Source organism: Silene latifolia, chromosome 7, assembly GCF_048544455.1.
Source record: "Silene latifolia isolate original U9 population chromosome 7, ASM4854445v1, whole genome shotgun sequence".
Classification (NCBI taxonomy): domain Eukaryota; kingdom Viridiplantae; phylum Streptophyta; class Magnoliopsida; order Caryophyllales; family Caryophyllaceae; genus Silene; species Silene latifolia.
The window spans coordinates 119,157,539-119,301,717 of record NC_133532.1 but is presented as its reverse complement, the minus strand read 5'-3'; the positions used below and the strand labels follow the sequence as shown (position 1 = coordinate 119,301,717).

Genomic DNA, 144,179 nt, shown 5'->3' with positions numbered 1-144,179 from the left:
ATCTCAACATAGACGATCCACGGAAACTAAGGACTAGTAGACTCCCCAACTCCCCAATCAACTTAATATCTCCTAATTTGCATTCCACTAAATGCAGTGTTTTGAGAACTTTTAGTCTGTCTATCGATTTTGGTAGCCCTTGCTCAAAATTCATGAATAGCACTTCTAAGACCTTCAAATTCTTCATTCCTTCGAAAAAATTAGACTCAAGGAATGAACTGTGGTTTTCATTGCCTTTCAATAGCAAAATTTGAAGCAAATAAGCCTTCACACCATTTAGAGGAGCGTAATTAGCTTGAGCCAAAAGTGATATGCCAGTGTACTTATTGAAAGTCTCTTTGCATATCCATCTAGGAATAGCATCCACCAAAAACATTTGTCCATCTGCATTATTTTATACGTCGTAATTTAATTAGCATCCATCGTATTTGTTCATGAAATGGCATTGAACAAATGCAAAGATTAGTAATAAAACAATAGGTAACAATTTTTGGTTTCAATAGTACCTGTATTTCTACTGGATTTTGATGCAAAAGACATAGTAGATTCCCGGACAACATCGTGAATCTTTACATACTCGTCGGAATCACCTTTTAGAAGCATTGAAGATGACACAAGCTCTTCTGCCCAAGTACGTGCTAACTCCATGGCTTCTGAAAGTTTATTCACATGTTGAAATAAATCCAATCCAATACCATACCTCATCAAGTTGTCAATGGATATACTTGAACCAAGAGGAGATAAACAAGCAAGCAAGAAGAATTTCTTTTTCTCTTCACTTGTCATAACCTCATAGCTTGTTCTAAGAATTGAGAACGTTGCGTAGCGTGCACCACTATTTTGACATAAAATAGGCTTCTCCAATTCCTCGGTAAATTGTCGCCATAATGGCAACTCTTTTCCCTTCAAAGAATTTGCTGTTGCTACAATAGAAAGAGGTAGACCTCTACATTTTTCTAACAGTTTATCAGCAACAGATTTATATTCCCCATCGTCAATCTTCTTTTGAACCTGAAACTCAAAGAGATCTTTTGCTTCATTCTCATTCAACAAGCCCACCTCAAATATGTTAGGTTCCCGTATATCCATTGATATACAAACCTCCATCAATCTGCTCGTCAGTAAAAGTTTACAATACTCCCGAGGTATTCCAATTTGAACCAAGTCAATATTATTCCAAATGTTGTCCAAGACAATGAGTATCTTTTTAGCAATGAGATTCTTTTTACCATTATTGTCATCTTTTTGCCCTTCTAATTTGTCTCCAAGCTTCAATTTGTTATTTAGGCGGATTGCCTTTTCACGTATACCATGCACATCATGCAAAGGCAGACCAAGGCCATCTCCAATCTGATTTTGTATGCTTTCTATATTTGGAGATTCTGAAATTTCAACCATTACCGTTGTTTCGAATATGCCATTTGCTTTGCTATTGGCAACTTCTGTGGCTAATGTTGTTTTTCCTGTATCGTCATAATCAATAATGAGAATTGACAGGGAGAATAATTGTTTGAATAAATAAATAAATTTCCTAATCTGAAGGGAAATCAATTCGAAAAATTGGCTCTTTATTGGTGCAGCTCCATGGCTTTTTTTTTCCTCATGCCAGTTTATTCTGCCTCTTATAACATGATTATAAAGAAAAAAATTCAGATGAAAATATTTAAAGTTAGGAGCTTTAAATAAAAAGATTGCAACTTAAAAAGTTTAGAAAAAAGACGTTCATGCTCATGAGCCATCTCATTTTCCTATAAGGAATCAAAGGAAACAAGAAATTTGTGCTAACTTCTATTTTGGAAAGATAGACAAAGGTCCGAGTGTATATAAAAAATACTCCGTAATACATACTCACTCCATCCGGTTATTTGTTTACCTTTTGTTTTGGCAGAAAGACCAAGGAAAGAGGAGGGGAAATTATTGTATGACAAGTGGACTAAATTGAGTGTGGAGGATCAAATTTCTAATCAAAGGCAATCTCAAAATAGAATGGTAAACAATTGACCGAGACACCCAAAAATGGAATAGGTAAACAAATGAGCATAACACAAAGACCAAAGAAAGAGGAGAAGCCAATTATTGAATGACAAGTGGACCAAATTGAGTGTGGAGGATCAAATTGTCTATCAAAGGCATTCTCAAAATAGACACCTCAAAATGGAATAGGTAAACAAATGATCGGGACACAAGGAGTAGATTACAGAGAAATGGTTTGTGCATTAGTGTACCAAGGTTTGGTGAGATTACAAAACATAATTTTTCTCCTGTTACCCTTACCGACAACGCAATATCTTTCGGAATATTAAGGCAATGGATAGAGCCTTCCAAATTTGGTTTTTTCATTCATAAGAACCAAAAATCAAAGCCCTAACCACTTGTTTAAGAGATGAGAGTTCTCACCACTCGGGCCAACCAACCAACTTTGATAGAGAATCCCTAAAATTTTGCTCGACTACAATTAAGCAACTAGACTTGAAGTATACCCTCGGATCTTTCTCAGATGTGATACACCACCAGAAATTTTTAATGCAATTCTACTTAGTTTTATGATTAGATCATGGAATCAATTATCTAATTCTTCCGCGTTAGATTCGATCCCCTAACTTACACTAGTTTAATTTTTTAGAAGTTTCCCTAGTAAAACAACAATATTCCGGGTATGACTTTCTGTAATTTAAGCTATTTGTTTAGAAGTTTCCATAGTAAGACAAGAAGTGTTGAGTATTGAGTTTTGATGATGACAAGCTCATGTTTGCTAATGACGTGTGTTTCTTACTTTAATTCAAGTGTAGGTATGGTATTCTTGATTAATATATACCTAGATCAAAAAAAGTGAAAATTGGCTATTGAAGATGAAGAAGTGCGTCTTGTAATACAAGTTCTATTTTAATGTTGTACTTTAGATGACTAAAGTACATTGACCATGTTGAGACATGTTAACTTTCGAACCTTGGATTAAGGCCTTTAAGGGAGAATTTCACACCCAATTATTTGACTTGCCATCATCAAATGGGGAATTTGTTAGGACCACATTTGATGTTGATGATGTCGAGTCAAATTATTTTATTGTTTATCCAATGGTTGATGATGTTAAGTAAAAGTATTTTATTGTTTATCTAATGGTGTGCACTCTTAAGTTTTAATCTTGTAGATTGGAAGCTCTAATCATGCATCAAGGTTACCCAAGTATGATCAAGAATGAAGATTGTCATTGTTAGAGTCATGGTGTTGTATACTCGCCTTCGAAAGAGATTTCGAAAATATCAAACTCTTGAATTGCTTGCAACTTTGAATGACTTTGACTTGTGTTTTTTAAGAAACATCTCTGGGTTTTAAAAATGGGAAGAAAACCTTTGCTTGTCTTGCAAAAGAAACCATCTTGCACAACAAGTCACTTTGTTTTTTACTTTTTTCCATTTGTGGCATTGTTTATGGTTCTCATGAACATTACCATTTTATGCTTTTTTCTTCTGCAAAAATTGAACCCAATTTGTGAAGTGTGCAAACCAGATTTCTTGCATAAGAAAACTGATGTTTTGCATAAGGAGTTCGGTTTCTTGCTTAAGGAGTTTGATTTCGGTTTCTTGCATGAGTTATCAAAGCTTGGTGCCTACTTCTTCATACTTTGCCTTGCAAAACAAACCATCTCGAACAACCAGACAAAGTTTGTGTAGTATTGTTTAGTTCTTTTTCTTTAAACATCTTATTATGCACTATAAATACTAATGCTTATTTCACAATTATAACCTAGACTTTCCAAATCATTAATCGGGTAAACTTTGCAAAAATCATTTTAACATTTAATACTTGAGTCGGTTTGCAAAATTGTTTTAAAGTCTTCAAAAGTGTTAGTTCGTTGCACTAAGACGTTAACCTTGTTCAATTATCTCTTGTCAGATGTTAAAAGAAATCTCCTCCATTCAATTGTGTGAACAAATGACAAATCTAGATTCGTGATTCTTGTAACAAACCGAGATAGAACTTGAAGTGTAGAGTTGCCTAAAAAGTCCAAGAGTTGTCTTAAAGCAAGAAGTCTTGAAGTAAAGTTGCTTTGAGCAAGGCAGTTGCTTTATTGAACGGGGTTTAGTTATTTGAATATTTCTAAACGATTTAATAAAATGACGTTGGACGTAGGCCTCAAAAACACCGTTTTGTTTGTCTATTCACTTTTACTTTCTGCTGCATTAATACTCTTTCCCTTGTACGTTATATACTCTGTCAAGTGAAACTATTTCACTGATTCGTGTTCGTCTACTTTTTAACTCAATAGTTCCTAAGTATCATCACCTCCATCCTTCAAAGTATAGTCGTATCAGTTTAGTCTTGTGCCTAAAGTTTTCAAAGAAGCTTAATTACAAGCTTAAAATTTTTAAATAGACACTAAGTCACACCCTCCCCCCTCTTAGGTGTTCTCGCTCTTGACTCTTCCGTAAGTCTCTTCCAAAACCATTTCACATTAAAATATTCTAAAATCATATTTAAAATACTTTGATGCCCTACTCCAGCAAACATGGTAGTTTGTGGAAGTTTTTTTTGTAGTACTCCCTCCACATCTATAAGATATTCCTCATTGATACTGCTAATGCACAACCAACAAATAGAAAAACATGTGGAGTGAAATGAAAGTTAAGAGGGGATTGTGGAGTCACAAGTCCTACGAACCACAAGATCTAAGCTAAAAAAAAAAGTGGAACATCATTCCGCATTTTTCATATAAGGAAATGCAGAACATCATATAGAAGTGGAAGGAATAGTAGTTAAGTAAACTAACACATGATTTTACAAAGAAAACTGTGTAAAACCATATTACACAACAAAGCATATGATTTTCTACAATTTCAGCTATTTTGTATTCTAATCCTTTAGAAATGGCTCAATCGATCAAACAATATTAATTACCCTTACAAGTAAACAACGAAATCAGTGGCACACTGAGTTTGCCAATAAAATATTCATTTTAAAACAAATCTTTTAGTTTCAATTTTTCCATAAATTAATTTTCTGTGAAGTTATAAAATGAAAAAAAAATAACTATTGATCTTTTTACTACTTAATTTAGAACTTTTATATTTTTTTAACAGCAAAAGTTAAAAAACGCCCCCGGGGCGTTCTTTAGCCGTAGTAACTAACACTAACTATCCCCGTAATATGCCATTACCGCATTATACGGTCTCCTTGCTCCCTATTATTTCTCAACTTCCTAGGTAAATTTTTCTCTCAATTTCTCATGAATCTCTATCTTCTTCCCAAAACTATGTTAATGGTATGTAAGTTTCTTCCCAGAATCTATAAATTCATTCTAATGCGCCATAAAATCAATCAATTACTTGAAATCAATTTTGTATCATGGTTAGCCCTTCATAGGCGACCCTTCCACAGTTCCAATGGTAACCATTGAAAACTGAGTTAGGCCATATCAAGCAATACATATACCACAACGTTGATAAGAATCGGAAGCCGGAAAATAGTATAAGGTCGGGGTTTTCCGTCGTCGTGATCATTTAAATCAGTTTTTTCTTTTAAATTCAGATGGGTCTTGGGTTTAACCTTTTCCTAGTAGGGTGTCTAGTTATTTCGACGGCTTCGCTGCCGATATTCCGTCACCATCAAAACGATGAGTACGGGATAGCAGGAAGTATTGTGTTATATAATGAGGTGCCGTGATTAATTGGAACATCTATTATTTTATTTTTTAATTGAGTTATGGAGGGTGCGTATTTGGTGGATACCTGTGTGAACATTACCAATAGGTTAACAAGCGCCCCCGGAGCGCTCGTTATCAGCTTTTTATAATACTTTTAACTTCAAATAAATGTATTTCATAACTATTGACGAATCTCTCTTTTATGATATCGTCGATTTTAGCAATATACTAAACATTAAATAGTAATGGCTTAGTGATTGATAACTCAATTAAAAAATTTAGGTTTAGGACTCAATTCTTGTTAACAATAAAATTTTGACTCAAAAATAAAAGAAGACAAATTGTTGGTATAAAGCAATTTTATACATAAAACAAGCTCGATAACAAGTCTAACTAAATTACTTAACGAATATAAAAAGTAATGTTTTATAATGATAACCTAATAGGCTAATAGTTTATATTGTTAATTTGTATATCTAAATATGTTAGTATCATTATAAGATATATTAAATTTAATCAAGTTTAAGTGTTAAGCTTTCGTTTTTTCTTCTTTTTGGTCCGGCCTATGACATTAGACGACTCTATAGAAGAATTAGAGGTAAATAATATGAGAAGGCACAAAATCATAATAATAATCTGTTTAAAAAAAAAAAAAACACAGCTACGAGAAATAAAACCTAGGCTCCCTAGATTACAAGTTAGCACTTTAACGTATAGACATGATATACGAGTCAAGTCATGTTTATGTCCGCGTCAACTTAAATGAGTCATGACTTCCTTAACCTAAACCCGACCTTAATTACATAAATATGTCATTTGTTAACCAATTATCTTTAATCAGTTTATTTTTTACCCAACTTAAACAGTTTAACTCCTTAATTCAACTAAGTTTTAGTAAACTTTTATGTTTTAATCCACTTAAACAGTTCCACTTCCCCTGAATTGGGCAACCAAACAAGTCCCCATTTCTTCAATTCCTAGGAAATTCCACTTCCCATGAATTGAGCCATTACGGTTTTGTCTTCTCCGCAACTTTTTTTTTCATATGTAAACAAAATATGGGAAGGGCACTAGAGAAATAACAAAGGACGAAAAGCAGTATCATTTGAAAAAAAAAAAAAAATACCTGAGCCTCCCATTCCAAAGACACCAAGCGCATGAACATCATTGGATGCGAGTGCCTTTATTATTTTCTCAAAAAGTTCATTTCTTGATTTCAACAATGCATAATCAGTGTGGATGGCTTCCATTTCACCTCTTCTTGTAGCCCGAGTCACATCCTGACCCCCAGGTTTATTTTCAATAATATTCTTAATTTTGATGAGCATATCCTCAGCAGCTACACTCATATCATAACGATCGGAGAAAAAATTGTAGGAAATTACACAGCAACCGCAAGAGTTTCTGTGGCTAGCTGCATTATCAGAATCCATCAACTCCACCTTCAATTCCCTCCTATTCTCAATAACAATGCCCATCGCTTCCATCCCTAACCTTACATTCTCTGGCAATGTTTTCAACAACTCCTCACTCAGAACAAAATTCCCCATCGGTTTCAGGATATTTTTAACATTTTCCTTTAGGGTTTTCTCATTCATAAGCACATTGTTCTTCACTACATTTTCATCATCATGATTATCACTTAGCAATTCTGCATCCTCGCTCGTCTTTCTGGCCTTCGCTATAATATCTGCCACCTCATTATCCTTTTCCGTGAGCTTCGCCAATTTCTCCTTATGATTCTCTAATAAATGCATCGCAGCAATAGCCATCTTCTCATCATTCTGCATAAGCTTCTTGAACTCTTGAATAGTTTCCTCCATAAGCTTCTCCAACACTTGACAAACCTGTTGCTCCTTCTCATCCATTTCCCCATTATCAACCTTTCCTTTTCCTTTTGTAATATGTTTCATCACTTTCACCACCACGTCACGCATCTCACCGCCCTCTTCAACCAACCTCCTGAGATCATTTTTCATCAGTCTCAACATAACTTTGGCTATCCTCATATCCTTACTCATCAGCGTCGTCATTGATCCATCATTGACCAAATCCCGCACACGTGCAAGCCAAAGTGTTGCTTTGTCAGTGAGTTTTTCTCCCTTTTCCATCCCACTCAGCACCAGGTTATCAATATCATATTTCTCCGCTCGTAAATTCTCAAGATCATCAAGAAGTAAAATGAGGTTGTCCTCACACTTTTTGATATAATTCACGTAACGTTTTATCTTATCAATGATTGCAAACAGGAAACATTGCCCAACTTGTAGAGCTTCACGTTCGAACCCCAACATTTCTCTTGAACTCAGTTACTTTCTACCAAGCAACTAGAAGATCAACCCCCCAAGGTTTTTCACTTTTTTTTTTTTTTTTTTTTTTTGTGGTGAGGGAAAAGGTATATAGAGTGAAAAAAAAAACAATAAAAAAAAGTTGGCAACAAGAAACAAGCAAATCAAGAATATAAGCAATATGGTCTAGAGAGGAAAGATTTACTCGACCTTACTCTTAGATTATGTAAGTCTTTGTAAAACAGAGAAAAGAGAGGGGTTCCAACTTCCATTCACATAAAAGCTTAGAATACAATTAAGTTTCCCTTACTGCTTAGTTAAATACTTCTCCAATTGTTGTTGTCACTACGCTCCCGCGTTTAACAATTTTTTTTAATTTTAAACGCTGATTGGCAGTTGTCGTAGACTGGCCAGTAAGCTCTTGTCACTATGTACCACTAAACCAACGACTCGATAATATAATTCAGCAGGTATCTATCAAATGACGGACTCCTAGCAATGATTGAGGTAATACAATCTTGTTTATTCTTATCACTATGCAACCTTAAGCCAACGACGCGATAAAAAATTCAGCAGGTATCTATCATATACCTATCAAATGACAGACTCTTAACATGATTGAATGGGAACACAAACTTGTTTTTTCTTGTCACTATTTACCCGTAAGCCAACGACTCGATAAAAAATTTAGCAGGTATTGGTATTGGGTATCTATCAGATGATATAACCAATCTTGTTTATTCATGTTACTATGTACCCTTAAGCCAACGACTCGAGAAAAAATTCAGGTATCTATCAAATGACAAACTCTTCACATGAGTAAATGGTTACACAAACTTGTTTATTCTTGTCACTATGTACCCTTAACTCCTTAAGCCAACAACTCGATAAAAAAATGTAGTAGGTACTCGTATAGTCGTATCTATCAAATGACAGACTCTTAGCAATGATTAAATGGGAAGATAATCTTGTTTATTCTATCAATGATTAAGCATAAACTATTCCCAATTGCATATATTAAACAACAAATCGGAGGTTACATATAAATTAACCTGATTAGGTCTACTTTTCCTAGATTATCTAGTAACATGATTAAACCTCATTTATACAGGCCAATTACTTGTTCACAAAATCTCATTTGTGACGGCGATATCCGTCACAAGTTTGTGACGGATACCATTTCCTCTCACAAAATACCCATGAGAGGTGAGTGGGGAAGCACATGGGGGGTGCCCCACCTTGTCCCCTCTCCCTTTTTGTGAGAGGTCACAAGCTTGTGACGGGATTAGCCTGTCACAAGCAAGACGCTTTGTTGCTTGTTCAGTAACATTATTCAAATGATCCAATCTGGATACAGCCATGTATTAGACGGAGAAACCTAGGAATTACTTCCTTCATCTACCTTTTTTATTCTTTTCTACGAGTTATTTAATCAAATGTAAACAAATGACCGTGACAGAGAGAGTAGTTAGTACTAAATTAAAACTGTACTGTAAAACACGTGAACGCGAAAACAGAATTTGGTATTACTACTACTCCGTAAAAATTTGAAATTGCAGTAATGGAAATTGATTAACTAATTACAGTATTTAAATGCAAGGGATAGTAAAAACATTTCAATTTTATGATGAAAAAATCAAGTGAAATAGAAGAATAACCTGGGTTTTAATCCGCGGTAGTTCGTCGAATTGGTTGCCGGTCTAAGTATCCTTTTCCAAAAGATTGTGGATGATCCGTTTCTAGCGGCGAGCCGGAGGAATCCCATGGGACACTTTGTACTCGGCAGTTGCCCCACCGTAGGAGGTGCTCCAAATTATGGTGACTGATAAATAAAAAGGATGATTTCCGATAACCCAAAGAAAAAGGTATGGAAATAAAAATAGATATAATTGAATTTTCCTCATATAACGTATTGTATAAAATACATTTCCTACATATAGTTTCTTTAATCACTATTTATTTTAAATTTAAATAAGTGATGAATAATTATTATTATTATTATTATTCACGTAATATTGCTTCGTATTCAATACTAAATTTGATATTTTATATTTGTATAAATATTTTTTAAATACGATAATTCATAGTTGTATCTGATTTTAAATTATTTAATGAACCATCTTTTAAATTATTCAATCATATCTAGTATTTATGATCAGGAGTTATACATTTTCGTAGTTTTATGATAAATTAAACAACTATATATAAACAATGAAAAAGTGTATCCAAATATTACGGCGTATTAATTTATATAAATCTAAGATATATTATTTTAATTCCTTATTTTAATTATAATTTTAATATATCATAAAATAAGATTAATGAGTAATAATGGTAATAATTTATAAATTACTAGAATTTTAAATTCTGTAAATCTAAGTGATGGGCATATTCTGCACCCGCTGACCAAGTCAACATATTGAGCAAGGTCAGAGATATCCACAGCAAGTCAACGACTTAGACAGCCTAACCGACGCCACACTGTCGGCTGTCACCCTATGTCCGACCACGGCGACTAGCCGGGGGGCACATATCCGCGTACTCATATCCAAGACCCCTCGGCGGCGAGTCAACGGGGCCCGCCGCCGCACGGTCCCTCGGCCGAGGGTAGATTAGTCTTTCCACCTGCTAGCCACTTGGCCACTACGTGACAAAAGGTGAAAGTCTATAAATACTCCTCAACCCTCATTGAGGAGAGGATCCACAATTTAACCTAAGAATCACTATTCATCTGGTAATATCTTCCTTATCTCTCTACAAAATATACTTCGCCAATTAACAACAACTTATCTCTTTAAGTCCACTGACTTGAGCGTCGGAGTGAGTACGCTCGGCCAAAGCCGAGCCCTCAGTTTGTTCATTGTTTCAGGAGACCGAAAGGAGGATTCAATCAAGGACGTCATTCTACAAGCACGGGTGGTAACAAGTAATCGCTTTCCTGAATTACACCCGGAACAATTGGCGCCGTCTGTGGGGAAGATACTAGAAGCTAGTCACATTCATTCCCAAACAAAAAAAACACAAAACAAAAACCCACCCAAAAAGCTAAGAAGATGTCGAAACAACAAGAGGTATTCGTGGTACTCGACGAAAGAATTCTACCAAGATGATACCGTCCACAATTCTCGGTTGTGCGGCCCCCACCGAGTAACACAACCGAGTACGGGATGCCGATAATACCAGATACGCTGTGCCGCCACCGACCAAGTCACCATCATGGGACATGTGGTTGACGCAGCTAAACTGAAGCTACTCCTGGACCTAATAGGTAGCACGCCGGCTCACACTATCACTCCGACAAGAGCGGCGGCACCCGTCCAGGAGACCAGGGCCCAGAATGTGACTCCGAGAGACTTGAACGAGCACCGGAAGAAGCTGCCTGTCAAGACGCCGGGGGAGCCCAGAGTGCTAGTGGTAGACCCGAGTCCTTCCCGCACTCGCGGGAGGACGGCGTCGCCGCAAAGACCGACGAGGCATGCCCCGGAGGAGTGAAAGAAGTCCGACTCACCGAGTCGGAGAAGAAGCCCGACTCACCGTAGTCGGAGAAGAAGCCCTTCCCGCCACGGGGAGAGGAGCCGGACTAGGGATACGAGAAGCCGATCGCCGCGTGCCGTTCGACACGTGGTCAGACAGCCCCTCAACCCCTATGTCTTAGAGACCCCGATGCCAACTAAGCTAAAGTTGCCACCCATATCATACAAAGGAGAAGGCGATCCAACCGACCACGCCGAGACTTTCGAGTCTTACATGTCGGTTTGGGAGCAACCTGATGAGGTTTGGTGCCGAGTCTTCCCGACGACACTTGCATGGGATGGCACAAAGTCCGGTACAAGGGGCGCCCAATGGGTCGATATACGATTATGGCGACCTAAGGGACATATTTTTGGCCCAGTATTCTTAAAATAAGAGGAGGGCCGTCGAGACATCGGATCTCCTGACTATCAAACAGGAGGGAGGCGAGTCTCTCCGAAGTTATGTGAAGAGGTTCGACGCCAAGGTTCAAGAGATTCGTGAGTGAGCAATGAACCGGTGGCCTTCGCATCGATGAAAGGCCTCCCGAGAGGAGACTTAAAAAATGAGCTCATCAAGTGCGGCGGCCTGAACCTAGACTCCGCTAGGAAAATGGCCGACCAGGCCATAAAGGTGGGGACTACCACAAAACCTGGGGTAGGCCCAACGAGGCCGGCACTCGAGAGAAAGAGCCGCCGGGAGGACAACCCGGACGAAGGACGCCGTGACAATAATAGGTCGGGTCGACGGATGCCAGAAACAGACTCGGCGGGCGCGGGGGGAGTTCGGGACCGTACTACCAAAAGCGGTACAATGATCACACCCCCTGGTCGTATCTGCCGCCGAGGTCTTCGCCCGAGCAAGAACGAGGGTCGAAGTGGGAAAGGCCTCCCGGACCAGGAGTGACGGTGACACGAGCCAAGATCTTGTGAGTACCATGGCCACACCGGCCACTTAATCGACGCATCGCAGATCTCAAGAATGCCATCGAAGAGCTGATCCGGAAGGGGAGCCTCGGCAAATATGTTGCCAAAAGCCAAAAGACTGATGCCAGCGGTTCAAATAAGAAATCCGTCTTTGAACGGATAGGAGTGATCCATGTTGTCATCGGGGGCAACGAGAACAGTGGGTCCGCTCATGGGCACAAACGGCACCTGAACGAGCTATATCAGGCCATCAACTTTGTGCCCAAAACAGCGATCCCCGCTTCCAACATCCCCGATATGACTATTGGGAAGAAGGACTACGAGTGTAATACTCCGTATTTATGGTCTTGGGGGTACTCTATCGAGTAGCCCTTACTCTGTCGAGTAAGGGTATGTTGCAGAATAAAATAGTTTCTGACCTGTTGGGCACTCGATCGAGTGTCCGGTTTTACGGGGGAGTTTTCTCGGGTTTTGTTAATTACGCGATTAAGGTATTTAAACCAATTCGTCTTTGTTCTAAATCACTTTTTACTAAACCTAAAACCTGTTTAAGAGAGAAAGCAACTTGTCTTCTTCCTAATCGCGTTCTTGACAATTCCCGGAGTTCGGACGGTCGGTTTGCATCGTAGTTCGTGTCGTTGGATTCCTTGCGTCGAGGGTAAGCTTTTAACATAAGTTTTATAATGTTTTGATAAGGTGGTTGAAACCCTAATTTAGCAATTGGGGATTTTATGAGTAGGAATTGAATAGTAGTCTTTATGTGTTATGTATGATAGGAGGAGAATTCGTAGAGGAGCCGTTTTGAGACAGCTGTAGATACCGTCTGCGTGTGTGCTTTCCAGGTAGGATTTCCTACTCGTATTAGTCCCATAATGGGATATTGGTGATGTCTTTGTAATTAGGTGATTGATATGATGATTGTAATTGTGATTGTGATTGTGGTTGTGTTCGTTGATGGCTCTCGAGATGCGTTCTCGGCTGAGTGGGGTCACTTGCGGGAGTGATCTCACGCCTAGTTTCGCCTTACGTGGAACCCGCCACGAAAGGGATGTGCACATTAATGAGCGGGGTTATCGCTCGTACGATGAGCGGGGCTTAGGTGGGAACGGCAGCTGCGGTCCCCCACGCGTAATGGTCCAGTGGACGATCGATGATTGAGACGGTTGGTTGGTGTGTGTGTGTGTGTGTGGCGGTTCAATTTGTCTATTTGTCTTATTGTTGTTATGTATATTGATTGTGTGATTAGTCTCGACCGGTGTTGTTTTGTAAAACTGCGGTGATCCATTCGGGGATGGTGAGCGAGATATTGAGCGGTATAGAGATGATACGAGGATAGCTGGGATGGCCACGACATGACGATAGAGTCTTCCGCCGTAGTTTAGCTTTTATTTACATTTCGATTGAGAACAAACAATTTGAATAATGTATTGCACTTTCGATTTGGTTTCGAGGATTGTATTCCTTCATTAAACTATTTATAATAAACGTTGTTTCTGTTTTGTCTATTTGATTATCGTACCTCGCAACCGAGATGGTGATGTCTCCATACCGAGTGGTCCCGGTAAGGCACTTGGAATATGGGGTGTTACAAATGGTATCGAGCGACGATCCTAAACCTGTAACCAATGAACTTAATGAACATAGGGAGTCAATTAAAATGAACCCGGGGTAAAAGTTGTAGGAGCTAGTGCAAAGGCTTGGGAGACGTCCTAAAGTCGCAGGGGTCGCCCTACAACTTTGAACCGGTCACATGGGGGAAATGTGTGTTGAGTCATGTGTGTGCTTAGTAACTTGTGCAACAAGGTGATGAAGTGTGTTGATTGTTTGGTGTTGAAATAGGAAGTTGAGCATGTGAAAGGAAATGATACGTGGAACATGTTAATGAGATGATAGCATGTTGAGGTGTTTACAATGTGGCTTTTATAGCATGATGATTTGATTTTATTGATAAGTAGAATAGATGCGTAGCATATTGATTATGATATCATGCGATTTTTATAAAGTTAGCAATGTTAGTATGTGACGTAATATGCGGGTAGCTTTTACGTATTAGTGGTACTTGATCGAGTAAGACTGACTCGATCGGATAGGTTTTTGGCGAAATTGAGTCCAGAATCGCGTTTTGGGGCACTCGATCGAGTAACTAGGGGTACTCGATCGAGTAGAAATCACTCGATCGAGTAGCCTATATACTCGATCGAGTGGTTTAGTGACCAGAAGGTCTGTTGGGTTCTGGAGTTTGGGTACTCGATCGAGTACATAGGGGCACTCGATCGAGTAGCCCGTTACTCGATCGAGTGGGTTCGTATACTCGATCGAGTGGGTTCTGGGCAGCGTGTTTTCGTGTTTTGAAGGTTAGTACGTATGTTCATATCTACCCTTTCTTATATATGTTTAGTTTCAAGATGCCGCCCAAGAAAAATGCCTTGTACGCTAGAGCAGAGCTTATGACTACGGATGACATCGTTAAGATGTTAGAGCACCAGGACGCTCTTACTGAGACCCTGAAGAGAGTGAATGAGGACAAGGATAAGAGTAAGGAGAAGGAGGTTGACCATGCTAAAGTCAGCCTCTATATTGCGAGGTTTAACCCGAAGGAGTACAAGGGGGTTGAGGAGCCTAACCGTCTTGATAGTTGGCTGAGGGAGATGGAGAACATACTAGATTTAGTCCACTGTCCTGATGAGATGAGAGTGGATCAGGCTGCATTCTATCTGAGGGAGGCAGCTGGCAAGTGGTGGGATTCAGTGAAAGTGAGTGCCAAGGAGATATATACCAACCAGGGGTTACCTGCTATACCTTGGGAGGAGTTTCGTAGGGCTGTGAGGAAGGAGTTCGTACCAGAACATGTGAGGAGTAAGTTGAGGGAGGAGTTCGACAAGTTTAAGATGACTGCTGAGATGTCTGTGGCTGAGTACTACAGGCAGTTCAATGAGAAATCTAGATATGCTGAGGACATGGGTTTGAGTGATGAGAATTTGGCTTTGAGGTTTGAGAGTGGACTAACCACGAAGATTATGGACAAGTTACCCGTGGGAGTCCTCACTGATGTGAAGGAAGCATATGAGAGGGCTGGGAGAGCTGAGAGACTAGTGGAGATGGCTCAGGAGAGGTCTGGTGGTGAGAAGAGGAAGTCGGAGAGCGAGGGTGGTGGCCAATCTAATTACAAGAAAGGCAACCACAATCAATCTAAGGGGTTTTCTTCTGGGTCTGGGTTTAGTGCTGGAACTTCCTTTGGGAGAGGTCGTGGGAGTGTGAGCAACAGCTGGGGAGTGACCTGCTTTAGTTGTGGTGGCGTAGGCCACAAGAGACATGAGTGCACGAGTGCACCGGGATCCTTTCTAGAGACCCTGCACAGAGCTTTGCGAGCAATGACCAGTGGATCATGGCCAAACCGGGAGGTCGAGCTACCAGTGGAGGCAACCGCAACGGCGGTAATTCTTATCGAAGACACGATGAACAACAACAACAACAATCAAGGGTCGGGTGCTAAGCCGACCGCATCGCCTAGTCTTGTCCAGGAGGTTGGCGAGAAGACCGGTGGCAAGTTGTTCATGATGGAGAAGAAGGCAAATGAGGAGGATGCGCATGTTATCACCGGTACATTCCTTGTTAATGGTATTCCTACGTTTGTTTTGTTTGATTCGGGGCTTCTCAATCGTTTGTGTCTTGAGTCATGTAAAGCGATTGGGTCCGAGAGTATATGAGTCTGTTAAGGAGCAAGTTTTCATACCTTCAGGTGAGTCTGTATCGTGTGGGAGGTTGTTTAGAGATGTATCTTTAATAGTTGGGCAAGTCGATTTCCCTGTAGACTTGCTAGAGTTTCCTTTTAATGGTTTTGAGATGATAGTTGGGATGGATTGGTTAGGAAAGTATAAGGCTAAGATAGACTGTCCTCAAAAGAAAGTGTCCCTAAGAGGTCCTAAGGGTGTAAGTGTGTCTTACCGTGGGTTTCTAGTCAAACCCAAAGTTAAGTTGATTGCAGCGGTCACTTTGAAGTCGTATCTGAGGAAGGGATGTCCTCTGATTTTGTGCCATGTGAGAGATGACCGGATAGAGAGCCCGGCAGTTGATGAGATACCATGGTGGTGGGAGAGTTTGCGATGTCTTTCCGAGAGGAGATTCCGGGGTTGCCACCGAAGAGGGAGATAGATTTCACCGTTGAGTTGAAGCCAGGGACGGGGCCAATCTCTAAGGCACCGTACCGTATGGGTCCTAAGGAGATGGAGGAACTTAGGAAACAGTTGGATGATTTGATAGAAAAGGGGTACATTAGACCGAGTGTATCGCCTTGGGGAGCACCGCCTGTTCGTAAAGAAGAAAGATGGGAGTATGAGGCTGTGCATAGATTACCGGGAGTTGAACCGTGTGACGATAAAGAACAAGTATCCTTTGCCAAGGATAGATGACCTGTTTGATCAGTTGAGTGGTGCAACGGTCTTTTCTAAGATCGATTTGAGGTCAGGGTACCATCAGGTGAAGATTAGAGATGTGGACATACCGAAGACAGCTTTCACGTCGAGGTATGGCCATTATGAGTATGTGGTGATGCCGTTTGGGTTGTCTAATGCGCCGGCAGTGTTTATGGATTTGATGAATAGGATCTTCAGACAGTTCTTGGACCAGTTCGTAGTGGTGTTTATCGATGACATCTTAGTCTACTCTAAGACTAAGGAGGAGCATGAGGAGCATCTGAGGATCGTGTTGCAGACTTTGAGAGATCATGAGTTGTATGCTAAGCTGTCTAAGTGTGAGTTTTGGTTGGAGAAAGTTGCTTTTCTGGGGCATGTAATCTCTAAAGATGGGGTAGCTGTAGATCCGGCGAAGATTGAGGCAGTGACAAAGTGGGAAGCACCGAAGAATGTCGCGGAGGTTAGAAGTTTCTTGGGTTTAGCTGGATACTACAGGCGGTTCATGAAGGATTTCTCCAAGATAGCTAGACCGATGACGGCATTGATGAGGAAAGAGAACAGGTTTCATTGGGATGAGAGTTGTGAGACGGCGTTCCAAACCTTAAAGGAGCGTTTGACCACGGCTCCTGTCTTGGCATTGCCTGAAGGGAGCGAGAATTTTGAGGTTTATACGATGCTTGAAGAATGGGTTGGGATGTGTGTTGATGCGGAATGGTAAAGTGATTGCCTATGCTTCTAGGCAGTTGAAGCCTTATGAGGAGAATTACCCTACTCATGATCCGGAGTTGGGTCTTGGGTGTTTGCTCTCAAGATTTGGAGACATTACCTTTATGGAGCAATCTTTAAGGTATTTTCTGATCACAAGAGTCTCAAGTACATCTTCACGCAGAAGGAATTGAACATGAGACAGAGGAGGTGGATGGAGTTGATTGGCGACTACGACATGGAAATCATCTACCATGAAGGGAAGGCCAATGTAGTTGCTGATGCTTTGAGTAGAAAGAGTGTACATTCCTTGTGTACAGCTCTATCTTTGATGAGGCCGAGGATGAGGTAGCGAGCTTTGGGATTCATATGATGCGAAAGGAGATGCTATGGGTGATATGACAAAGACATATGGAGTTTTATGATGACATTCGGGATAAGCAAGCTTTGGATCCTAAGATGGTGGAGTGGAGAGTCAGGGTGGAGAAAGGGACAGTGTCCCGCTTTTCCATTCATACAGATGGTAGCTTGAGGTTTGATGGTAGGTGGTGTGTTCCTAATGACGAGGAATTGAAAAAGACAATCATGACAGAAGCGCATTGCACACCATATTCAGTTCATCCGGGTGGAGACAATCTTTACAAGGATCTGAAGAAAACGTTTTGGTGGCCTGGGATGAAGAAAGAAACAGCTGAGTTTGTGTCCCGTTGTTTGACATGCCAGAGGGTTAAAGGGGAACAGAGAAGACCACAAGGTAAGGTTCAGTCTTTGGAGGTGCCTGAGTGGAAGTGGGAATCCATTTCCATGGATTTCATTGTGGGTTTACCTAAGAGTCAACAAGGTAACAATATGATTTGGGTGATAGTGGATCGGTTGACCAAGTCAGCTCACTTTGTTCCAATGAAAGATACATGGACTAAGGCACAATTGGCTATGGCCTATCGAAAGAACGTGCTTAAGTTACATGGAGTCCCTAAGGACATAGTGTCTGACAGAGATGCGAGGTTTATATCGAGGTTTTGGAAAGAGTTGCAGGAATCGTTGGGAACAGCTTTGAAGATGAGTACAGCATTTCATCCTGCGACAGATGGGCAGACTGAGAGAACAATCAAGACTTTGGAGGACATGTTGAGAGCTTGTGTGATGGATTTTGGTGGTAGCTGGGAGCAGAGGTTGGACTTGATAGAGTTTTCTTACAACAACAGTTATCACACCAAAGATAGGTATGGCACCGTTTGAGGCTTTGTATGGGAGGAGATGTAGGAGTCCGATCTGTTGGGACGATAGTCTTTGAGGCAAAGGTTTTAGGACCAGAGATGGTACATGAGATGGTAGAACAGATTAAGATGATCGGAGAACGGATGAGAGCAGCCCAGGATCGACGAAGAGTTATGCGATCTACATCGTCGGGACATCGAGTTTCAGGTTGGGGACAAGGTTCTTCTGAAAGTGTCCCCTATGCGTGGAGTTATGAGGTTTGGGAAGAAAGGCAAGCTAAGTCAGAAGTTTATAGGGCCTTATGAGATCTTAGAGCGAGTTGGGGAAGTGGCTTATCGGTTGGCTTTACCTTTGCATTGGAGAAGTGCATAATGTGTTTCATGTATCGCAGCTGCGGAAGTATGTGAGTGACACGTCACATGTGTTGGAGGCAGAGAGCTTAGAGCTGGATGAGTCTTTATCGTACCTTGAGGTGCCTAAGCAGATTCTAGACCGAAAGGTTAGAAAGACCAGGAGTGGTGAGACCGTTTTGCTTAAGATCCTTTGGTCTAACCACGAGACCGAGGAAGCTACATGGGAGGCGGAGGATATAATGAAAGAGCGCTACCCTTTCCTTTTTGATCAGGTATGTATGGTTACGGGGACGTAACCTTGTTTCTTTTAGGGGGTAGGAGATGATCGCGAGAGTTTTTAGGAGTTTTATACACCTTTTATATGTTGTGTCGGGATGTTTGTCTTGGGTTTGTATCATGTTTTTGTTTGATGGTTGAGTCGGGAATGTTGAGGGAGTACCTTTGTTTTTGTTGTGGTTTGAACTTCGGGGACGAAGTTCCTTTTAAGGAGGGAAGACTGTAATACTCCGTATTTATGGTCTTGGGGGTACTCTATCGAGTAGCCCTTACTCTGTCGAGTAAGGGTATGTTGCAGAATAAAATAGTTTCTGACCTGTTGGGCACTCGATCGAGTGTCCGGTTTTACGGGGGAGTTTTCTCGGGTTTTGTTAATTACGCGATTAAGGTATTTAAACCAATTCGTCTTTGTTCTAAATCACTTTTTACTAAACCTAAAACCTGTTTAAGAGAGAAAGCAACTTGTTCTTCTTCCTTATCGCGTTCTTGACAATTCCTGAGTTCGACGGTCGGTTTGCATCGTAGTTCGTGTCGTTGGATTCCTTGCGTCGAGGGTAAGCTTTTAACATAAGTTTTATAATGTTTTGATAAGGTGGTTGAAACCCTAATTTAGCAATTGGGGATTTTATGAGTAGGAATTGAATAGTAGTCTTTATGTGTTATGTATGATAGGAGGAGAATTCGTAGAGGAGCCGTTTTGAGACAAATTGAGATACCGTCTGCGTGTGTGCTTTCCGGGGATTTCCTACTCGGTATTAGTCCCATAATGGGATATTGGTGATGTGCTGTAATTAGCTGATTGATATGATGATTGTAATTGTGATTGTGATTGTGGTTGTGTTCGTTGATGGCTCTCGAGATGCGTTCTCGGCTGAGTGGGGTCACTTGCGGGAGTGATCTCACGCCCTAGTTTCGCCTTCTGTGGAACCCGCCACAGAAGGGATGTGCACATTAATGAGCGGGGTTATCGCTCGTACGATGAGCGGGGCTTAGGTGGGAACGGCCGCGTCCCCATCGCGCGGTAGGTCCAAAGGACGATCGATGATTGAGACGGTTGGTTGGTGTGTGTGTGTGTGTGGCGCGATTCAAATTGCTATTTGTCTTATTGTTGTTATTTATATTGATTGTGTGATTAGTACCGACCCGGTGTTGTTTTGTAAAACCTGCGGTGATCCATTCGGGGATGGTGAGCGAGATATTGAGCAGTATAGAGATGATACGGGATAGCCGGGATGGCCACGACATGACGATAGAGTCTTCCATTTGTAGTTTAGCTTTTATTTACATTTCAGTTGAGAACAAACAATTTGAATAATGTATTGCACTTTCAGTTTGGTTTCGAGGATTGTATTCCTTCATTAAACTATTTATAATAAACGTTGTTTCTGTTTTGTCTATTTGATTATCGTACCTCGGGCAACCGAGATGGTGATGTCTCCATACCTGAGTGGTCCTGGTAAGGCACTTGGAATATGGGGGTGTTACAACGAGGGAGTCATCGCCCCTCACAGCGACCCACTTGTAGTCCACTTGGACATATCCAACCACCTGGTCAAGAGGTGCCTGATTGACATAGGCGCCTACACGAACATCATGTTCAGGGAGTGCTTTCTCAACCTCGGTCTGAAGGTTGAAGACTTGAGCCCATGCACCAATCCGTTGTACAGTTTTTCCGGGGCCGCCCTGGTACCCCTGGGGTCGATCAGACTGCCAGTGATGTTCGGCGAGGGGGATGCGGCTAAGAATGTCCTAGCTGAGTTTGTGGTCATTGACGGCTCGTCCGCCTACAACGTTCTCATAGGCCGAGTCACTCTGAGCGAGGCCGATGCAGTGATGTCCATCCGGGCCCTGACACTGATGTATGTCTCGGACCGAGGGGAAGCGCATAAGCTCGTCTCAAAGAACGAGAAGGACGAGGTGGTCAACGTCCAGATATCTGCCAGAGGGTGCAACATGCAATCCCTCAAAGTGGCAAAGAAATCCGAGAAGGGGAAGAGCTCATCCTTACAACAGGAGGGCGACCACATGGATGCAACTATCGGCATGGTCGAGGGAGCCGAGACTGAAGAGGTGGAAATTGACACAGGGCGCACCGTAACTATCGGTGTCAACCTGGAGCCAAAACTCAGGGCCGCTCTCCTAGACCTGCTGAGGAGGAACAAGGACGTCTTCGCCTACTCAGCGGCCGAGATGCCAGGCGTGAGCCGGGAGGTGATTGTTCACAAGCTGAACGTACTCCCCACCGCTCGCCCTGTCAAGCAAAGGATGAGGAACTCCTCAGCCGAGAAGGATGAGGCCATTAAAGCCGAGGTAGATAAATTACTAGCGGCGGGCTTTATCATGCCTTGTACTTATCCTGAGTGGTTAGCTAATGTTGTAATGGTGAGGAAGTCATCGGGGGCGTGGAGGATGTGTGTAGATTTTACCAATCTTAATAAAGCGCGCCCTAAAGATTGCTATCCCTTGCCTCGAATAGATAGTTTAATCGACGCGACGGCAGGCTACACTATGCTGAGCCTGCTGGACGCCTTCTCAGGGTATCATCAGGTATTCATGGCCGAGGAAGACATGCCTAAATGCGCATTCATCACTGCTAACGGCACATACATGTATAAAATGATGCCGTTTGGTTTGAAGAACGCCGGCGCAACTTACACAAGACTAGTGGACAAAGTGTTCCAAAATCAAAAAGGGCGAAACATTGAATCTTACGTCGACGATGCTATTGTAAAAAGCAAGTCTGACAGCGAGCACTTGGCCGATTTACACGAGACATTTTGTTCACTAAGGAAATACAAGATGAAGCTCAACCCAATGAAATGCAACTTCGGTGTCCGGGCAGGTAAGTTCCTCGGCGTACTTGTCAGCGCCAGGGGAATTGATGCCAATCCAGAAAAAGTCCAAGCAATACTGGACCTGCCGGAGCCGAGGAATAGAAAAGAGGTTATGATGTTGACCGGGAGGATGGCGGCTTAAGCCCGTTTTATCTCTCGGTAAGCCGACAAGAGCACCCCATTCTTCAAAGTGTTGAAGGGGAATAAGGACTTCAGCTGGGGGAGGAGCAGAGCACAACTTTCAAGCAACTGAAAGCTCATCTTCAGACTCTCCCAACCCCGTCCGGCCGATCTTTGGGGAGACGCTATATCTCTGACATAGTAGTTACCTCGGCCACGGTCGGTCGTGATCATCGGGAAGAAGACAAACAAAGAACACCCAATCTACTTTGTCACCATACGTTGTTGCCCGCCGAGAGAAATTACCCACCGATTGAAAAAGCGCCTTTGTCGTCGTCGTTGCCGCAAGGAAATCAAGCCTTACTTCGACGCACATCCCGTGACGGTCCTAACCGACCAACCATTGGAGAAAGCATTGGAAAAATTTGAACAGTCCGGCAGGCTCATCAAATGGGCAGTAGAGTTATCCGGCTTGGCATTCAAGTACAAGCCGAGGCCCTCGATAAAGGGACAGACCGCGATTTCTTGGCCGAGTGCACATACCAAGAAGAGCAAAACCCTGGAGTATGGGAGGTATACACCGACGGGTCCTCCACGGCGAACAGCTCGAGCCGACATCCTTATCATCAACCCAAACGGGGACGAGTTTGAGTACGCCTTGAAATTTACCTTCTCGGCCTCAAACAACGAATCCGAGTACGAGGCGGTGATAACCGGAGTCGAGTTAGCTAGGTCGCGGGCGGAGCACATCATTTTGAAGATGATTCACTTTTAGTGGCTAATCAAATCGTGGAGAGTACGAGACTCGAGACGACGGAATGGTAAGATACCTGGAAAGGGTAAAAGCCGACACCTCAAAGTTGAAATCTTTTCGATACAATGCATTCCCAGTCCGAGAACAATCGAGCCGACGCTCTCTCAAAGCTTGCCGTTCAACCATCAAGAATGTCACCAACTGTCTTTGGTGGACATCAGGAATGCCAAGAGCATTACTGAGGCCGTCGACATGGTGGGTAACATGGAGACCGAGACGACGTGGATGACTCCGATAATGAAATACAAATTGACAAATGAATTACCGGAGGACCGCAGTCTCTCGCAGAAGATAAAGAGGATCGCAGCAAGGTACTTGGTGTTTGAAGGGGAATTGTACAGAAGGTCCGTGACAAGGCCACTCTTGAAATGTGTCGGCCCGGCCCGACGCGAGCTAATATCGACGAAATTCACGAAGGCATCTCGTGGTCATCACATGGGGCAAGAACACTAGCCCACAAAGCTCTCCGAGCCGGCTACTTCTGGCCCACCATGCTTGAGGATTCCAGAGCCAAAACCAAAAAGTGCAACAACCGTCAAATGCATGCTCCTGATGATACATGCACCTTCCGAGACCTCGCCGACTTAGTCCCCTTCCTTTTGCACAATGGGGGGATGGATCTACTAGGGCCATTTCCAACGGCATCCGGCGGAAGAAAGTTCTTGATTGTCGCCGTTGACTACTTCACCAAATGGGTTGAAGCTGTAGCAGTACCTGCGAAGACGACGGCGGCCGTAAGAAAGGTAATCTGGGAAAATGTCATAAATCGTTTTGGGTTACCCCAAGTCATGGTATTCGACCACGGCCGAGAGTTTTGGAGTGACACAATAATGAGCTGGGCCGGAGGAACTTGGTATCAAATTTGCATACTCCTCCGTCTCCGCCACCCACGAGCAATGGACAAAGTGAGGCAGCCAATAAAACAATCCTCAACGGTTTGAAGAAGACAGTTGAAGACCTAAAGGGAAGATGGGCCGATGAACTACCCGGCGTCCTATGGTCCCTGCGAACCACGGAGAAAGAAGCAACGGGGTACCGTCCATTCCACTTAGTCTACGGGTCCGAAGCAGTCCTGCCAATTGAAGCAACGGTGCCGACATTCAGAACGGCGACCTTTAACCCGGTTGAAAATGAGGAAGGTTTAAGAACCTCCCTAGACCTGGTCGAAGAAAGCCGAGATACAAAGACGCCTCAACTTGGCAAAGATACCAAAACCGAATGAGAAGAGCCTACAACCGGAGAGTCCACAAGAGGGATTTGAAAGTAGGGGATCTAGTCCTAAGAAAGTCGGCCGCCACCAACAAAGGAAACATTCATGGTAAACTAACGGCCAACTGGGAGGGTCCCTACAAAGTGGTTGAAGAAATGAGGCCGGGTACATACCGGCTGACCGACATGGAGGGTGTGCCTTTGATGAGCCATTGGAACACTGACAATCTCAGGAAATACTTTGTGTAGCGGCGGAGGTGTCCAAAACAATTGTTGGCACCCCAACGCATGTTTATATCTAATGAAGAATCACCCAATTTTTTCCATCAAAGTGTTTATCCCCTCCGCAGTCATATCGAGGTAGACGCCACGCCCAAGCCGGCAAATCACCCCAAGAAGTAGACGCCGCGGCATCACTACCAGCGCAGTTGATACTCGCGAAAGCGACCAGCATGCCTTAGGAACGTATAAGTACAGTTGAGACACAAATCTAGCCGCCTCGGCCAACCGAAGGCCTGGCAGAGGAAGCGATCAATATGTCTACAGATACGAACGCTGTCGCGCCGTAACCTCTAGCCGCCTCGGCCAACCGAAGGCCTGGCAGGGGACACAACGGTCGATACGCTAACATGTTTACAACGGCGGTTGGGAAGCGCAATTCCGACGCCTCGGCTAGACCGAGAGTGAAAGAGGAAGCAACCAACATGCCAACATGTTTAAAAAGACGTTAAACACAGTTGAGTTATGCATTCTAACTGCCTCGGCCAGGCCGAAGGTAAAAACGAAAAAGCACTCAATTAATAACGCAAGAAGACAAGTGAAGGATTGTGATCAAAGCCCCGGCCAAAGCCGTGGGCCCAAAAAGATTAAGTTTTATTAAAAATGATTACAAATGAGGAGAATACATACGACGGCCGTCCCCATAGGGATAAGCCAAAACACAACCTACCAAAGTTTTACAAAAAACAAGGAAAAGAAGAGCAAAAGGTTACAGACATATCATTTAAGCGCCAAAAGATGGCAGGGAGGAAAGGCTTAATAATTGGCCCCCGAACAGCTGAAGCTATCCGAGATACCGGGGGAACTTGGTGACAACCGCCCGTCTCCCTATGCCTGTTGCTGCTGTTGCTCGCCATCAGCGACGGTAGCAGCATCATCCTTGGTAGGCGACCCAGAAGCCGTCTTGGAAGCTTCACCTCGCAGCCTCACCGCCTTCGCCTCTCGCCTCCTCCTTGGCCGCCTTCGCAATTTCAGCACGGGCCGCCTTCTCCACGTCCTCCTCTTCCTCCTTCTTCACCCTGAACTCCTCTTTGGCCTTCTCCTCCACGGCCTTCTCCTTAGCTTCGAGCTTGTCATCAAGCAGCTCGTCAAATTTGTCCCACGGAAAGGAGCCATCAAGAGGAAAGAGCTCCCAATCACTTCCCGGCAAACTTCTTCGGCCAGGTCCCTGATTGGGCGCACATGTTAGGGAGGATAACGGTTTGGAGCGTCTCAATGTCCTCCTCCTTTTGGGTGATGATAGCATCCTTATTCCGAACCATCTTCCCCTGGGCCTGAAACATACCCCTCCATTCGTCCCTCTGCTTAGCATAAAGGTCGGCGTGCTTCAACGAGGTCACGCCCCTCCGGCTTAGCGGCTTCGGCGACCGCGCCTCGGCCTTGGCTCTCTCAGCGAGGACCGCCTTTTCAGCGTCCTCCCTGAGTTTTCTCTCAGCACGGACTGCCTCTTCTGCCTCAGCCTTGGCCCTCTCAGCTTCCTTGTTCGCAGCGTCGAGTTCAAGCCTGAGCCGCTCGAGTGTGGGGGCGGCTTCAAGAATGGCCTTCTCTTGCTCCACAATAAGAGCACCGGCCGTATCAGCCCACTTCGACAGCAACCTGGCCAAACTTAGGCCCTCCGACTTAATCTGTAAGGGGGTAGGCTTCGGGAAGGAGGTGACGACGGTGTCATTATTACCACCTGCCTGCGCAGATCGCTTCTCAGGACGCCGTTCAACATTGTGTTCGGTAGACGACAGCGGTTGATCTACAAAAAATTCAATCAAAGCATCAGTGTCAACATACATGGACATACCAGAGAGCCTCACATCAGGAACGCCTAATGAACCGGCTAAGTCTGAGCCACAGGATAGATCTGTACCATGCTTGGCCTTCTTGGGCGGAGGACGCATTTCCTTGCCGGCAGCAGTAGAAGCAGTAGCGGCAGAAGTGGCGGCAGTAGCAGCAGAAGCATTAGCGGCAGGGGTAGGCTCTTTCCTCTTACGGACAAGGGGAGATCCCTCCGCATCGGAGTCCCCCCATTGGTAATGTCAACGATCACCACCGTCTCCTTTTGGACTAAGGGGATGGGAGGTGGAACTGATGTCGACGCCGTCGCCGCCGAAGACTTTGTTTTCCGCGTTCGGCGCGGCATGTTACTAGCAACCTTCGCCTGGGCCGCCTCCACATTCAAGCCTTTCAGCTGCTGATCCATGAGGTCATTCGGCGACGTTCTGCGATCACGGGCTAGAGCCTTAGGATGCAAATCGGCAACGGTCTTATCCTTGGCAAGCCCCATTCTCCGGAGGATATCCTCAGACAGGTCCGGTCCAAAGTGGTCTGCAAAGGAAACAAAGCAAGAGTTAAGTGAAAGAAATAAATCAAAATTCAAAAAGCACAAACATTGAGAGCAGAGATGGGCCTCACACCGACCCCACTCACCCTGTGCTAGGGCCGGTATGAGGCCGACATGGCAAGCAAGCGGCTCATCCTCGAAGAATGATCTCGTCGGGGGAATCCATCTCTTCGGCACCCCATTCTTCTCCGCCTCAAAAAGCCTCATCGCCAGCTTCTCATCCGCATTAAGAGGGACCTTGCTGGCGTCCATCTTAAGCTTATTCCGGGTGACCCATTTGTCATGCTCCGCCTTAGTCTCGCACCGCAAATTAACTTGGTGCTGGAAGGACCGGGGCAGCGCATAGTCATCCGGCACCTCAACGTAAACCACCGATCTTTCCAGTCCTTGCAGGAGGAAAGCTTATCAACGGAGACGTAACCCGACTCCATTTGCACGCTGTACCATCCGACGCGACCAGGAAACGACGACCGAAGGTGGTGAAGCCGACGGAATAAATTAACCGTTGGGACCTCCCCCTTGAAGAGACAGAGCCAGACAAAGCCGACTATGGTCCTAATAGCCAACGGGTGCAGCTGGGCCACGGCGACGTTCATGGCTCTAATGATGGCCATAACGTAATCATTCGGCGAAACCGAGCCCGTACTCCAGTGCCGGATGTATACGCCGGTGCAACCCGGGAGGGCAACAGACGGCCGACCCTCCTCGGGGATAACAATTTTGTACCCCCTGCGCCGAAGTAGAAATGGCCCTCGAAAAGTGTTTCACGAATTGGCGAACTTATGGGTCCAAGCACGGTCAGGGCAGACCTTACAAGCGTCGCCGTGATCCATGATGTACTGCCTCCCCTCATTAGGACGAGCCCTTTCAGCATCATCATCGTCATCATCAACATCATCATCCTCCCAACCCTCCAAAGCTTTTGGATCAACTTCGGGAGAAGGAGACCTAGGGCCCCCAGACCTTATCGGGATGGCGTCTAGTATCTCCTCCTCATCAAGACGCGACGGGGAACCCCCCGGCGCACGGTTACTAGGACCGGCATTAGCAGAAGACATGATTCACAACGAAAACTTAACAATGAAAAAGTTAAAAATTTGTTTGTTTACCTTGAAGAAAAGTGCTACGCCAGAGTAACGATTCTGAAAGCTAGAGATAAGTTTTCGTCAAAAAGGGCTAGAAAGAAGAAATTTTTTGAGAAAATGAATTTGGAAGGCCAAATTCAAAGGCTAACTCTCCTATTTATAGGGCAAAGCCCACTCAATCCGACCAATCAGAGCAAAGCCCATGAAGCGTCAACCAATCAGCAACGGGACACATGTCAAGCATGCAGCCATGGAAGGTCAATCGACAAACAGTTACAAAACTTCTTCAACACGCTCCTTGACAGAATGCCAATCGACGTATCTTTTTCAACACACCCCTTGGTATCTACTTGCCAAACGGCCCGCCGATTCAACCAAGCTTGGCAAAGACCTACCGGGGCAATCAAAAGCACACGGCACTCACAACCTCGGTCTCGGCCAGCGCCACTTTCTTTTCCACATCTGATGTCCATTACACATCCATGTGGAGGGGGGATATGGTACGGCCTATGCAGAACCAAGCCGAGGTAGAAGAAGTCGGGGTAGAAAAATTTCAACTTGCGCAGAATACGCTCAACACTCATCGAAGGTCCATACCACGGCATAGACTACGCTGGGGGCAAATTGATGGGGCATATTTCGCACCCGCCACCAAGTCAACATATTGAGCAAGGTCGAGATATCCACAAAGAAGTCAACGACTTAGACAACTAACCGACGCCACCTGTCGGCCTGTCACCTATGTCCCGGCCACGGCGACTAGCCAGCCGGGGCACATATCCGCGTACTCATATCCAAGACCCCTCGGCGGCGAGTCAACAGGGCCCGCCGGCCTGCCACGGGTCCCTCGGCCGAGGGTAGATTAGTCTTTCCACCTGCTAGCCACTTGGCCACTTGGCCACTACGTGACAAAAGGTGAAAGTCTATAAATACTCCTCAACCCTCATTGAGGAGAGGATCCACAATTTAACCTAAGAATCACTATTCATCTGGTAATATCTTCCTTATCTCTCTACAAAATATACTTCGCCAATTAACAACAACTTATCTCTTTAAGTCCACTGACTTGAGCGTCGGAGTGAGTACGCTCGGCCAAAGCCGAGCCCTCAGTTTGTTCATTGTTTCAGGAGACCGAAAGGAGGATTCAATCAAGGACGTCATTCTACAAGCACGGGTGGTAACAAGTAACTGCTCTGGAATTACACCCGGAACACTAAGTATAATTTAGATTTAGCATTATATATAATTATGTGAAATAATAATAGTTTATGAATTATTAAACAAGGAGTTAAGAAATTATATGCAATGAATTTTTTTTTTTTACAATATCTTATTTAAGGAAGTTTAAATTTTTTCCATATCACTTGCTTTGGATTATCCAATCCTACCTCTAACTATATGGTGGGAAATACTACTCAACACGACTTCCTATCAAATCATCAACAAGTATTATACACGAGAACAAACCAACACAATCGTTACTTCCACTTATTTCTATCATTACACAAGTATAAACCAACACAACTATCCGTTTACTCCTCCACTAACTATTTATCAACAACAATTGGTTATCAATCACCAAAAAGCAGTAAATTATCAATCACTTACACAATAGACAAAATAGCATTCATTTTAAATTAATTCCTTTATTTCTATTACTCAACAATGCAACAACACTTCAACTACTTAACAACTTTGCTAACAATTACTCGAAAACGAAATACAACAGTATGATGAATTTAATCGACAATTGCCAATAATTATTCAACAATCACCAACAATTACTCAAACAACTACTCAAAATACTATGAGATTGTCATTTTCAATGCGACATTACTCTTCCCCTCTTAAAAGAAACTTCGTCCCCAAAGTTCACCTTCAAGACGAACTATAACTTTTACACGAGATGTTAACTTTTATTCGGCATTAACATTAGGAACAAATTATACTATACGGTGAGACTCATAAGAACATGGTACTTCATTGACATTTCATAGATATGACTCTTGTATATTAAAAGTATAGGAAAAGTGAACAACACAATTACCCATTCCGTCATCCCATTATCACACATGACATCGATTAATTTCTTATGCGACATTACAAAACATGCAACAAGAATTATAACCACCATTTAACATGTTACTTGAGGCAATTCAATTTAGCATGCAAAAGTGTATAAACCACACACACACACACACACACACACACACACACACACACACACACACACACACACACACACACACACACACACACACACATCTTTATAAACCATGCTTGAGACATGGCGATGCTATTACGGAACATACTATCCACAAGGTACACATGCACGAAGATTAAAACAATTTAGGATTAAACAGTTGTATACAGGGGCACTCGATCGAGCTAAGAAGCTACTCGATCGAGTTGAAGTCACTCGATCGAGTTCATCAGCTACTCGATCGAGTACGTTGAGTCCAAAGAGCATTTCTAACTAGTATTTGCAGTTATCCGATCGAGTAGCCACAGTCACATTCCTCCAAATAAATACATTGCACAACCAAAGAAATATAACCAAGTCGGAGTTTCACTTCCGACTCTAACCACCTGCATAACAAGTTTCAAAATCATCCAAAATACGGCTTTATGGCCAAATACAAACCAAGGTGTAACTAAGTGCCAACAAAACAAGTACCAACTACGACAAATCCATGGAACAGAGTATATATGTAAAACAAAAGAAACATCATCACTCCAAGGCCGGCTCCTCCATCTCCTTATCTCCACCTCCTCCTCCTCCGGATGTGCCAGCTCCTCCTGTCTCCCCGCATGTGGTGGCTCCAGTACCTGAGTCTGCTCCCACTTGCCAAGGTGTCAAGCAAAGGGGTAACTCCGAGGCTCCCCCCATGTAGTCGGATCCACCCCAAAGGAGTAAAAAACTCCACTATCATCTCCAACACCTCTTCACCACACCGGTTGGGCCGAGGCGGTCCCAATGCCCTGCACATAAGCCATCTCGTGCAGGTTCCGGAGCGTCAAAGTGGCAGATACCCTCTCCGTGAGCTCACTCACCCGCATCTCAGGACTAAAGAACGAAGGGTAGCTGGGAAACTGATGTTGTGCAGGCACGGACTGCTCTGGCTGGGTTTCAGCACTCTCTCCCTCACCCATCTCGGACCCCTCTCTACTCTTGGTTGTCGGTCCTCAAGTCTAGTCTGATCCCCCTTAGTCGGCTCTTGCATCACCTCCAGAATAGTATCATCAATGAGGTAGTACTGCTGAGCAGGATCCTCCTCATCATCATCGGAGTCCAATGCCACTACCGCCGCCGTCAAAGGCTCAGTCACAGGGAGGTGTTCGGGTCAGGTATCCTCATCCAACTCATACCCCATACTCTCCAGGCCAACCCACCACCCTCCAAGGTTCTCAACCATTTTTGGTCGAGGAAGTAGTCCCGGTCCAAGGTAGGAACAGATGGAGCCATAGGTGTAAGGGTCAAAGAGGCCTCAAAGGTGGTCAACCGCTCAACCAACCATGTGGCAATGACACCACAACTCAAGTACCGGTCGCAGAGGTGGCCATCAAAGCTAGGCTAGCACAGACTATGGTCGAGGCACTGTAAGAAACTATGGGGCCTCAGGTAGGTTAAGGTAGGCAACTAGCAACATCACCTCGAATAAATACGTCTACACCTTTAAAAAAATTGTTGTTTATAGGCAGTAAAGGGTTAGTGCGACAATCGACACTTGTTTAGGTAATATTAAGAAAAAATAAAATCAAGAAGATTATGAGATTATAATTTGTATATTCGAAATGGAAAATTTTTACGAAGTATTACAGATATAAATGGTGTGATCATATATTCATATGACGCGCTTAATTGCAAACAAGTGAAAGAACCCTTCTTTTTTGCATTTATCTATCACATTTTTCTGAAAATTTACCCAAGTTTTTATAGAACAAATATAAAATTTAATGTATCATACTATGATTATTAGATTTTCAACGAATTATGATAAAAAAATTTAAGTTTAACAAAATAGGACTTATATATTGTGAACAAAACTGGATGTCAACTATCATGTTTATAAAGTCTACTCATATTAGAGTTTAAAATCCGCCGGCATTAAAATTGCTCTTGTGGCTCTCACCGGAAGGAAAAAAAATAAACTTAATGTTGGATACTACTTGGATTACGTAGCTACTATATCACTATATGTATAATTGTGTATGCCTTGTGCCTGATGTTCTTCTCAAGATCACACACCAAATTTAGAATATAAAGTTAATAAACATAAACATAAACATAAAAGAAAAGCATTAACCGATAAAAAAGGTAGATAAATACATTGGTAAAACTTGTGATTGACACATTACATGTAAAATTTGTTAACTGCCATTTTCTTGATCTAAGATTATCACTTTTATCACCTTCCCTAAAATTACCCTTATACTACATATTTTTATGAAATTATATTATTTTCTCTGATAATTACATTTAATTTGTTCGTGATCCCAAATTAACAATAATCAATTAATTATAATGCATGGTCTTACACTACCCTAAGAAAGTTGTAAGTAAATATTTTTCGTTTCTTAATAGTTTTTTTTCTTTTTTTTTTTTTAATATTCAAGTTGTTGATTGATTTTTATGATTTAGTTTATAAATTTCTGTTTGGTTTTTACTAATTGTATATCTTGAGAAAATTTTGGGTATAATCCTATAGATTGAAGTACCCTTTGAACAATCGAGTCTTAATATTGGAACATTAAGACTTCTTAAAATGACCCATTAAGACGCGATCGCTTTATATGGTGAAATTGTCACGATTTTTTCGAGTTTTCCATACATATTATGCTCAAGTGCCCAATATTCAAAAATTAGAAGTGTGGTGGTTCGAACTCAGGTCATGAGTATTACTCCTCCTGACTTTATTAACTAAACTAATTGACGTTTACAGTCTAAAGATATACAATTATTGTAGGAAATGAAACATGGTTCGAACTAAATTAGTTGACGTGTACAGTCTAAACTAGTTGACGTGTACAGTCTAGATATTTTCAATTCATGGTGACTGTTGAATACATCTAATCTCTGAGACAATGCAGATATATATATATATGAATGTGAATCATAAGCAAGAAGTGACGGAAAAAATGGGGATTTCGAGTGCAGTAACGATGAGCAACAATATAATTATAAATGGGAAGCATATTGAGTGTGGAACTACAATCTCAAATGTGGCTTCCTATAGCATCTACTTTATCCTTCTACTTGGCTTTTGCCATGGTTTACACATTCTTTTGAAACCTTTTTCTCAGCCTCGGATCATCACCGAAACCCTTGTATGTATCTAAACACTTCTCGTCTCTATATGGTGCACAATTTTAACTTAATGTGCATTGCTATGATGTTTTTGTATCATGCAACAACCGAGATTAGGCCACAAAAATCGTCTTTTATATCAGAAAGGGATTTTTCTACAAAATGATTGGCAAACAGTAGTGTTAGTAGTTTTAACCGATAAAATTTACAACTTAAATGGAAATTCAAAAATCTAAATAGTATAAAAGCTGAGTTTTTTTAAAGAGTTCTCATTGTTTATTGAGTTTTAACATGTGGGTCTCTCCATGTTTTTATTCTATTTAATTACTCTCTCCCCTCAACCCAATTCCTCTTATTTCTATCTCATACTCCTATTTTAACTACTTATGTTAAAATATAAGTTAAAATGTCACAATTTACATAAAATGTTGCAATTTACATACATTCAAATTTACAACTTAAAAAACCTAAAATATAATTCTAATAAAATTGTGTTTTGTTTATTTGGATCACATCTAATATTTATCAAATATTCTAATCTCCAAATTTGACTATTTGTAAAATGTCAATTTTACAAATTAATTATCAAAATCACGCTTTCAATTATACCTCAAAATATCTAATGACACCGCTTGCTATTACAACCCGTATATTTTTTGGTACGGGTATAAAACTAGTAAATGGCTGAAATTGTATTTTGTTGGGTTTGGATGAGATCTGGTAGTATTTTTTTTTTTTCAAAAAAAAAAAATTTTTACGGGTAATAGTTTTTTAAACGAAAATTATGTTGGTAGTAGTTCTTAAAACTAGGTTCGATAAATGCAAAGGTGGAAAAAAAAAAAAAAAAAAAAAAAAATTTGGGATTGATTTTTATGAGTTAACAGTGTGGAAAATAGTCGGTGATTTTTATGTCCAACTCTTTCAGGTTTTGATAACGAAAAATGTTTAACTTACCTCCCTTATTCAAAATGAATCCTATCCTGAGAATCAACAATTTGGGCTTGATTTTTCAAAAAAAAAAAGTGTGGAAAATAGTTGTAACACAAAAATGTAATTGTTGATGATACAGGTAGGCTTATTTCTGGGAAACCTCCCTCCAGTGAGAGAACTACTAAAAATCGACGAAGAAGGAAATACAGGGTTACAAAATATGAAATTTTTAATAGATTTCGGCATGACTATATATATGTTTGCTTTAGGCCTCGAAATGGACCCGTCTGTGCTTTTCCGAGTTCCTAAAAGGGAAGCCATAGTTGCTTACACTGGCATGTTTTTCACATTCATTCTAACCTGTATAACCACTCCCTACCTACATTATGCAACACATTCAAGCATCCCTTTTAACCTCGCTTTCTCGATCATCCTCTCAAGTACTGGGTCACCCTTATTAACCCGGGTGTTAACGGACCTTAAAATCGGAAAGTCAGACATTGGAAAATTCTCAATTTTTGCTGCAGTTTACTCTGAGCTTGTGACCATACTAATTATCTGTATAGGTTATGTAATTTTTCAGCCCGAACACAATTTTGAAATTAGAAAGAAAGACCCTGAACAACATGTAAACTTTAAAGGACACGGAGCTATCCCGCTTGGTTCGGCTTTGATTGTTCAAATCATCTTAACCGTGATAGTAGGACCCATTATACTCGGGTGGGTCAATGGTGCAAATCCCCATGGAAAGACCTTTAAGGGTTCGCATTTGGTGCTCTCGGTTGCATTTGCAGTATGTATTGGTTGTATATCGCCTTTTTTTGGGTTTAGTCCGGTGCTTAGTGCGTTTGTGACGGGTGTTTTCTTGCCTAGAGAAGGGAGGATATCACAGTTTTTAGTCACCAAAGTTAACCATTTCTTGACCTTTATGTTTTATCCTTTCTTTTTTGTATGGGTCGGGTTGGAAGCGGAGTTTGGGAAGTTTCAATTTAGATGGTTAGGTTCTTGGGCTAGATTGTTCGGTTTCTTTGGTGTTGGAACGGTTGGTAAGATAATTGGCGCGGTTATTACAGGATTGATTTTCGAGTTTCATTGGCCTGAATCTATCTCTCTTGCATTGTTGTTGAATGTCAAAGGCCATTTGCACTTATACCTCACTATCATTGCCATGAAGGTATTTAATTTATGTATCTCTCGTTCAAAGAAAATGAGTTAGCGTCACCCTCTTACATGCAATAAGTGGGGACCACCATAATAGGGGTGCATGTGAGAGGGTGGCGCCGTATTATTATCCTGAATCTTATCTCTCTTGCATTGTTGTTGAATGCCAAAGGCCATTTGCACTTATACCTCACTATCATTGCCATTAAGTATTTAATTTAGGAAAATGAGTTAGCGTCACCCTCTCACATGCAATAAATGAGGACCTCAATAATAGGGGCTGCATGTGAGAGGGTGGCGCCGTATCATTATCCTTTAATTTATGCATCTCTTGTTCAGTCGTTCTTATCAACCATGATAATCTTGTTTTTCTTTTTTCTACAACTTCTCTAAGACGATTTAACAATATATAATAAACATATTGTCACAGAGTCGATCTTATATAAGAATTTGTGTGTTTATGACGGTGTATGTAGAACAAAATCATCACTGACTCGACATGCATTGGAATGATATTAGCGATGCTTCTGAAGATTGTATACATACCAATGATTGCACAATACATAATCCAACGAGCGAGGAGACGGTTGCCTAACCAACCATTAGCACTACAATGGCATGATCCAACCAAGGAGCTTCGGATTCTAATAGGTTTACATGGATCTGAAAATGTCCCTTGTGCTATAAACTTGATGGAGATCTCAAAGGGTACATGTGACCCAGGCATAGTTGTATATGCTACCGATATGATCGAGCTCACAGATCAAATTGCAGCCACTTTGGTTCCAGGAGGAGTTGACGGTGTGACTGTAACCGATAAGGAAGTGCTTCAAATGAGGGAGGATATTACTAACAGTCTACAAGAATACACAAAGGAGAATGAAGATTGTGTCACACTTCTCAGAGCAATGGCGTTGTCGACTTTCAATAATATGCATCAAGAAATATGTAGCTTGGCTGAAGACTCTATCATCAGTTTGCTTGTGCTTCCTTTTCACAATGCCTTGCAAGCCGGTCCAAAGCTTGTTGATGGTCATACAGGGTTCAGATATGTGAACAAAAAGGTAATGCTTCAATTCGAGATAACTTCCCTAATCATTAGTAGAGGCCGCTATCGAGGCGGGCGGAATTAGGTGTTCGATCAAAAGAGCTTCCTAATACGTACCTCACCCCTTACTCCAGATCTCTGTGAACATCCGTGTTCATTGACCATCCACGAGAGTCATTCTAGACATAGAATGCTAAGGGTAACAAGTTCTTGGTGTTCATGTCACTACTTTGTGTCTTGACATGGCACAAGGTATTCGAACGGTTTCCAATTTTCCACAATAAATTGGTGGCGACTCCACTCTCTCCGTTTCAATCAGTTATAGCTTTGGACTTATACATGCGAATTAATTGTTGAAATATATATAGGTGTTCCGAAATGCCCCATGCACTATCGCAATCATGGTGGATCGAGGTTTTGGAGCAACCGAACAATTATCCAAGTCATCAGTTGGTTCTTTCAACGTCGCAGTCATATTTATTGGTGGCAAAGATGACAGGGAAGCATTAGCCTATGCTGGACGAGTAGCTTACCATCGCGGTGTAAAGCTTACTATAGTTAGATTCTTGGTAGAGAAAGAAATCGAAAATAACACAAGGAAAACTTTTCAACAAGAAGAAGAGATGAAATTAGATGATGAATGTTTTGCAAACTTCTATGAGAGATATGTTGCAGGAGGAAAAGTATCTTACTTAGAGAAACACTTGGTGAATTCGGTTCAAGCTTACTCGACACTACAGTCACTAGAAGGGCATTATGGACTTTTTATTATCGGTAGAGGAGGACGTGCGAACTCGGTATTGACGATGGGGATGAATGATTGGGAACAATGTCCGGAATTAGGGCCACTTGGAGATATACTTTCAGGGCCTAATTTCTCAACTACTTCGTCGGTTTTGATCATTCAACAACACAATCCTAAAGGAGAACCTGGTGGTTCTGATAATGAGTTCTCCATTATGTAGATCGTTGAATACTGGTATTATACTAGGAAATTATAGGAATAATAGGCCGAGTATATGGAATTTGCTACGCGTCTCTGTATGGACATACTTTTCTCAAAACGCGAATGCATCTGTTTCTTCTTGGGTAGACTGTATGTCTGTATGTGTGAACATACATTCGTCAGAACGCTTTTTGTCAGTAGGAAACAATTTCATTAAGCTTACACAAATAACATAAAAGAGACGCTTAAGCGTTTAAGTGGTTAAAAAGCCGCTGTTTGCATGCTAACAGAGGCATCAAAGTCAGGATCCCAAAAGCTAAATGTATACAGATTTTAAAGCCACATGTAATTCTTCGACAGTCGCTGAAGTTTTCCTGAGAAGTCAAAACAGAGCATTGAGGCAGGACTGGTTGGATCAAAAGTCACTGGTGGTAAACCTTGCTACCTCAGCCTACAATGGAAAAGTACGAATATTACTAGCAATTGAGCACCATGTAGTGTGATAACTGATAAGCAGCGGTAATCATGGAACAGTCCGAGGACAGAATTCCCTCTTACTGTGATTTGTATTAGCCTTTAGCTGACGATCAAATAGTATTAACCTCTAGGTGTTTAGTTAATTTAGGGGTGAGCAAAAATATATGATACGGTTTTATAATACGGATACGATACGGCATACGGTTTGAGTTATATGGATTTCATAAAACCGTATCGTATCCGGGTCGGGCAAAACCAAAACCGTATATACGTTTTTCGACACGGTTTGAAGTTTTTGTATAAAGAAACAAAAAAAAACGCAAAGTTCCTCTTTCAACTTCCACTCCTAATGTTTTTTTTATGTAATTATTAGCTCTTGAATAACTACAATGTTTAATTGCGCATTTGACACCAAACCGTATCCGTATATACGGTTTCCGTATACACGTTTTTTCCGGGTACCCGAAAACCGTATATACGGTTAAACCGTATCGGATCCGTATAGTGATTTTTGCGATTTTTAAAACCGTATCGGGTATACGGTTTTGCTCACCCCTAGTTAGTTTAGGGTAGATAAATTGATACAAGGTGAAAGTGGCAAACTAGCAAAAATATTGGCGATATTTAAAGTATAATTCAGATATGTCTATGGCTGGAGAGTTTCTATTTTCTCAAAGATTGTGAATATAGTGATGATGTGCAGATAAACAAATGAAGCAATCAAGCAAGCAGTCAAAAATTCAGAGAACCTAACATGAAAGAATTGTGGCTAGATGCATTTAAAATTAACATCTGCTTTGACTGCGTTAGGCAACGATATCTCACCTCAAAAGCACTCTTTAGACAGTCAAGTTCCTTGTCTAGATCATTGATAGCTTGATTATATGCCTGGGTAGGTGAAGACTGACTTGTTGTATGAATCTGCTTACACGAAAAAATACAGCCGACAAACAAATTAATACCTATGTTATAAAGCACCTTGAGAATCTCCCTAGTCAACTTAAAATTGCATGCATCGAACACAAGACTTCTCAAATGATCTAGGTTGGTTAGTAAGTCTGATATGCTCACAGTACCACAAACGAACATAGCTCTCACTACATGAATATAGCTGACAATCGTATGTCAGCGTTACCACAAACAACATAGGTCTGGTAGAGAAAGGTAAAGAAAACATCTACTGTCGCTTATCAAGTTCAAAAACATCAACGACATTTCTAAGGCAATGATGTTAGTTTTAAACTTGAAAAGAAGAAATGTACAAAAGCATTCTTGATGACCATCAATAAAGCTCAAAAATCGCCACATGTTCCCAAAGCTAAAATCAAGTATTCAACTTGTATATTCCAGTTCTCTTGAAAGCACGTCATGCGAAAGTTTTGGCTTAAACTCAACAGAATGAGAGTGTCAAGTAAGATTATGAGTGGACAAACATGATGACAGATAACATTCATAATGACTGGGATTGAAACAATCAACCATTAAATTTGGGACAAATACATCAGAAGCCCAAATTTTATAGCCTGGTTATGTTCTACACTAGCCAGTCGGTAATCCCACAAATGCAGACATCCTCCATTGTGTTTACAGCTAATAATCAATACTTTTTCAAGCAATACACATCTTCTTGTGCTTCATTCTCATCTACTTACTTCATATACAACTATCCTACATTCAGTTTTTATTTGAATATCTGTTGTTGCCTGTTCCTTTCCTAAAAGCCTCAGAGAATCAAGGATAAATGCCACAAAACTCGATAATAACATTTTTGTGAAATGCCGAATAATAGCATGAATCAGAGAAATGGCCAAGTACATCCAAAATCAAGTACCAAAAATTCAACAAAAACCTTGAGAACCCTAAGAAACATAGTAAAATGAAACAAAAGAAGACTAACCCTGACAAGAATTTTGTACTGAAGAGGGTGAGGAAGCTTGTAACCAGCAAAAAGAACATTCGGGTCCCTGTGCAATTGCCTAAAACCCAATAATTCAAACAATTAGGGTTCATCCAGAAGTAAAATTCACCTATCAAACTAGAGAAAAAAAGTACAACGAAACGTACATGCGAAGGATGTTGCCAATGGTATGATCTTCTCTTTCAATGGTAAACGAAGCAGCACTAATAATCTTGGTATCCCTCTCATAAGAAACCCTAAAAATCCATCAAATTCAATAATTCATACATCATGCATGACAATTGACATATATCATACCAATAGATACAACACAAATACACGCAGAAGGCAGCCTTAACTAAACATACCGTAAAACAGATTAGTTTTGTAAAACATTTGTATAAAACCGTCTTACAAAAGACTAATAGTAAACACAGCTGAGGAACCAGGCGGGGCGAACTACTAATTCAATAAAGTAAACTAAAAAATCGTAAATTTTAACTAAAAGTTTCGAAATTTTCCATTGTCCAGAGGAACGAGCGCCCCTGCTATCCCCTAGTTCCGCCACCAGGATTTAAAGTTAGGGGACGAACTAGTAATTCAATAAGGTAAACTAAAAAACCGTAAACCCGTAAATTTTAACTAAAAGTTTTGAAATTTTTCATTGTCTAAAGGACCCCCTTTAGTTCCGCTACTGAATTAAAAGCGGGGAAGAAGAAGAATTGGGGGAATGGGGGATTACTTCTTGACGCCTTCGGGGACGACGAATCGCTCATAACGATCAGGGGCATTCATGGCTACCTGCGAAACAAAGCGAGAATTAGGGAAATTAGGGTTTGGAATTAGGGGTTTTGGAGAGAAATTAAAGGGAGTAAGTAGAGAAGGAAGCGAGGAGAGAAGAAGGGTATGGGCAAGAGAAGAGAGAGAGAAAGGAATACCTAGTGAAAATGGAGGTTGAAGATCTCTCTCTACAACAATGGAGTTTTGAGACTGATTGTCAAGTGAGTGAGAGACAATGGAGTTTTGAGGGAGTTTTATTTGCTGACAAGGGGTTCTTCTGGCTTAATAAGCGGTTCGGGAATGTCTAGTACTGTTTTAGTAATTTTATTCAGTTTGAATCCGGACTAAATCATTTGGTCTACACAGGAAAGAAAGGGAAATTTATTACGGAGTACTGTAGTATGTATTTTGCTCAATGAATTATTTTTCGCGAAATATTTTTCATTTGTACAAAGTAGGAATCGTGATTATCTCCAACTTTAAAGTAATGCCTCTCAAGTTAATCAAGTTATTGTATTTGATTACGGATCATAATTTGATTGAAAAACAAGTACTTGATTTGTAAATTAGAATTTGTTGTTCAAATTAATATGACTAGTTTCTTTTATTCGATTACAAACCTAAAGATTTTCAAAAGAGAGCGATCGTGTTAGATTTTCAAAAGAGAGCAATATTTGGTTACATTCCTCTTTCTATTCTTTTTTCATATGCTCAAATCATAATATGCAATTATCTAAATTAGCAACACACATCGTTATATAGAATTGCACATTATATCAAGACGTGCATATATCATTATGATAGTGGTGGTGGTGGTGGTGGAAGGCAGTGGTTGAGGGAGAGACGGGTGAGGAAGAAATAAATGAGAGGAAAAATGATGAGTACTAGTTTTGTAAAAAGGAAAAAAACATAGTACATTGAGTAAAATGCATACTAAGATGTACGCTTTTAGCGATATACTGAATTACTGATAACTGATGCATCTGTTCCACAATAACAATCATTACAATGGGCGCAAGTGAAATTATGTCCAGTTCTTTTCGGCTGAAAAGAACTGAATTGAACTTAATAAAACTGAACTGAATAGAGCTATGAAATAAGAGTTAATTTGTGAATAAATGAATTGAATTGAACTAAATGAAACTGAATTAAACAGATCTGAATAGCGCTGAGCAAAAATGAAACGAGCTGAAATTAATCTAGAAAGAACAGGGTGGTATCCATTCATCTAATCCTTCTTCCTCCAGATTTCTCGATACAAAAACAAGGAATAAAAACGATCATTACACGGCCAATACTGAATAGGCAAAAGCCCAAGACACTTAACCATACACAGCAAAATTTTAAATAACTAAACTATCTATTCCTTCACAACTTACATCATCTGCCTCTCTATGTTCTCTGTATTTGATCTTAAAAGAAAGTAGATAAGAGAAATAATAACTGCTTCCTTGAGGAAGCTCCTCAAACACAAATTGCCCTACTCTCAGATATTTCTAGGGACTACTTGAAGATGACAAGTAAGACAAGTTACGCCTCGGATGGCCTTCTGCAACTGCATTGCTAAACACGGTGACAAGGGTGATAGATACAAAGTATAAGCTACAATGAGAATACAAAACCTAGTTGTTGAGGAAAGGGAGAGGTGTGGTGGTAAGGGAATCACAGAGCTTCTTTGAGACGAAAGGTTCTAGAGATGGATCTGGCTTCATCATATTCATTAAGCTCAACTAGCATCTTCTTCAATCGACGGGCTAGTCCACTGACTTCATTTTCGGGTGCTCCTGATGCTTGTCTCTTCTCCAAGTTCTTCCCCAATGTCCTTACGTAATTAACTAATGGCTGCAACTTTGGACTGCATCCAACAATTTAGATATATTAGTCATTCTGATCTACTCCTTCCGTCCCGGTCAATTGTTGTCCTTTGGTTTTGGCACCAAAACCAAGGAAAGAGGAGGGGACCAATTACTAGATGACAAGTGGAACAAATTGGGTGTGAAATATCAAATTGCTCATCAAGTTCATTCTTAAAATAGAAAGGACAACAATTGACTGGGACACCCCAAAATGGAAAAGGACAACAAATGACCCGGACAAAGGGAGTATTAGTTTCTAATTTCCAATAGTTCAAAGACCTATTATTCTCTGGTTCCGGAAATATGAGAAAAAAATAAAATAAAATATCTCACTAAACTAGGCACACGTCAAAACCCTTGACGCATAGATTGTGGGGGCGCATAGGTGAGCAGTCGCCAACGACAGAGGGTGTGTGCAGCAAAGGTGGTGGGATTAGGTGGGGTATTGGAGGTGAGCCGGTGAGGGTAATGGGGACAGGGTATCATACCTTTCCATTCCCTTTCACTTTCCTGAAAACACCTACCAAACGCCTCCTAACTTCAGAAAGTGAAGACAAACCAAAATGGGAAGGTAAATGTATCTTTCGATATCCATGAGCCCCTCCTAGTCCTCATACACTCAAGCACAAGCCCTATTGCACTTACGTAGGTAATGTATTTCCCGCTAACGTGGTAACAATCAACGAATATTTGAAAAACACACAGCACTCCCGGCCAAACATGAGATATTTATGAAACTCGTAAAATGATACACCAGCATCGTAGCCTAATCCTTCAAAAAGAAACCAGCCGAGGCAAGGAGGAATGAGGAACGCGTGTTTAAAAGAGTCAGTCATAAAAAGAGCAAATATAGTTAATGAAAAAGGTAAAAGTACCTTCGGGCGCCTGTAACACTCGGACCAGTCCATACCCCGGTCAATGAAGCAACGATTCTCTCAGCCCTTGCCACCGCATCATGCACATCTGGAGTAAGATTTTGAACGTGAGGAAGAATTTTTCCACACAAAAGTTCATCAAGAACAAGCTTCTCCAAAGCTGGCATGACAAGTATGTCTTTCCACATGCATATATTCCTTATCAGTCGAATAGCCATGCCAAATCGGTATGCGACAATTCTGGCAGCATTTGGCACAGCCTTCATTACAGCAGCACTCCATGTAGGGACCTAACACACACAAAAAAAAATAGCTGTGTTAACATGAGTATACACAAACAACAAAATGCACCTATTCCCTCTGATTTAGAAATATCTTCCATGATTCAGAAATATCTTCCATTCTCTATTTCTCTACAATGGCTGTGTATAAGGTAGCGATGTCAAAACTCAAGAGGGGCAACTAATAAGAAGTGAACTAAGAATGGCAAAAAAAGTGCAAGTGGCCCAATTTACCCTTTAAAACTACGACAATTTAGATTTTTTTTAAACTAAAAAGTGGATCCAAGATCTATGAATTGATGGGAGTATATGTTATTTCAGGAACACGAGACAAACCACAAGATTGGCAACTGCTTCTGCAAGTCGAGCACGTATAGTAGCTATCAGTTCCTTGAGCGCCTCACTTGAGATAGGAACATAGTTTATGATTACACTCGTGGCAGAAACTGCATTCTTCGACTCTCTTCCACTAAGCATATCCCAGCAGTGGGCTATGTCATGATGTAAAATAGGAAGTGCAACCTTTTCTACTAGTCCAGGGATAAGATTGGCATCAACATCATCAGAACTGAATTCACTTCCATCTGCTGGAACACCATAATCAAAGAGCAAGGAATGCCTGCACAAACATGAAAAAGCACTGTCAGAAACGCAAACAAACTAAATGAAAGGCCATCGATAAATGTTCAGAGCGTCATTACAAGATTTACGACCGAGTAAAAGCAAAAGTTAATGCACAATTTCAAACCCTTCCAATAGAGCTCCCAGCCAGTTCAAATAGGGTACTTACATACCATCTCATGTCGAAAAAGTCAGTATCTTCATGCAGAGGGTCCCACTTTAAAAGCTCCAACCTCACATAAGGAGAGAAAATAGATGGGATACTCAATGATATATAAGCATCGCGATAACTCCCAGCATACAATCTCTTCCACCTTTCAAATATCTCTTTAACTGAAGATAGCTGAGAATATTCCTCGGACGCATCACTGAAGACATCTTTAGCTGTCTCAAGCAATGTCTTGCGGTTTGATTTATAAGCAACGTTCTCATTCTCACTCTCATCGGTGCTAGACTCACCCTCCATCCGCTGATAGGATACATCACTTCCCACAGATGCCATTCTCTTCCTCTCTGACCGGTTTCTCCGCTCCTGTCGAGCTTTTGCCCTCCTTTCCATATCCAAACGTTTCTGTCGGTTTAAATCTCTACCAAAATCATCGAGTTTAATGGGAAGGTTTTTCTGCTGTTTGAAGGCCGCAATTGCAACCTGAGCTGCACTCACTGCTGCAGCAATGGTGGTAGCATTGCCGCCTCCCCTGCCCAACACCGTCATTGCTGCATCAACAGCAGCTTGAACTTCTGCCATTTCATCATCATTGTCAGCAGCTCGTCTTTTCAGGGTAACTGAGGCACGTTTCTTATGGAGTTCCTGCATTTGTTCTTCAAGTTCCTCTATGTACGGAGCTTTGTGCTGACACATAATAATAAGATGAGTTAAAATACATCAACAAAAGTATCCCAATAGACAAATTTGGCAATCAAACATTTTTTAGATGATGTTATATTACTGATAGTGAGGGTGCAGAAAACAGCAATCCAAATGGAACACCAAGTCATATCAAAACTGCCCTAAATAACCATCGAAAACCTAATAAATACCACCCCTCCCCACCGGGACATTCCGGCTGAAAGTGAGAGACATTGTCAAAAAAAAAAAAAGTTCCCATACAATGGTAATGCCAAGACTAGGGGTGATAACGAGCCGAGCTTAGGGCAGCTCAGCTCAAGCTCGAAAAGCTCGTACGCCTGCTCGGCTCAAGCTCGATATTGCAAGTGTGGCTCGCTTTGAGCTCAACTCAAACAAGCCAAAAATGCTTGTAGTAGGGTTTGAACTCTCGTCATTTGACTGGAATAAGAAGTTAAAACTAACTCTCCCACTTTCTTATGTTGATAATTTGATTGTAAAATTTTATTTATCTTATTGAATTCTAGTCTTAAGACCCCACTAAACAAAACATGGCTATGCCACTAGACCGGAGGCTCAAATTTTTTGTTAAAATATTTTTTCATAAATTAAATGTAACGTAAACGCATTTAAAAAAATGTAAACAAGCAAATTATAGTACTAAAAAAATATCGAGCTTCTCGAGCCGAGCTTGGGCTTGCTCCGCTTGACTCGCAAAAGATCCGAGCCGAGCTTGATCTCGAACTCGAGTCAAGCTCCCAGGAGCCGAGCTTTGACCGAGCCGAGCTCGAGCAAGCTGTCTCGTCTCATTATCACCCTGGGCCCTAGCTAAGACACAAGGCCACAATTTTCTCAACAGAGGAATCCCCTTAACTCTAGAACAAGCCAAATTTCTCAACAGCACGGTGCAACTATAGATTAAATGGTCCTCTACGAGAGAAAGGCAACTGGCAAGGAGTTCTGATAAGCAGGCCGGGATGTTTTGCAATGAGTTTATTGAGAAGCCTCTAACTTATTATTATAGGGTTAGAAATCATAAAACCTGAAATCTGCTAACCTAATATTAGGTAAGCAGCCTTTTGAGGTAAAGATTTAAGGTAAATAACCATAGCACCTACTCCCCAAGGGGAAAAAAAAAACATTTTATCGAACATACCACCAGGATGGATAGCCAAGGCCATCCACAAACTGTTAAAAATTAATAAAATTCCTGTAATATACCCTTTTTTATCATTGTATAATTTGTATTTGTCACTTTTTCAAATTGAGTTAAGGGTAAGATAAGGACCCGAACTTTCAACATTTTTCCAGTTAAGGACTTATACTTCAGAAAAATCCAGTTAAGGACCTCATATACCCTTACGTTAACTTTTCTGTTAACGCAATAATAGACCATCAGATTAAATGCACGCCATCTAAATTAACCCAAAGCAAAATGACAAACTCTGACGCAGAATCTCCGTGTTGAAACATAACTCTGACCCACAATCTCCATGGATGCACAGTACTACTAGCCACAATCTCCATGGATGCACAGTACTACTAGCCTCTCACATTGCGACGACCCCACAATCTCACTTTGCCCATCACCAACGTTGTCTTAGCGAAGGTCCGACAACCAGCCGTAAGGTTGACGACTTCATTTATGCTAAGATTTACCATATTGTTATCAGCGACGGAATGACTGTCTTGGATTTCCGTTCTCTCCACTATATCCAGAATCGGTTTATTCATTCCCTTTCGATTTTGTACCTCAACTTAAGATGTTAAAATCAAATTGGTCGATATTTTTTCTGATATATTTTTTCCTACGACCACTAACTAAACTATTTAGAAAAAAAACTTGTAAATGGTAATATAGAGCATGGATCCCGATTTTGGGACCGAATTTTTTTTGTCTGTAGTTTGTCTAAATTTCAACCAAAATAAATAAATTTTATGTAAAAATATTTATGTTTTTATCGGCAACCGGAAATGAAAGTTTTATGGATCCGCCATTGATTAGTTCAGGTTTCGAAGAATGGTGATGGATGAACTCATCCATCAATTACTATATTTGAGTATTTGACCATGAATAAAGAGTTCAAAGGAGATATTGAGTGCTTTGGTTTGATCATGAAGCAGATAAACATGGACCTTGCTGCATTGAAAGAAGATTTTTCTAAAAAGATTTAATAATGAATGTGAGAGAAAGACATGAAAACAGTAAATAATGGATGTTGGGTTGGAAGGGATGATGACAATATATCATAGTCTAGTTGTTCGTATCTTTAATGGCAAATTGGCAATAACATCAGGCTAGTTCATACAAGTATCAAGTAATAGAAAATTTTACCCAGCAATATATCATATATCATAGTCTAGATTGCAAAGGTAGTTTGATTTTGCCGTTAAAAGTTGACGGAATTCACATAGGAGTCCCTTAACTGTAAACTTTTAAAGTTTAGGTCCTCATCCGGAAATAAATGCATAGTATAGGTCTTTATATTACCCTTTACTCTTTTAAAATTTGGTCAAAAGTAGATAACATAAAGATTGTTCAAATATGTTACCACTATATGCTAACATAAACCTATGTCACATTCTAACCGAGTCTGGTATTTTCAGTATTTTCACCCAAATTCTCAATAGTATAACTCAACTAATGTAAATAAAGAGAAGTGCAGCAGTAGCTGATAGGGAGACACAAATTATTTGTGGGTACATCACTTAAGATTAAGTAGCGCTTGAAGTTATTGGATGGTGAACGGCAAAATATGTGTTTTGTTGTACCTAACTTGCATGTTATCTTAATGACTTAATCTGTGTTCATGTCTCTTAGGTTGTAGGATTGGACTACAAATTTCTTTATTCTGGTGTAGGTTTCGAGGCAATACTTAGACAATAAACATGGTAGCCCAAAGAAATTGAAACCCTACCCCATCAAAGACTTTAAGGTAGAAATTAGGGCTAAACTTATTTTGAGCTTAAACATATCCACTCAAAGTAATTCGTCCCACTAACTTTTTACATTTGCTTGATCTCCTTCAACCACCCACAATCTATAACTTTGCCTCTCCTTGATGTCTGAGTGTCTTACTAATGTAGTCACCAGTCACCACACATTTAGATACTGATCAATGGGCTAGTTAGCTTTAGTATATATGTCTGCCATGTGAATGAAGGCAAAAAAGTTATTGATAATCCACTAGCGATTTATATACCACCTTTTATTTTATGGACATCACATAGTTCAAATATCTTGACGTCTTGTTCCTCAGTGGTGAGCCATGGCGGAAACAAAGTAGACAGCTCAAAATTTCTTTTAACATTTCTTTTTCTAAATACTCTCACAAATGGGAGGACAGGGATAATGGCAATTTTCTATACCCTAGACTCTGACAACTTGAACTAAGGTGTTCATATGATGAAGCAATTAGACAGAAAGATACCTGTAGAAAATCACATGTGACCGAAACAAAATCACGAAGTTTCTGCATGAAAATGTACTTCTCCCCAGTGATAGATGAAGATTTCTCAAGAGCAGTAATATTTGTCAGGGTTGACACCAGATTTTCATCAACCTGAGACAGTGAAGACAATGTTTTGCCATGACTCTCCTGTGAACAAGAAAGCAAAGGTTATTAAACCAACATTCAATTATGCGACAATGGAAACAAAACAATACATCCCGTTCCAACATTAAAAAAACATCGACAAGCATGGAAAACTTTTGATATATACATGTATTCAGCATTCAATAGTCATAAGACTCGTAGTCATAGGATGCTATAACAGAGACCATCTTAAGTCAAATGAGCATTCCAAAAGACCATGAGAAACTACCAAAACTACATAATTCAATATACACGCTAAAACTTCTTCTGAGCTTTGTGCCTACAGACACCAGGATTAGAAAAGTCTGGCCCTAACTGCATAACACTTTCAGCCTTAGCAAATGGTAATTCTTTCTCCGTCTCCACGAGTTCATAAACACAAAGTTTGCCAATATTTTAATCCGAGAAGATACTAAGCCAGAATTTCTGAACTAATTGGACTTATTATGGTGGCATTTCAATGAGATATCAACAAAACTGTTCACACAGCAGATATGAAAAGGTAAAAGTCAAAAGAGGCGCATATACCTTAAGTCTACTAAAATTTTCTTTCAATGCTTGTTTAGCAATTTGTGCCTGCTGAGATATCGACACAGTACCGATTCCCTGCATTCCACCAAAAGCTCCTCCAATGCTAGGTGGTCCAGCAGGCAAACTGGCAGCAGACGAATAAGAATTTACAGCCACATACCCATAACTCTGCGGCTGAGCTGACTGAACTTGCCCATTTCTGCTGACCCCAGTGGACCCGTCATCCATCCTCTTCCCCAACCCTTTCCTGAACTGCTCTTCTTCCCATTTCCTTTCTTCCTCATCTTCGTCCTCCTCCTCCACACTCAGTTTGGCAGCAGGAGGCACTGATCTTTCATCCACGTCCTCAAACACACCTTTCTTAGGACCATCTTTCTTCTCCCCAAACAGAGCAATTCGAGTTTGAAACTCAGGTTCTTCATCACTTAATCCCTCGGCCGCTCCATGATTGCTTCCCGCATCCAGCGATATATAGTCTGGTGCTGCAGCACGTGATTGTCGAAGCCGTTCTCGCTTTGCCCGAATAGCATTAATTGTTGCTTGATCTGGCATATCTTCGTCCATTTCAATGCCCATTAAACCCAATCTTCTCTCAGTATCATCCTTCTGACTTTCCAGAGAAGCATCATCATCGGTTGCCATTCCCATAACTGGTTTCAAAGAACCCTTAAGAACAATCACAGGCTCGTGTTTAGATGTATGTTTCGAGTCTGATGTAGATGGTTTAGTCCTAGAACTCGCTAGGGTTCTAGTATTCTTTTGGAGCTCAAGAAGGGCTTCTTTTGTATATAGACCAGCTGATGGTTGAACATTAGAGGGAACTGAAGGACTAGAGGAAACAAGACGCTCTTTTACAGAAGTGACCCTATGCGAGGAACTTGACTTGGAGGGACGTGATGACGAAGATTTTTGGGGACGAGAGAAGGGAGATTCATCTTCATCTTCTACAAAACTCAAAAGCTTTTGGTGGGTTTTCTTCGGTTTATCAGATGAGGCGACTTTCGACGATGACTTTGCCGGGACATTAGGGGTAGCTTTAGATGCTACTGCGCTACCATTAGCATCATTGTCCTCATAACTGTCATCACCACCTCGACGACGGAAATTCTTCGATCGACTACTCATTATAATATCAGACCCAAATACACCACCAGCTTCGCTTCAATCAGCTGATGTCATCAAAATTAGCCGGTAAGCTACAAACAAATACTAATAACAAACCCTAATTAAGTAATTATCATCATACCAGGCACCGAAAAAACCCTAAATTTCCAATTAAATTCAATTTCCAATAACAATAACAATAATAATTGCAATAAAAGGGTGTAATTATAATTATTCTATTCAAATACCCACGAAAGTAATTAGACGATCAAATAAATAATTGATTACCAGTAATTGAAGTCGCCAAATTGCGTGAACGGTAAGTTATGGTTGGAGGAAGGCGCGGCGGCAAGCTAGCGAGAAGGGGAGTGTGTTGGTGGCGCGTGGTGGTGGCGCGTGGTGGTGTTGGTGGCTGGTACGGTTTCTGGGGATTAGGGTGGTGGGTTTTTGCACAGTGGAGATGACAAAGGGTTGCTGGTGGTAATACGTCTAATAATCGGTAACCCGAGTTTGTTATGAGAATAACCATTAGTAGTGCGGTTTATTGTAAAAATAAACCGAATTACTTTTTAAAACTAAAGAAAACACATTTGCCACCGTATAAATAAATTTGGACCGCATAAATATACAATCTCATCATATAATTAAATTTGACCAACACTTAGCAAAAAAGAAAATAGGGAAGTTATTGTGAATAGACGGAAAAGGAATTAGAGGTAAGTTTATATTGAATAGGAAATAGGTTATTGTGAATACACACTATCCGAGTATTTTTTTTTTTCATTAACTTTCTATATTATAGTCTTTTTCCTAACCTAAACAAATTAAATTTTATATGTACGTTTTCCTTAAAATCGAATCTAATTGTTTTAAAAACTTTAATAATGGATTATAATTCTCCAATTGGTGAAATTATTTAGTTGTTTAACAATTATTAATATATTTTGTTGAAATTATTAGGATTTATCCATTACTGAAAGTGTAGTTTATCAATTGGTATTTATGGTTAGTGAAAGACAATAAATAAAAGTTATGTAGTTTCACATTTAGTGTGAACCATGGCGATTGCCAATTTCTTTGACAAAATATAAATGGGAAATGATGCAGTGATGAATTATTGGTGGGACGATAATGCAGGAAGTTTAATATAAGATAAAGTATGAGTATTGTGGGGTATTGTTGTGGGGTGGGGTGATTAAAATAAGTATAAAAGTTTGTCAAATAAGAAAATCACAAATTCTCATTTGTGACGGCGGTATCCGTCACAAGCTTGTGACGGATACCGTTTCCTCTCACAAAATATCCATTGAGAGGTGAGTGGGAAGCACATGGGGGTGTCCCACCTTGTCCCTTCTCCCTTTTTGTGAGAGGTCACAAGCTTGTGACGGGATTAGTCCGTCACAAGCAAGACTAGCTGTAAGAAAATAGGGAGAGTATTGTAATGTGAATAGACGAAAATGAAATAAGGGGGTTATTTAGAATAGGAGGGAATAAGATTTAACCTAACTTTTCAACTTCATCACTCCACTATATCAAATTCACCTTTATCACTTAAATTTTCAATTTCAACACTCGTACAGTCATACTCTATCAAATTCACTTGCTCATTTGAAAAATTTAACCTAACAGTATTCACCTTCATCACTCAACTTTATTTACCTAGAAAAGCCTTTGTCGGTATAATCTACTCACTAATTTAGATCCCGCGCAATGAATACGCGGTATTTATAGAGTTACTATATAGACCCCGTGCAATATATGCACGATATTTATAGAGTTTTACTTTCTAGTGTATTATTTATAAAATTTAAATTGACAATTCACTTATTTTTCATGTTTCTCCTTAATGTATTTTGATTGGTAAAAAAAAAAATTAGATCGTAAGAAGTAACAAAATGAGTATTTTATATTGTTTTTTTTTTACCGAGAAATTAATGATGTTAATTTACAAATATTTACTAATAACTTATTTTTTAACTGCAAATTTTTATCGTAAAAAGTCAATGAATTTTTAACAAATATTTATTAATACCATATTTTTTAGCCGCAACTTCTTATTATAAAAAAGTCAATAAATTTTTATCATTAAGTTCTTAAAAAAAAATTCCTTATCATAAAAAGATCGGAGATAAATTTGTGCAGAATGTAAAATATTAAACGATATAAATATTTAAATACAAAAGATTATGTCCATTTATAACTTATCATGTCAACACCCATAGTATATGTTAAAAATACACGCACTATTCTAGGAAATATCTTCTAGTAGGGAAAAGTATTATTTAAATGTGTCATGTAATATGCAACATCACATTTAAATATAAGTGAATTAAATTAATTTATAGATAAATTATTTAAATTAATGTCATGTAATAATAAACTGATAATCCATATCACATTAATTCGCCATGTCACATTAAAAATATGCAACATCACATTTAAATATGCCACGCCACATTAAATTTTAATCTAGGTGGCTTTTTGGATCCTACGTGGCTTTGTCTAGGTGGCCTTTATTTGTCATTTTAAGGTAGCATTTTAATTATATTTTATAGATAGTATGTCAGACCAATTTTGTAACCAAGCTTATTTATAAAATCTTCTAATAGAAACGTTGAAAATTTGGTAGACCAAGCTTATTTCTGAGATTACTGCTTTCTCAGCTGCTTTCTGTTGGTAATTTACACTAAGTATCATTCACATGGTTTGGAGAGCATGTGAAGCTCAGTTTTGCTGTATGAATGATACTTAGGATGGCATATACCAAGTATCATTCATATGACAGATAATTGTACTGACTGATATGTTAAAGGCAAAATGCTAAGTTTAGGAATATGCTTAGCGATAGGACGTTACCTATTATTTCTTTGTCTTGAATTAACTACAAATATGATTGCTTTCTGTAGAAGTTAATCCTACACAGGTCTACTCAGTCGACATTCTCAAAGCAGGACCTCAAATACTGTTTCCAAACCCAATGCCTTTTGAAATGTTAAGCCACGCTGAAATGAATACACAAGTATTGGTAGATGCTATTCCATTTATGACAACATCAGTGGGTACTAATGAAGGTGAAATCCTGGGTTTTCTCGTTTTACTGCGCTGATTTACTAATTTCTGTATACTAATAATTGTCATGTGCAAATATTGTGTAGTGACAATCCAGATATCTGAGAAGAATGTCTATATGTCGATTGCAAAGGCTATGTTTGAACACACAGAGGTACAAAGTCGCACTTTTATTTACTACTGTATATTAATTTTTAGTTGCGAAAAATTTAAACCCGATTCGTTCTATGGTGGCAGACTGGTTTAGTTACAGAGGTTACATTCCCTGAGACTTGTCAAGCAAAGTTCCACTTTGCATATGTGTGGACATGGGCCACCCGCGCCGCGCGCACCAGCGCGTTGGTCTCGAGGCGGCGACACTTCTCCCACGGAGCCTTGAGTTTGACAAAGCACGTCATGGGCCGTTACCGATTTGTGAGACATTGAAACCGGTGAAAGGTTAAATAAGCCTGCATTTGTGGAGTCGCTACCAATTTATTGTGGAAAAATTGGAAACCGTTCAAATAACTCATGTCATGTCAAGACACAAAGTAATGACATAGACACCAAGAACTCGTTACCCTTAGCATTCTATGTCTAGAATGACTCTCAAAGATGTCAATGGACACGGATGTCCAGAGATAACTGGAGTAAGGGGTGAGGGTACGTATTAGGAAGCTCTTTAATCGAACACCTAATCCCGTGCGCCTCGATAGCGGCCTCTACTAATGATTAGGGGAATTATTCATATTTGATATGTTGTCGATGTAATGCATGCAATGCAACAAACACAGATTAATCCTAGCATGTGAGATTAGACTACGTTGGTTAACACGTAATTCAGCAAACAGATTGGGGGTCGAAGTAAGATGTTAGATTCAATTGCATGCGAATGCTAAGCAAATAAATCATACATAATAAAATAAATACGATAAATAAATTACAATAATTAAAATTACAATAATTACAAAGATTATTTGATCTACGTCAAAAGCACCTTTAAAACGGGATTTTGAAGAAGAGAACAAAAGAAAAGTGAAATTTAAAATGAGTATGAAAATACGTCTGATTAGGAGTGATAATACGAAATAATAGTCGATTAAATACGTAATTAGGAGCTACGTCAAAGCGAGAAAGAATTCAGGGACAGAAGCCAACCCAGGACGGGCGCAACATCTGCTGCGTCCTCTGAAAGAGGCGCAACTCTTCATGCTTCTGTTCCTGAGTTGGGCTCTGTCTGTGAAATCAGAACCGCGGATTGTTAATGTTCATTGGTGAATTTAAGGTTGATTATTGATATTAGACTCAAGTTGAAGTGATTTAATTGATTACATGCATCTGGAACCGTCATAAAATGATAAAAACGGATTGATATGAATTATTACAGGTTAGATATTATTTACAATGACGAAAACGATTTTATATGCAAACTTGAAGTTAGAGGCGGAAATTAAAGATTAAGAATTGATGAAGAAAACAGAATTAAAACATATATCAGAGACGAATTAAGGGACTTGATATGAACGAATCGAGCCTCTTAAATCCGTGTTTGAATAAGATGACGAAAACCCGCAAATATCGAATTATAAAGGATTCAAGTTGGAATTATTAAAAGGTTTTATTGAAAACGAATTATAAACTGGAAAATATAAGAATTCAGAAGAAATAAGAAAATAAAAACAAAAAAAGACTTCGAACAAAACAACGAAGAAACATGAGGAAGAAGAAGAAGAGCAACAGTGGCTAAGCAGCCTCTGAAAGAGGCGCAGCAAGTGCTACGACTGTTCCAGAAGGCGCAACAACTGTTGCGTCTTTTCTCGACAGTGTCTCTCTGCTGATTCGTGAAAAGGGTTTTACAAATATGTTTTTTGAAGACGGTTTTAGGCGTACTTATGATATAAACTCGTACATTAATTTCAATAAAATAAAATACATTAAATAAAATAGGGATTTTACACCCTCAGACATACATGTTAGCGTCGTGAGATTTAACTAAATCGGTTTTTAGTGGTAATTCGACTAGATCTATGCAAATATGAAAGTGCCCTTGAAAAAGGAATTTAAAAGATTGATTTAATTGATTGTGTAGTGGTCAAATTGGTCGGTCATGCAAACATGACTGGTACTCAGAATGATCTGAGTTTACGTGGTCGATTGATCAAGCACGTAGGCATCGAAAGGCAATAGCGTGGTCTTAGAATGCAAAGGGAGAAGAGAAGGGCGGACACTCGCGTGAAAAATATGTGAGGCGAAGGCCTCTATTTATATTAATCACACGTAGGAATTATGGTAAGAATAGGATACGGAAGGAAAGATCCGAAAACAACCGACTTAGGTTGAAACACGGAAACTTGGACAAAAATAAAGCCCTGAGAAAAGGCGCAGCAGGTGCTGCGACCCTTGGAAAAAGCGCAACACTTACTGCGTCCTTTCTAGGGTAGTATTCTTCTGCGCGAGAAAACGCGTTTGACAGCCTGTCATATTTTAGGCATAACTTTCTCTACAAGACTCGGAATAAGGTGATTTCAGTGGTGTTGGAAAGCTAAGAGAAAGATGTAGAACTTTATTTGAAACAGGCCAGACCCAAAAAAGTCGTTATCACCTCGTAAAAAGGGCCTTAATGCCGGGTTGTCATTTTAGCTAAATGAAATGCACATTTTGTAATGTAAACTTTAAGTTTAGCCCAAAGAAGTGACATGAGACTCAAAATGAGATATAATCACAATATTTTATGACATCCTAACCTTAGGTAGACAAACACATTACTTTTCGACTCGGGATTTGACGGTTTTAAGAAATAATGACGGCTTTTGACCCGGACTCCAAATGTACTCTAATTACTGTCAAAACGATCGTAATGACACCTAGATGAAAACCAAGGGGTAGAAATAAGTGTACGAGTTACCTTTTATTAACCGATTTATAAAACGTCATAAAATCGCGACGTATGCTAAATATGCGGCCCAATCATCACTGGGTGTTTGGCGGGAGGTGCAGAAACGAGGTGTCTACAATATGTGGACTCGCTGAATAGAGCATGCAGGATGACCAAATGGGTTGGAATCAGCTTTTTCAAGGGACAAATCCATAAAATCATGCCGTCATTCAAGATTCCTGGAGTTGGATGTGTCAAGTACTTGAAAGAAACAAATACGGAGTCCTTTCCATGAAATATATGACATATCTGCTCTAAAATTTGCTAAGGCCCTGTTCTTTTGGACTTGAAGTCACTTAATTTAAGTTAACTTCAGATCCTATAAGTTGATTCGATTCGATTCGATCCTATAAGTTCGATTCGAGATCATATAAGTTCGATTCGATTCGATCCTATAATTTCGATTCGATTCGAATCCTATAAGTTCGATTCGAGATCCTATAAGTTCTGTTCGATTCGATTCGAATCCTATAAGTTCGATTCGAGATCCTATACTCACTTAATTTAAGTTCGATTCGAGATCCTATAAGTTCGATTCGATTCGATTCGAGATCCTATAAGTTTAGTTCGAGATCCTATAAGTTCGATTAAGTTCGAGATCCTATAAGTTCGATTAAGTTCGAATCCTATAAGTTCGATTCGATTCGATTCGAGATCTTATAAGTTCGATTCGATTCGAGATCCTATAAGTTTCAGTCCAAAAGAACAGGGCCTAAGTCTGATTCTTGTCAATGTACTAAACTCTAATAATAGTCCTATTATGTAACAGTCTAAAATACTACTACTTTTATTGCACTCAAATACTGCTTTTATCTGCTTAGAATCCTTGATTCTACTCAGGGTGGAATATGAATTTCTTATAAAATCAATGGGGGAAGCCCTCAGTTTCAGTACAGAGATCAGCTCTCTCTTGTGGAACGACCCCAACTTCTGCAGCATATAAAATCATTGTGTTTTCCACTCCATATTCTACTGCTGAAATTCTCTGCATCTTTTCGCGACTGATAAAATCACGTCTCTGCATATGCATCGTCTGATGTGCATGACCTAAGTGTTTTGCACTCCATATCAGCAGTTGAAATAGTTACTACCATCTTTTTGGGACTGATAAATTTATGACCGGGCTTGTGCATCGTCTAGCATCAATTTATGCCCTATGGAAAAAGCCTAATTAGGCTTCTGCATCAGGAATACATATTTCAGGGTACTGCAGAGTTGTAAATCATCGTCTAGCATCAATGTGTAATGCGACTACGTGAGCTGCTTGACTGCTATTGCACTTAGTAGAGAGCTAAATTTAGTACAGAGAGTTATCTCGCCTTACGTTATGCTAATAATGTGATGAAAATTTTGCATTTTTGAACAACACTTTTACACCAAGTTGGCCTATATGATGAGCCATCATTAAACCAAATTCAGCAGCCTTAGTCTTGATGAGATCTGGCAACCCTACATGTCTCATATATTTGACTGTGGCTAAGCCCACCATCCTATTACTAATGCAAACAAGAACACCTAATCCAAACCGTATTAACACTTTTTGTACACACACTGCTTACTATAAGTACGAATTTCACACTTATTTTTAGATACACGAATTTCTAACTTGTTTGGGATCAGATGGTTTTACAGCAGTTGAATATCAATTCAAATGCTTATATAATTAGGAGTATACAAACAAAATCACTACACGGTAAACCAACAGCGTCGCGTTTAGATAGGTTAACATATAATAGTAGGGATGTGTTTGGCAGAATGGCCAAACGGTGTTCTGCATATCCCCAAAACATACAGGTAATTAGACGTATACGGAAGCCAAAAAACTAAGCTTTTGCAAGGATCATTCTGCTGTAGAAGCATGAGTGTTCCTCTTCACATGTGCCTCTTCCAGTGTTGAGGACAACTATATTGTCAAAAAATACCAGCTCTGTGTTAGAACACCAGCCCATGAGCACAAAAAGGAACTCAATTCTTAGCGATGCTAGCGCTATTTTATAGACTACACCAATAGTAATGGCATCTGATCAGATATTCGAACTACAGAGTATCAGAGCCTAAACTGTCATTTGCAGTAGTGCTATCTGCATCACATTCCTTGCCCGAGCTTCCTGGTTCTTTGTCAGGGAATATCAGAGCCTAAACTGTCATTTGCAGTAGTGCACAAAAGAAATCTCCTTTTCTTTTGTTCCCATTTGAACCGAAATTTCAATGTAAGGATATGATTTCTTCTCTATTTTATTATATTGTTTGCATGCATAAAATCCGTATTAATTTTATGACAAATTAATTTCGACATATATGAGTATGTTAGAGTGTATATAGATCTACATTTCCTTCAATTGGTATCAGAGCTAGTATAATATTCAAAATGAGTCGATTCTTTTGACTAAAGACTATTCTCCTAAGATGGCACAGTTTCAGATTAACTTTGATTTGTGTTACTACGACCTTCGTAAATGGGGTCAAATGGGCATATTTTGGGTTATGATGGCTGTGGCTAGTCGAAGGGAATGAGTGCGATAGGAATTGTCCACCCCTAGTCAGGGTTATAATAATATCTCAGGGCCACTCGAGGAGTAATAAACTGGAAATGCGTGGCCACGCTCGGAAGGAATCCAGAGTGGATAAATTCGGTCAAAACAGTTATTCTCCAGATCGAGGAAACCACTCTCGATATGATCACTTGCAAGTACGACCTGAAAGACACCTTGCATTGAGTGGGAGATAGTAATAGGACAAGAGAATTGGTGACGCACACTTGTCGAGGACAAGTGGGAGATTGTTGGGAAATGTGTCCTCAACAATAGTGCGATCATATGATTTAAATATCATTATTAAAATCTCATTTTAAAGAATACCATTGGGAAGTATTTATACTTTGTCAACCGTCAACATATATCGGTAATGATTGGTGACTAGAGTTTGACATTACTTGTCGTGTGACGGTGGTGATCGATTGACCCCTAGGTCATACCTATAGGGCAACACTCTTAATTGATCATTTAATTAATCGTATAATGTTACGAGTTAATTAAATTACCTGAAAAATTGACGGACGATTTTGGAAGTAAAATTTACGTATCAAATTGAAATGTGATTAAATGAGATACGGTCTGAGTAATCGAATTATATCATTACTCGGATGAAATTATTGTTTAAAGAAACAATTGGATTTGAATGAATTATTATAAATGCGATTTATAAACAGTAAAATATTTTGGTACAAGTAATTATGAATTACTAAGTCGATTTTTGCATATGACGTATTTTTATTAATACGTTGATTTTTAATATGTTAAAAATACATAACAAATTTATGTTACATATGACATGTGACATATTGACAATTGACAAAAATAAAATGGATTTCATATTATCCATTTGGACCGAAATATTGGACTTAATTAACACATTTTTATAATGTAAATTAAGTGTAGTGGAAGATGTAATCATTCTTTTTACACTAGGCTTGCATACCTAGTGCTTCTTGTGGAAGAGCAACTAGCCCATGCATTGGCCTTCCTCTTCCACCCAACCGGTTTTCCCTTGGAAAGAACAAGGGTGCTTTTTGCTTAAATTATTACCATTCACTATATGCATGGGTTGATAATAATATTATTCATTCACTTGACATATAATTTTTAGAGAGATAAAAATTACATTCTTCCTTACCTCTTCTCCTACCCGGTTTTAGGAGCAAAAACAAACAATTTTTGGTTCAATTTTTCACTAGATTAATATTATACTAGCTCAAATAATATTAATTAGATTAAGAGTTAGCTTTGGGTATTATTCCTAAGGAGAGATCCTACACTTGGATCTTGTTCTTCCATTAAAGGAAAGCTCAAGAACAAAAGAAAAGGAGATTTCTTTTGTGCCCATTTGAACCGAAATTTCAATGTAAGGATATGATTTCTTCTCTATTTTATTATATTGTTTGCATGCATAAAATCCGTATTAATTTTATGACAAATTAATTTCGACATATATGAGTATGTTAGAGTGTATATTGATCTACATTTCCTTCAATCGGTATCAAGAGCCACGGTTGTTTGCATGCAAATCGGTTAAAAGTTTTTCCGAGTTATAAAGAATAACATATAAAACTTGTGTATTTTGTGTTATTATGAAATATCACGAAATTAATCCATGCATGTTAATATTTCTGGTCCTAAAATGTTTTAGGATATTTTGGTTAATTTTACGGATTTTTTATTGTTCATATTATATAATAATGACATTTAAATGTGATTTTATGAGTAAAAATGTCATTTTCGGACTAAAAATAGCTAAACTTCGAATTTTTCAGTGATTTTTGGATATGTTGTCACACATATTATTTTGAGATAACCTGTAAAGTTTCATAATTTTTGGACTTGTTATGCTCGAAAAATGGATTTTTCATTATTAAATTCGGATTTAGGTGAAAAATAGGTTAATATGAGTTAAATTTCGAATCTGGTCATAGAAATTTAATATTTTGTCACATGCAATTTTGCAAGATGTGTGTAAAATAATTGGCTATAAAGAAGTCCTTTTGCATGATTTATGAATTTTTGAAGAAAAATAGCATAAATAGTGACATTATTAGTGAAAAATTAATAAAACATAATCTATGACTTAGGAAAAACGTCTAATGTTGCATTTTATTATATTTTTCAGATCTAAAATTGAAAAGTTTTTGAATATAATTTTTCCATGTTTTTATGATTATTTTATTAGAAACCGATAAACCGCAACATTATTTTTCCGGAAAATTTCGAAATTTTTAAACCTAAGATTTTGAACATTATGAGTGTCATGGTATTTTTCCAGAATGTTCATGAATTTAAATTTCAAATTTTGAATTTATTTGAAATTTTGTGATTTATTTGAAGTTTATGGCTTATTTTTGAAATTCTTGGTCCATTTATGAAAAATTTTATAAAAATATGGGTTAATTATGGTCAAATTATTAGTGAAGACTAAATTTTGAGTCCTAAGAGGTTAGGGTAATTAACTAGTGCATAAATATGAATTTATGTATTTTTGTGATTATAAAAATGTTGAAATCACGCAAATCCGTAAAAACCGAGTAATATACGATATTGGCTATTTAAAGGCGATTTAGCATAAAAATTGAGCATGTTCATACATATTATAATGCTGAATTTTCTTTATGATTGTCATAATTTTAATTTATGTAATTTTGAAATTATGTAATTTTACTTAGTATGGCCTTAGATTTTAATTGGTATTTCCCGAAATGTATGGGAATATCGATTCGGTTGTAATTTTTATTGTGATCTCGTATCACCGTGTTGTAATTTAATAGATTTATTTTATTTTAAGTTACAAATGTATAATAGGAAATTATGTAATTTGCTATGTAATTTTATTTATCTCGGAGTTCCTAAAGACGGATTTCTTCAAGAAGGCGATACATAAAGACGGTGTTACCTCGAGATGCGTGTCACAACCGAAGTTCAAGGGACCAATGGAGTTGGTTTCCGAAATGTAATAGTTAAATAGTTTTTCTATTTTAGGAAGGCCATACTAGGATTTATTTATTTTATGCTTGCATTTTATTTTATGTCACATGCATCGCTAAATCGCCATAACTAAACATGCATTGTCTTATCGAGTTTATCGACCGTGTCAATTAAAATTATCGTAGTTCACCGCTTTAGTTCACTTAAAACGTGATAGATAATAAATTGACATGACCTCTCGCTAAAACAATTAATTGAGACATAGCCTTACCAAATAGTAGAAACCATGAAAACCTATTTCGCGAGGGAGTGCACTCGGCCATCCCGGGGTACAAACCTTGTTACGTAGGGGAAGTGGGTGATGAATGTTTATCCACCGAATTCGTGTTGATGAGGGTTTCATCGGCCATCCCGTGCCCAAATTAATGTGAGTTTGGATCATGGACACATTTATTCGAAATTTGGATTAAACTCAACAAAAGTTTTTGATAAGGGATGAATCGGCCCTACCGTGCCCTTGTTGAATGTGTTTTGGGCTATAGATAAACATTAGAGTGATTTTATCGACCAAGAGTTCTAAAAGTAGAATCGATTAAACGTTAATCCACCGAGTTATATTAATAAGGGTTTCATCGGCTATCTCGTGCCTAAGTTGATATGAATTTGGGTCTTGGAATCATTTATAATAGTTGGGTAGAGGTCACTATATAAATGTTCATATCTTGTTAATTTGCAAGTATGATTTAAAAAGACAAATGTTAATATTTCCTTTTCCTCCATATTTGTAGTTCTTTACAATGAATCCATCAAATGCTACCGCACCAATAACTATTGATTCTTACCACAATGTTCTTGACGACATTTGCTCCAACAACGATTTCGATACAACTAGAGAACTTCATTTCGGGATAGGTTCGGATGGAAACCTTAACTTCATCACCTCTTCTAAACCACCCACTACTACTAGACCTCGTGTGAGTCCGTCTCAGGAAGACTACCTCATGCAAGCTATAGGGTCTTTGTCTCTGGAAGATAAAGATGCCAAAGCTAGTGGGAGCTCTAGCAATCAAGTTCTTGCTTCAAAGGGCAAGAGGTTCAAGAAGAAGGGAAAGAAAATCAAAAACTTCAAGCAAGTTAATGATGAGTGCCATTATTGCTATGGCATGGGACATTGGCTTAGGAATTGTCCCGTATATTTGCGAAATATAAGGGAAGGAATCATCACTCCGAAAGGTAAAATTCCTAAAGAAATTTATGTTATTGATATAAATTATACTTCCACTACGACATGGGTACTAGATACCGGTTGTGGTTCTCACCTTTGTAATCATTTACAGGGTTTAAGAGATGTGGAGAAGCTTAGCAAGGGAGATGTGGATCTACGCCTTGGAAATGAAGCTCGAGTAGCGGCCGAATCCAAAGGAACTTATGTTCTAGCTTTGCCAAACGGATTTGAGTTGTATTTACATAATTGTTTTTATGTGCCTACGCTCTCTAAAAACATTATTTCAATCGCCATGCTAGACATGGACGGTTTTTGTTTTGTCATTAAGAACAATCGTTGCTCTATTTCTAGGAACGACTTGATTATAGGCCAAGCTTCCTCAATCAATGGCATATACATTTTAGAGACCTCAAATACGACAAATGATATTTATAACATTCAATCAAAGAAACTCAAAACAAGTGACCCAAGTGAAGCGTTCATTTGGCATTGTCGATTAGGTCACATAAACGAGAATCGCATCAAAAGATTAATTTCGACTAATGTGATTACACCATTTGATTATCAATCATATGGTATATGCGAATATTGCCTACTTGGCAAGATGACTCGTAATCCTTTTAGTGGTAAAGGGACACGAGCTAGTGAGCTATTGGGACTCATACACACCGATGTATGTGGACCAATGACTATCACCGCTCGTGGAAATTATGACTACTTTATAACCTTCACCGACGACTTGAGTAGACATGGGTATGTCTATTTAATGAAACATAAGAGTGAAGCGTTTGAGAAATTCAAGGAATTTCAAAACCAAGTAGAGAACCAATTGGACAAAAAGATAAAAGCACTACGTTCCGATCGTGGTGGAGAATATCTTAGCCTTGAATTCGATTCACACTTGAAAGGTTGTGGTATTATATCACAACTTTCTCCACCCGGAACACCACAACTCAATGGTGTTGCCGAAAGGATAAATCGAACCCTACTTGATATGGTTCGATCTATGATGAGTCAAACCGATTTACCAAACTCGTTTTGGGGATTTGCAATTCAAACCGCAATTATATCTTTGAATAATAGTTCCACTAAGGCCACCGGAAAAACTCCATTTGAGATGTGGAAAGGAAGAGTTACTAATCTATCCTACATGAAAATTTGGGGATGTGATGCTTATGTCAAGACCAAGAATGACAACAAGCTTGCCCCAAGATCCGAAAAATGCACCTTTGTAGGTTACCCCTTGAATTCTCGAGGATACTACTTCTACAAACCTCAAGATAACAAAGTGTTTGTGTCTTGCGAGGCTGTCTTCTTAGAAAGAGACTTTATTTCTAAAAGACAGAGTGGGAGAAATTTTGAACTTGACGAAGTTCAAGAGCCACAAACCGAGGTAGAAACGCAAGAAGAAGTTCCTTCGTCGTCTAACGCGGTTGTACCTCCTCCACTAAGAAGGACGGGTCGAGTAATTCGCCATCCTGATCGATATGTGGGACTTATCGAGGAAGATGGAACACTCGATGTGTTGCTTATGGAAAGTGACGAGCCCGCCACCTACAAGGCCGCAATCTCTAGTCCTAATTCCTCCTTATGGCTTGAAGCCATGAAGTCCGAAATGGATTCTATGCTTGAAAACCAAGTTTGGGACTTGGTAGATTTGCCTAAAGGGGCAAGACCCCTCCAATGCAAATGGATATTCAAAGTCAAGAATGGCATAGAAGGACATGACGATGTCTACAAAGCTAGGCTAGTGGCAAAGGGATTTACCCAAGTCCAAGGTCTCCATTATGATGAGACCTTCGCCCCCGTAGCCATGCTAAGATCCATACGGATTTTGTTAGCGATCGCCGCATTTCATGATTATGAAATATGGCAAATGGATGTCAAAACCGCTTTTCTAAATGGGCATTTAGAAGAGGAGGTGTACATGATACAACCCGAAGGTTTTGTTGATTCTGAAAATCCTAACAAAGTGTGCAAGCTTAAGAGATCTATTTATGGTCTTAAGCAAGCATCAAGAAGTTGGAATCATCGATTCAATGATGTAATAAAGGAAAATGGTTTCACTCGAAATGTTGAGGAACCATGTTTATACATGAAATTTAGTGGGAGCAAAGTTGTGTTCCTAATCTTGTATGTCGATGACATACTACTCATTGGAAATGATATTCCAATGTTGTCTTCTGTTAAGAAGTGGTTAGGTAACCACTTCCAAATGAAGGATTTAGGAGAAGCACAACGCATATTAGGTATCCGGATCTATAGAGATAGATCCAAGAGGATATTGGCACTAAGTCAAGAGTCTTATGTTGATAAGATTCTTCGACGATTCAGCATGGATAAATCCAAAAGGGGTTTGGTACCTATGGTAACTGGGACGATATTGAGCAAGACTCAATCGCCCTCCGAACCCCATGATGTTGAGCGCATGGAATCGATCCCCTATGCTTCCGCTGTTGGATCGATCATGTATGCCATGATATGCACACGTCCTGATGTCTCGTATGCCTTGAGCATGACGAGTAGATATCAAGGAAAACCAGGTGAGAGTCACTGGATTGCCGTCAAAAACATCCTTAAGTACTTGAGAAGAACTAAGGATTCTATCTTAGTGTTTGGAGGAGACACTGAGTTGCGTGTTAATGGATACACGGACTCAAGCTTCCAAACAGATAGAGATGACATGAAATCACAAGCTGCTCAATGGAAGTCAAGGAAGTCAGAATCATGATTCAACAACGGAGGTCGAGTACATAGCAAAGATCGAAGCGCCAAGGAAGCTATGTGGATCAAGCAATTCACGGAAGGTCTAAAAGTAGTACCTACCGCCAATGATCCCATCACTCTCTATTGTGATAATAGTGGGACGATCTTCCAAGCTAAAGAGCCAAAGTCTAGTAATAGATCTAGACATGTACTTAGAAAATATCATGTAATAAGAGATTTTATTGAAAGGAAGGAAATTGCGTTATGTAAGGTTGGGACGGATGACAACATAGCCGATCCGCTCACCAAGCCTTTATCGCAGGCTAAGCATGATGGACATGTTACGTCCATGGGACTTAAACGTGTACCAAATTTTTGTTAGATTTTGAAATGAAATAAAAGTGTTGTTTTTTGTTCATGTTCATAATCACATTTGTCTTTTATCTTTAATTCATACATTGTTATATCCAAACGGGTTGTAGTGACAATTGAACCCCGTTAAAGTGAACTCGGATTAACATAGTATCTGCCCATAGTCACTTGTATGAGGTGACGTCTCGAAGTGACTAGAGTGTGAGGCGATTGATGGCAAGTTCAAGTGCCATAGAGTCATGTGAGATGACTAGTCGATCACATAGGCAGATCAAGAACATTTTGTCGGGCTAATGACCGCTTATAGAGTTCTGGCAAATTTATATAGCCTGGTCGTGGCGAGAGCTACTATAGTATTCAAAATGAGTCGATTCTTTTGACTAAAGACTATTCTCCTAAGATGGCACGCTTTGATTAACTTTGATTTGTGTTACTACGACCTTCGTAAATGGGGTCAAATGGGCATATTTTGGGTTATGATGGCTGTGGCTAGTCGAAGGGAATGAGTGCGATAGGAATTGTCCACCCCTAGTCAGGGTTATAACAATATCTCAGGGCCACTCGAGGAGTAATGAACTGGAAATGCGTGGCCACGCTCGGAAGGAATCCAGAGTGGATAAATTCGGTCAAAACAGTTATTCTCCAGATCGAGGAAACCACTCTCGATATGATCACTTGCAAGTACGACCTGAAAGACACCTTGCATTGAGTGGGAGATAGTAATAGGACAAGAGAATTGGTGACGCACACTTGTCGAGGACAAGTGGGAGATTGTTGGGAAATGTGTCCTCAACAATAGTGCGATCATATGATTTAAATATCATTATTAAAATCTCATTTTAAAGAATACCATTGGGAAGTATTTATACTGTCAACTGGTCAACATATATCGGTAATGATTGGCTGACTAGAGTTTGACATTACTGTCGTGTGACGGTGGTGATCAGTTGACCCCCTAGGTCATACCTATAGGGCAACACTCTTAATTGATCATTTAATTAATCGTATAATGTTACGAGTTAATTAAATTACCTGAAAAATTGACGGACGATTTTGGAAGTAAAATTTACGTATCAAATTGAAATGTGATTAAATGAGATACGGTCTGAGTAATCGAATTATATCATTACTCGGATGAAATTATTGTTTAAAGAAACAATTGGATTTGAATGAATTATTATAAATGCGATTTATAAACAGTAAAATATTTTGGTACAAGTAATTATGAATTACTAAGTCGATTTTTGCATATGACGTATTTTTATTAATACGTTGATTTTTAATATGTTAAAAATACATAACAAATTTATGTTACATATGACATGTGACATATTGACAATTGACAAAAATAAAATGGATTTCATATTATCCATTTGGACCGAAATATTGGACTTAATTAACACATTTTTATAATGTAAATTAAGTGTAGTGGAAGATGTAATCATTCTTTTTACACTAGGCTTGCATACCTAGTGCTTCTTGTGGAAGAGCAACTAGCCCATGCATTGGCCTTCCTCTTCCACCCAACCGGTTTTCCCTTGGAAAGAACAAGGGTGCTTTTTGCTTAAATTATTACCATTCACTATATGCATGGGTTGATAATAATATTATTCATTCACTTGACATATAATTTTTAGAGAGATAAAAATTACATTCTTCCTTACCTCTTCTCCTACCCGGTTTTAGGAGCAAAAACAAACAATTTTTGGTTCAATTTTTCACTAGATTAATATTATACTAGCTCAAATAATATTAATTAGATTAAGAGTTAGCTTTGGGTATTATTCCTAAGGAGAGATCCTACACTTGGATCTTGTTCTTCCATTAAAGGAAAGCTCAAGAACAAAAGAAAAGGAGATTTCTTTTGTGCCCATTTGAACCGAAATTTCAATGTAAGGATATGATTTCTTCTCTATTTTATTATATTGTTTGCATGCATAAAATCCGTATTAATTTTATGACAAATTAATTTCGACATATATGAGTATGTTAGAGTGTATATAGATCTACATTTCCTTCACTGATGACTATAAAATAGTGATCCTTGCCCAAAATTTATGCGATCCCAGACCAAACACAGAGCGGCCGATTTTTGTACATATCTTTAGCTTAAAAACCAGAGCATGGAAAGTTTTCAACGTCGATTTGAAAGCTCACAACCCGGATTGGCTGTCAACTGATGAACTAACAAAGGTGATGATTCGCACACTTCGAACCCTTAAATTTATTCATTCTTATGTAATTTCATTTCCCTTGTATATTTTTAGTAAATACTTTCCTAGTTTAGCATAGTTAGCATAACTTTTCTTTCCATAAATAGGTATATCGATATGCTACACTTTCAATGTCTTCTGCTACCCGGGTGTAAATATCAAATTTCCCTCTTTAGGGAGTACTAGTGAATGAAAATATGCTTCCTCCCTTGTACCTTCGTGTTGCTTGTTGTTGCTTTGTTGTGAACGACTCTTTGCCTTCACTTTACTAACAAGCCGTGTTTGTGGGATCGACACTAGGATCCCGACTCACACACCCGAGACCGATTATGAATGCCTAGTGCTTGAAAAACACTAGTGCTTGACGCTCTCGTTGCAATCCTGTCGAGTGTTGCCGAGACCCGAGTGTCGTGCTAGTGAGCGACCCTTCACTAGTACGAAGATCCTTGTCGCTTGCATCTTGTCTTGAGCCGGGCAAGGGTGCGCTCCACGATCCTGCAAAAGTACCGGACCGTGACATTTGGTATCAGACTATCAGAGCCCGGTCTTCGAACGGGTTTCTGCACGCCGCATTTGTTTATCGAGATCGAGAAAATGGGAGAAACAATCGAGGACCGAGTGGATGCCTTAGAGGAATCATTCGACGTCAAGTTTCCCAAACTCGAGGGCGTCGTTATGCGGATGGCCGCGAGCCTCGAGGAGTTGCAGAAGACGGTTTGTGAACTCGAGACGAAGGTGGACTGGATGAACACCCGCATCCAAGCGATCAGTGATGCGATCCCCGATGATCGGGAGGAAGAGATCAATCATCTCCACCGAAAGGTCGAGATGTTAGAGAACACTTGCGCCACGCTCGTGAAAGCGGTGGCCAATGACGGGAAATGTGTTAGGGGCCATAAGGTGAAGGCACCTCCACCTCGTACCTACGATGGGGCGAGGGATTCGAAAGCGGTCGATAACTTTATCTTCGATATGGAGCAATACTTCCGAGTAAGTTGGCTCGACGAAGACGCGGAAGTTGTCACGGCAAGCATGTATCTAGTCGACGATGCCAAGATGTGGTGGAGGGCTAGGTACAAGGAAATTGATGCGGGCACGATTACGGTGACATCGTGGGCCGACTTCAAGGGGATCTTGAAGGATCACTTCTACCCCGAGAACACGGAGTTTGTTGCTCGGAAGAAGTTGAAGGAAATCAAGCACACCAAGTCAATTCGAGAATATGTGAGGGAATTCTCAGCGTGCATGCTCGAGATTACCGAAATGTCCTAGACGGACAGGACATTCGAATTCATTGACGGGTTGAAGAGGTGGGCACAACAGGAGGTCATGAGGCAGAATCCCAAAACTCTGTCTTCGACCATATCGGCCGCGGAGCGCCTGCTCGACTTTCACAGGGAGCGAGAGGCACCAAGAGTTGTGGCACCAACGGGGAATGATGGCGCGTCACAGAGTGGGTACAATGGACAAAGGCCACAAAATAGCGCCATTTCAGTTGGGAACAGTCGGTTCCGCTCGCAAGGAAGTCAAGTCCAATCGGCGAGCACTACAAACTCGCCCTCAAGCTCGTCTTCGAAGGCGGGAAACTCAACTGCTTCCACAACGAAGAAACCGTTCGCGTGTTTTGTGTGCAAGGGTCCTCACAAGATGGCCGATTGTCCGAACAAAGCGGAGTTCAATGCCATGTTCAAGAAGATGCCGAAGGGGGCTCAAGAACGTCTTTATGGGGCGTTGGCCGACTATCACCAAGAGTATAACGAAGACTCGAGTGATGGTGAAGACCGACCACGGATGGGCTCACTTCAAAGGATTAGCACGATGGGGAAGTACAAAGATTCTTGCGCCAAGAAATCCATCGGGCTCATGTACATGGACTTGATGGTGAATGAGAAGCAAGCACGAGCCTTGATCGACTCAGGCGCCTCCCACAACTTTGTTACGAAAGAGGAAGCTGATCGGTTGGGGCTAGTTCTGCGGGATGCTAACAGCTGCCTGAAGCCGGTCAATGGGAAATTGAGACGCGTCCAAGGAGTGGCTAAGAAGGTCGCGGTTCAAGTGGGTGAGTGGGCATGGGAGCTCGACTTCACCACTGTTCTGCTGGATGACTTCAAGTGTCCCAAAATATAATTGATGGGGCATATTCTGCACCCGCTGACCGAGTCAACACATTGAGCAAGGTCAAAGCTAAAAGACAGCAAGTCAACGTATTAGACAGCCTAACCGACGCAGCCTGTCGGCTGTCACTTGGGTCTCGGCTAGGCAACTAGCCAGCCGGGAGGCATATCCGCGTACTCACATCCAGTCCCCTCGGCATGGAGTCAACCAGGCCAGCCGGCCTGCCATGGGTCCCTCGGCCGAGGGTAGAACCGTCTTTCCACCTGCTCTGCCACTTGGCCACTTGGCCACTACGTGACAAAAGGTGAAAGTCTATAAATACTCCTCAATCCTCATTGAGAAAACGATCCGAAATATCGTCCAATAATCCACAATTCATCTCACAATACACTAATCTGGTATAAACTCCCTTATCTCTCTACAATATTCTTCGCCAAGTAACACACAACTTAATCTCTTTAAGTTTACTGACTTGAGCGTCGGAGTGAGTACGTTCGGCCCCAAGCCGAGCCCTCAGTTTGTTCATCTTAAACAGGAAAGAGCGAAAGGAAGAGACAAGTCAAAGACATCATTCAACAAGCTTACGTGGTCACAAATAACTGCTTCGGAATTACACCCGGAATAATTGGCGCCGTCTGTGGGGATCTAGACACTAAAAGCTAGTCACCTACCTTACAAAAAAAAAAACCATTCAAGCAGCTAAGAGGATGTCAAAACAACAAGAAATTGTGGGTGTAGAAACCGAATTCTACCAGGATGAAACGTTCCCTAATTCTGAGATCGGGCATTCCCCCACCGGCCGAGTGATTGAGCCGGTGAAGTACGGGATGCCGAGAGAGCCAGAAACACCGCTGCCTACCGACCAAGTCACTGTCATGGGACATGTGGTCGATGCAGCCAAATTGAAGCTATTCCTGGACTTGATGGGTAGTACACCGATTACCCCTGTCACGGCGACGGGGACGGTAGCGCACCCACAGGTAACCAGGGCCCATAAAGTGACTCCGACCAACATAACCGAAGTAATACAAGGAGCTGGGCATACAAAGACGTCGGCGGTGCCCGTGCTGCCAGTGGCAGACCGAAGTCCTTCCCCCACTCGCGGGAGGATAGCGTCGCCGCGGCATCAACGAGGCCACCCCCGAAGAAATGAAGAAAGAAGTCCGACTTTCCAAAGTCGGACAACAAGAAGCCCTTCCCGCCACGGGGAGAGAAGCCGGACTAAGGGTGCGAGGAGCCGATCGCCGCGTGTCATTCGACACATGGTCAGACAGCAGGTCTAGGAGATGAGGAACTCCTCAGCCGAGAAAGATGAGGCCATCAAGGCTGAGGTAGATAAACTATTAGAGGCAGGCTTTATCATGCCTTGTACTTACCCTGAGTGGCTAGCAAATGTTGTAATGGTAAAGAAGTCATCAGGGGCGTGGAGGATGTGTGTTGATTTTACAAATCTTAATAAAGCATGCCCTAAAGATTGCTATCCCTTGCCTCGAATAGATAGTTTAATTGACGCAACGGCAGGCTACACTATGCTGAGCCTGCTAGACGCCTTCTCAGGGTACCATCAAGTATTCATGGCCGAAGAAGACATGCCTAAGTGCGCATTCATCACCATACACGGCACATACATGTATAAAATGATGCCGTTCGGTTTGAAAAACGCTGGCGCAACTTACACTAGGCTGGTGGACAAAGTGTTTCAAGATCAAAAAGGGCGAAACATCGAGGCTTACGTCGACGATGCTATTGTAAAAAGCAAGTCTGACAGCGAGCACTTGGCCGACTTGAGCGAGACATTTTGTTCACTAAGGAAATATAGAATGAAGCTTAACCCAAAGAAATGCAACTTCGGTGTCCGAGCCGGTAAGTTCCTCGGCGTTCTTGTCAGCGCCAGGGGAATTGATGCCAATCCAGAGAAAGTCCAAGCAATACTGGACCTGCCGAAGCCGAGGAATCGCAAAAAGGTTATGATGCTGACCGGGAGAATGGCGGCTCTTGCCCGCTTCATCTCTCGGTCGGCCGACAAGAGCACCCCATTCTTTAAAGTGTTGAAGGGGAATAAAGACTTTTGCTGGGGGGAGGAACAGAGTGCGGCTTTCAAACAACTGAAAGACCACCTAATAACTCTCCCGACCCTGTCCAGGCCGACGCTGGGGGAGACGCTATACCTGTATTTAGCAGTTACCTCGGCCACTGTCAGCGCCGTAATCGTCAGAGAAGAAAACAAACAGCAACACCCAATCTACTTTATCAGCCATACACTGTTAGCCGCCGAAAGAAACTACCCACTGATTGAAAAAGCGGCCTTCGCCGTCGTCGTTGCCGCAAGGAAACTAAAACCTTACTTCGACGCACATCCCGTGACGGTCTTGACCGACCAGCCATTGGAGAAAGCATTGGAAAAATTCGAAAAATCCGGCAGGCTCATCAAATGGGCAGTAGAGTTATCCGGCTTCGGCATTCAATACAAGCCGAGGCCTTCGATAAAGGGGCAAGCGCTTGCAGACTTCCTGGCCGAGTGCACATATCAAGAAGAATCACATCCCGGGGTGTGGGAAGTATACACCGACGGGTCCTCCACGGCAAACAGCTCAGGAGCCGGCATCCTTATCATCAGCCCTAACGGGGACGTGTTTGAGTACGCCTTGAAGTTTAACTTCTCGGCCTCAAACAATGAATCCGAATATGAGGCGGTGATAACTGGAGTCGAGTTAGCTAGAGCTGCCGGGGCAGAGCACATTGTGTTGAAGACAAATTCACTCTTAGTGACTAATCAAATCAGAGGAGAGTATGAGGCTCGAGACGACGGGATGGTAAGATATCTGGAAAGGGTAAAAGCTGACACTGCAAAATTGAAATCTTTCCAAATACAGTGCATCCCCAGGTCTGAGAAAAACCGAGCCGACGCTCTCTCAAAACTTGCCAGTTCAAGCATCAAGAATGTCAGTCGAACCGTGCTGGTGGATATCAGGAATGCTAAAAGCATCACTGAGACCGTCGGCATGGTGGGCGACATAGAAGCCGAGACGACGTGGATGACTCCGATAATGAAATTCAAACTTACAAATGAATTGCCGGAGAACCGCAGTCTCTCGCAGAAGATAAAAAGGATCGCCGCAAGGTACTTGCTGTTCGAAGGAGAATTATATAGGAGGTCTGTAATAAGGCCACTCTTGAAATGTGTCGGCCCAGCCGGCGCGGAGCTAATACTGACAGAGATACACGAAGGCATCTGTGGACATCACATGGGGGCAAGAACGCTAGCCCACAAAGCTCTCCGAGCCGGCTACTTCTGGCCTACCATGCTTGAGGATTCCAGAACGAAGACCAAGAAGTGCAAGAACTGTCAAATGCATGCTCCGGTAATACATGCTCCTTCCCGAGACCTGCAACCGGTGCTTAGTCCCCTTCCTTTTGCACAGTGGGGGATGGATTTATTAGGGCCATTTCCAACGGCCTCCGGAGGAAGAAAGTACCTGATTGTCGCCGTTGACTACTTCACCAAATGGGTCGAAGCTGTCGCGGTACCTGCCAAGACCACGGCGGCCGTAAGAAAAGTGATTTGGGAGAACGTTATAACTCGATTTGGGTTGCCCCAAGTCATGGTTTTTGACCACGGCCGAGAGTTTTGGAGCGACATGGTGATGAACTGGTTAGAAGAGCTCGGTATCAAATTCGCATACTCCGCCGTCTGCCACCCTCAGAGCAACGGGCAGGCGGAAGCAGCTAATAAAACGATACTAAACGGGTTGAAAAAGAAGGTTGAAGATCTAAAGGGAAGGTGGGATGATGAACTACCCGGCGTCCTGTGGTCACTTCGAACCACGGAGAAAGAAGCAACGGGGTACAGTCCATTCCACCTTGTCTATGGGTCTGAGGCCGTGCTGCCAATTGAAGCAGCGGGTGCCGACATTCAGAACGCAAACCTTTGACCCAGTCGAAAATGAGGAAGGCCTGAAAGCCTCCCTAGACCTGGTCGATGAAAGTCGAGACACAGCACGGCTCAACTTGGCAGTTTATCAAAACCGAATGAGAAGAGCATACAACCGTAGGGTCCACAAAAGGGACTTAAAAGTAGGAGATCTAATCCTAAGAAAGTCGGCCGCAACAAACAAAGGAAACATCCATGGTCAAATGACGGCCAACTGGGAAGGACCTTACAAAGTGGTTGAAGAAATGAGGCCGGATACATACCGGCTGACCGACATGGAGGGTGTTCCTCTAATGAGCCACTGGAACACGGACAACCTTAGGAAATACTTCATATAGCGGCGGAGGTGTCCGGGACCGTTGTGGGCACCCCAACGCATGATTATATCTTATAAAGAGTGATCCAAGATTTCCATCAAAACGCTTGTCCCCTCCGTAGTCATACCAAAGTAGACGCCACGACAGTCACGAACAAAGGCAGTTGATACTCGCAAAAGCGACCAATATGCTTAAGTAGACGCCGGGCAGTCACTACAAGATGCAGTTGATACTCGCGAAAGCGACCAACATGCGACCAAAGTAGACGCCCTTCGGGCGATCCATGCGGCTGATACTGCGAAAGCGACCAACACGCTTAGGAACGTATAAGTACGATTGAGAAACGCAAATCTGACCGCCTCGGCCAATCCGGGAGTGGAAGAGGAAGCGATCAATATGTCTACAGATACGAACGCTGTCGAGCCGTAACCTCGATTGCCCCGGCCAAAGCCGGGAGTAGCGGGGACACAACGACCGATACGCTAGCATGTTCACAACGGCGGTTGGGAAGCGCAAATCTGTCCGCCTCGGCTAAGACCGGGGGTGGAGGAGGAAGCGACTGACATGCCAACATGTTGAGAACCGTTTTAAGTACAATTGAGATGCGCCTTCTAACTGCCTCGGCCAAGCCGAAAGTAAAAACGAAATAGCGCTCAATATGTTGAAAACGTAAGAAGACAACTGAATGGAGGCAAAATAAACAAACTTTATTGAAAAATGTTTACAGGTGAAGGCAAAACGAAGACGACGGCCGTCCCCATAGGGATAGCCTAAACACAACGTACCAAAGTTTAACAAAAACAAAAGGTACAACAAAAGGTTACAGACATAAGACTTGAAAGCGCCAAAAGGATGGCAGGGAGGAAAGGCTCAATAGTTGGCCCCCGAACAGCTAAAGCTGTCAGAAGGGCCGGGTGAATCCGGTGACGACCGCCCGTCTCCCTATGCTTGTTGCTGCTCGCCACCGGCAGCAGTAGCAGCATCACCATCAGTGGGCGGCCCAGAAGATTCACCAACCTTTGCTCTCTCAGCCTCCTCTCTGGCCTCCTTCACCTTTGCAGCATGGGCCGCCTTGGCCTCAGCTTCCTGAGCAGCCTTCGCCGCCTCCGCCTTCTCCACAGCCGCCTTCTCCGCAGCATCGGCCTTCTCATCCAGAAGCCGGTCAAAAGCTTGCCACGGGAAAGAGCCTTCAGGAACGAGCTCTTTGATTGCATCCCTGGTAGCCTCTTCAGCCTGGTCCCGGTACTGGGCACACATCTCAGGGATGACAACGGTTTGCAGCGTCTCAATGTCCTTCTCCCTCTGAGCAAGGATGGCCTTTGTGTTCCTGTGCTCCTTCGCCTCGGTCAGATGCAGGGACTTCCATTTTTCCCTCTGCTCAACCATAGCATCGTAACCGCCCTGAAACTTCTCTCTCTCCTCCCGCAGCTTAGCGGCGTCAGCCAACGCAGCCTCAACCTTGGCTCTCTCGGCTAGGACTGCCTTTTCAGCGTCCTCCCTAAGCTTTCGCTCAGCGAGGAGATCCTTCATCGCGGCCTGGGAGTTCTCCTTCGACTTCTCGGCCTCCTTCTTAGCAGCGGCAAGATCGAGCCTAAGCCGTTCAAGTGTACCGGCAGCTCGAGCCATGACCGTTTCCTGCTCCATAATACACCCGCCGGCTAGTTCATTCCACTTCGCCAGCTTCTTGCACAACCTTGTGCCTTCCGCCACAAGCTGAGCGGGGGAAACCTTCTGGGATGAGGAGTCGGCGGTGACATTTTTAACGCCCGTCTGCACAGGCTGCTTCTCCAACTGCTGGTCGGTGAGAACAGCAGCCTTAGGCGGTTGATCTACAAAAAATCCAGACAAAGCATCCATGTCAACATTCATTGACATGTCAGAGAGTCTGTCATCAGGAATGCCCAATGAACCTGCTAAATCCGAGCCATGGGTAAGATCCGTACCAGTCCTGGCCTTCTTGGGCAGAGGGTCGGCTGGTCCCTTTCCTTTCCCGGCCTCGGTAACAGCAGCAGCGGCAGACGTTGCCTCTTTCCTCTTTTTTTATGAAAGAAGAGGTGCCTCCGCAACGGTGACCTCCTCTTCAACATCGATGACCACCTGCTCCTTTTGGACCACGGGGATTGAAGACTGAGCTGGAGTTGGCGCCGTTGCCGCCGTAGACGTTTTCTTTGGTCTCCGGCGCGGCACGTTACCAGCAATCTGCGCTTGAGCCACCGTCACATCCAGTGCCTTCAACTGCTGCTCCATAAGTTCGTGGGGGGCCGGTCTGCGATCACGGGGCAGGGCCTTAGGATGCAGCTCAACAACTCTCCCGTCCTCACCAAGTCCCAACCGCTTGAGGACGGAGACAGGCAGTTCCGGGCCAAATCGGTCTGCAAAAGAAACGAAGCAAGAGTTAAGCAAAAGAAGTTAACCGAGGCTATACAGAAGGATTAAAAGCAAAAGTGGGCCTCATACCGACCCCACTCACCTTGGCTGAGGGCCGGTATGAGGCCGACGTGGCAAAGCAGCTCGTCTTGAAGGACGATCTGCGTCGGGGGCATCCATCCCTTCGCCGTGCCATCCTTCTCAGCCTCGAACAGCCTCATTGCCCGCAACTCGTCCTCATTAAGATGGACCCTGCTGGCGTCCATCTTAAGCTTATTCCGGGAGACATATTTGTCGTGCTCCCCTTGATTCTCACACCGCAAGTTGACGCGGCTCTGGAAGGACCGGGGCAGCGGATAGTCATCCGGAACCTCGACGTATACCCACCGCCCCTTCCAGTCCTTGCAAGATGACAACTTCGAAACTGTAACATAACCCGCCTCGGTCTGTATGCTGTACCACCCCGTGCCACCTAAGGTGGTCTGCCTAAGGTGATGAAGCCGGCGGAACAGGTTAACCGTTGGGGCCTCCCCCTTAAAGAGACAGAGCCACACAAAGCCAATTATCGTCCTAATGGCCAACGGATGCAGTTGTGCCACGGCGACGTTCATGGCTTTAATTATAGCAGCAACGTGTACATTCAGAGGAAACCGGAGCCCATACTCCAGGTGTCTGATGTACACGCCGATACAGCCTTTGGGAGGGCAACAGACCGCCTGACCCTCCTCAGGGATAACAATTTTATACCCCCTGCCGAAGGAGTAATGATCTTCAAAAAGATCAGGACCGGAGCAACTAGCGAACTTATTCGTCCAAGCACGATCAGGACTGATCGAGCAGGCGTCGCCGTGATCCAAGAGCTGCGGCCTCTCTTCATCAGATTGAGTCGCCTCATCATCATCATCAGAAAAATCCTCCAAAAATTTTGGATCAATTTCAGGAGAAGGCGGCTTGGGACCCCCAAACCCTATCGGGGTGACGACCAGTGGCTCCTGCTCCTCAGGACGCGACGGTTCGCCCCCCGGCGCAGAGGTACTGGGTTGAGCATCCGCAGAAGACATGGTGACAACAATTATTTAACAAGTAAAAAGTTGGAAAAATTTGTTTGTTTACCTTGGAGAAAGTATCACACCGGGTAACGCTTCGAAAGTTAGAGAAAGAAAGCACTTCGAAAGAAACTAGAAAGAGGAAATTTTTTTTGAGAAAATGAAATTTTGCGGTCAAAATGAGGGGCACACTGCTCTATTTATAGAGCAAAGCCCATTCAATTGACCAATCAGAGCAAAGCCCATGAAGCGTCAGCCAATCAGCACTAGGCCACGTGTCAAGCATGCAGCCACGGAATGTCAATCGACACACAGTAACCACTCTTCTTTGACACGCTTCCTGATACCTACTCGCCAACGACCAGCTGATCAACCAAGCTTGGCAGCACCGGCCGGGGGCAATCAAAAGCACCCGGCACTCTCAACCTTGGTCTCGGCCAGCGCCTTCTTCTTTTCAACATCTGATGTCCATTACACATCCATGTGGAGGGGGGATATGGTACGGCCTGAACAGAACCAAGCCGAGGAAGAAGAAGCCGAGGAAGAAGTTCAACTTGCGCAGAATACGCTCGACACTCATCGAAGGTCCATACCACGGCATAGACTACGCTGGGGGCAAATTGATGGGGCATATTCTGCACCCGCTGACCGAGTCAACACATTGAGCAAGGTCAAAGCTAAAAGACAGCAAGTCAACGTATTAGACATGACCCTAACTGACGCGACTGTCGGCTTGTCACTGGGTCTCGGCTAGGCAACTAGCCACCGGGAGGCATATCCGCGTACTCACATCCAAATCCCTCGACATGGAGTCAACCAGGCCACACCGCCATGGGTCCCTCGGCCGAAGGTAGAACCGTCTTTCCACCTGCTCTGCCACTTGGCCACTTGGCCACTACGTGACAAAAGGTGAAAGTCTATAAATACTCCTCAATCCTCATTGAGAAAACGATCCGAAATATCGTCCAATAATCCACAATTCATCTCACAATACACTAATCTGGTATAAACTCCCTTATCTCTCTACAATATTCTTCGCCAAGTAACACACAACTTAATCTCTTTAAGTTTACTGAATTGAGCGTCGGAGTGAGTACGTTCGGCCCCAAGCCGAGCCCTCAGTTTGTTCATCTTAAACAGGAAAGAGCGAAAGGAAGAGACAAGTCAAAGACATCATTCAACAAGCTTACGTGGTCACAAATAACTGCTTCGGAATTACACCCGGAACAATAATAGTTAATTTATCTTTTTTTTTTTTATATTTTCAATATAAGGAACTGAAAGGTTATAAATAAAAATAATATTGGACAAATCAATGGAAAATTTAATACTTATTCCACTCCGGTCATTTGTTTGCCTATTCTATTTTGGGGTGTCTATTTGTCATCTATAATTGACTCGCTCCTCTTTCCTTGGTTTTGTCCCAAAACCAAAGGCAAACACATAACTGGGACGGAGGGAGTATGATTATACAAACATTATTTTATCACACAATTTCGAGCCGAACCAACGTTAGATCGGCTTGACTAGTTAAGTTATCAAACCGACCTCGAGCTCGAATTGCTCGCGATAGTTGTCTCGTCTCATTATCACCCGTAATCCTAAGCATTATAGTTTATGAGCTTGTATTGAAAAGATCTTAACCTAATAGTTAAGAAAACATAAATTATTGACTCGGGAAAATAGCTACTCCGTACTTAGAAAACAAACGTAAATTATTAATGCGGGAGGGGGTCGACTTACTTTAAAATTTGCCGGTTATTGTTTGTATTGGACTAATGGTTTCCCAAGTTTTCTTTCGTTGATTTATTATATTAACATTAATCTTTGACCCCTGTGACCTAACAATGAAAGTTGGATCATCTCTCTTCTCTAGGTATACGACAAAGATGTCTACTTCGCTTACCAAAAAAAGAAAAAAAAGAAAGATTTCTACTTCGTTGTCAAATACAAACCCTAATGATAATCAAGTGACATCCATGGAAAGCTGTTCAACATGGCTACAATTACCGGACGACGTTACTTTAACGATTCTAATGAAGTTAGGGTGTTTTCAAATTCTCGAGTCGGCTCAATTTGTATGTAAATCATGGTACAATTTGTGCAAAGACCCCTGCATGTGGCGCACCATCCATGTCGATAACTTGGACAAACCATGGTTGGATGATAAGTATGAGAAGATGACGTGCAATGCGGTCGATCGTAGTGTCGGGGGTTTAATCGATCTCGATATTGAGGGTTTTGGCTCTGATAAGCTTCGCTCCTATGTTGCATCTCGGTACGTGTTCTTGAATTGTTTGTTAATGCAGGCGTAGTTGCCATATTATCGTGAATTCATGACGACGTATTTCGGTGTTTTAGAGGTTCGTGACGGAAACAAGATTTTAGGTTAATTGGAAATTTGGATGGTAAACTAGTAATAGAATCGGAAATTTTAACTAAAACTGTTATGCTTCAATTGCTTGAGGCCTGAGGGCAACTGCCCTGCTAGGCCGTTAGTTCCGCTATAGGTAACTCTAGATATTATTCATATCATAACAATATTATGGGTAATGATAAATACAGCCCTAAGGGTTGTATTTAAGAATTAAATTACTTCCCAAAATGGAATTAAATTAGGAATTTATGACACAATTACGCGTAAATTGATGTCATTAATGTTTGATTTAAGTTTTTCTTTCCTTTTTTGTTACCTTAAATACAGCCCTAAGGGCTGTATTTATCATTTTAGGGCTGTATTTATCATTTTCCCAATATTATTACTGATTATACCGTAATACGGAGTATTATACTCACATACCTTGATATTGAATATTTAATTGAATTTTTCAATGTTGATTCCTCGTCTTTCCTTTTTTTACCGAACTTGATTCTATGTCAATAAGTATGAGTTTGATAATTCTAACTCTATTTTTACTGCAGATCGAGTCAACTTAAACGCCTCCGGCTTGCAATTTGTACCAACATATCTGTCAAAGCACTGAAGGGAGCACTTAAAAAGCTATCGTGTTTGGAGGAACTAGAACTTACTATCTGCAAATTTCGAGGAAAGAATACCGTTCCTCTTATTAATTCTTGTCCCTCCGTCACAACTTTCAAATTGAACAGGATCTATCAAAAGTCGAAATGTGATAAGGAGGCACTGGCAATTGCAAGAAGCATGCCTGAATTGCGTCACCTTCAGTTAATTGGAAATAATATGACATATGATGGTCTTACTGCAATCCTTGACGGTTGTCGTCATCTTCAGTCCCTCGACTTGCGTTGGTGTTATAATTTGGATAATGCACAAAAGTTAGACAAGCGATTATCGGCGAACATCAAAGATTTGCGACGTCCATTTGACTCTAATGAGGAGTTTAGATTACAAACTCTAGTTAATGCTACTAAAAGGTCTCGTAAAATCAACTATAACCTCGATGAAAATTATTACGATTATTACCTTCGTGGCCCGTTTTATTATAATGATTACAACAATTATCACCACATCAATTGGACCATACCGTTTGTTTGAACGATGCAATAAGATCCGTTTCACATTTATAACGGTTTTAAGAGAGACGTAGTAACTAAGATGTATGTTTATTAGTAGTCTGTTTCCATTTGGTGTTTGTATGCAGCTATGCATGTTAGAATTTCCACTTGATTTTATTAACTCTGTTCCACTTATTTGTTGAGCTTACATGAAATTCAATAATAAGTACTTATGAATTCGAATAATAAAATTATCTGTCTTTACAATGTCTTCGATTTGAATTTTTTTTTTTAGGGATATTCTACATGGTACCTCTTAATTTTTCGACTTTCTACATGGTACCCCTACACTTATTAAAACATACATGGTACCCCTAATTGTTGTCATTATCACTAAATGTACCCCTAAACTTTATTTTCCGTCAATTAAACTCAGTTTTAGGCGTTAAATGATTACTTGGACGCGTAACCAAGCTTGGCATTTATCATCCCATGACATAAGGACTCTATTAGGCTCAATATCCATCTTTGGACGTGATAATTTGGCAAGGAATTAATAAATTCTCCGTCAAAAACTTTTTAGCCCATATATATATATATATATATCAATAATAAATATTAGGATCGAGATGGATATTGAGCCCAATAGAGTCCTTATGTCATGGATAATAAATGACAAGTTTGGTTACGCGTCCAAGTCATTACCTAACGCCTAAAACTGAGTTTAATTGATGGAAAATAAAGTTTAAGGGTACACTTAGGGATAATGACAACAATTAGGGGTACCATGTATGTTTTAAAAAGTGTAGGGGTACCATGTAGAAAGTCGAAAAATAGAGGGGTACCATGTAGAATATCCCTTTTTTTTTATCATTCTCTAAACTCGTGAGTCGTGACAAGAATTATGATTAGCCTAAAATTTTAAATCGAGTAACTTTTAATGATCATATCTAGTGCACAAAATCTCATTTGTGACGGCACGTATCCGTCACTCCAGAGTGACGGATACCATTTTCCCTCACAAATAGGGATGACAGTGGGTCGGGGACCCGACCCAGACCCTGAGGGTCGGACCCTAATGGGTCGGGTATGGGTCTCATTTTTTCAGACCCAATGGGTATGGGTCGGGTATGGGTCTTAAGAAAATATTTCGGGTCCGGGTCCGGGTCTAAGTTATGAGACCCATACCCGACCCTTAGACCCTTTATTAAAAAAAAAAAAAAAAAAAAAAATTACAACTTTCCTGAATTCATACTGGCAGACCGTAGAAACCCAACTAAAGTCTCTTTCTCTTCCCTCATCCCATAAAGTGATAAAATCCAACCAAACTCTTCTGACAATACCACCACTCCACCACTGACACAAGAAAACCACCACCACAAAGACGACACGCGATCGGCAACCACCTCTCTAATAGGCGGCAACCGACAACCACCATTAACGGCAGCCAGCGACGGTCAGATGGAGACGACTATCAAGTACGGTATTGATTTTTGGGTTCCGAGTTTCATTCTTTCACATGTATTTGGATGTAAAACTAATTTAGGTCTTCTTTGTCTTTCTTAATCTCTTTGGTATGTATATTGGATTTGGTAGTGTACAATAGAGATTAATAAACTCATAATATTAAAGTAGTATGAATTTTTTTTTTAATATTATAGACCCCATAGTTGTTAATCCTGTTACTAAAGTGGCTGAAACTCGGACCTGCGGGTAGACCCAGACCCTACCCTTACCCATAGGGTCCGGGTATGGGTCCTCAAATTTTAGACCCTTGCGGGTCTGGGTCGGGTACGGGTCCAAAGGGAAAATCTCGGGTCGGGTCCGGGTCTAGGCGGACCCTACCCAGACCCTACCCATTGCCATCCACTACAAAAAGAATTAAAACAGGCGACTGATTTTGGCGACTGAAATCAGTCGCCAAAATCAATTTGGCGACTGAAATCAGTCGCCAAACGTTAGTCGCGGACCTTAGTCGCCTTTTCTAGCTTTGGCGACTAAAGTCGGTCGCCAAATTTGGCGACTGCCAAATCAGTCGCCAAATACCAAAAATGGCGACTGATTGGGTAGTCGCCAAATTGGCGACTGATTAAAGGTAGTCGCCAATTTGGCGATCAATAGAAATGCCAAATGCCAACTCGCGCCTTTTTTGGGTGACGTAGCTTTGGCTACCAAATTTGGCGACTGAATTGGGATTTAGCGACTGCTATTCAGTCGCCATTTTGGCGACTACCTTTAATCAGTCGCCAATTTGGCGACTGAATTGCTGTCGCCAAATCACAAATCAGTCGCCAAAACCACTGTATGTTTTGGTGGTTTTTTTCGTTTTCATTGCTAGCCAAAAATTTACAACCTGCATACAAACCGATGTTCCACAACACCATACATCCCATTTCAACACACACAACACCATACATTTCAACCCAACACCTCCCAATTTCTCAAACTTCATTTCATATATTGAAAATGAAAGTTTTACAAGCTAAGCTATTCTAAATGTTCAAGTCTAAATGTTCAAGTCTTACAAGCTAAGCTAACCTCCCAATCATCTTACTTGGAAGCCAACACCGGCTCCACTCCCCCCATGTGGACCATGCGGATCATTTGGATCGTAGTTGGGTCCAGTCCGGGTTACAACCTTGCCACCAAGTCTCAAACATTGCCATTCTTTCCTTCATTTGGCGCAATTCTTCATCACGTTTGGCATCACGTTCATCACGCTCTCTTATTTGACCTTGAAGTTGACTAATAATTCCCGGTTGATACGTGTTGCTGGGAATTGTTGAAGTCGATCTCCTACGCGTTTTCTCATAGAAAGCCGGTGTTGAACTTCCGGTACCATACACGTGCCCTTTCTTGAAGCCATCCACCAACTTATACCATATGTCATTATCCTGGAGTTTCGGATTGGCGGCTTTTTCTTGTTCAAATGCTTCCTACAATATTAAACAAATGGTTGTAAGTTAATATGGTAACCACCTTATATACGACATTTTAAAAGAGAGTAAATTAACAAAAATTAAGTGTTACGGAAACTTAAATATAATTGCTTGTCTTTTGGCTTAGTCCAAGTTCTAACCCCTTTGTGGTCAACCCTGGAATGCGTGTCCGCAAATGGCTTAAATCCGGTACCGTCGCAATCGGCTGTGACTTCTTCTTTCCTCTCTGAATGAAAAAAAAAACATACATGTTAGAAAATCAACAAAAAATCTAACATAAAATAAACATGTTGCATTGAAAACAAAAAAAAAGTGTCAAATAATAGACAAACTTACCCCCAACATACGATTCCAGAACGATCGTGAACCCGCGTAATGAGTAGGCTCGTTCACGGCGTCTTCCTTTCCTCCTCTTTTGTTGAGGGATGCTTGCTTAGACTTCTTCTGAAAAGCGGGAGTTTTGGTATGCTTTATTAAGCCTTCATACTTGTCACCTGCAATTACACATATGAAATCATAACTAATAAGTTACTGATATTATTTATATTATAAGAGAGTATATACTAATTAATACAAATAACAAAACAAGTTAATTAAATACCTTTCATGTGTTCTGGTTCCTTTGGGCGCCTAACTACCTTCCAAATCACGTCCCGATATCGTCGAGTACCGACTTCCTCGTACCTGATACGGACATTCCGTTCTTGAGACGGTGACCAAGCATATGCTTGCTACAAAAAAAAAGCGACAAAATTTCATATTAGTATTTACAAAATTCAAACACAAATTAAACTAAATCTAACTACAAATTAATCTAACATACTAACTACAAATAAATCTAACAAACTAACCACAAATTAATCAAACTAACTACAAATTAATCTAACAAATTAAACTAATTAAACTGAAATTAAACAAAAAAAAACTAACCTAATTAAAGAGAGTGATGGAGGCAATGAGAACGGTGGTCACGGTGGTGGAAGTGGTGGAAGTGGTGGTGTGGTTGTGTGGTTGTTGTCATCGCCTTAATCGCCCGCTGCTTTCCTCTCTTTTTTTTTTTTTTTGTTTCGAAAGAGTAAAGCAGGAGAGAGGAGTTCCGTTTTTCTATAAAAAAATTTGGCGACTGACAAGCCATTTGGCGACTGAATTTCAGTCGCCAAATTTGGCGACTACACATATATCAGTCGCCAAATTTTAAAACTCGGTCGCCAAATTGATTCCCTTTTTAAAAAATGACAAATGGTTTTACTAAAAAATTGGCGATCGAAATTCATTTTGGCGATCGAATTTCGATCGCCAATTTGGCGACTACACATAAATCAGTCGCCAAATTTAAAATCTCGGTCGCCAAGTTTGATTCCCTTTTTAAAAAAGACAGTCGCCAAATTGGCGACTGATTTCAGTCGCCAATTTGAAAATCAGTCGCCAATTTGGCGACTAAATATATCAGTCGCCAAATTTCGGTCGCCTGTTTTAGTTTTTCTTGTAGTGATCCCTACTCACAAATGACCCATATAGAGGAGAGAGGGAAGCACATGGGGGTGCCCCACCTTGTCCCCCCTATTCGTTTTGTGAGTGGCATTATCCGTTACTTGCTCCGACCCGTCTTCAGCAAGACTAATTGTATCTAGTGGGTGTTCTTTTGAAATTCCGTAAATGAAAGATCATGATCATTATAGTTTACGAGCTCCTATAGAAAAGATGTTAACCTAATGGTTAAGAAAACATAAATTATTGACTCCGTAAAATAACTACTCCATCGAAAAAAGCCAATTCTTATATCCTACACCCATGTGTAGGATACTCCATACTCCCTCCAACTCCCCCACTCCCCACTCCCCACTCATCCTCAACTTCCTCTTTTTTATTATTATTTTTATTTTGTTTTAAAACAAAAAATTATTTTCCACTTTTAAGAAAATTACCGCGGTCATATTCAGTTTAAGTGTTACGTAGTGTTACTTTCACAATATCACTATTATATTCATTTTAAGTTTAGTGAATATGACAACGTTGTTTAATGAATATGTGCTTTATAGTACGATATTCATTATATGACACTATCATATTCATTTTCAGTTTAGTGAATATGTGTATTATTTATTGTGATATTCATCGCATGGTTCTATTGTATTCACTTTCAGTTTAGTGAATATGACTTTTTTTGTTCAAATATATTGAACAATAATCATGAACGCTTTAATCCATATCAAAACCGCATAATACAAAATAATTTAAAGGAATAAAAATAATTATGTGATATGGTATGAATATGTCAATTTTGTGATTTGAATATGTGAGAAAAATAAAAATAAAAAATAAAATATATCAAATATGATCTCTATTTGTAGAGAAATAAAAATTAGGGTTTTTTTTCAAACACAACCTTTAAAAAACTTTTTTTTCGAAACACCACCTTTAAAAAAAAAGTTTGTAAAACACAACCTTTAATAATTTTTTTTTTGTAAAACACGACATTTTGGCCAGAGTTTAACCACTTGCAATAGGGTGACTTTAAGTCGATATTTGAGGTAGCAAACGAGTTCCATTTGAGGTCTTCTTAGACTCTTTGGAAAGGTGGAAGTACAAGCTTTCCAATGGTTACCAATACGGCGGTGATAGGTGGGTTTATGTGGGGTCTATTGGTATGTAAAGTAAGGTTGGTCAAGTAGTGAATTGGAGAGAGAAACAAATCAGAAAAACACCAATTCACTCTTTGACCAACCTTACTTTACACACTAATAAACCCTGCATAAGACCACCTATCACCACCGTATTGATAATGCTGGGAAAGCTTGTACTCCCACCTTTCCAACGAGTCTAAAAACACCTCAAACCGACCCCGTTTGCTATCTCAAACATCGACTCAAAGTCACCCCATCAAATTGTTCAAACTCTAGCCAAAATGTCGTGTTTAACAAAAAAAAAAAAATTATTAAAGGTTGTGTTTCACAAACTTTTTTTTTAAAGGTCGTGTTTGGAAAAAAAAGTTTTTTAAAGGTTGTGTTTGACAAAAAACCCTAAAAATTATGAATAATGATATATTTTTTATTATTAACTAATTTATTATATTTAAGATTTATTTATTATAAAAAAAAAATTTAAAAAAGAGAGTACCATGCACCATACTTCTGGGTGCATGGTATAAGCAAACGTAAATTATTGAATCGGACGGACTGGACTAACTCTAAAATTTTGCTGAATATTATTGTCTGTAATGGATTAACGGCTAGTGACTGAGAATCATATTCTCCCACTCTCAAGTCTCAACAGTCTCAATCACTCAAGAGTATTACACTCACAGATTACTGATTATTATACCAAATAACCGTCATCCATGACGATTATCTTTCTTGTTTTTTTCTCTTGTTTGTTTCTCATACCAATCTCACTCTCTTGTGGTCGCAACATATACACTTCCATAGTTCCATGGCTTCTTTCTCACCGTTCTTTTTTAATGCCCGTCAACTGTTCGACGAATTGTCTGAAAGAGTTTATTGGGTTAATCACTGATCAAAGAAATGGGTTTGACTCCATTAGTGTGGTACTGTCGTCCCGTTGAAAATGGGGTTTGGGAAAGAAAGGGAGATACTGGTTTTGGAGCTTATGTACCTTGTCAAATGGGTATTGTCGTTTCGGTATCGAGTTTTGCTCTGATGATAGTGTGTGCCTACAGGATTTGGCTCACTTTGATGGGTAGTAAATGTAGGAGGTTTTGTTTGAGATCAAAGTGGTTTAATTATCTGCTAGCTGTTTTTGCTGCAGCTTTTGCTGTTGAGCCATTGGTTAGGTTGATGTTAACTGTTTCGATATTCGATTTGGATGGAGTATCTGAACTTGCTCCATTTGAGGTGACTTCTTACTTCCTGTAATGAATGGTTCATGGAATTTTTTTGATAGCATAATCTCGTTGATTAAGTTGGTTATTTACTTTTTGTTGTGTTTGCCATTTCATGGCGGTAAAGATGAGATTCTAGTGGAACTTTATTTGTCGCTGTTTCTGAAATGCTGATGTTTTCCTGTGACTTGACCTCTATATGGATTATCCTGAAATGGATTTTGATTCGTACATTTTTTGTTTTGCCTCTGGCCATGGTATTAAATCTCATGATCCTGGAATCAATCATGGTAGCTTAATATTCGTCATTGCATTTGATACCGCGTCAAAATGTGGTCTTGGTAGCCTTCAAAATCTTGATAACTCGTTGGTCTGCTTAGACTTGGCAACTAAGTAATTGGGGTATGGGTCAGGTCAGTTCGTGTCCGGGACAATTTTGCCAGTGATTCACTGATACGGTGTCATGGTCGAGAATTTGAAGCATGTTTAGGACACAACGTCAAAGATGAAACTTAAATCTAAATATTATAGTGCTGTTTGACCACAACCTTTTAAATGATTGGGTTCAAGAAAAAAATTTCGTTTCTCATGGGCTACATCTCGGTGTCCTTTGTCAAACGTCCGAGTGTTTGCATTCTTCTTTCTTGTTTGTTCTTTGTTTCCAGATTTTACATGGGCTTATCAGTCTCAGCTGGTTGCTTCTTAGTAGTATAGAAAGCTCGTAGTATTTGCATGCTCCCACCCATATTTCCTAAAATAGTCATTCTGGTGGAATATAATGATCACAAGACTGGATTTTCTTATTGATCAAGTGAACATATATGATTTATGTATGAAATCGATGGGGGATGCATTAGGTAATTCGGTAGCATATAAAAGCTACCTTTGCATCCACTCTCTTATGCAGACACTTAAGTTTGTGATGTGATCAACTGTTGTAAATTGTACACAACTATTCGTAAGGTTAAGGGAAAAAACATAGAGTGCATTTAATATAATGTAACTAAGATGATCGTCAAATCAAGGCAATGTAATTGAACCTTGCTCGTTTTTCCTTAATTTAACTTTCAATGTATCATTATCTCATGTCTCTCTGCAGGTTGTTACACTGATAACAGAGGCACTTTCTTGGTCTCTGCTATTAGTTACGCTTCTTTTGGAGACAAAGGTCTACATCCACGAGTTTCAGTGGTACATTCGTTTTGGAGTTATTTATGATTTGGTGGGATATGCTGTTATGCTCAATCTTATGTACCCGATGAAAGATTTTTACAGCAGGTTAATTTTTCTTCTTCTGTTATTTCAGTACTTTACCCCTACTGGAAAAAATACAATAAACTTGAAAATTGCATATGGGGCGGAGGATGCCTATTGGGGGTGCTTTTTTGGGCTCCAGCCCTTCTCTCACCTGAAATGGCAGAGTCAATATATCTATCTGTCTGTGCTTGAATGATGACTGATGGAATTGTTACAGAAATACTTTTAAATAACATTGGGAATAGTGTCAAATCTATTATGACTCTGATCAACTAGTTTGGAGAGCTCCAAAATCTAGAGAGAAAGAAACCACCCCATATGATTTGTGGCTTTATGACCAATATCTTTGTACCAAGGTCTAGTAAATAATAATGTAGCAAAATGTCTCACTAAAGTAACTGCGCTTCTTTGTATTGTGAAGTTCCAGTCCAGGGGCGGATCCAAGGGTAGGCTACTCGGGCTATAGCCCGAGTAGTTTCTGAGGAAAACAAAAATATATAGATTATGAAGTACTATAGAATCACATGGTTGCTTGTAGACTGTTGGTTTGTTGTTTGGTTTTCATAGAAGGTACCCGGGTTCGACTCTCACTAATGAATTTTTTTCCCTCATCATGTATTATGCGCTGAACTGTTATACTATAGGCTTAAGATTCACTTTATTTTACAATTTTACATTGTCCGGCTTACACCATTAGCCTATATTTATATAGATACAATATTTGGTGATTATTTCTTCTCATTATATATGAACTACTAGTTATTTTCTCTCTTTATTTATTTACAAACTTATACTCTTTTTCCTATTTGTTGTAGACTTATAGCTATTTCTTTTTATCTTTCTTTCCAATCATTCAATCAATTATCAATCATTTTACTATTAACGACTAAAATATGATACTCCGGGAGAAAAAAAAAATATAATATTACCTCCATTATAATTATAATAAATTGTATACTCTCTATGTCCTAAACATTTGTCTACTGGTTAAAACACCCCCTTACAAATATTAAAAATTGAGAAAATATTGGAAAGGAGAGAGTATCATTTTTTAAAATTACCTTGTATACCTTGTAATTTTAAAAAAAAAAATCTACATTCTTATCGAATGCACTATGAGTACAAGTCAATTGAAATAAATTTTGCTAAGCTTCGTTGAAAAAAAAAAGTTGAAATAATTATAAATTAGCTTCATTCGTTATCCAACCTGAAAAGTATCTTACCGATAAAAAGTAATAAATAATACTTAGTAATTTTTATATTTGGTTCAAATACTACATAAATAAATGACAAATAAATTTAATGTCCTTACAAATTTTTAAAAGATATTGACTTACAAGGCTTATATTGAGAAAAAAATCACTTTGTATAGTTTTAAAATTTAGCCCCAGATAAACGGAATTCCTGGATCCGCCCCTGTTCCAGTCATTCGATGTTGTTGTTGATGTATACTTGCAAGGATCACGGCATGTCCTATTTTTCTTCCTGAATTTTATGTCGAATTTGTGATACTAATCCCTGTTCTCATATTTTACTCTTTAAATAGGAACATATGGTATTTATGCTTCGGCATCGTCTTTTGCAAGGTTTGTAGATGGACTCCCTCCTTTTCGATGCTTTTTTCTCAGCTTGTTTAATTATGGTCTTTTCGTTATTAGCATTTGTTTAAATCTTCTCTCATGCATTATATTTGTTGTTAACTCCTGCTACGGGCCTTGTATTAGAATAACCAAGAAAGAGGGGCAACACATGACTTCTCCTGTAGTCTTTTGAAATGGACTCTATGCTAAGTGAGAGACTCTGAGGAGCCCCTTAACATACACGAAATGCAGAATTTTTAGAACCCTATGTGGTTAGTTATTCAACTTGCTCTCTTATGAATGGTTGCCATTAGGAAAGCTACCACTAAGTATAAAGCATGACGACTTGGCATACACTATCGTAAGGGTAATAAGTTCTGATAGGGCTTGGCGGCTTGCTGGCCTATCTTTAAGACATGGTAGCTATATTGGGCTACTTTTAAACAGTGTCATCTCAAAGAAAGTGTCTACATGGTCTTGAAGACCTAACATATTATAAATTTATAATTAGCTATTCATGCAATCATATCTTCGTTGACTGTTATTGTTTTGTTGTAGGTTGTTTTTGGAATCCTTCTTGTTTTTCACGTTCCACGTTCGGATCTTTACCCTTCCTGTACGCTAGTTAATGCGGAAGATTCTGATGATTTTGCTTATGAAGAACTCTTAGCCGGAGAACACATATGTCCCGAGAGATATGTAAGCCTGATTTCTAGTAAGTGAGATTGGTTGCAGGATTGTTATTGCTCTTTCAAGTAAAGAGGGCCTGAGATGACATATAATAGAAAGTCTCGTCTTGATTCTTCATCTCAACCTCTCTATTTGTTATATACCTACAAACATCCAGAATAACGCAAGAGTAATTCTTTATCAGGGATGTTGCCTCTATTGAGAAATCATTTTATGCTTGGTTCTTTGATAGGAGTGTACTATGGATGGATGACCCCATTGCTGGAGAAAGGCTATCGGAAACCCCTCTCCGAGAAGGATGTCTGGAAGCTGGATACTTGGGACAAGAGTGAGACACTCATAAATAGGTTTGGACCTTAATGTCACTTTTCTTCTTTGTGCTGTGTTTCGATTTCTTTCTTTCTTTCTTCTTCTTTCTTTTTTTTCCCAGTTGAAACCTCAACCTTGAATTTCAGCATATTGACAGAATCTTGGCAGAGGCACCGTCTCTCATGGATAAATGTCATTGTTTCATTTTTTGGAATTATAGTTGTGCTTCATATGTTTTCCCTGCTAGGTTTAATAAGAATTGGGCTGAAGAATCTCAAAAATCCAATCCATGGCTTCTAAGAGCTCTAAATAGAAGTTTTGGCAAATTGTATGTTTTACTTAAGTTTCAATACTGTATTTTGATTCTTTCACCATATTATTATTATTTTTTTTTTAAACGCTAATTCATTGTATTCTACAGGTTTTGGTTAGGTGGCTTGTTCAAGGTAAGAAATATCTGACTGTAACAACTGCATCCGAACAATCTATAGTCATAAATGGAAATATATGCGCTTTACTTTGGCAGCCTTGGGTATGAGGGGTTTGAGGAAAGGGGCTGAGCATTGTGGCAGGGCATATGGTTTCTGATTGATGCTGGATACTTTTGTTACCCATGATTCCATGAAAGTAGGGGTACAATCGTGGCATCTCTGGTTTAACTAGAGTGCTATCACCACAATAAATGCGAGGCATGGCAGTGCCTTCTTCTTCAGTGATGCATAACCAGTTAAAACTGAAAAACGGAATCAGAAAGAGAAAAATGGTTACTTGGGGTGCATGAAATGTCAACCTTGGTGACTGGGTGAATCCTTGTTCTGTAGTCTGATTTTGTATACCCTTTTTATCTAATAAACAAAAACTGATAACCAAAGGAAGGATCTTTCAAATGTATGATGAAAAAACACACTTGCATTTTTATGAAAAGTTAAGTTTATACTTTATTAGATTTTGTCTGATTGGTCCTTTGTCTACCAAATTGTAGATTGGTAATGATCTTTCGCAGTTCATTGGTCCAATTCTACTCGACCGTCTGCTGCAGGTAAGCTCTTGATTTGTTTGACAACTATTGTGCCAGTTCAATGCTGCGATTGTATGTATTATGGAATTGGAATAATTAAGTCCATGGTTTTTTTTTCTCCTCTTAGAATATCTAGCTTTCATGGATGAGTTTATAACCATCATTTCACATTTTCACCCTCTTCAGTCTCTGCAAGAAAATCAAGCCTGGCTTGGTCATGTGTACGCCTTCCTAATTTTTATTGGTGTGGTATGACTCTTCCTCTAGGTATCAATGTAAATTTTGTATGCTATTTAATTCTTGGTATTGTACGTGCTTATGATTCTGAATGATTTAATGAACAAAAATGGCGGTGATTGTTAAAATATCTGCTGCCGTGATTGAAACACAGTTGTTTGTGAGTGTCTATAACATTATAAAATACGGAATATTACGTGTTATTCTTGAAAATAATGTTTTAAAGCGAATTTTACTGATATGTTCATCATGATAGGTTAAACTGCTCATTTCCATTTTTTGAACAATGCCTGAAATAAATAAGGCTATGATATACTCTGTTGAAGAACTTTTTTACTAATCATTTGTTTTATTGACTTACTTGCTCTGTTTGTCCAGTCACTTGGTGTACTCTGTGATTCTCAGTACTTTCAGAATGTTATGCGTGTTGGTTTCAGGCTCAGATCTACAATGGTAAGTTTGATTATTCATCCTATCACTATAGATTTGATTTTAGAGTAATAAAATAAAGTAACTATAGTTTTTGTTTAATAAACTATTTATTTCTGCAACCTATATGACTCTGAATGTTTCAGAAGTTAAAACATAAACTTAACAAATTCTTTTGCCTCTAAAATCATAGGATTACTTATGCGGTTTATAGATGTTACTTTAGGTTTTCATACAATAATTTGTACCATAGTGCGTGCACTCATCATTGAAGCTTAGTTTACGGTTAGGATTGAGTCCTAGATTTCATTGGAGTCTGAATGTGGGAATGAAGGTTGAAGGTGCCTCTTTGACATAGTTATTTTTTCAAAATGCAGGTGGCTGCTATATTTCACAAAATATTAAAACTGACAAATGATAGCCGACAGAGATTTCCTTCTGGAAAGATAACAAACATGATATCCACAGATGCTAATGCACTTCAGGCATGTATATTTTGCTTTTGACATTTACATCATAATTTGTTTCACGCAGTGCAAAATGGCTCATTGAGGGCCTGTACTTTATATGTGTTTCTAAAAATAACCAGTACTCGTCATAGTCTCTAGGATAAGAGTTGGAGTGTATATATAACCTAAGTGAGTTCCTGCTTATGAACAACTAAAAACCAAGGAATATGTACAGAAAGTTACGCCCTGATGATTGCATTGTAGTATTGTTCTCTATCTCTTCCACAAAATCATGTAACATTCATGTTTTGGAAACCGCTCTAGTTCATTACATTTTGTTATTTGGCAAGTTTTTGAGTGTTCAAATTAAAGAAAAACACCACGTGAGTCGCATACAAAGAATTTCCTTCTCAATAGAAACTGCTATTAACCCAAATATAAATACTTCCATGAGATGAATGGAGTAAATATTTTGTCAATAGTGTCAAGAAAACACGATCTCAGAGCGGATGTTCTTTTGTGCAGCAAATATGTCAACAACTTCATAATCTATGGTCAGCTCCTTTTCGTATCATTCTTGCTATGGCTTTACTTTACCAACAACTGGGAGTTGCTTCTCTTTTCGGTACACTCATGCTGCTTCTTATGTTCCCAATACAAGTAAGTTGCTCTATTACTTTCGTCTTCTGTTCCAGATAGTGTATGTGCTCCCTAAATCATTAAGAGATGCTTGTAGGCCTGTCCTGATGGAAGGGTATTTACCACACTTATATTCTGTTTGAATAGTATTGAAATTGTAGACAACTAGTACCAACATGAGGATGAATGTAAAAGGACACTATAAATGTTATGGGAATTGACTGACTGCAAGTTATGGGGATAAACATCAAATGTTCCGCCATAGCAGATCTTTATATCTAGAAATAATACTTTATAGGGTGAGTACAATAGTTACTGTTTCTATTGTGCTCTCCAAATTGGGGGGTATACATGTAATTAGGGTGGAGATCTACCTCAGCCTAAGATCTACTTGATGGCACGATTCTTGGCCTTAAGGGAGCAAAACATAGTCCTGAAGTGTTCTGTTCGAGCACAGGGATGAATAATTGTCTGATAGGAACTTGAGGCTTAATTTTTATTACTTTTAACAATCTTTGACCCTGCTACCCACCCTTTTAAAGAGATATCGTTAGCGGACTTGATGTATTGATATTCATCATTTATGCTTAATTTGAGTAATACTGAAAGATTGTTTAATTTGTGGGTAAACACTAAATAAGAAAGAAAATAATTAGGAAAAAAAGGATAAATTGTTAGATGTTTTATGGATGAATTAGTTATGCTAGAGCGTCTCAGTAATAGTCAGCATACTCTGTTTGCTTCTGAATTTCTGATCGTGTTAACCAAACTTGGGCTGTGACAATGTGTTACTACGACTGATTGAGGGATCGAGACTGAAACTGGTATTTAATACCATGCTGCTGATGGCCTAGTAGCATAAATTTATAGAATAGCGAACCTTATTACTATTATCTTAACCTTTCTTTACTCTTTTTTTTTTTTTTTCCAGACTCTTGTAATAAGCAGAATGAAGAAACTCTCTTCAGAGGGACTGGTTCGCACTGACAAGAGGGTTGGTCTCATGAATGAGATTTTGGCTGCAATGGATACTGTGAAGTAATTTTCTGTCAGAGCAAAACATTTAATTAAAATTGCTAAACACTTGAAGTTATTACGGTGTTTGATAGATTGGTAGTTAAGAAAATTGATCGCGCACTCTGTTAGATGAATCTGATACTGCAGTTTCAATCATATAGGTGCTATGCCTGGGAGGAAAGTTTCCAATCAAAAGCTATGGAGCTGAGGGCTAATGAACTTTCATGGCTCCGCAAAGCCCAAGCACTTACAGCTGTACGCCAACGCTCTCTTCTATAGACTACAATATAATTTTTGGCTACTGTTTATGCCCAAAATTGTTTGAGGATGTTTCAGTTTAGCAGTGGCATGCGATGTCGTAGGTAGCCCGGCAACATAGTGCCTACAGATTTACACCTTATAACTGGAAGACTGCGACAGTCTTCAAAAATAGAGTGCAATATTCTTTTCGAGTAGCTAAGGGCTAGGCCGAAATTCTTGAAAATATGAGCCATTTTGTAATTTGTATGATGAGAGAAAAAAATTTAGTTGATGACCTTTGATTAATTGGGGCATCTTATCAAAGTAGAACTTTAGAACTGCTGTTCTTTATAGAGTTTGTGTTTCAAAAATAGAATAACAGTAATATAAATAGCACTTTTTCTCAACATTTGTAATGTGTACTCTGACTGCTGCTTTCCTGATTTTTTTTATTGGCTTGGATGCAGCTAAATAATTTCATATTAAATAGTGCCCCAGTGCTGGTTGCGGTTGTCTCGTTTGGAATGTTTACTTTACTTGGCGGGAATCTGACACCAGCAAGAGCTTTCACGTCTCTTTCCTTATTCACCATTTTACGACAGCCTCTTACCATGTTGCCAAGCATAATAACTCAGGTGCTGCTTCATTTCATTTTAAAGGGTATATTTTTTTTAAACTACATTGACTACTCCTAGCAGGAACTAATTCCGATTCCTCTTATTTTTTATTTATGCATTATCAGTAATTCTTGCTTCTTCCTTCATTGAAATATTATCTTATCCATTATCATATTTCTGTTTTCGACTGTTGGAAGTATTTAAGGTTTCGTATTTGCAGTTTCAGTGTCAGTGTTTAAATATAAAGAACTTCTCCCTGTTAACGCAGGTTGTGAATGCTAATGTATCATTACAGCGGATGGAGGAACTATTGTTGGCTGAAGAGAGACCCATAATGGCCAACCTATCTCTTGAACCTGGGCTTCCAGCCATCTCAATAGAAAATGGATTTTTTTCGTGGGATTCTAAGGTTCAGTTTCAGTCTTTATTTAAAAATATGGTTATTATTCTTTGACAAATTGCTTTCATTCTTTTTAATTTCTTAGGAATATCATTTGTAGTTTTTGATATTTGCACTGTCCATAAATAAACATCTTGGGTTTCCATTTTAGGGTGTCTATGAACAAACTTTGTTTTTTGAAGGAGTGTGAAAGAATAAACTTCCTACTTGAAATTTTATTATGCTCATACTTTTGCTGAAAAACAAACAAGGAAATTCATTCATGGATGGAGGGACAACATCTTCATCGTAAGTGGAGATTTTGTAAATGAGGGACTACAAAATCAAAATCAAACAATTAATATATCATCTAAGTTTTAAATATATCGAACATTCAACAAAATGTCACGCCAAGCCCTTCAAGGGATAGAAATTCATTACTTTTGTTCCAGTAAAATGCACCAAATATTTTTATTGTTCATAAAATTTTCCCTTCTTACACCAGATGCAAGTTAGGATGAATTCCCTACCTTTTGATGTTTATCTGTTTATATGACGCCCGTGACTTTGAAAGTAAAGATGTTTTTACCTTCTAAAACTACTTGAATACAAATGAGGTAAAAAAGTGGAACATTCATTCACAAGTCAAACTAATGCTGATGTTTTTTCCATGTCGAATTTGTTTTATTCATAAATTCTTACCTTCTTTGGCACAGAGACCTACCTTATCAAATATCAACTTGAACATATCAGTTGGCAGTTTGGTAGCTGTTGTGGGAAGTACAGGTGAGGGGAAAACATCACTAATATCAGCAATGCTTGGAGAGCTCCCGCCTCTAGCCAAAAGTAGTGTTGTCATTAGAGGAACTGTCGCCTATGTTCCTCAAATCTCGTGGATTTTTAACGCCACCGTGAGTCTTGGGTGCTTTTTTTCCCCTTTTCTATTATTTTCATAGATTTCTATTTAATTCTAATACTCAGTATATCAGAAACGGATGATACAACTCGGAGAAGTAGTTTTATCTGAAAAGTTGGGAAAAAAGGACCTCCAATCGGGCCAGTGATTATGTTATTCCGACTCTTCATATTACGTCACATATCCATGTCCGACATTCTATGTTTTGACATGGGTAATACACTTCACAATTGATGCTTCATTTTAGACCAAAACACGAGAATTTTTCAACAAATAGCCGAGTCCCATAACACATGTACCCTTATTGCCTTATTGCGCATTTCTTACTAAATCGGAGTAACATAGAAGGTGGTGGATATATTCCAGGCTCTTTTACTTTGGCGTGCACATGGCATCTGATTGTGTATTGTGATATTTGTGTTTAGGTTCGCGATAATATATTATTTGGACTAGAGTTTGATCCTAGACGATATTCGGAGGCCATTGAAGTGACTGCCTTGCAGCGGGACCTTCAGTCACTTCAAGTAAGATTGATGGAGAACTTTTCTGTTTAATATCTGGATTATATGTTCATGTTGTGTGATTAAAGTGTTAAACTACTACAACCTATTAATTTCAGGGGGAGGATCTAACTGAGATCGGTGAAAGAGGAGTCAACATCAGTGGTGGGCAGAAGCAAAGAGTTTCGATGGCTAGAGCTGTGTATTCAGACTCGGATGTGTACTTATTTGATGATCCTTTAAGTGCCCTTGATGCCCATGTTGCTCAACAGGTTAATGATTGAGCCAAATACTCATTATTCTTTTGTTCTGGATTATGATGGAATAAAGCAAAACTACACAATAAAGTGAATGCGCTTCTTCCTATTGTGAAGTTTCAATCATTTGATTTAACAATTCTTTTTTTTTTTGGGTGATTAAGAAACCTCGATATGTGCTAACACAAGGGTAAGACGAAGTACATCCAATTTCCCTTTTTGTGCAATTTGCCAGAACCCTGAACCCTTGAGGGACTAGGAAATGTTGTACCTTTTCTATCTGTTTCGACTCATAATTTTGCTGAATTTCACATTTCTTAAGATACATTTCCTTTAAGATAGTTAAACCTGTAGCAAATGGACTAAAAGCTTTATCGATGCTGTGCTATATCTTACAACACCGTTGTATTAGCTCCGTAGGCCATCCGCCATCGTCACTCAAGCTGTTTTTTCTCTTTCTCTCACTGTATGTTGGTGGCCTGTTTTAAGTAATTTGTACTTCTATATTGTATGTGAAACATCAAAATAATCTGAATTGTTTGCTTATTCCAAAACTTTTGACGTTTCTTTGCTATCAATCTCTTACCTCCGGATGTCTTGGTATCAATCGTGTTATGGCTGATTATCCTGCTCTCGTTTTGGACTACTAAACGAAACAGGTTTTCCAGCGATGTATCTTGGAGCAACTGCAAGGGAAAACGAGGGTCCTTGTCACTAATCAGCTCCATTTTCTTCCGCAAGTAGACAATATTATTTTGGTCAGTGATGGGATGGTTAAAGAAGAAGGAACTTTTGAAGAGCTCTCTAAAAACGGTCCTCTATTTAAGATACTGATGGAAAATGCAGGGAAGATGGAAGAACATGGTGATGAAAAAGTGAATGATAAAAGTCATGTCGATGAAACAGTGCCTTCTACTGTGAATAATAATGCGGGTAGAGAGAATGGGGGATTTTCTAATAAAAGAAAAGGCAAGAGATCTATTCTTGTTAAGCAGGAAGAAAGGGAAACTGGTGCTGTCAGCTGGGCTGTTTTGGCGAGGTAACTTCTCTTTCTAATGGTAGACTGTATTTACTTAAAACCGTAAATGGCTCATACTTTATCTTCTTTTCCCCATCACTTGGAAGATCTAACATAACTTGTAAAGTTTAGCGTACAGTGAAGTGTACAGTTTGACACTTGCGTTCTTAAGCGTAGTGATTGAGAGAGTTTTTAGAGATAACTCCTCTTGAGTATTTATGCCAGCTGATTTGGGATAACAGCATCAAGAACACCCTCTCCCCCCAACACACAGGCAGAGAGAGAGAGGATTACGATTTTATAAGTGTGATTCGATCTGTGGAAGGAAAAGAGCTTGTACTTGGTCAAACCAAAGAACTTTTTTTGCGCATATAGTACTGACTTGTTGTCTTGTTAAGCAATGTAGAGGGCTTACCATTTCCAGCATTGTGTTCTTTCTTCTAGTTAATTTGGATACTGCTCGACCAGGATTCCGAGGAAATTCAGTCCATAGTTATAACTCTAAATTGGATCACATAAATTTGTGTTTCTAAGCATTGTAACTTCTTTATACCGTGTCATCACCCATATTACTTTGCAGTATCTATTTTGTAACTGTCATATTGTTTATGAAACTCAATGCATGGAGATTTAGATAGAAAGCAGTTCTTGAAGATGGTCAACTATTTAATATGTTTCATTAAGAAAAGGAAAGCAAATAAATAAATAAATATTTCATCAGTTAACTGAAACAACAAAGCTGAATTCCACCAGAGTAAACATAAAAACATTCACGTTGTCTTTGTCCATCTTGCCTACTCAGTATATTGGATTATACAAAGTAAAGTAGTTAATTAAGTTGCAGTGTCCCAGGATGACAGTTTTGGTTGAGTGATAAGAATTCAAAAACTGATGCTGTCAGAGTAGTATTCCTGTGTATTTTTTATAGTTTATGCACACGGAAAGGGTGCTTCTGTCTTCAATAATGTAAAGTGTACATCAACATTGCATTAGCTAGGTTCAAGTTGGTTTTATTTGTCATGAACTACTGGTTGACAATGTTCAGGTACCAAGTTGCTTTAGGAGGCTTCTGGGTGGTAGCAGGAATCTTCATGTGCTATCTCTTAACCGAAGTTCTTCGAGTTTCTAGCAGCACCTGGTTACGTGAATGGACAGACCAAAGTACTTCATTGAGTTATAGACCTGGATACTATATTCTGATTTATGCTCTTCTTGCATTTGGCCAGGCAAGTTTACCAAGCATACTGTTTATAATTTTTTATCCCAGTTACTCATATAATCTGAAATTTGCGAGGACTGCACTTATCACCACATTCCTTAATAAGGGGTGTAAAGAACTGAATAATATTGCTGAATAGAACTCTCTTTATTTTCCTTGGTTCATCCAGGTTATGGTAACTTTGGTGAATTCATACTGGTTGATCCATGCAAGTCTTTGTGCAGCCAAAAAACTGCATGATGCAATGCTAAACTCTGTACTTCGGGCTCCAATGTTATTTTTTCAAACTAATCCATTAGGCAGGACGATGAATAGGTTCTCCAGAGATTTGGGCGATATAGATAGGGATATTATTAATATCGCAAATACGTTTTTGGGGCAGCTATGGCAGCTGCTATCAACATTTGTGCTGATAGGCATTGTCAGTACCATTTCCCTGTGGGCTATAACACCATTGATGATCTTTTTTCATGTAGCATATCTTTACTATCAGGTATGTTTTGATCTCTGTCTGATAGAGTAGGTTGTATCTCACTTTGAGAATTTCCATAGTGATTTAGCGACTTATTAGTAGGAAACAATTTTCATCATTATAATACTTGGTTGATTGTTCTGTCAATATAAGGGTACAATTTTTTTTTTTTTTTGCAGAGCACTTCCCGTGAAATAAAACGCTTGGATTCAATTTCTAGATCTCCTGTGTACGCTCAATTTTCAGAAACATTGAATGGTCTTTCTAGCATACGGGCATATAGAGCACACGATCGGATGGCCTCTGCAAATGGAAAATTCATGGACTATAACATTAGGTTCACACTTGCGAATATATGTTCAAACCGCTGGCTCACTATCAGGCTACAAACTTTAGGAGGCCTAATGATTTGGCTAATGGCTGCCTTTGCTGTCATGGAAAATGGTAAAGGAGATAACCAGTTAGCATTCACATCTACAATGGGTCTACTCTTGAGCTATGCGTTAAATATCACTAATCTTATGAGCACTGTTTTAAGACAAGCAAGTAGGGCAGAGAATAGTCTAAATGCTGTTGAACGTGTGGGGACATATGTCGATTTGCCATCCGAGGCTCTATGTGTTGTGGAGAACTATCGTCCTCCACAAGGATGGCCGTCAAAAGGTTCCATCATGTTTGATAATGCGGTGCTCCGGTATAGGATTGAGCTTCCTCCAGTCCTCCATGGAATATCCTTCAAAGTCCATCCTAGTGAGAAAATAGGAATAGTTGGGAGGACAGGTGCAGGAAAATCGAGCATGATTAATGCTTTGTTTCGCATAGTGGAGCTAGAGAAAGGAAGGATTCTAATTGATCATTGTGACATTTCGAAGCTTGGGCTCACAGATTTACGAAGATCTATTAGCATCATCCCTCAACAACCCGTTCTCTTCTCAGGTACGATGCATTTTGAAAGTGCATTTTCTAATTTTAGCACTGGCGTAGGCGCATAGCCATTTGTATAATATATGAAGGCAGAAAAATTCGGTTATGTAATTTAGAAAGAACAATCGACTGCCAAGCTATATTAAACTTTTTCTTCACTAATTTTAGCATTGGCTTAGTCATCAGCATAAATGCATTATGTAGCATAAAATTTCCGTTTTGTAATGTAGAAAGAACAATCGACTAACAAGTTATATTAAACTTTTCTTCACTAAATTTTTGTTTCCTGGATTACATGTATTTTCTGTATGAAAGCTTATTTTGGTTTCGGCATACCGACTAGATCTTAGCTGCAGCGAGTTACATGTATTTTCTGTATAAAATTTCCATTTTGTAGTGATATTTCCATCGTGTTATGCGTTAGCTGTAATAAACTCTGCTTACTATCGACTGATATTTTTTTTTTATTCAAATATATAGGAACCGTAAGATTCAATCTTGATCCTTTTAGTGAACACAGTGATGCAGACTTATGGGAGTCTCTTAAGAGGGCACATCTGAAGGACACCATCCGGGGAAGTTATCTCGGATTAGAAGCTGAGGTATGATCATAGAACACATCAAGTTAAATGAAAATGCTTATCCCCTAAGCTGAATTCAGAACCAAGTAGACTTTTAAGAAATTCTGGATATCCTGTCATTCTATTCTCTTTTTGAGTTAAACATGAGATCATTTTTCGCGATTTCTGGAACATTGAACTTATCTAAGTCTATGTTGAACTCAGGTTTAATTATTCTTACGGGTACATCTTCCTGCAGTACCACGACTTAAAGTCTCCTTTCCAAAAAAAAAAATATGTAAACCACGATTAGTTATTTTTTTTGTTTGGTTGCCTTGTTCAGCTACGCCTGATTTCTAGTCTGAACTGAGCACTGTTTCTTTTATGGCTACCAATGGTTAGGTTACGGAAGGAGGGGAGAACTTTAGTGTTGGACAAAGACAACTGTTAAGTCTTTCTCGAGCCTTGCTCCGTAAGTCCAAGATTCTTATTCTTGATGAAGCAACAGCTTCTGTGGATGTTGGAACTGATGCTTTAATTCAGAAGACAATAAGAGAAGAATTCAGATACTGCTCAATGCTCACTATTGCTCATCGACTGAACACTATTATTGATTCTGACAAGATTCTAGTGCTTGATGCTGGTCAGGTAATTTACAGATTCTTAGTCTTCCGTGTTTCAGAAACTTATGGTGGAAAGGGCTGTTAACTCATGCTAGGCACATTAATTTGGGATGGCGACAGTATTTTTATCAAGAAAAATGGTTGTTTCATGGCACTTGATTTTCTGGTATCCTTTTAAAGACACGCTTGTTTTGTCGTCAGGTCGCTGAATTTGATACTCCAGAGAATCTATTGGTAGATGAGAACAGTACTTTCTATGACATGGTTCAGAGAACTGGTAGTTCCAACGCTCAGTATTTGCGCAATCTAGTACTTGGAGGTGGAGGGGAAGAGAACTTATCCATTTGAAGTAGCCGCATAATGCGAGAAGGATGCAGCTACGACTCTCCAAGAAGTTCTGGAGGGAAGGCATGTGAAACCATTGATGAAATTTCGATATCAGCTCAATCTGCACTAAATCCAGAATCTCTTTTGAAATTTCAACTTAATTATTTAGAGAAATATTGGAATTTGCACATTGTAAATAAATATTGGGTGTTGAAAAAAGCAATATCCTATAATAATGCATACGGAAAAATAGCGTACAATATTTAGAGATTATTTTACGGAAAAAAATCACATTGTACTACAACAATATGAAATCAAATTCGAGATCAATGATCAAGCATTGGGGGAAGCAATTCACTCGATAACGTTTTTCCTCAAATTATTTACTAGCTCCAATATCTCTGTTCTCATTGTCGATTCGATGGATTGATGAACATCTCTCACTACTACTGAAGGCACATCAGTAGTGTTGCTATCGCTTCCATCTCCGAAGCAATCAATAATGGCCTTGACAATGGCTAATACATAGATTCCACAGTCGATTCTGTTTCTCTGCTGAGGGGTCTCCGCCTCCTTGAAGACGGGCAAACCATCAGGTGCAGCAGCATTAGCAACAACTTCAGAAGGCTTGGAGACAGGGCTCGCTTTTTTGTTTTGATTCTTCTGTTTCTTCTTCGGTGCTGATGGAACTTGACCACCTACACCGATATATTTCTTGACGGCCTCGTACAGCTTCTCAGCGGGAAGGTTATTCGTTCCTGCCGTGCTATCAAAGTGCAGAAACGCATTCATAGACCTAGAGTACACCAAGACGCTCCAATGACTTCCACGGTCACCCTCGCTAAAATCGTAGCAGTCATTTACAGGAAAAATGACGAATCTCTTGGTTGACAGTTTTTCTTTCTCAGCGAACGTACTCACACCGTTATCATCCTCGTAGTTTGCAAGCGAAAACGACTCAGACGGTAGAAGAAGCATGATATCATCAGTTTTACAGAGAGACGATAGATACCTGAAGTAGAATGATATAATGTCTTCAGTCAGGAAGCCTTGGTTTTTTAGGGGGTCGAGATCCGATCCTCGAAGAACGATATCCTTGTACTTGAACACCTCTCCGTGTCTCATGTCTGTAACAAGACAACCGTGTCGGTAACAGGAACCGAAAAAACTCCGTATATAGTTATTTGAGTTATGCCTATGTTTCTAGTTAGGTTTTTCTTTGCTTTTATACTTTTATTTTTTTCCTAATTCTGCCCTATTTCCATAACACGTTTTTATTTTCTTAGTCAAATTATGATTTAGATAAAACTCCGTATATAGTTATTTGAGTTGGGTTAGTGTTGTAATATTCAACCCTAACAAGATCAAATTAACTTTCGTGTCATGTTCAGGGTAACTTAACTATGTAAAAGATAGTGATAAAGCGTCACCCAGGGAAAAAGGAAAAAAAATCTACTGTTATTGTGCGACAGTCTTATAGGAGAATAAGTGATCATCCAATTAAACTCTTGACATTGTTCTGCAACAATATACGCTGTACGCAAAACAGAAGCTGATACAATATTAATTGAGATTCTCGCGAAACAACTCGGGAATAATGTTCTTGATGTTGGTGGTATTAACCTTGTTGAGCAAGGCATTGATGCTGTGACGAAGAGCATCCCATGTTAATCTCTGGTATTCCTCACTTTCACTGTCTCCGATTACTTGGACTGCACGCTTAGACGGTGGAATATACGGCCTCATTGTTTTCCCGGTTATAATTGAGCGGTAAAGTTGAGCCCTTTCAGTCCAATATATATAGACATAAACGATTTCCTGAATTCGACTCGAATTAGAATTAAAACTAGAATTAGGAAAGCGCCGTGATGAGGTAAAATTTCCATAAAACATACGGTGTAACTAGTGTTCTTCAGTTTGTCTTGCTTAAAACCGTCTCAACAAGATTTTACACAACCTCCTTATGATTCACACATCTATTTTAATGGAGTGGGAGAGCAGTTTTAAGTTGAGACGGTCTTAAATAAGAATTACTTTAAAAAACAACACGAGATAGAAGAAAAAAAGGGAATTTTTTTCCAAAATGGGGTTTTCTAACAAACAAATTAGCGAAATGGGTTGTTTTTCAAAGTATTTTCCGAAAATGGGTCCACGTAGGATCGGATTTGGCGAAGCTAGGTTAAGAATTCAAGTCGCTTCGTCGGTGAGCGATTTTACGTGAAGTCGCTCAGCCACTGAGCGACCCTAGCGAGCGACAAAAAAAAATCAAAAATGGCGATAGCTGGAATCGAACCTTAGACGTTTCGCTCAAATAAGGGATGTTATGTATACTACCAATCTGCCAATGATACACAGGTATTTCAATGCTAAATTGTAGCACTTAAATACATAACTACCATAATTAATTGTCCCTGCGTTATTTGCATTAAATATTTAACTTAAATGCCTAAATATATCACAATAATTGCCTTTGCTTGGTGGTTAATTCATGAATTGTATGGGTAAGAAGTCTGGTGTTCGACTCACGCTGGCAACATAATTTGTTTTTTTTTTTATTGCAAAAGTATTTTAATAAGGGAGAAGTCGCTGCGGGCCCTAAGGTTTGATTTGGGCATCTTCAATATCATCAACTTCCCCTAGCGACACGAACCACTGTTAGTATCTTCCACATCCTAAAAGAATTGTAATTTAACGCCAACTTAGATATAGTCATATTTCCTTTCACCTGGAAAGCGATTTGAATACAACTCCTGAAAACATCGAGATGACGTGGGCATTTCGGGTAATAACTTTCAACAAAACCCATTTTTGTTAATTTCTTTAATTTTAAGCCCTATTTTTGAAAAAAATTCAAAAAAAGGAGAAAAAGAAGAAGCTATACAATTGAATTTTTGATCGAGAGAGATTTAAGAAGTGCGTACCTGAGTGCGATCGATAAGATGATTTTCGCGGGTGATTGGAATTCTAGGGTTCTGGAGGGGTAATTGTTGTGCACAAATTTTTAGGGGTGTATTTTTGGTACAATAAATTTCTAAAATTTTAGATAAATGAAATATTTACCTAAAGTTTCGTCTCGAAAACTTTATTATATAGCTCGGGTTCTAGAGTTACAACTGGGTACAACTGGTTGTAGGATCTATTAACCGTAACACAAATAACATTATACCTCCAGTGGTACAATAGCATCATACAACCAAGTTATTACTTATCGAGCTTATTTGTAATTTTTTTGAGCTTTCTTAAAGTTAATTTTTTTATGTTTTAGTGAGTGAGTTCAGAAATTTTATGCTATAGCTCGACTTCTTTAAAACAAAACTCGAAAACTTTATTATATAGCTCGGGTTCTAGAGTATACAACTGGGTACAACTGGTTGTAGGATCTATTAACTGGTTTAATTATCATGAATAAATAAATGATACGATTCCTATTTTATTATTTTCAATTGGAAATAATACAATCCGAGACTAATCAAATAATAAGATCTACGGAGTATATATTAATCGTAGTTGCTAAATTCCGCGTACCCTTTTATAAAAGAAATTAAAAATAAATAAAAAATAAACAAAAACCCTCCAACTCCTCACCATCCCCGACCACCCATTTCCCGGCCCCGACCACCCATATCAAAAACATCGACGACCACCCTACGCTGCCGATCACCCATCTCAAATTAGAATCATATCACAAACCGTAGACCACCCTCATCCCTTCCCGCGCCGTTTTATCAACAATTAGGGTTTCGTTAATTAGATATAAGATGTAAGATTATAATTAAGTTAATTACCCGTTGCACGTAGCCAAGTTGGTGAACCTCATAAATATTGTGTCATTATTTTTCCAATTAATCCGACTCTAATTCTGGATAGATCGGATATTTGTATGTCGGAAGTGCTAGGGCGACACCGGGTGTTACCGAAACTCGGTAACACCCTAATAAAAAAATAGAAAAAAATCAAAAACTGAAATTGCGGTTTAACTTTTGCGCCAAACTTAGATGGGTACACTCGTAATTTTAATTCGATTTTTCCACAAGACATTAATCTCATCAATTGACGATGAATTTAACAAGATAAGCTTTTGCAATGTCATCAAATTGATGAAGGCAAATGGTGCAGTAGTCTTTGCAATCAACCATTAAATTCCCTTTTAGCAAAATTGTACTATAAAAGACGCACAATAATGAAGATGAATAATAGACTATAATCCTACGATAGAAAAAGAATTGTGGATTAATCTAATAAACGAATGAACAGATTATAATAATCTTGATCAACGGAATTTATGGAACTCTGAATAGATTCCGGAAGCTTTCAATTAATTTAGAAGAAGTATGGTGTTAATACTTGCAATTTTTACGAAACTACCCTTTACTTACTAAAATATTCAAATCTCATTTTTTTTAAAAATAAACTAAAAAATGCTACTAATTTACTAAAATACACCCGGTGTTACTATCTCATTTTCCATTGTCAATACAATTGATTAGGAAAAGGTAAATGAATGAAAATGAACTGGAGAGGATGTCGCTGGTGTACACCTACAAGACGTACTCCGTAGTTTGTCAATTACCTACTGTATACATATTAATGCTAGTTAGAGAAGCATCTTCATCAAAATCAATTGATTTTGAAACCTCATCAAAGCTCTATTGGAATTCTTAAGCCGTCATAAGCTAGTTGAACTGGTACTCCTTCCCTGAAAAAACATTAAACGGGAAAATGAACGTCAGCTCTAACAATTCCGTCTAGAGTTCCTCTTTCTGAGGACCTCCAAATTTCCAGTTCCTGCAGTCATTTCTGAAGACTCTTTACTATTTCTTTTGTTTGCCCTTGGTTTACGTATGTGAACAGAATTTGAATAATGTATGTAGTAGAGCGAGTTAATCCAGATGTATGGAGCTCGATTACCTTTGAGACCAATCCATGAGTGACGCATTGATCCGATCATGATCATAGGCATGATTCATACCAATCAGTAAAGCACTCTTTGGTCGAATCTTTTTTATAGCGTCCAGGGCCTATACATGAATCAAATCGATTAGTCATATACAACTCTAGTCTTTTGTTGATCTAGGAAACAGATTTCTTCGATGAACCATTAAAAAAATTGTGTCGCGAGATTGTGTATATTACTTCATAATCCTAGAAGCGCATCCAAGTTAATGACTTATATTGATAGACTATTCGGTCATTGCAGGATGACTGGTAATGAAAGACGCAGGTTTATAATGTAAACAAAAAACGTATACAATTTCAACTTTAGTGAGAATCAAGGAATTAACATATATATTCTGAAAGAATTGACATATATATTCTGAAAGCATACATGAATAGCATACATGAATATAATCTCACCTTAGGAAAACACAAGTGAGTACTCGGGCCTTCTATCTGAAATCGGACAAAGAAATAATTAGTACAGATGTTACCAGTGATGCAAGGTCTCCCAATATGGAGAGTCATATCATTTTCGGAGAGGTCTTAATTAATCTAGTGATTGGCAAAGTAATCGGTAATATGATAGCCTTTAGTGAGAATCAAGGAAATGCAAGTATATATGTTACCAAATGAATAGTGTTTGTATCCAAAATAAGAAGGTCCAGCTGCCCACCTCCACTCTCAGAGATAACTGCAAAATGACATCTTTATGGAACGATATATAGAAGCGACATCAATATTCTCTTTCTTTTCAGGATTCTGCAGACAGTGAATGTTCTGAATAAACATGTAATGCAGCAATATGCAAGAATGCTCACCAGATTCTGTGCTGGAAGGAAATCGCGAAACATCAGATACATATGCTACTTTACATTTGTCACCAAACAAATAACCAAGAGAAACATAGTCCTCACCATGCATAACCTGTGAAAACATTTACAAATCAACCAAAGTGATTAACGCGGCCAACATTTTACACGGCAGAGTTAATTAAATTACCGGCAAAGGGTTAAATTGCAGGCCTGAAGCAATGAATGATTTCTCGTATTGGCCTTCAATTATTCTCCAATCAACCGGTGGTGACTCCAAATTGGTTAACAGAATGAATATCATCCAACCCATGGACTGCATCAGCATGCTCATGAGTCAATAACACCTGCAAATTATCAACTACTCGTAATAAAACTCGCTGTCCCTGTCATGTTATTTCCTTGAGCCGTGACTCATAGAGTCGTTTGGCAACAAGATGAAAAGAATTAACTCACGGAATCAAGACGAGGAATTTTGTATAAAGTGAACCATCGTAGTACTTGCTCCCGAAAGGTCTTACCCATATCGATCAATATATACCTGTGTTGTTCACCCTTTTTCTGACAGTAGTCAATCAGAAGAGATGTGTTGCACCTGTACAAACAATAATTAATCGTATTTCGTAATAAAGCTAAAGAATTTGGATTCGACATAGAAAGTAGTGAGGAAGAGAGGAATGGACCTGTAATTAGGATTAAATTGAGGTGGGGTTATCAAAGACTGAGAGCAAACAGGGCAGGGAGGATGAGAGGGCTGGATCAAACACCTTAGGCTCGGCACGCCACTCGAGCAGCCGGTACCCATGAATATGAGGGCTGATTGATTCTCGGGTGGCGGTCGAACCGTGGTGTTTGTGTCCATTTCTGTCAACTGAGTGAGATCAAATCTCAAAGTGGTTGAATGTGTGGGAATATTAGTTAAGAATGTCTAGCGCCAGTCAACTATATTTTGAATTTTTTATTTGTACACCAACTACCTAGTAGACTAGTAGTTGAATGACTCGTCTCTTCGGGGACATCTGATAAAATTGGAAGGGTGCTCGAGTGGCGTGCCGAGCCTAAGGTGGAGTCGGGCGGTTAAAATTGGAAGGGTGCTCGTTTATGATGGTGGAGTCGGGCGGTTAAAATCTTCTTGATAAATATCGGGATTTTAGGTTTAAGTCTTTGCAATAGTAATTTTGCTGCGATTGTTAACTTCGAGCAGATGACCCTTGAAAGGCCCTGTTTTTTTTTTAGCTGAAAAGAGCTGAATTGAACTAAATGGAGCTAAACTGAATTAAACTAAACTAAAATGAGCTGAAATTAAGATAAAAAAACAGGGCCTAAAATGATACTTGTAGTTAATCTGATATGTGAGATTTGCCAGCTATCTTGTATTTTTGGAGGTCTATCTAAAATGCACCAAGTAACAAAGGTAACCGGTGCGAGTTTTCTTGTTATCAGAAGGAAAAAAATCACAAATTGTTGTGTAAGACCACTTTATTTATAAGACTAGCCCAATAACTAAAAATCCAAATAAATTAGTTAATAAACTTGTAGAAAATTATTTTATTTTGAGAACCTAACATTTTATATTGATAAATTATATATTTAGATATGTTAGTTTTCATCATAAAATGTCGGGTCGTTAAAATAAAATTAAACTATAAATAAATTTAATTGTTTTGTTAGGGCTTCTCTTTTTTTTGGACCAATCATATGCTATAGGACGGTCTTATAGGAGAGTTGCTGAAAAAAATAGACGTTTACATTTAGAGGCACGGAAAAACAAGCAAGACGGATGGCTTTATTGGTTCACTGTGGGCCTTGGCTTCTAATTTCTATATGGCATAGAACTATGGGCCTTTATAAAGCTATAAATGGTTTTGGGCAGCGTCATTTTGGATGTCATGGTCTTGTTCCATGATCCAGTTTAAGGCCAACTTGGGAAAAGAAAGGATGTCAATAGGGCGGGTATAAGTAGGTATGGTATCGTACCGCCTTAGTTTCAACTTTTCAGGACTTGTTCCATAGTACTTCCTCTGTCCCGGTCATTTGTTGTCATTTTTCATTTTGGGTGTCTCAGTTAATTGTTGTCCTTAACCTATTTGGATCGGGTATTAAATTGGTTGTTTTAGGGACGAAGTCATAAATACCCTTATGTTAAATTTAGGTAAGTTTTGTTTCATTTCGAGATGTTTGTACACATTCTAATGGAATCCCCTTACCTTACGTAGAGCTTGAAGAAGTTTTACATTTATCAATATGTAATCTTGGTAGAAACTCATGTTGTGAAGCTGCAGGCCAAACATTCGAAAAAGTAAGAACCAAAATAAAATCACAAACAAATCAAAATCTAAATATTTTATGATGAAATACAACTTTTAGTTCCTGGATATAAGTTGTATAACCTATTTTAATAGTTTTTGGCCGGATCACCAACCATGTCTTTTAGCACGACGAACACAGAGAGTAGATTATGGAGTAGTCTACATGTTTGCATGCTTGCCATGTTTATGAGTGATTAATTTTGATTAATACCCTAACCACTAATTCGCATATACTCACCCGTTCCAGTTATTTGTATATCTATTTCTTATTTTTATTTTGGAGTGTTTTAGTCAATTGTTTACCATTCTATTTTAGGAATGTCTTTGATGGGCAATGTGATCCTGCACACTCAATTAAGTCCACGTAATTGTTATCTAATAATTGGCCTATTCCTCTTTTAATTCCCTTGGCAAAACCAAAAGTAAACAAATGACGGGAACAAGGGGAGTACACTCTAATAGAAGAGCCCAAAGTGACCCGACCCTATCAGGATGAGGTGTACTAGGCAAAATAACCCGATTCAGATGAGCCATAATCAAAATGACCCACCTGGTAAAATCATACTTGAAACATACTCAAAACTCGAAATATGAGCCGTACCAACCGTACCCAAGCTCACTTCATATATAACACATTTAAACTGATGAGCCAAGTTAATTCTACCCGTGAGGGTTTACAGTGGTAGTATTTTAAGATTGCCTACCAAAGAGGATATATTTCACTAACACTATGGAAACGAACCCTAACTTCGATCAAAGTCAAAAGCTGAACTCTTTACTATTTTATTAAGATTACAATCACAAAGAAATCAAAGAAATGATATAATTTTAGGAGGTAAGAGCTGGATGCAAGCTAAGCTAGTATATGTAATCTATACAATATAATAAAACAGAAACCATAACATCATTTTTTCCCGCCTAACTCAATATACTACTCTGATGCCGTTCTCCAAGTCAAACCCTAATATAATAGCCGCCTACAATCACAACATACATACAAATATACAATATTTGAAGACTACTCTTAGAACCTTTGATATTCTCCTCTCTTATCTCTCATATATTCACCATACTATCTTCACATCACAGCATACAAAGTACTTCTACTTCACGAATCGAACACATTCGTAAACAACTCATATATTTTTGGAGAGACAATTCGAAGATTAGAAGATTTTACGATGAATTTATTGATATGTATCATGTACGTTGCTCTTATTGTATGGAGTATTATTATTTTTTTAGTTCTATTGATTTGAGCATATCACTCAAACAAATGAAATTCATTTACTCTGAATCTTATTTGTCTATATTTCATGACTCGAGAATGCTTGATTGTATATGACATTGAAATCACTATAATACACGACATGGATATAATTGTATAAATGGCGATATTCTTAACTACCTGTCAAACGTTAGATTCAAAAGCTCCATTATTGGATGAATGGGCCAAGATATGCAATTTAGATGAATGGGCAAGATATGCAGTTTTGGTTATATTATTGGAAAGCATTTGCTATCTACTCATATTCACTCCATTCAAACACCCTCTACAAATCCTTTCCAAATAATTGCTTATGTTTATGTAGTTATGTTAAATGATTCCATCATCCAATGTTGGATTTTCTATTCTTTTTTTCACTTTATTTCGTTACTCTTGATAGAAAACGGAAAATATCAAGGCTACAAGGGCACAAAAGTCTCACAGGAAAAAAAAGAACATAGAAATTATAGTTCAAGAAAGTTTAGAACAGTCCAAGTTTCTTTATTACTAAGAATTTCTTTATTACTAAGAACTAATAACAATTTTAACACAGTATTTACATATTTATTTTAGTATGTTCGTGCATTTTTGCACGGGTCTAAGCTAGTTTTAGTTCTATAAGAGCCGGCTGAATATATAATCTATATTCCAATAGTATATAAAGAGGATACGATGCATTAGTACTCAACTCATACATATCTTTATAACTACAAACTAAACCTCCTCTTAACCACCTCAATAATTCCATACTTATAATTATAATGGCAAAGATGATGAAGATGAGTAAGTACTCGTGCGCATTGTGGTTGGCTATAGCCGCGATTGTGGTGACAGTGGCTTTCTCGGTTGAGCCTATTGTTAAAGGGAAAGTAACACAGCCGGATCTTGGAACGCTTGAAATCACCTCAAATAACCCAACTAAACTTTGCGGTACTTCATCCACCCTTAATGCTAACGGCTGTGTAACTTTGGATGATCCAAACCCGAAGGGCCACCTCAAAGTTGGTAAAACTGAGACTTCCGGAAACCTTGATGCAAACCCGGATGGCAAAACCAATGTTGAAGACATTGCTAAGATAAACGGAACCATTACTCCTTGACTTGATACGGAATACCTAACAACACCGACCTCATTTTTACGAGTTAGACTTGTGTGAGGCGGTTTTACACTAATATAATAAATTTGGGTAAAACCGTCTTAATTACACAACACAAGTATTTACATTTCCAACAATTTCCTCATTTTGAATGAATGTCGTTTCTTTAATACCATCTTCCTTGGTGTAATTGAACTTTCCGTACTTTATCAATCTAGTTTGTTCCTCGTTCGTTGCTTGTTATATAAACTTCTAATATACACAAATATTTCATGAATAATCATTATTTCCAAAGTTTAATGTGTTTGTAACTAGTATAGACCACGTGCAATGTATAACATAGTAATTCAAGCTCGCAAGGATAAAATCTAGTGGTTAAAACTTTAGTGAAAGGTCTTTAAGTTCAATTCCCTCCAAGTAAGCCTGACTAAATCGACCTAACCCGAATGTCCCGTTCCTAATAATAACCTGACCCGACACCCAAACTCAAGTTCCGAGTTTCACACAAACCCGAATTGACCGAACTAATATATCCGGATGCTTATTGGTACAAACTGATTATTATCAATCAATAATTTGATAATAGTTGATCTGAAAACGAGTTGGTCCGGCCTGACCCGACCCTACTCTTGTAAACCCGAAATTGACTCGACCCAAACTAACCGGACCCCGAACCTGACCCGGTTGAACTGTTTGCCAAGTTGTTCTGCAAGAGCAATCGTGTGAGAGTTATTTATGGCCTCAGACTATACATTCTAGATTTTCAGTCGGTCACCCTGATAAAAAGGATAGTTAACTTGATATACGTGGTGGTTTGCATGCTATTATCGTATCGTGTAGGCAAGAGATAGTGCCTTTGCTTCAAATTTTCTGCCATACGCCCATACATGGCATAGAACTATATGGGCCTTGTTATAGCCCTTATAGGCAATCACTGGACTTGTGCAGCATAATTTTGGGGTCTAGACCCCAGACAGACAACATATCATGATCCATTTTAAAGTAATCTTTCTTCAGAAAAAAGGCAGGCAACCCCTTGTTTAAGCACTCGTGTTATGCATGGTTAACATGAGTTCAACATAATTCAACGGTAGTCGTCCAGAAGGACCTCTTTGAAGATACGACTATAATATAATTTGTATACAGTCGTATCTTCAAAGAGATCCTGATCTCTCAGGCACTTTCATATATTAGCTACGAACCTACGACGGGTAAAGTGAGTCGAGCCTTACACAAGCCCTCGAAAATAGATAGAGGCTATTAGTTTGAATATACACGCTCACTGTAATACGCAAATACATGATACATGAGGTCATTAATCAATTCATTGAGTAGTAACACAATATGCTCGGACGTATAATGCAAGTGACTTTTTAAGATAGACGAATCTTGAAGAATTTTCAACGTGTCTAAACTTTGAGAGGTATTCTAATACAGGGTACATAATATTCGTATTATTAGTTCTCCAGCTCCGACAACTCCGAGTCCCTAGATATAAACCAGCCAGTAGATTCATTATATTCACACCTCATCTACTTTGATTTTTTATTTTCTTCAAGATAAGACACAAAAGCCTCAATATACCCATCATTTAACTTATTATCCCCAAAAACACTTGCCATATTCCTACACTTAATCCTCACTTCTTCCCCCTCTTTATCAACCATTGCTAACCTCACGGCCGTAACCACACTCTCCGATCTCAATGTCCCATCTTTCTCATCACGCTTGATCTCGACCCCGAGTCCTTGACCGACCAACAACCTCGCAACGAGCCCTTGATCATTCATCACAGGTAGCAACACCAACACCCTACCTAGTCCAAGTCCCTCTATCACCGAGTTCCACCCGCAATGACTCAAAAACCCTCTAATCGCCGGGTGCCTTAGAATCTTCACTTGTGGGGCCCAACCTCGATGGACTAATCCTCGACCCAATACCCGGTCCACAAACCCTTCTGGTAGCATATCCATTACATTTTTATCGGACCCAAGTGGGTCCCGGAGTATTAAAACAAACGGCACACCCGAATGCTCCAATCCAAGGCCCAATTCATACACTTCCTCTTGGGTCAAACTAGACTCACTCCCAAATGCAACATATAAAACCGAACCCGGTTCATGCCGGTCCAACCACTCCTTTAAAAAAGCCCAATTATCACAATTTAAATCTTCATTATCATCATTACTAACCGGGAAAAGAAACCCAATTGGAAGAACAATTTTCCCATATAATTTCTCAAGAAGATTAATCCATATCGGTTCGAATTCCGGCGAGCTTCGAATCCCGACAAAATCACATCCCGCTATAGAGTTACCAAACCGGACCGTATCCGAGGTAGCTATCCTTGCATCTACCGAATGTTCAAACTTGACAACCTCATACGGTCGATAAGCGATATCAGACTCAAAAGGAATCCAACTAGGCACAACCGTATAATCGTCTAGCGACGAGCGAACATTTCCCAACAATGCAGACGGAGGTCCTATGAACGATAGCGAAGCAGCATTAAACAATGCCACGTACGCACACGAGACACCCATCTTAGCTGCCATAGACGGGATCCAATACGAAGTAAAATCGTATAGGATCCAATCAGGTTGGACCTCTTCTAGGAAGGCTGAGACGGGTGGTTCGAGTAAGTCAAATCGCATTTTAAGTAAAGGTTGGATTATGCTTGGTACGTCCATGGAAGACTCGGCTTGGTCGGGGACAAGGTAAAGGGATGCTTACTAAGGTTATGGAAGATGCTAAGTTTGGTGGGAGTTTAGGGAGTCTAGCGATGTTGTTCGGGGTTGTTACGAAATATACTTGTAGACCGTTTTTGGCTAAGGACTTTGAGAGCTCTAGGAATGGTGTTAGGTGACCCATGGCTAACCATGGTAACATTACCACCTTGAGAGACTTGTTACTTTTCATTGTTTGGAAGGTTCGGGTATCGAGATTGGGGGGAAATGATGAGTTTCAATGAATCAATTATATGAGAGTGGATATGCTTTAAAAAAAGTGAAAAAGCAATTTGTAATTGGGAATGGTTATTGTCAACTTTTGAGTCTGAAAAGTTAAAACAGAAACGTAAAGAAATGACTAAGATACTCAAATAAGGAGACCGTTAAGGGAATAATCGGGGACGATATGAATGAAAGCAAAGTCGCCTTTGGCTACTTGTATATTCAATCTTGGATGTCGTAGTCTTATACGGAATACTCATTGTTGTTTATTGCAAATTGCAGGTCATAGGAAGCAGGAAATGGCATATGATGATATCTTTGTTTATTTCGTTGGTCCAAATGAAGTCCTGTCTTTATGTCAGCCAGAGGATGACATTTAATTTTTGGATTTACAGCCAAATGACAAGTATGATCTCTCCCTTTTATCCAAATTTCTCATTCATGTTTAAATTTTTCGCATGCATTTAGTTGATAATTCATTTAGTTGCATCATATAGGATTGCATTAGATTTCAATTTTGTAATATATCGTCACATTTAGTAATTGCATTCACTTAGCATAATTTGCATTGTCATTTCAATTTTGCATGTAGAATAGAGCATGCATTGCATTTTCAAAATAAAATAAAAACCAACTAAAAAATGAAAAAAGACAAAAACCACCAAAAACATGTTATTTTATTTCACTAAATTTCCCTCCCATGTCTATAAATAAGTGTGGGGAGGGCCTAAAAAAAAAAGAGCAAAAACATGTCTTTTAATTTGAATTCCCTCCACACATTTATTTCAATTTGGAAATAATGTAAATAAATAAGTGTGAGGAGGGAGTTCTTATAACAAAAATCACAAACATATGTTATTTTACCTTTGAAAATTTCAAAAAACCAAAAAAATATGTTCCTTCCTTTTTCTTATTCACTCCCTATGCTTTTGTCCATTGAGGACAATGTACATTTCAAGTGTGGGGAGGGAAATATCCACTCTTGTGAATATTTGTTTATAATTGTAAATGTTTATAAATTAGAGAAAATGCCTAAAAATTGAAAAATTTCTGAAAAATTCAAAAAATTTACATTGTATATATATGTTTTGTCTAACCTTTGGCATGGCACATTGACCACTTGAGGCAAAAAGGAGCTAGAAGACCGTTTGGTATAATCCCTCCTATCTCTTGCTCCTTTTACTATTCTTTCTTTTTGGTATCTTGGATATTTTGAAGGAGAATGGGAATTTTGTTGCTTTAGGTGTCTCCTTGGGAGACCGTTTGGAATTTTGGTGTTGATGTGCTGCTAGGTTTAGCCAATTTGTTGCACGTTTCATTTCATGTTTGTTTAAATTTCCGCATGCATAAGTTCACATGTAAATACTTGTTGCATTTCTTTCTTTTTGCATTGAGTTTGTAAATAAGTTTTTAAGGAAGAACATGGTCAAAGGAAGGGAACCAAGTACCCCCATGATGAACTAATGTGCCCAATTGTGCCTTTCCCCTCCTCGTGACTCGCACCCGTGGCCTCTTAGTTAGCCGAGGAAGGAGGGCTTGACCGATGAGTTTAGACCGATCTTGTGAGACCTAGGGCCGTAGACTAGACCTTTGGCTCGACCTAGCTACTCAAAGGTAAGGGTAGAGCCTCCTAGGGCGGGTACATTCATACCCCGCCCTCATCTAGGTTCGAGAGTAGGCCTCCTCGCGAGGCGTGTCACATCATTACGCATAAGTGTGTCGCATCGTCCTTAGACCATAAAATTGCATTACATTTTTGTGCACATGATATGAAGCAAAAATCAGTTTTTATGAACCTCACATAGCCAAATAGCCTTGTTTTCTCCCCTACATCGTTTCCCTTTTTGATTCACCCCCTTTGAGCTTAGCCTTTTCATTTGGCAAACCCACTTAAAATAGCTACATTCCCATAACCACCCTTCCTTAATCAAGAATTGGTCGGTTTTGTAGTTGTGTTGTAGGAGGTGATTTGGGTCGTGATGGTGGATGGCTGGCACGTCTACTTGGGTCGGATTTCGATGTGAGTTTGGCATTATATATAAATAAGAGGTTTTGAAAAAGAAATGAAAAACAAAATAGAAAAGTAAAAAAGTCATGAAAAACAAAAAAAAAATGATGAGTCGTGTGTTGTATATATTTGTTTGTTGTCAAGAAAAAAGAAAAAGGCAAGCAACACCCCTACTCATCATTAAATGGGGTAGAAAAGGCCGTTGCTAAATAAAAAGGGGCAAATTGATGTTTTTCCAATGATGAGTCGGGTTTACACATTTTTTGCATGGCTTGGGAAATCGAGTCGTTGTTACGGTGTAGACGTTACCATTTGTTGAAATAAAAGGAGTTTTATCAAATTTTTCCTACTTGAGTTGGGTTTATGCAATTTTTGCATAGTTTTGGTCATCATTGCTATGTTAGGGCATAGACGTGTCTCATGTGTTGCAATAAGAAATGGGATGTGATGTGTCGACAATTCTTGATTTGAGCCCCACATGTCCAAACGGTGCTTGCACCAATCCCGTTTCGACCTTCTCCTTAGCCCCGTTGTAACCCTTGCTTCATGTTTTGTGCATTTTCCCATTGTTTGCATTTCATTGGACATAGGACGGTGTTACACATTAGATTGCGGGCACGTTTTCGCTAGTCGAGTTAGTTGAGTGATTTTGGTTACTTTTTGTCACAAAAATCACCTTGTTCTTTCATTGAGTGACGAGTGAAAACCGTGAGGATGTCGTTGCCTTGGTCTCCTTAGTCATGGGTCCTTTGGTTGAATCTCGTGTCGGTTTTGTAATTCTCGGCGGACTTGCCCTTTCTCCCCTTACCCCGCTCTCGAATCTGTTTCTTGAGCATTGGTCACACAAGGGTTGCTTTTGTCACATTTAGGGGGTTGGCACCTCAATTGGCACTTCTGAGACGGTACTCCCGACCGAGACCATGTTTTGTTGTTTGAAAAATCCGACCACTTAGATGAGGAAAGTGAATCATTTTGTTAGATGCATTCTATTTGTTGATTACGTGCTTTCATGATGAATGTGTCGAAAGTTTTGTAGCAAGACCCAACTTGCCTTGCAATAGGGCACTCTCCCCTCATGGGTGTCAAATTGTGAGTTGAAGCGGCGTTGAGTGCGCTAATACTCGATCGGCTTAAGTAGTAGTTTAGTTGAGTGATGCTTATATTGTGCATCCACTCTCCATATCTATCATAATAATGCTTTGTACATTTGGTTTAGGGACTTACTCGGGGACGAGTAAGGTTTAAGTGTGGGGAGGTTTGATATACGATTAATTTACTTCTAATTCCCTCTTTCTTTTACGCATACCGACTCGTACGAGTCGGTTTGTGTTTTCCTTGCATTTTGTGCCCAATGCCCGTACTTGTTACCTTGCGTATCCTTTTGTAGGAAACGATCCAAGTATGGAGAAATTGGGGCAAGAAAGGCACCCCATTGCCTTTACATGAAGAAGAGGTGAAGAAATGAAGACTGTGTGTTTTGCTTGTGAGGCCGTGAAATGGCCTAGCCACCGTGAAACACACCCCAAGAATCACTCAGGGATTTTTGCGGAAAAGTCAAGAAAGTGCTTTGTCGGCGGAGGCAAGAACCCGCCCACCGGTAAAGCACAGCAAGCGGAATTAAAAGAAGAATTGGAGAAAAAACAAGCTTGGCCTCGCTGCCGGCAGGAGCACCGGCAGCCGGTCAACCGGCATTTCACACATCAACAAATTTGAAGAAGTCCTGAGGAAGGTGTTTTGCGAGTGGGCAGCCGCCCACCGGAAAACACGGATGCCAGCAATTTTAAATCCTTGCACGGTTTTGCCGTAGGACCACCGTGCAGCCCCACCAAGAAAAAACGCAGCAACATGGGATTTGGGCTTTTCTCTCTTTTCCTCCTCTTTTCTTCTTAATCTTGTACAAGCCTATAAATACCCCTCTCCTTAAACCCTTTGACACACAACCCTAGATCTGAGAATATTTACCCTTTCAAGCTTAAAACTTTGTTAATCTCTTTGTTAATCTTTCCTTAATTAGAGAAGTTCTTCAATCAATTAGTGATTGAATTTGGGTTTGTAAGAAGATTGAAGGATTTCCTTCTCTATTATTTCTATCCAAATTCCTCTTTCACTATTTTGTTGGTATTAATTCTCTCCCTATTTTCATTTGTTTACATTTTGTTCTTCTTCCTTGTTTGTTTGATTGTTTATGTTAAAATTGTTGTTGTTGTTTGTTTGTTGTTCTTATTTTCACCATTGTTCATCTTTTCATTGTTCATCTTTCCTTTGTTTCTCTTTCATTTGTTCATCCTTGGATAGTTGTCCTCAAAGACTTAATCTTTGAGTTGATTTGGTTAAAGATTGTGCCTTTTGGATTAGTTAACCTTGTTATTAGATAAAATCTCTTCTTCTCTTAATTATTGTTGATTTGTTGCATGCTTAGTAGTAAGATTCATCTCCTCACCATGTTTGTGACCAAAGTTTCCATCTTTATTGTTTATTTTGCAATTAGGACCATGATTAGTGAGTAGTCTCCTTCTAGGACTCGGTTTGGCCCGATATGGGTAATTTCACTAATTAATTGTCACTAAGGCTAATTTGTGGGGAAAATTGGCTAGGGTAGTCTTGGGGAATTTTCATGCTTAAGGTTTGGTTTCCTGGGTAGTCTTGGCTTTTGACCCTTGTCCACCAACGGAAGTTGGTTAGGTTGTTAGTCAAGTATTTGGGGACCGACCCTTGTCACCAACTAAGGTTGAGACCGGAAGGGAGAACCGAGGAGGGTGCCTCTAGGCTAGTGTTTGAAATCGACCTCCCAAGAAGGGGAGTGGGATGACCCGGAATATGATGAGGGCTTAATGACCTTGACCATTTACTTGACCTCCTTGGGAAAATGCATGTTCTTGGGGTTGTCGGGTTTTGAGTTAGGGAGACCGGCTTTCGAACCCGGGAGGGGGGTTAGTCGGAGTAGCTAGTGTCCTAGTGCGAGACCGGAAGGGAGGTTCTAGGCGAATTAGAGTCATCTCCCCCTTACCTTTCTACCCCTTTTGATTAGCCGAGACGATTAATATGTGGAATTACTCATATTCATGGTCGGACCGAGTTCTAGTCTTTCTCTTTATTTGATCTATCTCCTATCTTTAGCTTGTTTTTACCTTATCTTGTTGTTTGTCTTTAAATTTGTTAGTTTAGCGTTAGTTTGTTACTACCCTCTTTGTTATCTATCGACTTAGCTAAGCTCAAGAATATAGACAATTAGTAATCACCCCTACTCCTTGTGGATCGACCCTCTAGAGTGTACAACGATAAAATCGTGCACTTGCGAGGTTTAACTTGAGACCATCACTTTTCTATGAGTTAAATCACGTCTCCAAATAGGTAACGAGAAGACATCAAAAATTGGGAGGTCTACACCTTTCTCAATTAGTACTTCGAACGTCTCACAGAATTATAAAATGAGTTGTCAGAAACTTAATAGACTGATAAATAACAATGATTAACTAAAAGTCTTTTTAATTATAGATAAACAACTGATTAAGACGGAATTAAACATACCGAGATGCAAAGTAGGAACAAAGCTTATCGGTACCAAATCCCTGAATATCGAGATCAATTAAATCACCATCACTACGATCAATAGCATTGATTAACATCTTCTCATGTTTCATCTCCCAATTTGACTGACGGAGGTTGTGGATGCAGATAGTGCGCCATAAGGAGGGTTCTTTGCACAAAATGTACCACATTTTGCACACAAATTGAACCGATTTAAGTAGTTCGAAAGAGCCTAGTTTCATAAAAATCATTAGAGTTATGTCAAACGGTAAATTAGACCAGTTTCGGTAAATCCCCGAGGGTGATTCAGGATTATCCATGGATTTAACTTCATTAGAGTTTAAATTAGACGACATGATTTGTACATTGAAGAAATTTGACGACAAAGTTGGCAGATTTTTATACTCCCTCCTATTCTAAATAACTCTCCCTATTTTCTTTTTCGTCTATTCACAATACTCTCCCTATTTCCTTATTTGGCAAACTTTTATATTTATTTTAATCCATCCCACCGCATAACAATACCCCATAATACTCATACTTTATCTTATTTTAATCACCTTACCTCACAATAATACTTATTTTAATCACCTTACCCCACAACAATACTTATTTTAATCACACAATACCCTCCCTCTCTCCAATCTCCTACCCACTACAATACTTTACCATCAAAGATGTTAGGAGTACACGGCGTGTACAAGGCCTTGGTACACGGGCCAATCAGCGCTCGCCACGTGTAAAGGTGAGTCAAAGATTCTTTTTTTGTTTGGAGGGAAAGTTGGAGGGAAAAATGGGAGGGATTATTTGGGTTTTGGCGGGATTAGTATTGAGAATAACCCCAAGATTAATTAACACTTATTTTAATCTAATTTCCATAATTAACAACACTTATTTTAATCTAATCTTTATAATTAACAACACTTATTTTTAATCTAATCTTTATAATTAACAACACTTATTTTTAATCTAATCTTTTTAATTGACACTTTATCTCTCTTATTATTTTCATTACTTAAATACAGTAACTTATACTAGAACAAAAAAAATACAGTGATTAAACCTTATTTTTTAATACTCGTTGAACATCTACACCAAAAAAAAAATACTCGTTCAGCATTTGATTAAATGGCGCTTGATTTTGATCTCAATAACTTGTATGAAGAAGGTGAATGTTCACGAGCAGCAGAAACAAAAGGCAACGGTGAAGCAGAATATAATGGCGATGTTGATTTAATGAAAGAGTATGTCGAGTTGTATGGCGACGGTCCAGTGGATGATGATGACACCGTCGTTACTGCTGCTGAGAACGACAACATTGTTGAACCTGTTGTAGGTTTGGCTTACAAGTCATCTGAAGAACTCGCAGCTTTCGCCCATTCATACGCATATAAGAAGGGGTTTTCATGGTACATTCGCACTAATAAACTCTTTAAAAAGTACAAGGAAGACGGTGTTTCAAAAAAAGGTTCCTTTAAGAATGAACCGCGGTATCATATGTATGAAAGATTAAGGCTTTGTTGTGGTCATGCTGCTAAAACCAAGGATGCCTGCAATGTTTACATTGAGTCCCGTTATTTCGACGATGAAGATGTAGTGAAGATAACGCAATGCCATTTAGAGCACAACCATGAGATGGATCCTAAGAAAAGCCGGTTATTTGTTGGGTTTAGACATATAAATGACTACTTCAAAAAGAGGATGATGATCAATGATGTCTTTTTTGGTATTTCAATATTAAATAATTACAAGTCGTTGGTCTTGGAGGGGGGAGGTCATGAGAACCTTGGCTTTAAGTTTAGTGATAGTCGAAACGCCATCAATCAAGAACGAAGACGTAGCGTCATAGATGGCGATGCTAAAGAATTGAAGGCATATTTTGAGAAGATGAAAGAGGAGGATCCTAATTATTTCTATGCAATTGAGCTCGATGATTTTGGGGCTCCAATGAATGTTTTTTGGTGTGATTCACGCTGCCGAGCTATGTTTAAATCGTATGGAGACGTTGTGTCGTACGATACAACTTTCTTGACGAATATGTAAGGCGTTATATCTCAATTTATGTGTGTTAAAATGTTATTTTGATTAATCGCATTTGTTTGTTTTGTTATGTAAGAGTAGGAGTGTTTTACCGTGCTTCAAGAATTCATAAAATTAAAATTACCAATTTAATTGTACTATAGAAATTATTCTGATTACTGACTTTATTTGTTTGGTTATGTAAGTATAAGTTTTGTAGTATATCATTAATCTGATAGAATAAATCATGGTGTTACAGGTATCGCATCCCTTTTTCCCCTTTCATAGGGGTGAATCAACATGGGAATTCAATTGCTTTTACTTGTGCTTTGGTTACGCGTGATTATGAAGAAAGTTTTGAGTGGGTTTTTGCCAAGTTTTTAGAATGCATGGGTAAAGCTCCATCAGTTATATTGACAGACCAGGAAAGAGCAATTGGTAATGCAATTAAAAAAAATCTTCCCAAACACTCACCACAGGCTCTGCCTTTGGCACATATTGAAAAATCTTTGGTAAAAATGCTGGAAAACATCCACTTTGGAACGATATCTCAAGTGACCTTAATTTAGCAGTTCACGACAGTTTGGAGGTGCATGATTTTGAGATAGCATGGAAGAAAATGGTTCGTAAATATGGTATTGAAAAATGTTCGTGGGTGACAGAGTCGTATTTGATCAGGGAGAGTTGGGTCCCCGCATATTGGCGTGGGATATTTTGTGTTGGGATGTCGTCGACGCAGAGGAGTGAGCAACAAAACCGGTTTTTCAAAACTTATGTCAATGGGAGGACTACTTTAAGTCAGTTTGCCCATAAAATTGAGGAAGCCTTGAAATTGAAAGTGGAGGAGGAGACCGCGAACAATCACGATTGCACAGAGAAACCGTATAAGATTGAGTGCAACTTACTTGTTGAGCAGGTTTTCCATAAATTGTATACTAAGAAGATATATAAGTTGGTACGTGACGAGGTAATTGGGTTAATTTATACGAACGCTGATCCGCCGAGAAGACTTGGGCATAGTGTGACATTTAACGTTGAAGATAAAAAAGTGGCGCCATTTGGTAAGTGTAAGAAATATTGGGTTGATATTGACAGAAGTGTGGGACTGCTCAAGTGCTCATGTAAGTTATTTGAGTTCAAGAGTATACTGTGTCGACATATTATTAGATGCATGGTTATCGAGGATGTAAAGGTTATCCTGGAGAAGTATATACTTGATCGATGGCGAAAGGACTTGGTTAGAGAATACGAGACAATCAAAACTGGGTACTATAATCCGGAAGCCTCAGCTCGTGCGAAGAAGTCGTTGGAGGTAACTATAAGGAACCATTACATTTCCACACTAGCGCTTCGAGACGATGAAACTTATGCAACATATGATAGATTGACTTCTGAATTAATTAAGGAGTTGGAGGGGATTGTTGGTGTTGAAACTATAGACGCCTATGTCCCTGGCGGTGTTTCTTCTAGGGTATGGGGTCATAGAAGGCTACAGCCTAAGGAATGCAATATTAGATATATGAAGAGGAAGGCGGCCACGAGAGGAAGGTGGTGCGGGGCCACTGTTGGATGAAGAAGATCTGGGAGGGTACCAAAAGGCAATAGAACTCCCGATGCTAGAAAGAATAAGAAGGTGAGTAATAGAGTAATTGTTATTCATTGTTGTACTAAATTCTTTACTCGGCTTTTTTGCATAACCCTCTAATAACGTCATAATTTTTTGAATTGCATAAAAAAACTAATGTTCCAAACCCATTCACCGCTAATGAGAGCAATCATTTAAATACTGCATGTATCGAGTTTGGTGCGTCGCAATGTACCCCTACGAGGAGCCAGTTTGGTGCGTCGCAATGTACCCCTACGCGGAGCCTGTTTGGTGCGTCACAATGTACCCCTACGCGGAGCCTGTTTGATACGTCGCAATCAACTCCTACAAGGAGCGTATTAGGTGCATCGCAATTACGCTCACCTTATTCTACCCCTAGCAGAAGCACATTTGGTGCATCACAGCCTACTCCTCCTTTGCATGCGATGGAAGGAGATGTTAATCGATCGATGTATGAGTCATCTTACGAATTTTACCGTTAGTTTGTTTGTCATGTAAATTGCATATGAATGAAATTGCATTTTGCATAATGAAGACAATCATTTACTTAACGAAGTCTAATTATATTGACCAAGTTTAATTTCACATACCATAAGTTTAATTCCAGAAACCATGAGTTTATAATTACAAAATTACATACCAATTTAAACTTAGAGCCCTAAAAGATCAACTTAAAAGTAAATAAAGTCATGGACAATATCGCCTCTTATAATCTTCGTCGTAGAAGAGGTTCTCAGTACGCAGTTGCTCTTCAATACGTTCAATGGTCGGGCCTGAGTGGAACAACCAGGTATACCATCCCCTTGTTGCCTTGCTCACAGAATGTTTCCACCAGCCGCACTTGGGTATTATATAACCCACCATCAAGTCCTCATTAGAACCCACTTCGTAAGCGGATGATCTCTCATCTGTCCCTTTGAGGATGACCTTTCCTTTTGGATACGCAACTGAATTTGGAACATTCCTAGCCCTTCTAAGAAATCTTTCTTTCTCTAGTTTTGTTATTTCTGCCTCCCAAGGACAATCCGGATTTGAAACCGCTTGTCTTTTATTTGGATGTTGAAACTTCCACCAGAAAGGGTCGCACTTCCGTTTTCTGTTCATATCCATAATTTCTTCGAAAGATTCCAGTAAGATCAAACATGCATAAAGATTAACGAGTGATGGGGCATATTCTGCACCGCTGACCAAGTCAACACACTGAGCAAGGTCAAAGATATCCACAGCAAGTCAACGACTTAAACTGCCTAGCCGATCGACCATCGCCTGTCACACCTGGTCACGGCCTGACAACTAGCCAGCCGGGGCACATATCCGCGTACTCACATCCAGGACCCTCGGCCGGCCTGCCATAGGTCCATCGGCCGAGGGTAGAACGGTCTTTCCACCTGATAGCCACTTGGCCACTTGGCCACTACGTGACAAAAGGTAAAAGCCTATAAATACTCCTCAACCTTCATTGAGGAGAGGATCCAACTAACCCACAACTTGACCTAATATCACACATAAACTGGTATTATCTTCCTCATCTCTCTACAACATATCGCTCTAAATAACATACAACTTAATCCTTTAAGTTTACTGACTTGAGCGTCGGAGTGAGTACGCTTGGCGCAAAGCCGAGCCCTCAGTTCGTTCATTGTTGCAGGAGAGGCCGAGAGGAACGATAAAGAAAAGAAGAATCCAACCAAAGACGTTATTCTACAAGCCAAGGGTGGTAACGAATATCTGCTCTGGAATTACACCCGGAACAATTGGCGCCGTCTGTGGGAAAAGACACTAGAAGCTAGTCACATTCATTCCCAAATAAAAAAGTAACCAACAAAAACCCACCCAAAGAGCTAAGAAAATGTCGAAACAACAAGACGCAGTCGTAACCGACGAAACCGCATTTTACCAAGACGATACTTTCAACAACTCCGGAGTCATACAGCCCTCCACCGGCGGTGTAATCCAACCGGAGTTCGGGATGCCATCAATACCCGACACGCCGTTGCCAGCCAACCAGGTCACCCTCATGGGACATGTGGTTGATGTAGCAAAACTGAAAATGCTCCTAGACCTAATTAGTGGTACGCCCGCTCACACTGTCACGCCGACAAGAGCGGCGGAAACTATCCAGGAGACCAGGGCCCAAAATGTGACTCCAAGAAATTTGAACGGAGCGCTAGGAGAAGCCGACCCAGTCAAGACGCCAGGGGAGCCCAAAGTGGGCGCGGTAGACCTAAGTCCTTCCCGCACTCGGGGGAGGACAGCGTCCCCGCCACACGAACGAGGCTCACCCCGAAGGAGCAGAGGAGTCCAACTCGGCGAGTTGGAGAAGAAGTCCGAGTCGAAGAAGGAGCCCCTCCCGCTACGGGGAAGGAGCCGGTTAGGGACGCAAGGAGCCGATCGCCGCGTGTCGTTCGACACGTGGTTAGGCGACCCCTCAACGCCTACGTCCTAGAAGTACCGGTGCCGAATAAGCTCAAGTTGCCACCTCCGCCATACAAGGGAGATAGTGATCCGGTACCACGCCGAGGCTTTCGAGTCTTACATGTCGGTATGGGAGCGACCCGATGAGGTCTGCAGTGCCGAATTTTCCCAACAACTTTGCATGGGATGGCTCGGAGTCTGGTACAAAGGGCTTCCCGATGGCTCGGTGTACTATTACGCCGACCTGAAGGACGCTTTCCTAGCCCGGTACTCTGCACATAAGAGAAGGGCCGTGGAGACATCGACCTCCCGACTATCGAGACGGGAGGGGCGAGTCTCTCCTGAGCTATGTGAAGAGGTTTGATGGAAAGGTCCAGCAGATTCGAGAAATTAATCCCGAGCCGGCGGCCTTGGCGATGAAGGGTCTCCCAAGGGGAGCCTTAAAAACGAGCTCATCAAGAGCGGAGGCCTGGGCCTCGGACGCCGCCGAAAGTTGGCCGACCAAGCCATCAAGGTGGAAGACTACCACAAGACACGGAGGATCCCGCGAAGCCGAGCACTCGAAAAGAAGAGTCACAGCGGATGACGATCGGGACGAAGGACGCCGCGACAACAACGGCTCGCGGTCCGATGGAAGACGCCGTGAGAATAACGAGATCACGGTCGGACGATCCGACCGGAAGCAAGACTCGGCGGGCGCCGGGTGGAATTCAGGAACGTACCACCAGAGGCGGCATAGTGAAAAAACCCCTCTCATCGTATCAGCCGCCGAAGTTTTCGCCCTGAGCAAAAACGAGGGCCAGAAGTGGGAGAGACCCCCCAAGCCAAAAAGTGACGGTGACACGAGCGATCGTGAGTACCACGCCACACCGCCATTTAACCAACGACTGCCGCCATCTAAAGAATGCCATAGAGGAACTGATCCGGAAGGGAAGCCTCGGCAAGTATGTTGCAAAAGGCCAAAAGACTGACGCCGGCAGCTCAGATAAGAAGTCCGTCTTCGAGCGGATAGGTGTGATTCATGTTGTCATCGGAGGCAACGAGAACGGAGGGTCCGCTCATGGGCACAAACGACACCTAAACGAGCTATATCAGGCCATCAACTTTGTGCCCAAATCGGGGATCCCCCTGCAGGGCATCCCCGATATGACTATTGGGAGAAAGGACTACGAAGGGGTCATCGCCCCTCACAAATGATCCGCTTGTAGTCAATTTGGACATATCCAACCACCTGGTCAAGAGGTGCCTGATTGACACAGGTGCATACACGAACATCATGTTTAGAGAGTGCTTTCTCGGCCTCGGCCAAGATCAAGGACTTAAGCCCCGCACCAACCCCTATACTGACTTCTCGGGGCCGGCCTGGTGCCGCTGGGATCAATCAGACTCCCGGTGACGTTCGGCGAAAAGAACGCGGCTAAAAACGTCCTAGCTGAGTTCGTCGTCATTGACGGCTCGTCCGCCTACAACGTTCTCATAGGTCGAGTCACCCTGAGCGAGGCCGACGCAGTGATGTCCATCCGGGCCCTAACACTGATGTATGTCTCGGACCGGGGGGAAGCGCATAAGCTCGTCTCCAAAGACGAGAAGGATGAGGTGGTCAACGTCCAGATAGCTGCCCGAGGTTGCAACATGCAATCCCTCAAAGAGGCGAGGAAGTCCGAAAAAGGAAAAAGCCCGTCCTTACAGCGGGAGGGGGCGACCTCATGGATACAATTAGTGGCTGACCAGGGAGGTGTGCTGCGATGAGCCGTTAGGGCATTGGTAATCTCGTAGAAGTTTATGTAGGCTGAGGTGTCCAAAATTGATGTGGACACCCCAACGCATGTTTTTACCTAATGAAAACCATCCAAGCCTTCCATCAAAGCAAAATTTTCCCATCGATTTACCCATCGAAAAACGTACGCCGCTCACACTTTGTCATACCGACAAGAGCGGCGGTCTCCATCAAGAAATTAGCGCCGTCGCCACCCCAAGTAGTAGACGCCACGGCGATCCACCCCAAGAGGTTTGATGCCGTCGCAGCCACTCCAAGTGGTAGACGCCACGTAACACGCTATCGAGAAATGACGCCGACTCACACCGTCATACCGACAAGAGCGGCAGCCTCCATCAAGAAATTAGCGCCGTCGCAGTCACCCCAAGTAGTAGACGCCACGGCGAGCACCCCAAGAGGTTTGACGCCGACGCAATACTCCAAGTGGTAGACGCCACGTAACACGCTATCGAGAAATAGACGCCACTCACACTGTCATACCGACAAGAGCGGCAACCTCTGTCAAGAAACCAACGCCGGCTCCCACGGTCAATCCGACAAAAGCGGCAATCACCCTCGTAAGGCGGATACCACGACAGTAACGGCCATCGCACACTACACTCGCAAAAACAAACGAAATGTCTTGGAAGCGTTGAAACAAAGTTGAGATACGCACCCTAAAACGGCCCCGGCCAAGCCGAGGCGGAAACAAAAGGGCGCTCAATTAGGAATACAGGAAGACAACTCTGACAAAGATGAGATAAAGACCTCGGCCAGGCCGAAGGCGAAAGAAACGAACTATTATTAGAAGATAAGTTACAAGTAAGATTACAAGTGAAAAGAATACAGACGACGGCCGTCCCCACAGGGATAAGCCGAAAAACTACCATTATGTTCATGTACCAAGAGATAGCGGGGAGGAAGGGATGAGTAATTGGCCCCCGGACGGCTAAAGCAGATCTGCTGTAAACTTGTTCTCATCAAGCCGCATCTTCTTCAGTGGGCAACCCAGCAGCTTTTCTAGCAGCCTCAGCCTTGGCTTCGGCAGCCTCAGCTGCCCTCATCCTTTCGGCTTCTTCCTTAGCCACCCGAGCCCTCTCAGCAAGAGCTGCTTTCTCCGCGGCCGCCTCCCTCTCCATCTTCGCCTTCACCGCCTCCTTGGCCTCCTCCACCGCGGCTTTCTCCTTAGCCTCGAGCTTGTCATCAAGCAGCGCGTCGAACCTGCCCCACGGGAAGGAACCATCAAGAGGGAAAAGCTCCCCGATAACTTCCCTAAGACATCTTCGGCCAAATCCGGAACTTGGCGCACGGTTTGGGAAGCATGCCGGTCTGCATCATCTCGATGTCCGCCTCCTTTTGCTTGATGATGGCCTCTTTGCCCCGAACCACCTCCGCCTGAGCCTTAAACAGGCCCCAGGACTCGTTCCTCTGCTGGAGGTAGAGGTTGGCGCGCCCCTGAACGAGCTCACATTTCCTCAGCAGCTTCGCAGCTTCGGCAGCCGCAGCCTCGGCCTTAGCCCTCTCAGCAAGGACCTCCTTTTCAGCGTCCTCCCTAAGTTTTCTCTCGGTAGAGCGCCTTCTCGGCTTCTCCCCGAGCCTCTGCTCATTGAGGAGACCCAACTTCGCCGATGCGACCACCGCTTAGTGGCATTACGCTCTTGAACAGCCCGAGCCACGGCCTTCTCTTGCTCCATGAGACGAGCACCGGTAACCACGTTCCACCTCGCCAGCTCCCTAATTAGCTTCGTGCCCTCCTCTATAAGCTCGGAGACGGAAACCTTCTGGGATGAAGGGACGGTGGTGACAATTTGACCACTAGCCTGCGGCTGGGAGACGAAAGCCTTCTGGGATGAAGGGTTGACGGTGGTGCCTTGATCACCAACCTGTGCAGAGGACCCCACCGCCTGCTGCCCAACGTGAGCAATAGCCGACTGCGGCTGGTCTGCAGAAATTCAATTAAAACATCAGTATCAACATTGACTTATCAGAAACACCTAATGGCACGGCTAAATTTAAGCCACAAGCTAAGTAGGTACCATGTTTGGGCTTCTTGCCCGGAGGAGGCACTTCCTTGCTAGCGGTAGAAGTTGCTCTCTTCCTCCTACAGATAAGAGGAGATCCCTCCGCATCAGAGTCCCCCTCATCGGGAATATCAACAATCTCCACCTTCTTAGGGGAGGGGATGGGAGTTGGGACCGGTGTCGACGCTGTCGCCGCTGAAGACTTTGTTTTCCGCGTCCGACGCACTACGCCGCTAACGACCCTCGCCTGCGCCTCCTCCTTGCTCAAGACCTTCAGCCGCTGTTCCACAAGATCATTCGGCGACGTCCTGCGGTCATGGGCTAGAGCCTTGGGATGCAAGTTAGCAACGGTTTTATCTTTGTGCAGCCCCATTCTCCGAAGAAGATCCTCAGATAGGTCCGGTCCAAAGTGGTCTGCAAAAGGAACAAAGCAAGAGTCAAGCAGAAGAAATAAATCGAAGTTCGAAAATAAAGAAACATTGAGAGCGTCGATGGGCCTCACACCGACCCCACTCACCCCGTGCTAGGGCCGGTATGAGGCCGACATAGCAGAGCGGTTCATCCTGAAGAATGATCTGCGTCGGGGGAATCCATCTTTTCGGCATCCCCCTCTTGTCCACCTCAAAGAGCCTCATTGCCAGCCTCTCATCCTCCTTGAGAACGACCCTGCTAGCATCCATTTTAAGATGCTTCCGAGTGACCCATCTGTCATGCTCCGCCCTAGTCTCACACCGCAAGTTAACCTCGATCTTTGGAAGGAGCGGGCAATGGGATAGTCATCCGGCACTTTAACGTACACCCACCGACCTTGCCAGGTCCTTGCAAGAAGAGAGTTTGTCGGCAGAGACATAACCCCGCTCCGTTTGTACACTCGTACCATCCAACGCGCCGAGAGTGACGTTTGAGATGATGGAGTCGGCGGAATAAATTCACCGTCGAGCCTCTCCCTTAAAAAAGACAGAGCGGACAAAACCAATTATGGTCCTCATGGCCGGCGGTGCGGTTGGGCAACAGCAACGTTCATGGCTCTAATTATGGCCACAACGTACCCATTCAGCGGAAACCGGAGTCCGTACTCCAAATGCCGCAGGTATACGCCAGTACAGCCCGGCGGAGGGCAGCATACGGCCTGACCCTCCTCAGGGATAACAATTTCGTATCCCCTACCAAAGGAAAAATGATCCTCAAAAAGTTTCCCGCCGGAACAACGGGCAAGCTTACGGGACCAAGCACTATCAAGACGGATCTTACAGACATAGCCGTGATCCATGACGTACTGTCTCCCCTCACTCGGACGAGACCTTTCCGCATCATCACCAAGATCACCAAAAGAGTCAGAATCCTCCCATTCCTCCGAATTTGAGGATCAACTTGAGAGAAGGAGACCTAGGGCCCCCCGACGCAGGTTTACTAGGTCCAAGATCGTTGAAGACATGATTCACAACAAATTACTAGCAAGAAAAATAAAAGTTTGCTTGTTTACCTTAAAGAAAACACTCGCCGGATCAAATACTCCGAAGATTAAGAAGAAGAAAACCCTTGAAAGTTTGGAGAGATGAAGATTTTAGAGAAAATTTTCGAAAATAAAATGGAGGCCAAAATCGCGGAATAACTGCCCTATTTATAGAGAAAAGCCCATGAAGAAGGACCAATCAGGGCACAGCCCATGAAGCGTCAACCAATCAGCGAACACACACGTGTCAAGCATGCAACCGCGGGATGTCAATCGTCGCAACAGTTGAATGTCAATCAATGCAACAGTGACCAAGCGTCTTCAACACGCCCATTCACATCTCTTCGACTGTTCATCTCCCTCAACAAATTCCTAGGTATCTAATCTCCGCCGGCCACCCGATCAACCAAGCTAGGAAACACCGGCCGGGGGCAATCAAAATCAACCGGCACTCCAAGCCCTGGTCTCGGCCAGCGTCATGTTCTTTTCCACATCGGATACCCTTACGCATCCATGCGGAGGGGGGATATGGTATATAATACGGCCTAACAAGAGCCACGCCGATACACAAGAAGACACCGATACAGAAAAATTTGCGAAAATTACTTCGTGCAGAATATATGCTCAGCATACATCGGAGCCCATACCACGGCATAGACTACGCTGGGGGCAAATTGATGGGGCATATTCTGCACCGCTGACCAAGTCAACACACTGAGCAAGGTCAAAGATATCCACAAAGAAGTCAACGACTTAAACGCCTAGCCGATGCAGACCCATCGGCTGTCACACTGGTCACGGCCGACAACTAGCCAGCCGGGGCACATATCCGCGTACTCACATCCAGGACCCTCGGCCGGCCTGCCATAGGTCCATCGGCCGAGGGTAGAACGGTGTTTCCACCTGATAGCCACTTGGCCACTTGGCCACTACGTGACAAAAGGTAAAAGCCTATAAATACTCCTCAACCTTCATTGAGGAGAGGATCCAACTAACCCACAACTTGACCTAATATCACACATAAACTGGTATTATCTTCCTCATCTCTCTACAACATATCGCTCTAAATAACATACAACTTAATCCTTTAAGTTTACTGACTTGAGCGTCGGAGTGAGTACGCTTGGCGCAAAGCCGAGCCCTCAGTTCGTTCATTGTTGCAGGAGAGGCCGAGAGGAACGATAAAGAAAAGAAGAATCCAACCAAAGACGTTATTCTACAAGCCAAGGGTGGTAACGAATATCTGCTCTGGAATTACACCCGGAACAACGAGATACATGATGTTACTCAAAACTCACAATCATCAATCCTTTAAACCTAAACCTCAATATATGTAGAACATGCATATTTAGGGATTACATATCATATAATCAGAATCATCAAGACATCAATATATGAAGAACAAGCATGCATCTTAGACTGACTAAGCAACAATAATCATTTAAACTTGTACAGAGTATAAATTTAGGGCAAAATTTGTATACAAAGAACAATATTCCATCAAATACTTCATCTTCTACTGATGAAGAACAATAATTCTTTAACATATACGGTAACATATATACTTGTTAAATTATTAATAAACATATTTATGTTTAAATGTGAGATCAAACCTACCTTGTTGATAATGATGAAGAAGTAGGCGTGATGTAGACGTTATCAGACGGTATGTCTCTTCAACTTCTCTGTGCAGTCGGTTTATATGGGGAAGTGGAAAAATAAATGAATGGGTGCCACTTTGTTGTGGGATATTTAAAATAAACGATTTGTTTTTTTTTTTTTATTCAGTACAATATGAACATGATTATAGGATTATACTGTGGCAGCAAATTAAAAAAAAAAAAGAGATAAGATCTTAACAATATTGCGTTATTTTAATAGCTTTATGATACGGATATTATAATATTGCATTATGTGATATGATGATCTAACAACGAACGAAACCTACTTAGATAAACATAAACATTATAACATTAATATATTTTCTTCTGTAAAATGATCTAAAAAGAACGAAACTTACTTAGATAAACATAAACATTATATATTAATATTTTTTTATTATTCCATAAAATAAAAAACAAACAAGACATTTCCTAATTGAATATTGTTCATTTTCATGGACAATATGGTGGTTGTGGCCAACCACCACTAATTGACATTTTATACTTCTTCGTTTCATCACGGCCACCTTCGTTATGGTACCAACTGCCCCATGCTCGCAAATCGGGGCGATTCACCTAGTTTCCGTATCGCATCTTGGCAGGATGTAGGACATGATAAGGTCCCTGCACGAACCAAATCTGAATGCCGGTGATGTCTTGTTGTATCCCTTGACCTTATAGTTATTTGGTGTATAGACCCTTGGTTCCCACCTCATTCTTTTGTATGGGTAAACAACTTACATTAAGGTTTTTTAGGGTTTTTGGGTTGTGTTGATGGAATGGTTGACAGAGAAAAAAATTTATGGGGACACATATATATATAGAAGATGGAGATGGTGTCTTTTCATTTTTATACTTCATATTCAATGGTCAGTTTTACGTATATTGTATAGGTTCAATGTACATACGTCGTACGGTCCGTTTACTACGTATATTGTATAGCTTCAATGTACATACTCCATATTCTCTGGTAATTAATTTGAAGATGTGTGCGAAATGGTCCGTTTACTACGTTGTCTTCACGTGGAAATGCAATTCGTTAATTTAAAATGTATACAAACAAATTTACATAAAATTAAACAAGTCATTTTCTTAATAGACTTCCCCGATCAGTTTCTTAATGATGTAACTGCTCCCGTTATTTTGGTGACCCAACATAAATCCTAACGCTAACTTACGGCACATTTTACCGTCTTTCTCAAGTTCTGCCAAGTTTTCATCAGATAGATATAGTAACTTAAGAAAACGGTGCATGACGTAAGTTGCTGAATCCCCCTCAATTGCCACTCCTTTCTTCTCCTTCAGTTGCCATTTAATGCACTTGAGCGAAATCCCACCGGCCAAACTTGTTGCTTTCTCCAACGTCCTTTTATGCAAAAACATATAGAAAATTCCATCTATTAGCGTTGTGCTATTTATGCTTTAGTAGCACATAACATATCCGAAACGTTATTAGGACATTAATAACGCTTGCTTACCACAGCTTCATGAACATTCGTGTTGTCAACGGAATCATCGGTTGTCTTGTAAAGGCGTACTGACTTTTTACACTTGTTCACCACATACAACATCCAGAGGCCATCAACAAATACAGGTACATGGAACTAGTCAATAAACATGGAAGGTTCAGGCACAAATAAAAACAAATACGAGTGAGGCACAGATAAAACCATCATGCATGCAAATTTATGAAGAAAAGGCACTTACATGGGTTGTCTCACTTAGTTTAAACCCCTTACTTACATCTTTCTTTACTAGTGTGGCCATATTCGGCATGAACTTATGACACCTCTACCCTTCACAACCGGATCAAGCATCTCCCCTACATAAATTGAAGAAACATGTAGTTCTAAGATTGTACATTACAAAGTTAGTTGAATATGTCTCACAATTTACCATAAGTTTTGGACAAAGTATGTAGTGTTGAGTGTCAATCGGATCTTCCATAAATAAAGTATAATTGATTACCCTTGCCAAAGCCTCCATTACCTAGTAAAAAATTTAATCAAATTCTGATTTAGTAAAAATTAAACAATTAGTTAATGTAATTTAGATGGAAACCTTTTTCAACAACCTCTACACCAATTGGTTCTTCTCCAAGAATAGCTTGACGAACACGACGGACCGACAATTTAACTTCTCCGTCATTGAAAATTGAGTCGTCTTTGCACCTAAAAAATAACAATATGGACGATATCAAAGTACACAAACTGTATTATTTTATGAAAGCAACTACAGAATCCTAAAAATTCTCATGCACTAACCCATACGCAGCTTTGGCAGGATGTAGAACTATACGGCGTAGAAGTTTGTCAACCCTTCATTGATAAATGTCTTTTGGTCCACATCTTCAACACTGCAGTTATTTGTTTCCTTTTCTGTGACCTTTTTAACTCGCTTACGTCCTACCGTTGCCGGCTTTACCTTCACCTTCTTCAAATCCACATCAACACCCATTTCCTTAGTCACCGAGCACCCTTTACCTTCAAGCCACTTTGGTCTACAGTAGTGTAGACCTATTGGGTAAGGTTGACCATAAACGATATTCCGAACAACATCAGACCTTCCAAAATGATCCTCTGAATCACCTACCCTATCGCCTATTGCTATTGCCTTTTGAATATCGTGTGTTGCCATGCACCCAATCTTGGCTCATCAACTTTCCACCTAAGGCCCTTACCCTCAAAGTTCAACATATCAAGATAAATAATCTGCAAGTACAACACGTGACAGAGACAATGCACAGTTATGGAGTGCAACTTTCAGGGAAAATTAACAACCATATCTGAAGCTATTCACATATAATGAGGAATCACTTACCATCAAGACTAATGCACAAACAAATACCATCACATGTACCTTCACCAAGATATTTCACCATCCACTCGTAAAATGAACTTAGACCAATTCCATTTCCAACTTTCGAAACGTAATCGTAAACAACCGCTCGTAGCGGCTCTGGACTTGCAAAGTTGCTCTTCGTAGTACAGAGAAGGACACCTAATACATAAAAAATGAAATGCCGCAAGAAAAGTACTCTACTTTTGACCTCAGATATACATGCATTGTAGATGATGTTGTAGGGGACACCACCATAACATTCATAGTGTTTCTTCAATTCCTTAAACTCTAGACGCCTTGAAGACGTTTCTTCAAAGTCGAAGGCGTCATCACCATATGGTAAACCAAGCACCCACCCAATCATTTCCTCATCAACTTTAACAATATAATAATCACGAATTTTCATTCCACGAATCTAGGGTTCCACTTACGACTCAACCATGCCAGGAAAAAACGGTCCAAACTTGTTTATTTTGAGGTCAAGGATCGTCGAAAAATGGACTACTTTACCCACTTTGGATTTGATTACTATTTAAGTTGACAATGAGCTCCATTACTTTATGTGGATAAAGGCGCATTGGAGGATATCAAATTAAAGATAAAAATTGGGGTTTTTATCGAACAAATTGGAATTAATAGGGAGTACTAATTAAAATTTAAAATTTAAATATTACCTTTACGGGGCCGGATGATTTGTGAAGCTTCCTTGGCCTTCCACGCTTTCTGGGTTTATCGATGCTTCTATCCTTCGAATGGGTGTCCTTCAAAAGAACCAGTGAGATTAATTTTAGTACATCTCCTGCAATTAATTAGCACAAGGATTTACATGAGTATGAAATTAATTTAAAGACATCTGATTCGATTTCGTCTCCGGATTTTGATTCATCCTCTTCATATTCGCCATCCGATTCTCCCTCGTTGTTAAGCTTCATGGTGAATACGGTTGTTCAATTAAATCTAAAATATTGAGTAATTAACAAATGAAAAAGTGTAAAGAAAGTATGGAAATACGTTATCGTTGACGTCTTCACCGCTTTGGTCGAACATGTTACTTCGTCTTCTCTTTGTTTTGTCACCCATGTCTATTCCCTTATTGATATCTTGACAACAATCTAGAACATTTCCCCAATATTCTCTGCCTACATCCATTATTTTCGACTTGGAGGGAAGTTAATTTTTTAATTTTTCGCGAAATAGGGTTTTGAATTACTGGATTTGGGGTGTTTTCTTTCGATTTTTCATTTCGTCGCCTGAATGAATGTTTTCCCTATTTATTTTCCCTTTAATTTTTTAAGAAATTTTTTCACTTATACCCTTGAAATATTGCAACTATGGAGGGATGGATTTAGTGAAATTGAGGGGCATTATTGTCAACGACATTTTGTTTAAAATATTTATTTCTACCAAATAATTTAATTACATTAAATAATGTTTAACCATATTACTTTGGACATTCTCCGGTACCAATTTTGTTTAAAAAATGTTTAGGTTTTAGGGTTTAGGGTTTAGGGTTTATGGTTTAGGGATTTAGGGTTTATGTTTAGGGTTTTAGGGTTTATGTTTAGGGTTTCAGGGTTTAGGGATTAAGGATTAGGGTTTAGGATTACCTACACGAGAATCATATTAAACGAAGAAACATTATGGAGTATGGGGTTGATATACACTACTGGATAACGTCCGGTACCAACCTGTATTGTGTTAATCATCCTACATGTGATGTTACAATCCTCAAATATGAAACATTATGGAGTATGGGATTGATATACACTACTTTGGATAACGTCCGGTACCAACCTGTATTGTGTTAATCATCCTACATGTGATGTTACAATCCTCAAATATGAAGCGTTATGGATTATGGGGTTGATATACACTACTTTCGATAACATCCGGTATCAACCTGTATTGTGTTAATCATCCTACATGTGATGTTACAATTCTCAAATATGAAGCATTATGGATTATGGGGGTGACATATACACTACTTTGGACAACGTCCGGTACCAACGTGTATTGTGTTAATCATCCTACATGTGATGTTACAATCCTCAAATATGAAGCGTTATGGATTATGGGGGTGACATATACACTACTTTGGACAACCTCCTGTACCAACCTGCGTAGGGATTACCTACACGGGAATCATACTAAACGAAGAAACCGGCTCAAGGGTGGCAACATTGTATTAATCATCTACATTGTATTAATCATCTACATGTGATGTTACAATTCTCAAATTAGATTGAGCTTATTTATAAATCATTATTTAGTATAATTTATTATAATAAAATTAAAATTATTTATATTAACCATTAAACCATAGAAACCCTAGAAACCGTAGTAAATGACCTATTTATCGTCAGAACTATTTAATAGTTCTATATAATGTAACCTAGTTCCTTTCCCTATTAAATAGTTACATAACACACACTTTATTATCAACTCCTCATATCTACCCCAATATTTAAATCCAAATTAAATATATTATCAGCTACCTTCCGAAGATGATGTTCAATGTCGACAAGGATGAATGTCCATTAATCCGATAGACATAATGGATGAAGATAGGAAGTCCTTTAAGGAAAATCACGTAGAGGACCAAAAAAAATGCAATGGAATGGCTCTTTAAACGTACCCACACACTTGAAGAAGATGGTGTAAGGAGAAATGAAAGTCGTAATATAATTCTCAATCTGGAAGAGATTGTGAGAGATGGAATCTTTAATAAGTTAGCATTGGGAGATAAGAAGAATATGGCCGAGGTTTGCAAATCCTGGGCAAAATGGTTCCTCATTGGAACAAATGGTCCTAGGCTTGACAGAGTTTATGATCAAAGTTTGACATATAAACTCCGGCTAGGAACGCAAGTCGTTAGTCGAGGTGATTTAGATGTTAAGAGATCTTCCTCTGTCATTATATGAACGGAGAAAACAAAAAAAGAAGCTTCCATCTTCATCAGAGAGTACAATTACTAAGTTATTTTGATTAATAATTTAATTAAGTTGGAGGACATGCATATTATGGGAACCTATCTAATATCTCTTTCTTATCTGTTGTTGTTAATTTGTTTTGCAGATTTTCTGGGTTCATGTAGAAGTCCCTTATCTCGAAGCAATATGATGGTTTTATTGTCTTCTTTTGTATTTGAAAATCATTATGTATTGTTGACATTATCGTTTATGCAATTTCAAATATCGTTTTAATTTGTGTTCCATTATCGTTTCGATGTTTGAATTTCAATTCATGATGTATTGTTCACATTATCGTTTATGCAATATGAATATCGTTCTATTTTCTTCCCATTATCGAATTATATAAATTTGACTTAAGTTCGAAGTACAATTTTTTATTTTTTTTAAAATTGAAGAAATAATCAAAACAAGTCATCAAGCTTCAAATATTTCAATATCGTTTCGATGTTAATTTTAAAATTTCATGATATTTTTTTAATCAAAAAAATAAATAACTAAAAAATATCAATTGACCAATTGAAAAAGACACTTTTGTAATGAACAGACATCTTCATAGAAACTCTGTCTAACAATTAACCATCCGAAACTTTATTTTTAGTCGCAGAAAGGTTTCTCTATTAACAGGTTGTAATTAATTATAATTAAAAAAAAATTGAGTAATCAACAGACATCTTCATAAATACTCTGTCTTGCACAATTATCCATATCAAATGTGATATTTTAGTCCCAAAACGTCTTTTCTTATAACAGTATTCATTTATTATAATTAAAAATTATAAAGTATTTACTTTTAAACGGTTCATATTAATCCCACTTCCCCGTACACGTCAACCGTCATTGGTCAATAAAAAGATAATTTCTGAAAAGTTCTTACACGCGCCGTCTCTATTAATAGGCTCATTGGTTTACCATTTCCACCAATGGTCCACATTTCCCATTTTACTCATTAATCATATTAAATTGATTTTTAATTTAAAAAAAAAATCCCACAAGTTAACTTAAAACATGGCGGATAAACGATGCCTCCGTGAGAAGTTTGAAGAAGATAAAAGGAGAGAAAAGGCCATAAGACAAGAACCATGGTATTTAGAAGTGAAAAAGAGAAAAGTGGAACAACGTCAACGGCTTGAGAAAGATTATTTGGATTTCATTAGAAACTAGTGTAGTTCCCGTGCTATAGCACGGTATTTTTAAGATGAAATTTATAAAGAGGAACTTTTAATAAAATTATTTGCATAAATTAAAGCTACTTTTAATTTAATGTTATAATATACTAAATATAATAATAGTAAGGAGATAGAAAAGAAAGTTTACTATTAATAATAACACTATAATGTTAAATCGATAAGGGGAACTAATTTATGAAATTAAATTAAATGTAAAATCTAGTTAAAAAAACTATTAGCCTTATTAAGAAAACTGGTAAAAATAATATAATACGCGTCTAAAAAGACAATTTACAAATTATTAAAACTAACATTTTCACTTTCTATTTCCATTAGAAATACATAAAAATTGTTATACATTATTTAAAAAATACTCCATACTCCATATACTCCATATTACTAAAATAAAGATTTCATAATTCGAGAGTGCAATTGATATGTTGTAAAATTGCATAATATATTAAGGGGTAATTGATTGTGATTGCATATTTTCGGGATAATATTGTAAAGATTGCATAATTTGAGAGGTTGTTTCCATGTATAGGATTACATTTATTCGAAAAGTCAAAGCATACATTTGTTTCCATGTATAGGTTTTCAATTGATTCAAATCATATGTTAGACTTGACGCAAAAACAAATTTGATTTAGTAAAAGTCGACGGCCCAACTTAGATTGGCCCATCAAAGAGTAGTGTAAGTTAGGCGGGAAAACTACTTGAGAATTTTATTCTCTTAGTAGTAGGGGAGATCCCCCACAACAAATTAGTCTCGACGGTACGGATAAGAGGTCATCTGCTTACCAAGTTGGTTCTTCTGAGGATTTGATGGTGGGGTATATATTACCCCGGTGTGGATGGAATGCAATTGTCGTGAGCAAAACAACCAGAGCATGACATCAATGGTGGTTTCGGTCCGCGTGGCTAATGGAGGAGATGGAGGAAAAGACTAGAGAAGAATTGGACTTCTACGGCGTATATGATGGAAAATTATATTGTCCATGAAGTTATCTATTAAGTCTGTAATATTTTGGGATTTCATAATTTAGTTATTATAAGTCTTCAATTTAGTTATTATAAGTCTTCTACGGCGTATATGATGAAAAATTATATTGTCCATGAAGTAATCTATTAAGTCCGTAATAATGCTGTTTATGTAATATTGAGTTTCTAACGTTGTTAATATTTGATAGAATTGAATCATATGTTTAATGTAAAATAGTAGGAACTAGTGAATTCTAATACCTAATGGTTTTTAAATGTAGATACATGTAAAACGTAAACTTCTACAATAAAAATGTATTTGAAATGAATTTATATTAAACCCTACCGATGCTTAAATTTTGCTGATTAAACCTCTAAGACGTAAACTTCTACAAATATATTGGTTTGTGAAATTAACTTAATTTAAAACGTAAATATAACGATTTA

General features: G+C 40.0%; 11 protein-coding genes and 1 pseudogene across 13 annotated transcripts in view; 5 read left to right on the top strand and 7 right to left on the bottom strand.

Moving 5' to 3' along the window:
* LOC141592745 (disease resistance protein At4g27190-like) overlaps window positions 1-9,746 on the bottom strand; it is a 9,985-nt gene extending 239 nt beyond the window's left edge. The window contains exons 1-4 of the mRNA XM_074413537.1: window positions 9,588-9,746; window positions 6,768-7,997; window positions 507-1,463; window positions 1-384 (exon numbers count right to left, since the gene is read on the bottom strand). The exon at window positions 1-384 is cut by the window's left edge and continues 239 nt beyond it. Of these exons, the coding sequence (XP_074269638.1) occupies window positions 1-384; window positions 507-1,463; window positions 6,768-7,935 (2,509 nt within the window). The 5' untranslated portion in view covers window positions 7,936-7,997; window positions 9,588-9,746. The remainder of the gene's footprint in view (window positions 385-506; window positions 1,464-6,767; window positions 7,998-9,587) is intronic.
* A 23,353-nt stretch (window positions 9,747-33,099) lies between these two features.
* LOC141592743 (cation/H(+) antiporter 28) lies at window positions 33,100-37,574 on the top strand. The gene is made up of 4 exons (XM_074413535.1): window positions 33,100-33,330; window positions 34,380-35,414; window positions 35,878-36,465; window positions 36,818-37,574. Exons 1-4 carry the CDS (start codon window positions 33,106-33,108, stop codon window positions 37,412-37,414), a joined length of 2,445 nt encoding a protein of 814 aa, XP_074269636.1. The 5' UTR covers window positions 33,100-33,105; the 3' UTR covers window positions 37,415-37,574.
* Window positions 37,575-37,583: 9 nt separating this feature from the next.
* On the bottom strand, window positions 37,584-40,831 carry LOC141592744 (DNA-directed RNA polymerases II, IV and V subunit 11). The gene is made up of 6 exons (XM_074413536.1): window positions 40,708-40,831; window positions 40,512-40,570; window positions 39,937-40,026; window positions 39,770-39,848; window positions 38,698-38,793; window positions 37,584-37,846 (listed from the first exon to the last, which is right to left on the bottom strand). Exons 2-6 carry the CDS (start codon window positions 40,562-40,564, stop codon window positions 37,811-37,813), a joined length of 354 nt encoding a protein of 117 aa, XP_074269637.1. The 5' UTR covers window positions 40,565-40,570; window positions 40,708-40,831; the 3' UTR covers window positions 37,584-37,810.
* An 887-nt stretch (window positions 40,832-41,718) lies between these two features.
* LOC141592742 (transcriptional repressor ILP1) lies at window positions 41,719-50,796 on the bottom strand. Its single transcript, XM_074413534.1, has 7 exons — window positions 50,549-50,796; window positions 49,154-50,325; window positions 48,461-48,628; window positions 44,356-45,035; window positions 43,898-44,180; window positions 43,281-43,570; window positions 41,719-42,404 (listed from the first exon to the last, which is right to left on the bottom strand). Exons 2-7 carry the CDS (start codon window positions 50,279-50,281, stop codon window positions 42,212-42,214), a joined length of 2,742 nt encoding a protein of 913 aa, XP_074269635.1. The 5' UTR covers window positions 50,282-50,325; window positions 50,549-50,796; the 3' UTR covers window positions 41,719-42,211.
* A 29,327-nt stretch (window positions 50,797-80,123) lies between these two features.
* Window positions 80,124-81,639, top strand: LOC141590630 (putative F-box/LRR-repeat protein 23). Its single transcript, XM_074411205.1, has 3 exons — window positions 80,124-80,284; window positions 80,929-81,399; window positions 81,627-81,639. The coding sequence occupies exons 1-3, from the start codon at window positions 80,124-80,126 to the stop codon at window positions 81,637-81,639; spliced, it is 645 nt and encodes a 214-aa protein (XP_074267306.1).
* Window positions 81,640-87,726: 6,087 nt separating this feature from the next.
* On the top strand, window positions 87,727-104,308 carry LOC141592740 (ABC transporter C family member 12-like). 3 transcript variants are annotated; one of them, XM_074413531.1, is made up of 26 exons: window positions 87,727-88,270; window positions 89,357-89,535; window positions 91,061-91,100; window positions 91,653-91,793; window positions 92,017-92,131; window positions 92,341-92,421; window positions 92,515-92,539; window positions 93,076-93,132; window positions 93,298-93,360; window positions 93,727-93,801; window positions 94,155-94,262; window positions 94,752-94,886; window positions 95,797-95,903; window positions 96,044-96,137; window positions 96,590-96,757; window positions 97,008-97,148; window positions 97,835-98,029; window positions 98,460-98,558; window positions 98,654-98,806; window positions 99,451-99,830; window positions 100,855-101,035; window positions 101,198-101,521; window positions 101,680-102,436; window positions 102,905-103,026; window positions 103,387-103,632; window positions 103,809-104,308. In XM_074413531.1, the coding sequence occupies exons 5-26, from the start codon at window positions 92,034-92,036 to the stop codon at window positions 103,953-103,955; spliced, it is 3,756 nt and encodes a 1,251-aa protein (XP_074269632.1). In that variant the 5' UTR covers window positions 87,727-88,270; window positions 89,357-89,535; window positions 91,061-91,100; window positions 91,653-91,793; window positions 92,017-92,033; the 3' UTR covers window positions 103,956-104,308. The 3 variants fall into 3 exon arrangements, with proteins under 3 accessions (XP_074269632.1, XP_074269630.1, XP_074269631.1); XM_074413529.1 differs by having other exon boundaries at window positions 87,818-88,270; window positions 91,653-91,809; XM_074413530.1 differs by lacking the exon at window positions 103,809-104,308 and having other exon boundaries at window positions 87,818-88,270; window positions 91,653-91,809; window positions 102,945-103,026.
* Window positions 104,146-105,127, bottom strand: LOC141592741 (NEDD8-specific protease 1-like). The gene has a single exon (XM_074413533.1). It carries the CDS (start codon window positions 105,057-105,059, stop codon window positions 104,289-104,291), a length of 771 nt encoding a protein of 256 aa, XP_074269634.1. The 5' UTR covers window positions 105,060-105,127; the 3' UTR covers window positions 104,146-104,288.
* A 3,315-nt stretch (window positions 105,128-108,442) lies between these two features.
* On the bottom strand, window positions 108,443-110,578 carry LOC141591316 (putative hydrolase C777.06c; annotated as a pseudogene).
* A 5,133-nt stretch (window positions 110,579-115,711) lies between these two features.
* On the bottom strand, window positions 115,712-117,494 carry LOC141592736 (UDP-glycosyltransferase 91C1-like). Its single transcript, XM_074413526.1, is given in 2 exon segments — window positions 115,712-117,069; window positions 117,071-117,494. Coding segments are annotated over 2 exon segments (1,386 nt in total). The 5' UTR covers window positions 117,274-117,494; the 3' UTR covers window positions 115,712-115,886.
* A 5,337-nt stretch (window positions 117,495-122,831) lies between these two features.
* Window positions 122,832-123,197, bottom strand: LOC141590629 (F-box protein SKIP19-like). Its single transcript, XM_074411204.1, has one exon. The coding sequence runs from the start codon at window positions 123,195-123,197 to the stop codon at window positions 122,832-122,834; it is 366 nt and encodes a 121-aa protein (XP_074267305.1).
* Window positions 123,198-123,969: 772 nt separating this feature from the next.
* On the top strand, window positions 123,970-125,429 carry LOC141590628 (protein FAR1-RELATED SEQUENCE 5-like). Its single transcript, XM_074411203.1, has 2 exons — window positions 123,970-124,802; window positions 125,120-125,429. Exons 1-2 carry the CDS (start codon window positions 123,970-123,972, stop codon window positions 125,427-125,429), a joined length of 1,143 nt encoding a protein of 380 aa, XP_074267304.1.
* Window positions 125,430-125,479: 50 nt separating this feature from the next.
* LOC141590627 (protein FAR1-RELATED SEQUENCE 5-like) lies at window positions 125,480-126,433 on the top strand. The gene has a single exon (XM_074411202.1). It carries the CDS (start codon window positions 125,480-125,482, stop codon window positions 126,431-126,433), a length of 954 nt encoding a protein of 317 aa, XP_074267303.1.
* Window positions 126,434-144,179: the final 17,746 nt, after the last annotated feature.

Bases quoted from the DNA above. Each gene is read 5' to 3' on its own strand.
- LOC141592744 (XM_074413536.1), bottom strand. From the start codon at position 40,564: ATGAATGCCCCTGATCGTTATGAGCGATTCGTCGTCCCCGAAGGCGTC. The intron at 40,027-40,511 runs GTAATCCCCCAT...ATGGATTTTTAG, and splicing joins GTCCCCGAAGGCGTCAAGAA to GGTTTCTTATGAGAGGGATA. The intron at 38,794-39,769 runs GTTAGTCTTCTT...TCGTGTAAGCAG, and splicing joins AGTACAAAATTCTTGTCAGG to ATTCATACAACAAGTCAGTC.
- LOC141592743 (XM_074413535.1), top strand. From the start codon at position 33,106: ATGAATGTGAATCATAAGCAAGAAGTGACGGAAAAAATGGGGATTTCG. The intron at 33,331-34,379 runs GTATGTATCTAA...TTGATGATACAG, and splicing joins GGATCATCACCGAAACCCTT to GTAGGCTTATTTCTGGGAAA. The intron at 36,466-36,817 runs GTAATGCTTCAA...AAATATATATAG, and splicing joins TCAGATATGTGAACAAAAAG to GTGTTCCGAAATGCCCCATG.
- LOC141592741 (XM_074413533.1), bottom strand. From the start codon at position 105,059: ATGAGACACGGAGAGGTGTTCAAGTACAAGGATATCGTTCTTCGAGGA.
- LOC141590627 (XM_074411202.1), top strand. From the start codon at position 125,480: ATGGTTCGTAAATATGGTATTGAAAAATGTTCGTGGGTGACAGAGTCG.
- LOC141592740 (XM_074413529.1), top strand. From the start codon at position 87,941: ATGGGTTTGACTCCATTAGTGTGGTACTGTCGTCCCGTTGAAAATGGG. The intron at 98,807-99,450 runs GTTAATGATTGA...TAAACGAAACAG, and splicing joins ATGCCCATGTTGCTCAACAG to GTTTTCCAGCGATGTATCTT. The intron at 99,831-100,854 runs GTAACTTCTCTT...GACAATGTTCAG, and splicing joins AGCTGGGCTGTTTTGGCGAG to GTACCAAGTTGCTTTAGGAG.
- LOC141590628 (XM_074411203.1), top strand. From the start codon at position 123,970: ATGGCGCTTGATTTTGATCTCAATAACTTGTATGAAGAAGGTGAATGT. The intron at 124,803-125,119 runs GTGTGATTCACG...ATGGTGTTACAG, and splicing joins GCTCCAATGAATGTTTTTTG to GTATCGCATCCCTTTTTCCC.
- LOC141592742 (XM_074413534.1), bottom strand. From the start codon at position 50,281: ATGAGTAGTCGATCGAAGAATTTCCGTCGTCGAGGTGGTGATGACAGT. The intron at 45,036-48,460 runs GTATCTTTCTGT...ATTATGTGTCAG, and splicing joins TCACATGTGATTTTCTACAG to CACAAAGCTCCGTACATAGA. The intron at 44,181-44,355 runs GTATGTAAGTAC...ATGTTTGTGCAG, and splicing joins GACTTTTTCGACATGAGATG to GCATTCCTTGCTCTTTGATT.
- LOC141590630 (XM_074411205.1), top strand. From the start codon at position 80,124: ATGTGGCGCACCATCCATGTCGATAACTTGGACAAACCATGGTTGGAT. The intron at 80,285-80,928 runs GTACGTGTTCTT...TTTTTACTGCAG, and splicing joins CGCTCCTATGTTGCATCTCG to ATCGAGTCAACTTAAACGCC.
- LOC141590629 (XM_074411204.1), bottom strand. From the start codon at position 123,197: ATGTCGTCTAATTTAAACTCTAATGAAGTTAAATCCATGGATAATCCT.